Source organism: Crotalus tigris, unplaced genomic scaffold (assembly GCF_016545835.1).
Source record: "Crotalus tigris isolate CLP2741 ecotype Arizona unplaced genomic scaffold, ASM1654583v1 scf7180000021447.437961, whole genome shotgun sequence".
NCBI classification, from domain to species: Eukaryota; Metazoa; Chordata; class Lepidosauria; order Squamata; family Viperidae; genus Crotalus; species Crotalus tigris.
Genome location: NW_024098515.1, coordinates 292,399 through 434,567, shown reverse-complemented (window position 1 = coordinate 434,567; position 142,169 = coordinate 292,399). Strand labels below are relative to the sequence as shown.

The window sequence follows — 142,169 nt, the reverse complement described above, 5'->3', positions numbered from 1 at the left end:
AGAGAGAGAGAGAGAGAGAGAGAGAGAGAGAGAGAGGAGCTGGATTTCCAGATGGGAAAACAGCAAAATCCCAAAACAGTTGCTGGAACATCTGCTCCAAAATCCCCCTTCAAAACCACCGCTTGCCAGAGATGCTGCAAGGGGGAAGCGTCACTCCCCACACAAAGTTCTTTTGAGGCCAGTCCTTGACTTACAGCCATTCCTTTAGTGACAAAAGTTACCACATAAAACATAGAATAATAAGGTTGGGAGGGACCTTAGAGGTCTTCTGTTCCAACCCCATGCTTAAGCAGGAGACTCTTCCCCCCTCCTCCTCCTCAAAATAACAGATTGGAAGGGACCTTGGAGGTCTTCCAGTCCAACCCCCTGCTCAAGCAAGAGGCTGCAGACCATTTCAGACCAGTGGCTGTCCAGTCTCTTCTTAAAAACCCCCAGTGATGGAGCTCCCACAGCTTCTGGAGGCAAGTAGTTCTGCTGATTAACCGTCAGGAAATTTCTCCTTAGTTCTAGGTTGCTTCTCTCCTGGATTGGTTCCCAACCATTGTTTCTTGACTTGGCTTTTGGTGCTTTGGAAAATAGTTCAACACCCCCACTCCTTTCTTTCTAGGAACTCCTCAAGTATTGGAGCAGGGCTAACCTATCACCCTTAGTCCTTCTTTTCATCAGACTAGCTCTGCCCAATTGCAACAGCCCTGAAACAAAGGCCCTGGAAAAAGTGGTTTTTGATGGGTATATAATCCCACTGATCACTGCTGTACCATCCCGACGGTCCCATGGCTGCAATTCCAAGCTGCTCAGAGTTACCCCGTGGTAAGATGGGCAGCCAATAAATGTTATAAACAAACAAATAATCAACATTCAGGTGCTTGGCAACCAGCTTCCATTTGCAACAGTTGCAGCATCCCCTGGTTCACGGGATCACCATTTGCAACCTTCTAAGCCAGCTTCTGACAAGAAAAGTCAATGATCCACTTAATGACCCCATGAGTCACTTACCGCAGTGATTCACTTGGCCAAAAAAAAGATCATAAAATTGGGCAGGCCCCACTTCATGATGTCTGCTGCCTTGCTTAGCAACTGAAATTCTGATCCCATTTGTGGTCGTAAAATCGAGGACTACCTGGTACAAAACTCCACCAGGTAGAGCAGGGGTCCCCAACCCCCGGTCTGTGGACCGGCACCGGGACACGGCATGCCAGAAACAAGCGAAGCCCCATCCGCGGGATGCAGGCAGCACATGAAAGCAGGCCCCCTCTGGTCCGCGGAAAAGCTTTCGCTTCACGGAGCCGGCCCCTGGTGCCCCAAAGGTTGGGGCCACTGAGGTAGAGCACCTGCAATGTACGAGAGGCCTCCTGTGGGCAATGCCAGTGGCATCAATCTTGATGGCGGATGTGGTGTCCGACAACCACATTCCGTCAAGATGTCGTGAGCAGCAAGGCTGCAACTCAGCAGCTGCACCTGGTTTGTAGGCTTCCTCCTCTTCCCATCAACCGAAGGGACTTTACCTGAATCAATGGCCCAACCACCTTTGGGGAAACCGATGGCACAGCTGGGCGTAGCACCCAGCTGGCACTTTGCCTCCCACCCCCAGTTTGGCGCTGGAGAACAAAAGCATCTGCCATCCCAGTTGGGCACTTCGCCGCTCTCAGCCAAACGGTTTTGCCTCACTGTCGGGAGCGATTTACCTCCAGTTTCTTTTTTCTTTTGTTGCACAATCCAGCACGATTTAAGGCTCGTTTCGGGGTGGGGGTGGGTGGGGGTTGGACCAGCTACAAGAACAACAGGCAAGCAAGCCCAGAAGAGAGAAATCCCCCCCCCCCGGCCCCAGTTTGAAAAGGAAGGAGCCGTGCCATCTTTGCAAAGAGGGCTAGAATTCTGCCATTATCCTGGCTTTTGGTGCTTTGGAAAATAGTTTTGACACCCCCACTCCTTTCTTTCTAGGAACCCCTCAAGTATTGGAGCAGGGCTATCCTATCACCCTTAGTCCTTCTTTTCACTAGACTAGCTCTGCCAATTGCAACAGCCCTGAAACAAAGGCCCTGGAAAAAGTGGTTTTTGATGGGTATATAATCCCACTGATCACTGCTGTACCATCCCCACGGTCCCATGGCTGCAATTCCAAGCTGCTCAGAGTTACCCCGTGGTAAGATGGGTAGCCAATAAATGTTATAAACAAACAAATAATCAACATTCAGGTGCTTGGCAACCAGCTGGGTCTGCATCAGGCTGGGCACCCTGGATGAATTTTGCAGCCGAGTGGACAACCGTTTGTCTGAAATGGTACCAGTAGTCCTCGACTTACGACAGTTCACTTAGTGACCCTTCCAACTCTTGTTCTTCCACTGTCGATGTAATAGGAAGCTGACTGCAGCGTGCAGAAAATCAGGTAACCGGGAAGAAAGTCTTCTATAAATCTTTTGCCCAACCTGCTAGTTGGCTGCTAGCTTTCCCACATGTGAGAAATCCCGACCTTTCGGTTCAGCTTTTCCTCCCGGGCAGGGATGATTAATGATTAATGGTTACCATTTTAATGAAGCCAAATTGAGCCACACACCTGCGCTCTGAGCAAAGGCAAAACTGCAGCAGCCGCTGAAGACTTCCATTCTTTTCCTGGAGCGATTTGGGGCTTTTTTAGGGGGTTTACATTTGTTCCTCCAGAGCAGGGGCAGGGGGAGGCATGGTGGGCTTTGCCCCCAACACAGGCAGAAGGTTGGGGAAAAGCTGGTTTAGCGGCTCTGGATTTGGCACGAGGGCCAGAGGAACGTTGCCAGCTCAGCCCGTAACGGGCAGGTTCCCTGTTTAGTATGCCTTGTTGTGAGTAATTCCTTCCTCTGCACCGCTGCCAGGAGCACTTTAAGCTTATAAAACAAACAAGGGAGGGTTTTTAAAATAGCCTTTTTCCCTGGAGTTGCCTTTGTAATCTCTTCGTGCCCGGGAACTCGCTGCCATCCTCCCCAGGAGCCCCACTTGAGATGAGAAGGAGGGGGGAGGAGAGAGGGAGGGAAGGAAGGAGAGAGGAAAGGAGAGCTGGCGCCATTCTGCACACAATGTCAGCGATCCTCCATGAAAAGGTGCCACTGCCCTCTAATCAAAGTGGGCACCTGTGGTAGGCCGTGGGAGTCAAAAGCCACTCAGCTCTGCTCCGTGCCAAGCCGGTGACTCATCAAGAGCCACAGCTCTGAAGAACAGTAAGACAGCCAAGAAAGGTCACCAACTCTAAGAAGGTGAGGGCCCAGATTCAAGGAAGAGGAAGAAGATGAGACACCAGTGGCATCTCAAGAAGGCAGCACCCTCAAAAGGAGTTGGGTGGCTTCAGAATCACCTTGTCCAGGTAGCTGAAAAAGTTGGTTTGCCTTCCAAAGTCGTGGGTGCTCCATCACTGGAGGCTTTTAAGAAGAGATGGGACAGCCATTTGTCCAGAATGGAATAGGGTCTTCTGCCCGAGCAGGGGGTTGGACTAGAAGACCTCCAAGGTCTCTTACAACCCTGTTATTCTACGTTCTATCTGGAGGGACCAGGTTGAAAAGCTGCAGAGAGATTTAATTTTCTTTTTTCTTTGCTTGCTGCCTCCCCTGGGCCTCGACTGGTCCAAAGCACCAGACCCAACAGTGATTGGAAGCCAATGTCTTATTTATCACATCTCACTGCCTTTATCCCACTGGACTTCCTGTCTCTGGTCCCCCTGGAGCAGCTGCTAATATTTCAAAACCCATGTCATAAAGGAAGCTGGGATTCAAATCTTTTGGGATCCCTCCTTCTCCCTCCCTCCCTCGGTCGGGGTTCAACCAAACATAAACCCAGGAAGTGCTTGCCCCAGTGGGAACCGAGATAAGGGCTCTCTGCACGGGGCTAATCCTTCACCAGGAGGACGAGATAGGATTTGGGGCAGGAGAAAATAGGGGCACTATCTCTTCCCCCCCCCCTCCCCAAGGCAGGAAGCCACAGAACAAGGAAAAGTTCCAGCTGCAGGCTGGATCCCAGCCGTGAATCCTCTCTGAGCCCTGATAAATCCTTCCCAAATCCCATCTCACCCTCCTGGTTAAGGATCAGCCCCCTGCAGAGGGAGCCTTTGGGGAAGGGGGGGGGATGAAATTGAGAGTGCTGATGAGGGGGCAATTGAAGGGGCTTCTTTTTTTTACACCTGCCCGCCTTGTCAGCTGCGGGGGGGGGGGGGAACTGAGCCAGCTGCATCTGGCTTCCCTGATCCCCAGCACAATACCGAGGCGTGTGCCGCAATGTGTTCTGATGCTCCCCGCGAGGAAAATTATAAATATATTCATGTTGGCCTGCCAAGAGCAGCACGAAGGCTCGCATAGCCTTCGCCGGGGTGATAAAAGCTTCCTGACACAGGAGGAGGAGTGGCGAAAACAACAGCCAAAGGGATGACGCAGCAACACCTTTCCTTCCATCTGTGGGGGGGGAGGGATGCGCAACCGTTTGAGGGAGGGTCCCGTTCACCTGGGTTGCTACCCGTGCACCTGGTCGTTTTCCTGGAGCACAGACAAACAAGCCGTACCCCTGGACCTCGGAAAGCCACCTAAGGCAATCCAGAGACAACGCGCCCTCTGACTGAGGCTCAGCCCCGCCCCCCAAGTGCCGATCCTCCAGCTGGGTCAGGTGCAACTCAGGGGGCGCCGGACCCCTTCAGATCCCTTGGCAAGGCCGTTTGCCGGGCTGAAGCCATTTCGCTTGGCAGGCCCGTCTCCTTTTGCCTTCAGCAGCTTCTGTTTTTGAGTCTGACCCTGTGCTGCCATTTGGGGGGTTGTGTTTGTGTGGATGGTTCATCACACATGGTTTTGTTACTCTCTCTAAGTTCGCTACCTGCCTCGGGGAAAGAGAGAAAAAGACTGCTTTTCTGCAAGGGGGGGGGGAACGCCCTTACTAGTCTGCAAATAAACTGGATGGTGGTGAAATTAACAACACAACAGGTGGGGTTTCAGCCGACACCGAGATTCAGCAAGGGAAGAGGGGTGAGGGGTGTTACTTCCACCTGTTGAATTTCTCACCTGTTGCACTTCTGACTGGAATAGCCCTTTACAGGATAAGGTCCCTCACATCTCCCAAGCTAGCATCCTCCAGATATAAGCCAAAACTCTCATCCTTCTCAGCCCAGCATGGCCAAAGCAGCTCAGGACGATGGAAATTGTGGTCTCAAAGGAGAAATACATTAAAGCAAAGTTTCTCATACTTCAGTTGATGAGGATGGTAATTAAAGCACACACACAAACACATGCTGCAGGTTTCAGATTAGACCAGTTCTTTACTTTTCATCATTTATTTTTGGTCCACAATTAAATTGCTTCTTTGCAGCTTACGGCCACAACTGTTGTGGTTGTTAAGTGGATTATGCCCGATTGTGCAACCTTTTTTGGCCACAGTGGTTAAGGACTTCAGTTGTTAAATGAATCAGGCAGTTGTTAAGCGAATCTGGCTTCCCACGTTGACTTTGCTGGCTGGGAAGCTCTCAAATTCATTCATTCCTTCATTCATTCATATTTTATTTTTTATTATTATTTTATTAGAAAATTTATATAGCTGCCTACCCGCTCACAGCAGCGTACAAATGGCGATCACAGGACCCTGAGACTCTTGTAAATACTTGTGATTGCCAAGCGCCGCCCCCCCCATTTTAATCATGAGGATTCTGCGACGGTCGTAAGCGCGAGGACTTGTCGCAAGTCACTTTTATCCATTGCGACTTTGCACAGTCCCTAAACAAATGGCTGCTGGTCAAGGACTGCTGCAGTAGACCCACAGTCCTCCCCCTCCCCCCTCCCCCCCTTCAGAGTGGGCTCAGTGCAATGTGTTTGTCACGAGGTGTCCGTCCAGGAATGCTTCCCGTCCTGTGCTGGAAATGAAAAGCCGCCTGCCTGCCTGCCTGCCTGCCTGCCAGCTCTTCCTCTTCGCCTCTGCAGGGAAAGCGGAGAGGGAGGGGGGTCTCTGCAAATGCCCCCATTTCTACCCTCCAGATCAGAGGGGAAGGGCTTGGCCTCCTGGGCCAGGGCTGATTCAGGGAGGGAAGAGAGGGAGCGGAAAACTGGCATCTTCCCCGCACTGGTGTTATCACTGCGGAGAAGTGAGATGGGAGGGGGGGGCTCACCCACCTCGTTGTCCCCTCCCACCTCCAAGCGTGCAGCAGGCCCCGAAGCGGGAAGTGTCAATCAGGGTCCCTTGGCGGCAGAGGCAATCAGTGTCACGGTGGGGGGGGCACACTTGTTCTGCTAACCTGTGCCAAAGTCCCCATGGAGACGGTTGACTGGCAGGGGCAGCCTTCAGCTGGGGGGGGGGGAGGGAGGGAATTCAGGGGCAGCTCCCACACCACTCTCCAGCCTGCCAAGAATAAGGCTCCCGGCTGGGGAAGGTGGGACGTCAAGGACTATAAGAGGTAGAGAATTACCTCCCCAGCTTCTGCATTGCAAGAATCATATGAAGAATAGGATAGGATAGGATAGGATAGGATAGGATAGGATAGGATAGGATAGGATAGGATAGGATAGGATAGGATAAGAATAGAATAGGACAGGACAGGACAGGACAGGATATGGAAAGAATAGAATATGGAAAGAATAGGATAGGATAGGGTAGAATAGAATAGAATAGAATAGAATAGAATAGAATAGAATAGAATAGAATAGAATAGAATAGAATAGAATAGAATAGAATAGGACAGGACAGGACAGGACAGGATATGGAAAGAATAGAATATGGAAAGAATAGGATAGGATAGAATAGAATAGAATAAAATAGAATAGAATAGAATAGAATAGAATAGAATAGGATAGGATAGGACAGGACAGGACAGGACAGGATATGGAAAGAATAGAATATGGAAAGAATAGGACAGGATAGGATAGGATAGGATAGGATAGGATAGGATAGGATAGGATAGGATAGGATAGGATAGGATAGAATAGAATATGGAAAGAATAGGATAGGATAGGACAGGACAGGACAGGACAGGATATGGAAAGAGTAGAATATGGAATAGGATAGAATAGGACAGGACAGGACAGGACAGGACAGAATAGAATAGAATAACTTGAAAGGGACCTAGGAGGTCCAGCCCTCTGCTCAGGCAGGAAACCCTGCACCATTTCAGACAAATATACCTTGCATTTCTGTGCACACCCACCAACACACAAAATTGCCCTGGGGTTTAAAGGCCGTGCAGCAGGTCCTGAGGCTGCAACAGGAGATGCTTCATCTATGGCCTTGCTGGTCACCATGATGCAAATGACTTTTCCCAGAATGGAAAGCAGCCTTTCCGGTTAAACAAACTGCCTCACTTTGCACAACTCCCTCAGCCCCAACAAAACAAGGTGACACTTTTGGACAACACGGCGTGAACTGGGCCCTCCAGGTTGAGAACACGAATCGCCTGCCTTAACCTGTCGTGCAACGCTGCCCATGCAGGTTGGCCTCGACTTACCACAGTTTGTTTAGTGACCGTTCGAAGTTACGACGGCACTGAAAAAAGGGACATAGGACCATTTCTCACACAACCGTTGTTGCATTCCCAGGGTCACGTGATCAAAGTTCAGACGCTTGGGCACTGACTCGTACTTATGACAGTTGCAGAGTCCCAGGTTGTGTGTATGTGTGTGTGTGGTGATCCCTTTTGCGACCTTACAACCAGCAAACACAAACAGGAAGCCGGATTCACTTAAAAGCTGGGTTACTAGCATGACAACTTCAATGATTCACTTAATGACGGTGGCAAGAAAGGTCGTAAAACGGGGCCAAACTCACTTGACAACTGTCTCGCTTAGAGACAGACATTTGGGGCTCAGTTGTGTCGTAAGTCAAGGACCATCGGGACTGACTTGCTCTGCCAACCAGGAGGAAGCCAATGAGGGCTGGGCCGGCTGGGGAATTCTGGGAGTTGAAGTCCACCCATCTTCAAGTTGCCAAGCTTGAGGCACAGGCTGATGAAGGGTGTCCCGCCTTGCAGGGTTTGTCTAAAAGAGGCCCGCTCAACAGGCAGCCCAAATCCCCTGGGGTAACGGCAGACGGGCAGCTGCCTCCAGAAGCTGTGAAGGCTCCAACGCTGGAAGTTTTTAAGAAGAGACTGGACAGCCATTTCTCTGAAATAATATAGGGTTTCCTGCCTGAGCAGGGGGTTGGACTAGATGACCTCCAAAGGTCCCTTCCAACTCTATTATTATTAGATATTATGTAAAAACGTAGCCAGTGGGGAAATCAATTCCTGGGGTTCCTGGGAATTGGGGGGGGGGAAACGGAGCCGAGGGATTGATTCCCCCAGCAGCCAGACATTCGAACAAACCAACTCTGTCACCCAGGCAGCCCCTCTAAAAGCCACTGGAGGAGATTTATGCTTCTACCGACTCCGATCCATCAACGGTTCCCCAGGATGCTGACGGGAAAGAGAGAAAAAACCAGTGGGGCTGAGCAGCGGCGGTTTAGCTGGATCGATTCTGAGCAAATGACCTAATGAAATTTGCACACATCTCTCCGGACCAACAACAACAACATCACCCCGGTCCTGGCAGACAGGGGACAGGGGGCATAAGGGCCCCGGTCCCACCATGGGGAATCCGACTTCAAGAAAGACTGTGGGGCAGCGGGCAGCATGGTCCACATTTGGCTCCCTTTCTGCCTCCAGCCCCCTCTAAGTCATTGGACTAGATCAGGGGTCCCCAACCCACAGTCCGTGGACCGGTACCAGGCCGTGGCCTGCCAACAACCGGGCCGCACAAACAAGCAAAGCCCCATCCGTGGGATGCAGGCAGCACACAAAACCACGCAGTCTCAAGTCTGTGGAAAAACCTTTTTCCATGGAACCGGTCCCTGGTTCCCCAAAGGTTGGGGACCTCTGGACTAGATGACCTCCAAGGTCCCTTCCAACTTTATTATTGTTGTTGTTAATTAAGCAGAGCACAGGTCCTTGGTATGGTTCTGTTTCCTGACGGGTGTTTCCCCAACACGAGGAGCAGAGAAAGCAGCCCAACCGCCCTACACACTTTAAACGCAGGCAGGGAGCAAGGATTCCGTTTTTTAGGAATCTGGAATTCGGCTTCCTCAGCAGAAAGTCCAAGGAGCAGCAGCTTCCAGAGGACAGCGAGGGACGAAGGGACAACAATGCAGATCAGCAAAAGCCACGAAAGACAAGGCAGCATCGGAATTAAAAAACGCCAGTTCAGCACCAGCCCAAGGAGTCCCGGAACTTCTGTTTAATGAAGGAAATTAAGGGCTGGAAGCCATCCATCCTTTGCCCAGAGCGCCTAATTAGAAGGCTGTCGAATTCCCCAACCTGCCCAGCTATTTTCTGTCCTCAGCCAGAGGGTCATTTACCTGGAGTTAACCCTTCAAGCAGCCTTAGGACAGGTCCTCCTCCATCTCCCCTTCCTTCCTTCCTTCCTTCCTTCCTTCCTTCCTTCCTTCCTTCCTTCCTTCCTTCCTTCCTTCCTTCCTTCCTTCCTTCCCCTCCTCCTCCATCTCCCCTTCCTTCCTTCCTTCCTTCCTTCCTTCCTTCCTTCCTTCCTTCCTTCCTTCCTTCCTTCCTTCCTTCCCTCCCCCTCCCCTCCCTCCATCTCCACTTCCTTCCTCCTCCTTCCTTCCTTCCTTCCTTCTTCCTTCCTTCCCTCTCCTTCCTTCCTCCTTCCTTTTCCCTTCCTTCCTTCCTCCTTCCTCCCTCTCCTCCTCCTCCTCCATCTCCCCTTCCTTCCTTCCTTCCTTCCTTCCTTCTCTTCCTTCCTTCCTTCCTCCTCCTCTTCTTTTCCTTCCTTCCTTCCTTCCTCCTCCTTCCCTTCCTTCCTTCCTTCCTTCCTTCCTTCTCCTTCCTCCCTCCCTCTCCTCCTCCTCCATCTCCCCTTCCTTCCTTCCTTCCTTCCTTCCTTCCTTCCTTCTCCTCCTCCTCCATCTCCTCTTCCTTCCTTCCTGCTCCTCCTCCTCCATCTCTCCTTCCTTCCTTCCTTCCTTCCTTCTCCTCCTCTATCTCCCCTTCCTTCCTTCCTCCCTCCCTCTCCTCCTCCTCCTCCATCTCCCCTTCCTTCCTTCCTTCCTTCCTCCCTCCCTCCCTCCCTCCCTCCCTCTCCTCCTCCTCCTCCTCCTCCTCCTCCTCCTCCTCCTCCTCCTCCTCCTCCTCCTCCAGGGTTTGCCATTTATAGACTTTAGCTCAACCCCAACCATTTCCTCCGGTGACAATTTGCTCAGGTTAGAAATTTAAATAAAGCTCCAAGCAGCTGAGGTGAAAAGTACTACAATTCAAGAGGCCAGACCTCATGATCTGGGTCCCTGTTGCGCTTAATGAATTGGAAAGGAGCAATCGAAAGAGCTGCGGTGCAACAACAGCAGAGGAGAAAGTTTTACACAGCCCCCCACTTCCTCCCCCAAAGTCCTTAGAGTGTGGGGGTTTTTTCCCCCAGAAGGATGATGGTCTCTTTAATCTTTGGGTTAGCAGAGGAAAAAAGCCTTGCAGAAGCTAAGTGTCCATTAGCTGTGTCCTTAAGATGACAGTCCTGATTCACCGGGTGTGAAATCGTCAGTTTTATTTTACTCATCCCGAACTATTCTCGCTTGGAACTATTCTTGCTTGGTCTTCTCCGTCATCCCATCCCACCCTTGTGTACACCTGCCTGACAGTTTGTCCACAATAACTAATTAGTTTCACACGCTTGTCCTGTTGCAACACCTTCCGCTGAGCTGAAATCTCAAGCCGAGGTTTCATTAAATTTCTCCTTGTGGGCAGCCCAGAGAAACAATTCGCCACAAGGTCCTCTCAAGGTCCGGCTCACGTGCTTTAGAAGGACACAGAACCAGACAACTAGTCTAAGTGTCTAAACGTTTTTTAAATGTTTTAAGGTCCCTCTTAAGCCAGGGGAGTGGGCAACGATGACCACTTGACCACCTGTGGACTTCAACTCCCAGAATTCCTGAGCCAGCCATGGAAGAAAAGTTTGTTTTTTTTTTTAAAGCGACTTATGACCACTTTACACACAACAGTTGCAGCCTCCCCAGGGTCACGGGATCAAAATTCAGACATTTGGCAACCGGTTCACATTTACGACAGTTGCAGTGTCCCGGGGTCATGTGAACCTCATTTGCAACCTTCTGACCAGCAAAAAAAATCAACGGGGAAGCCAAATTCACTTAATACTAAACTAAACAACTGCAGTGTTTCACTTAACAACCGCGGCACGGAAAGTCATAAAATGGGGCAAAACTCACTTCACAAAAGTCTCACTTGGCAACAGAAAAGTTGAGCTCAACTGGGGTCGTAAGCCGAGGACTACCGGGACAGGGGACAATTCTAGCTTGCCATTGGTAGCTGTGTGCGTGTGTGTGTGTGTTTGTATGCATGCAGGGGGGCTTTCTATAGCCAAGGGGCTCCCCTCTCCCAACTCTGCTACCTACTCAATCCCCAGAAGTGACCCCAAGACTGGGGCTGCACGGAAGACCCGCCTCGGTGGGTAGGAGCCAGGAGCCGGCACACCACGAAAAGGGCCAAGGTTACCCCTGGCATGATCTCAAAGCCAGAGCGAACGTGCCCTCCACCCCGGGAGCCAAAACCCAGCCCTTTCCCCAACCGTGCAACATCTCCTTAGGCCCTTCATCCCAGGTGTGTGTGGGGGGGGGGGTGAAAGCCAGACTCCAGGCAGGCAGCAGCAGAGGAGAAATGTGGGAAGGCAGCTCCACCGCCTCGTCAATTTCACCTCTGCTCTTGAATTCTCAGCTTCCTGCTCAGCCACAAAAGCGGGCTGCTTGCTGAGTACAAAGTGCAGGCAGCAGGAAAGCAGGTTGCCTTGAAGGCAGAGGAAGTCTGAGTGGGGAGGGGGGAGTGATGGGGGGAGGCAGAGAAGCCACAAAATAGGGACTCCGGGATGAAGGGCAGCAGAGCTACGGGGCTGGGCACACGTCCGGCATTCTCCTGGCTGGCTGGAGTGTCCACGGTCCGGCTCCCCCAGGCCCCAAAGACACATAGAGTCTGGGCCCCTCCCCGCCCATAAGCCCCCCTCCCCTTGGAGGCCAACTACTCTACATGCCTCCCTGTGCATTGATTAACAACTCGAGTCTTCTCTGCCTAAGTCGCGGCTGCTCAGGGAAGAGCGGGTGATTTATTTTAGCCAATTACTGGTACACTGTCCCCCCTCGTTCTCCGGGACTGCATTTAATTGATTGAAACCTATTGAAAACAAATTAAGCAGCCACCAGATGCAAAGATCTGTTTATTGCTTTTTCCTCCACAAAGAGCCTTTTCTCCACGCATGCATCTCTGTGCGTATGCCTCTCTCTCTCTCTCTCTCTCTCTGTGTGTGTGTGTGTGTGTGTGTGTATACGAGAAACAAAAGCCATACGAGGAACAAAATGCATTTAGAAAATATGAGATAAAGGGAGACAGGGAGAAAGAGACATCTCTGGAAATTGAGTGCATCAGCAAGACGGCTTCTCCTTCAGCACCCACCCTGCTGGGACCCCTGCAGAATGACAGCAAGGGCGGGACCCTCCCCAGGACCCTTCACTCAGCCCCTGCTCAAGCCCGGCTCCTTCCACCCCACGCAGATCAGACACACTAAATCCCCCCCCCCAGTAGAACAAACCATGCCATCCATTTGCAGAGAGCAGGTTTAGAGAGAAGCGGGGAGGGAGGGAAGAGACAGAGATCTGAAGAGGGAACCTATCCAACAAGTTCTCCCATGTTCTGTCTCCTCCCGCAGAAGCACCTTCTGGAGAACATCTTCCCCCCCCCCCCAGGATTCAACAACCTGTAGGCCAGGTAAGACCCCTTCAAACCCTGTCTTGTGGTCACTACAAGCGTGGGACAGAAGGCTGGCAGGGAAGTGGTTTTAAGGACCGGAGAATAACAGAATAACCGAGTTGGAAGGGACCTTGCAGGTCATCTAATCCAACCCCCTGCTCAAGCAGGAAGCCCTAGACCAGGAGTCCTCAACCGTGGCAACTTTAAGACGTGGACTTCAACTCCCAGAATTCCTCAGCCAAAGCTGGCTGAGGAATTCTGGGACTTGAAGTCCACAAGTCTTAAAGTTGCCAAGGTTGAGGACTCCTGCCCTATACCGTTTCAGACAAATGGCTGTCCAGTCTCTTCTTAAAAGCCTCCAGTGGTGGCGCACCCACAACTTCTGAAGGCAAGCCCTTCCACTGGTTAATTGTTCTCACTGTCAGGAAAATTTCTCCTTGGCTTGAAGTTGGTTCTCTCCTTGATGGGTGTCCATCCATTGCTTCTTGTCCTGCCTTCAGGACAATATGGAATATGGACACTGCTCTGTGGCATGATGACAATATGATCACAAGGAAGGGTCTCCTGCCCCCAAGAGGTTACCCAGAAGCTGGAAGAAAAGCTGGAGCAGAGTTGCCTCCCCCCCAGTTCTCCTGTCAGGGCTTTTTTCTAGGTTTGGGGCATGCAGCAGCTCTTCCCACCCTCTCTCCCCCCCCCAACCCCCTTCACTTCTCCTTAATGGGATGGGAACTACTGCAGCTTGTTAAAGCTGTAATTATAAATAATTGAGTGCGGGAGAGGAATTCAGTCTGCAGTGGGTAGGGAGGGTGGAAAAGGCACTTGGTGACCTCCACGTGACTGGCCACAGAAAGGGGAGGGGGGGTATGCAAGAAGGAGGGAAAGAGAAAGGGGGGGGGGAAGGAAAGGGAAAGGAAGGGAAAAGGGGAAAGGGAAAAGGGAAAAGGGGAAAGGAAAGGAGAATAGGGAATGGAAGAAGAAGGGAATAGGGAAAAGAAGGGAAGGAAAAGTCAGGCTCAATCTAAAGATCTCCCAGGGTTGATCCCCACAGCCGTAGTTCCTTGGAGGCCAAATTGTCTTCTTAGTGTCGGATGGGCTTCCACCAGACTGAAGATTCCTTGCCTACATAGGTAATCCTTGACCGTTCATTTGGTGACAGTTGAAGTTACAGCAGCAGCAACAGCGAAAAAAGTGATTTATGACTTTCTTTCCCACTTAACAACCGGTGCAGCATCTCCATGATCACGATCAAAATTCCGGCGCCTGGCAACTGGCATGTTTTTATGACGGTTTCCTGGAGCTGATTCTCACCTGCTCCCGTTAAGGGAGTTGGTGTAGAGTCGTGAGAGCAGACAAATGATGAAGCAACTTCTAAATTCACCTGGAATGCATCAGGCTTGGTACTAAACCTAGTTGGAATGACCCAAACTGACTTCTGCAAGAGTCATGAGGAGGCGTCACAGCCCAGCACACACATTTCCTAGCGATGTCCAGCAGACTTGGAAAGGGCTGGACCTTGACCAAGATGGGATATCCTGAGTCTGCTCGGAATGCTCCATCCAGCTTTTGACCCAGCCCTTGCTGTGACTTACGGGCAACCTGGTGGTGGCAACCCGCTGAGTGAACCCGGGCGAGCATCAATGTGGCCTGACACGCCGCTAATCGGCTGCTACTGTGGCTCAATGCAAATTGATTTACTGAAGCTTGAAGCCAATGCAAATGTAATTAGGGACTTTCCATTCTGTACAGGGTGCTCTGTCAAATGATTTCAACCAGGGCTGTCCAACCTTGGCAACTTTTAAGACTTGGAGACTTCAACTCCCAGAATTCCCCAGCCAGAAGGGAATTCTGGGAGTTGAAGTCCACAAGTCTTAAAGGGGCCAAGGTTGGACAGCCCTGGTTTAAATCATTGCTGGATAGAGCCCTGACCTTGTTAGTCTTCAGAATCCCTTTCCCAACAAGACCGCTCCGTATACTGTCAAATGCCCTCAAAGCATCCACCTATGATACTCAAGACCAGTGTTTCCCAAACTTGACAATTTTAAGGCACGTGGACTTCAACTCCCAGAATTCCACAGCCAGCGTTGCTGGCTGTGGAATTCTGGGAGTTGAAGTCCACGTGCCTTAAAATTGTCAAGTTTGGGAAACACTGCTCAAGACCCAACAATGATTCCTCTGCCTTTTGGTCTTCAAGGCAAGCCAGAATCTCCTCATTCACACTTCCTACTGCAAACGTTTGATGGGCCCCGTTTCACAAGATGGGGTTGTGCAACTTCCTGCTCTGGTCCAGACTGAGGAACCTCCAAGCCGCCAGCAGACAGAAGGGTGAGAAGGGCTCTTCTCTGTCTCAAAACATCTAACCCAGTGGTTCTCAACCTGTGGGTCGGGTCCCCATTTGGGATCGAACGACCATTTCACGGGGGCCGCCAAACAACGCAGTCCGCCATTTTCCCCCCCTTTTCCTTAGCTGTGCTCCTCCCTTTTCTTCTATTGGCTTTTGAAAGCCAATAGAATAGACTCTCTTGAATAGAGTCTAATTCTATTGGCTTTCCAAAGCCAATAGGAATTGTCCAGGCTGTCTCTGCCCTGCTGAGCCCGCCAAAAGCCCCAGTCTGCAAACGGTGCTGCACCAGTTGAGTAGTCCTCGACTTACGACCGGTTGAGTAGTACTCGACTTATGACCAGTTGGGGGTCGCGGCATTAAAAAGGTTGAGAACCACTGATCTAACCAATCTTGACACATCTGACTACCTGCCCCCTTATTTCCCTCACACTGTGGGACATCATCTCTTCCCTGCCTTTCCAACATCTGGACCTTCTTTGTTCCTTTCCTAGTGAAAAACAACACCTGCTGCCCAGAGCGAACAACCACAATAATAAATGAGGGTCCTCGGCCACCCAGCTGCGAGCCAAGGAAGTCCTCCTTTGTTGAGGGGTAAGAGACCAAGGTGCCCTTCAGTGAAACCCTGGTCTGAGGATGGCAGTCTATGGGTTTTTTAGGCAGTGCCATGGAAGTACTCCACCACCATTTCTGCCTTCTTCCAGATGTTCCTGTTGCTTCTCATCCTCCCCCCCCCCAAAGCACCAGTCACTCTTCCACTCAAGTCTGGGTGTCCTTCTCAAGAGTCTCTGCCGCTTCTCCTCTCCACGCACACAACAAAGAGGAAGCCTTAGTTTCTCACACCACTTCAAAACTGAAAGCCCTGCTCTTTCCACGAAGCCTGGCGCCCGGGGAGAGAAAAGGCAGAGCGTGTGGAATAAGAATGAGCAATGATGCTTGGCCACAGTGACTCACAAGCCTGCTGGATGAGTCTAATCTCCTACTTGGTTTCGGCTCTCTTGAAAACCAGGGCTGAAGTTCTGCAAGACACAGGCTAATGGTCTGCGGAATGCAGCGGGGAAACGCACCACGGGGCTCTGCCTGCTCCTCTCCTGCCTCTCCTTTTGATCCTGAGCGAGAGTCTCCAAGATTCTTACTACGCTGTGTTATTACTCAGCATCCATTAGTGGGAATATTTACCGAGCAGGAGGTGCAGGGAGGAGAAACGCTTTGGGGTCATGGACAACCTAACAAATCCTAGGTTATGTGAAAGAAGATTGGAAGGCAGGATAATCTTCCAGGGTAGAGCAGTCCAATCGTTGAGCTATGAGGTCGCTCTGCCTTCTCCATCTGGGATACTCCAGACACGAAGATTTAAATTCCCAGAATACTCTCTTCACAAAAAAAAAAGCTGTTATACTGGTAGGGAATTCTGGGAGTTTAAGTCCACACATCTTAAAGTTTGCTGGCTGGAGAATCCTGGGAGTTGAAGTCCACACATCTTCAAGCTGCCAAGGTTGAGAAACACTGTTCTAATTGTTACAGCAGGAAGGGGATGAAAGCAGATTTATCTTCTCCTTCAGTCCTCTGCAGCTGTCTTCTCACGTTCAGACAATCAGGATTGTATAGCAATGCCTGCTTCCATTCTCACTGCAAGAAGCACCCCGTCAACAAGCTAAAATCAGACTTAACTTGCAGAGTTCAGATCCGTTCTGGATCCGAGGCCTCGGCTCCAGCCCAGGAAAACTGCTCCTTCTCCTCTCTCGGCCTTCCTGCCAACCACGTGAAAAAAGCTGGCAGCGCCAGGAGTCCCGTGTCTCTCTGGTGGCAACAGCTCAAAGCCCATTAGACTGAGTGCCGAAGCGTTGCCCGTGGTTCGTCAATTATTCAGACAATAATTGCACCCTTATTTAAAGTCTAGACTCGTGTCCGCGGCATGCCAGCCTGCCAAGCGCCACTGATAGCTCACGCCACAGGCAGACACGCTCCCCGCCTCCCACCCCACCCCTGAAATGCATCCATGGAGGCATCTGCTGAATTAGTTAATTAGTCCAGGGGGGCAGCGTGTACTCGGGTGCAAAGTCAGAGAGGCGGCAATTAAACTCTCTTGCCGCTTCTTGTAACTCAGAGTCATTTAATCCTAACCTGAACTCGGGCTGTGGGATCAGCGGAGGATCAGTTGAACACAAGAGCACTTCAGAGCCAAGTTTCTCAACTTTGGCAGCTTGAAGTGATGGGGGCTTCAACTCCCAGAATCCCCCAGCCATGTAGCTTCAAAGTCTAGAGGACATCCACACTGCTTCAAAGACCAAGTCCACATAGCTTTGAAGTCCACATAGCTTCAAGAATGAGAAGAAGTGGGGGAGAAAGAGGGGTCCTTTTTTGCCATGGGATCCTCTGACTTTAAACCCAACCAGAATAGGATCTGATTTAGCACACAAGAAACCCAGGAACAAGGGCAGTTGACGTAGCAGCCAATGATTTGCATTCATTTCCCACCTAACTTTTTTTTGGGGGGGGGGGAATCTTGCCTAAATATGGTGTCTGTGCTTGGAGGCTATTCACAGATCGCTAGGGTAATCTATAGCATCATAAAAATATAAGGATTTGGAAGATACCTTGGAGGTCTAGTCCAACATTCAAACTCCATGCTTGTTTGCATAATCATTTGGTGTATAATTATGAGGGAGAAGAAGAAATAGCACTCAGCCAGACCTTTTTTCCTGTATTATCTATGAATAAACACATCTGCATTCACACAAGACCGTTAATCTGTAAGATCTGATGCCCCCCCCCCCAATCTTAGCTAAAGAATAGACTTCTTAATAAGTGAAAGATGCAGCCAGGTCCTCAAATATGGCTTTGCTTTCACAATTCCCATTTCTCTTCTACTTCTGAGAAACCGTCATGATTGAAAGGCCAGTTAGAAATCTCCCTCACCTTTTAAGGTTTTGTTTTTTTTCAAATTCCCTGCATGATTATGATCACCGTTATCCCAGAGAGCTGACAGCTCCTACCAAACTAAACCCTACTGTCTCCTCATTGTGGGCAAACAGCAGAAAATCACCAGCCTTTATATGAGCTGCTAAATTCAGTCACTCAAGACCATCCACTGTAGATTCTCCTGTCTGGTTATTATGGCCCTGCACTTTGTATCTGAGTATGGTAGCCCCTAGGAGGAAATCAATAATTCTTGTTGTAGCCCCTTTTAATGGAAAGAAAAGAGGTGGACAAACGATGAAGCAGAAAGTCTCAAATAAAAGGGGAGGAATAAAACTGATCCACCCAAACTTGCCATTCACAAATCACCCTGAGCTCTCAAAGAAATGGGCCACAAACACAATAAATAGATTGTTCTCCCTCCGTTCTAAATTGTTCCATCAGGTTGAGCATTGGGTCAACTCCAATGTGGCCGAGGTAAGTGAACTTTCCCCCCCAAATGGATAAACAAGGTTCTTCTGCTGATGGTCTCCCCTAGAGAATCATGGTCAGTAGTCCATCAGCCAAGTAAGACATGACAGAAAAAAAGGAACTTGGTTTGGTTTGGAGTATTTTGTTCCTTCACTTGCTTTGGCATGTCTTTAGTCTGAATAAAGGGGTCTTCTCCTACACACCATGTAGGACATTTAGAAACTTGACTTTTGAGGAATTGCATACAAGAGTTCAGAAACTATGAACTTGCCCAACCTAGATTAATCATGGGACTAATAGTGCCATATAGCAAAGGTGGTAATCAAGGATGGATCCTGGACCAAACCATTCCACCTTGGAACTGATTTTTTGTTTGTTTGTTTGTTTTTGCTGGCTGGCTGGCTATCAGCCTGAGTTAAGGTGGCATACTTCATTAGATTCTAAAGCCAGGGGCAAGACCAACTTAGTTATTTGACACAAAGGCAAAGATCTGGAATCTGACATTCCCCTGCCCCCCTTGAGCTTATGGGCATGGTGGGTATTAAAATGATTCAGGAGGACCATAAGCTTCTTGGAAACTCAAACAGCCCTCTCCCCATTCCAGACAAGACATCCATCCATACCCTACAATTAAGACTTAGTAATCACTTCATGCTCCAGGACAGATAATTGCTATGGCCTCTGACCTTGCCCTTTTCCAAGGGTCACTCTACAGGTCACCCTGGGACTCATAAACATGCCAAATGTATGCATAAGCATCAAAGTGGGCCAAGTCCCTAGAAGGAATCTTCTCCTTGAGACCAAGGAAGAGGGTTGTTCTTCAACTGTTCACACATTCGACTTATCTCTATGGACAACTCCAATCTAGCTTTGTTTTTGTCTTGATTGCCCAACAGGGTACAGAGAAATATAAAGAAGTGGCTAAAAGAGTCATCCCAAGATAAGGACAATGCAGTTGGGTCCCATGTCCAATGACAACAAATGTCAACACAATATTGATTTAGGAAGGATTGTGTGCTACCCAGTTAAACACAAAACACATCTGAGAAGAACTAATCAGCAAGGAGGCTGATGGACAAGTCATGCATTCTTCACCCAGCAGAAGAGAAGCAATTTGCAGAGCTGATATACCCTCCTGGCCAAGAGGCCTGACCACTGACGCTATCTCCTCTTGTCCTTCCTGCTTGCTTATCCATAACCTAAAAATATTTCAAACAAATCAAAGTTGCTAACTACAAGTATGTTGACCTTCAACTGAGAAGGGAGGGCAGTTCTTGAGGAAGCTCACAAGAACCGGTCCAAACTTGTACAAAATCCCTTTCATTCTTGGGATGCAAGTCAATGCACCACCAAATCTGGTAAACAAAGTTCAGAGGAAGCCATACCAGCATCTTGCCTAGAGGGGTGTGTGCAGACCACAAAACATCACACCTCCAGGCATCCGACTATCGATTTCAATCTACATTTTCCACTTTGCCAGGTAACAAAACACAAGGCACAGTGTAACAAAGGCTTGGGGACCCACCTCTCTGGGACCTCCAGAGTTCTCCTCATGCCACCTGTTGACTTTTTTTGAAATGTCACAAACTGCAAACACTGAACCATCCAATGCAAAACTAGCCGCAGTAGAACAATGCTAATTTGCAACTTCTGCAAGTGAAGAAAAAAAAAAGCAAAACAAAAGGGATGAAAAACAAAGATGCAAAAGAGAGTGAGAAAGCTTTGGTAAGAAAAGACAGCCTCAGGAACACCCCCGTGCTGCTTTTTCTTCTTTTGACAGGCGTGAAAAGTGTGGCTGATGACATGGGCTTTCAGCTTCCTTATCACTCAGATCTAAGGGTCCCTGGAGCCAATTTAGCTTTCCCAAACTCAGCTGTCCCCTGCTGAAGGCAAAGGAGTCCTTTGGGTTGTGTTCAGCCCTTGAGGAAGTCACGGAGAAAAAGAGTTTTCAAGCAATAAAGAGGTGGCATTTGCTACCGCATTCTACGTTTTCCTAGCTATTTCCCAACTGAGTACTAGCCAGGCCTGACCCTGCTTAAGTTTCTGAAGCTCGTAACCAAATCAGACGGGGAGATGAAGATTAGAAGGGGAAGGAGGATCAAATGTTTCTCTCCAGCATTAAGATGGTGCTAATGAAGCCAGATGCTGAATACTCTACTTTGCTGCTCTCTCAAGGTAAGGATTAGCAAAGAAGAGAGGGTCAGAAGAAGCCAAGAACTTTGAAGACCATGCAGAGCTTGGCTATTTTTGATGGAAAGATGCAGATTCACAAGTATCACCTAACCCGGGGGTAGGCAACCTTGGCTCTTTCATGACTCATGGACTTCAACTCTCAGAATTCCTGAGCCAGCTATGCTATGCTATGCTATGCTATGCTATGCTATGCTATGCTATGCTATGCTATGCTATGCTATGCTATGCTATGCTATGCTGGCTCAGGAATTCTGGGAGTTGAAGTCCACGAGTCATGAAAGAGCCAAGGTTGCCTACCCCTGTCCTAACCCAATATTTGCTTGGCTTCCATCTCCCATGTCTCCACGGTCCACCTTTGCAAATCTACCGGTGGCTCTTCTTATTTGGATCACACTGACTTCTAGGATCTTCTGTGGCCCAGATTCCAAGTAGTCCCACGCTACCAAAAGCCACCATCCTGATCACAGGGGCTTCAGAAAGAGTCAACACGAGTTTTCTAACCAGAGCCTTCAGGACCGAGACCCACAGGATTCCCAGCCAAAAAGAATTATGGGAGATGATGTTCTCCCCATACAGCAGGGGTGTCAAACTCAATTTCATTGAGGGACGCATCAGCATTGTGGTTGCCCTCGGGGAGAGGCAGGGTGGGTGCGGCCTACTGGGTGGGCATGGATGGAATGGGTGTGGCCTACTGGATGGGCATGGCCAGTTCTACATCATTCATGTCAAGGGTGCCTGTGGGGGCCTGGGCAGGAGTGGGACAGATCTGAGGGTGTCTGGCAAAAGGGGAGTGGGACCGGGGCAAGTGCCAAGGCATGGTCCATTTCTTCATTCCTCACAAAGGGTGACACCTCCCCAGCATGCACCCAGGGGGCAGGGCCAACACGGCAGGGGCTGGTTCCTCGCTGTTTCCAGACGGCCTTGTGGAGCTAAGACTGAATGCGTTTCAGCATAGATGGCCACCACAAAATTGTACATTGGCTCCCTGCCGGCCTGGGCCAGGGTCAAGGCCGTTCCCTCACTGTTTCCAGGATGGCTTCATGGGCCACATAAAACCACTTTGTGGGCCAGCCCCCGGGCCTTGTGTTTGACATGTCTGCCATACAGGGTGCAAGCTTTGGAAACATAACTTGCCAAAGAACAAGCTGAAGGGATAGAACGAGGGGAGAGACTCGGAGGCCCCAAGGAAAGAAAGCAAGAAATTGTGAAGAGTTAAGTTGGGGAGGAAAGCCAACACACACTCTAAACTGCAGCATTCACAAGGGCTCTGAAACCAAAGCATGCATTCTTGACATAAATTGCTCTTGAGAGGTTGCATTCTCTCTCTCTCTCTCTCTTTCTTTCTTTCATCCCCCCATCTCTCCCCAGCCCTGGTTGCTCTGCTTTCCCCTCCCCATGCCTGGTTTGAGAGGATGGGGGGGGGAATCCACTTACTGCTTCAAAGAGACCCCCAGATCTTGGTCCCCAGTCCTCCAGGGGGCTGGCTCAGCGCTCTCCAAGGCAGTCTACAGGAGAGCCGGTCACCATCATCTTTCCGGGAGAGACCCCACTCCACCCCTTGGACCCTGGACAGCAGGTCCCGGATCCCCCTGCCTCAAGCCGGCGAGAGGCCTAATGCAAAATTAAACCCTGACATCACCCTGTAATGGAGAAGCTCAGCACATGATAAGGTCCCCTTATGAAATCCGGCTGCTTCCAGGGGCACGGGATGGGGATGGGGGAGAGGAGGAGAGAAAGAGGGGGGGAGGGCTGGCCAGCTGGACCCCCATGCACACACCTCCTTTTTCCTGGGAAGGTTGTCCTTTAAGTAAAAAAAGGAATCCTCCCTCCTCTTTTTTGGCTGGGTGTTAAGCTGTACACACACACAGAGAGAGAAAGAGAGAGAGAGACACACACACACACACAGAGGCACGCTCAGATTACAAGCCACTCCGGATGAGCGTAACCGTCTGCCCTGCCAGGCATCTGCCTGACCTCTGCCTGCTAATCATCCCCAGGGGAGGGAACTCTGATGCCCTTAAAGCTTGGCGGGCACCCTTTGGCCTTCTCTGCAGGAGCGGGGCACAGCCTGCCCTCTGCCGATTAGCCCGAAGCCCCTCTAATAAGCAGCCCCCTCCCCAGCTTCCCTGGCTTTGTTCGCTGGGAGGAGGAGGAGGCTGCAGAACCATTTCGGTTTAACCTGGAAGATCTTTCTCCACGTTGGCTGCAGCTTCTCCTCGTCCTCCTTGTCAGAGAGACAGATTGGTGCTCAGCAGCCCCCTTGGGCAACCAGAAAGCTGGGCATGCCCATGCCCCCCCCCGCCCTAGACCAGAGTTTCTTAACCTTGAAGATTCCTGGACTTTTTGGCTCCCAGAATTCCCCAGCCAGCATGCTTTATGACCATCATGCCTGATGGCTAACACAGTGGGCTCAATTATGCTTGGAAGTCAAAGGCTACCTGCACGTTAGTTCAGTGTGTTTCTCATCCTTGGCGACTCGAAGGCATCTGGACTTCCACTCCCAGAATTCCCCAGCTATTCCTGACTCATCTAAATTTAGAAAGTGTGTCGATGCTTTGAGCCCATCTGAGGCTCAGGTCCACCACGTCTTCTGCCCAGGGTCTTCTTCTCATGTCCCGACTATGCTGCTTCCAGCATCCCGCCACAGGCGGACCCACCACGCCAGTCTCGCTTTGGCACCCAAACGGGCACCTCCCAGCCAAGGGGGGATAGCAAGACCACTTTGGATGGCCTTTGACCAAGACTGCTGAACACAGAAGACGTTCTGAGTTGGGAAACAGACAAAGAAGACGCAAACTGAGAATGACCAAGAAATGCCCGTACCCAGGAGTAGCCCTCGACCTCTCCCTCTGTGCAAAGTGCCCCCCCTGGCCATTACAAAGCTGCTCAATCTTAGCAGATAGCAAAGCCCATTTTCTGCAAACCCCTGATTCTGCAGAAAAAGAATTCAGTGTACTGTATCTCTGAAAACAACCCTTTGGCTTGTTTAAAAAAAAAAAGAGGTCAGGGTTTTGTTTCTGAGCAAACAGTCAATTCCTTTCTCCACTCAGGAGTGTCTCTTCCTTTTCTCCCCAGACCAAGAAAGAAAGGAAAGAACAAGAGGCAAAGGAGGCCAACATTCCAGCTGGGATTAGCTATCAAATAACTTTGGATTTAAAACTCTTCTCGATCTCTGCTTCTCTCCCCCCCCCCACCACCACCACCCTCTTTGCCAAAGGACCAAAGGCCAGGGGTTAAAGGAGAAGACCTGCAAGGTCAGGAAGTCATCACCTCTTGGGACTTTTTTCTTTCAGGAACTAGTTGGGCAGGTAGAGTTTAATTAGCGTGCCAGAAATAAAGTGACTGGCTAAAAGGTTTTAGCCACTTTTCCTGCAACCAGGCTGTCCTAATTTGGGTGATCGGAACATACACAGACCCTCAGTTTCCTGCTCACATCACACATTACACAGACACAGACACACACACACACACAGACACACACACACACACAAAGAGCAAGGCTAGCTCCCCAGAGCCACTGCTCTGCCACTTTCTATTTTTCACTCGGAGTTGGCAAAAACCAACAGCCATCCATGCAAGGGTCCAGAGCATGCCCTTCCATGCCGTGTCACATCATGCAGGAGAAAAGCAAAGCACCCCAAGAATTCAGCCTTGGGAGGAAAAAAAGAGAGAAAAGATCTTAAATTATGCCAAATACAGCCCTGGGCAAAACCTTCCCACCGCCACTTTGGAAAAGAAAAGGTGGTTAGAAGAACCCCAGGCCCCTCCGTCTTCAACGGGCCTTTGACTTTCAGCAATGGGAGGACACCTGGAGTCTTTCTGAACCCAGTGGTGCTCTTTCCCATCCTGGCAATACAGAAACCAGCTCTGTCTGCTCTGGGCAGCCACCGAAACCCAGGAGGGGGCACCATATGTCCAAATCCAGCTTTGAAGCCATGGTCAAAGGCAACCCCAGGGGCTCCATTTGGGCTGAAGCTCCCTCCCCCTCCCCAGAGGAGGCCAGGCGCCCCATTAGCCAAGGAAGAGAACTTTCACTCACTCAGGCTCTGAAGCAAAGAGGACCAGGTCTTCGTTCCCAACATGGTGGCCTTTCAAGGGGATTTGAGGCTTCCCCCAATTTCTTGCAGAGGGTGCCCCTTGAAGCCCACCAGCGCCCCTACCTGGGGCAGCCCGACTCAGCTGGGACAGCCCAGCAGCTGTTCCTGGGAGTGTTCAGCTCAGGGAGGAGATCCCCCCCATCCACCGCTCGCAAGCACGTCTCTCTCCCCCTTCCCCATGCTCAACTCTTGTTCTCCCCTGGGGGGGTGCTGGGGAGGGGGCGTCCCAAGCTGAGAGAGCTGTGGCTCTGCCCCCCCATCCGCAAACGGCTTCTTTGCTCCCCAGCCAGCCAGCCAGCTGCCTCCGCCGACGCCTGGCACTTGATAGCAACCTTGTCAAGACTGCTGAGTTGTAGCTGACCCCTCACCTGCAGCTGCTAATTAAGGTTCCTCCGTGACAGTTCAAGTGTGCTTCGCCTCCAGTTTGCAGCACCAAAGCCCCTAATTGGAGGAGATTTTTCGTTTCTCAATAGGGCTGGATTCCTCCTGCCTTCCTTCGCCCGCCCGCCCTCCCTCCCTTTTTATGGCTATTCCAGGCGCCCCGGGCAAACGGTACATTTCCTTTTGGTGTTTACCTCTTGGGAAGCATTGCACTTCCTCTTTGTCTGTGCCTCTGGGGGCAAGGAGGAGGTGGAAGGAGAGGATAGGAAGAGGAAGGAAATGGGGCTGGGTGTCTGCACACCCTGCAGGAAAAGAAGGAACAGGGGGGGGGAGAGAAGAAGGGGACCTCAAGCTTTTGACGTTCTCCTTAACGGGCCCAAATTTCTACCATTTCAGAGAGTCCCAAACGATTTGGCACAGTCCCTGTTCAGAATTACTGTCTAGTTTACCAGTCTGAGCTGTTGCACACAGCAGGACAATCTTCTAAAAACGTCCTAGAAAGAAGTCAAGAAGAAACATTTTCCCAATTGAACAAGAGTGGCAACACTCCCCCCACCACCACCAAAAAATTCCAATTTTGGTGAACATTTAAGAAAAACCTTCTGCGGCATGGAACTGGGAGAACCTCTGAAAGAGGCAGGGGAGTGCTAGATTAAATGTGAGCTAGCTAGGAAGAGAAATGGAACTTGATACAGTTGGATGGACTTCAATTCCCAGAATGGCTGAGGAATTCTAGGAGTTGAAGTCCACAAGTCTTAAAGTTGCCAAGGTTGAGGACCCCTGATCTAAGGGACAGATTCTCTCCCCTCCTAAGTGACCGTGGCTCCCCTTATTGTCCTGCCCGCTGTTCTCATCTTGGCCCAAACTTTGAGCCAGCCCAGAATGTCTCCACCAGAAGGGCCATTTCTGGGAATTCTGAGGTTGACACAGCAGAAGAGTGTCCTGCTGGAGAAGATAAATCTTTGAAAGCTCGGGGTTCCTAAATTTGCCTTCAGGCACTCATTCGCTGAGCTAAGTCACCTCAGAGTAAATGGGGAGAGGTTCCTTTAAAACAGTGGTCTCCAAACTTGGCAACTTTAAGACTTGTGGATTTCAACTCCCAGCATTCCTCAGCCAGTCGTTAGCTGGGGGGTTCTGGGAGTTGAAGTCCACAAGTTGCCAAATTGCAGCATTCTTCAATTCTTTTTAGCTAGAAAGCCACTCAGGTTGAGCGCAAAACTCTCCCCTGACCCTGGCAGCCTCTTTGCCTTCCCACATCTCCATTCAGAACCCGGTGCATTAAAAGGGAAGTTTTGTTCTTGGGAAATTGCCGAAGAAGAGCGTCTTTCTCTTTGGGCCTTGCAGTCTTCGGAAAAAATCAGCTCTCCGGTTTGCCCGCCAATTTGGTGGAGAATTTACAACGGCCGCTGCAGTTCAACCTCAACGGCCTGTTTGCACAACAGCTGGGCTGAGAAGCAGAACAAGTCCCAGGTTAAGAGTTCCACAAAACCAGAGTGACGAGGCGAGGCGAGGAGCAAAGCGCAGGAATGGTGTGGTCTACCATTCCTGCGCTTTGCTCCTCGCCTCGCCTGCATAATCTTGCCTCGGTTTCTGGCCAGAACCCGACAGATCTATGGAGATCAGAGATGCTTTATCCAGGAGAGGATGGGGAGAAAGAGGACGAGTGAGATAGGCAGAGCGCTGAACTGACCCCCATAATCTGTCCGAGGTGAAACAGAAGAAGGTTTGTCTCATCCATGGGAGGGAGAAGTCAAGAAGGGCAACTCTCCTCCATTGTGGCCACATTCCTGGGATTCATGCCCGGCCAAGCAACTGCTGTCAAAAGCCTGGCTCCTCTTCTAAAGCTGGAGTAGGTGGGGCACAAAGTCCAGAGAAAAAGGTGGGCACCAGGAACCCATGTGCACGTTGGCACATGCATGTCTGGAGAAGCCAACCTTTTTCCAAAGCTTTATCCCCAAACAGTGTTCCAGGCTGAGAAAGCCAGAAAGAGTTTGCAGGCAGCATTGGAGCTAAAAATGCCCTGGATGTGGCAACTGCCATTATGAGAGTCCAGTACTTTTTAAAAGAGGGGGGGGTCCACCTATTCTCCAAAGCACCTGAAGGCAGAACCAGAAGCAACTATCCTAATCAAGGAGAGAAACAACCTAGAGCTAGATATTTCCTGACAACGAGAACAATTAACCAGTGGAACAGCTTTGCCTCCAGAAGTTGTGGGTGCTCCAACACTGGAGGAGAAGAGACTGGACAGCCATTTGTCTGAAACGGTATAGGGTAGGGGTCCTCAACCTTGGCAACTTTAAGACTTGTGGACTTCAACTCCCAGAATTCCTCAGCCAGCTCTGGCTGAGGAATTCTGGGAGTTGAAGTCCACGTCTTAAAGTTGCCATGGTTGAGGATTCCTGGTCTAGGGTTTCCTGCTAAAGCAGGGGGTTGGACTAGAAGACCTCCAAGGTCCCTTCCAACTCTTGTTATTCTGTTATTCTCTTAAAATGCTGAAATGTGATAGTCCAAATCCCCTCCTGGAAGCAGAAACTGTTTCCATATTAAACTACCCTTGCCACTTTTCCTTTGGCAGGCTTTCAAGAGCTACTGAAAATATATATATATTTTTATAAAAAGAAAAAAGAAAAAACCAAAAACCAAGCAAACGGAAAAGAGCACCGCGGGTCTCGGGGAAGTCCCTTCTCCCGCTGCGTTTGCCTTCCCTCTCGTCCGCCAGTTGAAGGGCAAAACGTGGAGGAAACAGGCCAAACGGTTTTACTTTGGTCTCCACTGCTGAAATCTTGCACCGAGACTTCTCCTCGCCCTCTATAGATCAATACTGGCGAGAAGTCAAGCCAGGAGGAGAAGAAGCTAAGAAAGCCGGGGAGTGATTGCTAGGCAACTGCCAACACGGAAAAGGCATGAAGAAGAAGTTGCTAAGGAACCAATTATTTACTCCCTCTTCCACCACGCTGGAAGCCAGAGGGGGCTTGGAGTCGAGAAGGAGGAGAAGGAGCAGTCATTCTGAGAAGGAAATGGACATGGACATCAACCATCAAGGCGGGCACTTTTCTCCACATCAGTCCCCTAAGTCCTACTGCAAGGACTTCTGTTCCACACGACTCTAGATTTCAAACTGTGTCTCTTAGACACCTGCCATCTGGATCTCCTGTCTTTTATTAGAGCAGGTCACAAACCGTGAAATCAAATTCGACCAGCTCACTCACCGATCCAGCTCATTAACAAACCAGATGCAGGAGGTTACCTGGACAGGACTCTGCTCCCTTTGTTCAGAACAAAAAGAAAGGTGGCCAGTAACTCACCCTTCCCCTCCCCCAAGCATCAATGCATCAAGTCCTGAGTTTTGGGGAAAGGTCTGTAACTGAGCAGGAAGCGGTGATGGACCAAAATGTCCCACAATTCAGAGAGGATACCAGCCCCCAAGAGAAGGTCTACGGAGATCCTCCGTCATCCAGGTCATAGTTATCCCAAAGATGCTTTTTCACGCGGTAGCTGGACTCACTTGTTTTTCTTTGAAGACCTTTCGCTTCTCATCCAAGAAGCTTCTTCAGCTCTGAGCCCACCATCCAGTCAGAGCTGAGGAAGCTTCTTGGACGAGAAGCGAAAGGTCTTCAAAGAAAAACAAGAAGGTCCAGTTGCCGCGTGAAAAAGCATCTTTGGGATAAGCCCAAGAGAAAGAGCTCGTTGTGGGAGTCTGCAGCTTAAGGAGAGATCCAGAGCCGGTGAAGGAACAGGGACAATACCGGGGAGATGCGGTGGGTGATGGACTTCTAAGCCCACCTGGCTTCCTTTGGGGAAACATTGCATCTCGTAGAAGTTTGGGGGCTTCACAAGCAGGGTTTTCTCCCACCCTCAAGGGGTGGCACTGAGCTTTGCTCCCTCCCCATCATCCTCTCCCCCAAGGAACTGACATTTAGTCAAGTTTGAAAAGAGGAAGTCCTACACCAGGGGTGTCCCGGGGTCACAGGATCCCCTTTTGTGTCCCTCCTGACAAGCAAAATCAATGGGGAAGCCAGATTCCCTTAATAACGGTGGTGCTAACTTAACAATTGCAGTGATTCGCTTAATAGCGGTGGCAAGGACTTCATAAAATGGGGTAAAACTCACTTAACAACAGAAATTTTAGGGTGAATTGTGGTCGTAGGTTGAGGATTACCTGTAATGGTTTTAATGACAAACCTACTTAACAAGGAGAGATGCAAACATATATATATTTGGTACTGCACTCTCCCGAGAGAGAGAGAGAGAGAGAGAGAGAGAGAGAGAGAGAGAGAGAGAGAGAGAGAAAACGAGAACGTTTGGTTACACTCTCACTAATCTCTCCTGTGGCTTCATGGCAAGGAGCAGGCCTTCTCTGCCAGACCCCACACCAAAGTGCATTTGCAAGATCAATCATTGATCAGCTCCCGGCAATGCTGCGCTTCATCCCTTGATCCTGCAAAACCGGCGAGGATAAGCCAAGATTTGCTTAATCGTACCGCATCGACTGTACGCCACAAGTCTGCCTTCACACATTCAGCTAGAACATTCTGGTGTGAAGAGGAATCCGAAGAGGTAGATGTGGACTCCCTTCCAGCCTCGTTTGCACTTGGGGGGGGGTCCCTCAATCTTAGAAGCAGCCCCGCCCCTCCTGGGCTTCCCACCCACCGCAGATCTCTGGCTTCCAACAAAGGCTGGGTGGGCGGGTGGTGGGTTATGCTCCTCCAGCAGGCTGCAACCAGGAGGCGCCAAGGACTGTCTTTTGCCCCCAACCCCTGACCTCAGTGCTGGCTGTTGGAGGCGCACAATGCTCCAGGGAGCTTGGCCGCCCTCTCCCACACTGACTCTCCCCCCCCCCACTGGAGAACGGCTGCTCGAGCAGCCTCTCCCCTGAACAAAAGGCCTGGCGCGTGCCTCTCTCCCTCTCTCAGCGCCCGCCCCGGCGAAGCCCAGGCGGCCTGTTGTTAGCGCGGTGCCAAACCCAAAGTGGCTGCTCCAATCACTGCAATCCAATAAAAGTGCTCCTTGCCTATTTATCATCCGCCGGCTTTTTATCGCAGCAGCGGCAGATGGCTGCTACCTTTAGAAAGCTCGGCAGCCTGCTGGCATCGGCGTTCCTCTCGCTTGCTCCCACCGTCCCCCCCTTTCTCTTTTGCAGAAACAGCTGAGCTTGGCGGAGATGGCCCCCTGCACCTGCGAGGAGGAGGAGGAGGAGGAGGAGGAGGAGGAGGAGGAGAAGAAAGCCCAGCTGACTGTTTGGAGTGCAGACCCCAAAAGAGGAGAAGAGAGTGACCTGCCAAGCAGCCTCCCTTGGGGGGGGGGTGGCTGGGAAAAGGCCAACAGCAGGGGGCTCTGAACTTGGCAGTGCCCAGCACTCCTCAGGGCAAGGAGGGAGAGGATCAAAAATCTGGCTCCAAACAGCCTTCCCCAACTCCTGGCAGGTCAACCGTGGCCACAGCTGGAACATCTGTTTTCTGGCCTTGAATTGCTCCTGAACAGTCAGGAATGTGCTCCAGAGCAGACGGCCAGGGCAGGGTGTCCCGAGCAGCCGGGCCAAAAGGAGAGGCTCAGAGGGAGGGGGCAAAGTCAGAAAAAGAAAAGGGGCACCAGAGGAGAGATTCCCAGAATGCATTTGGGGATGGATGGAGAACGGAATGGCCCTGGGCAGCACAGCGCCCCTCTTTTCTGGAGCAGCCCTCCCTCTTGGGAACTGCCTGCCTCCCCCTCCCCCCAAGTTTTATTTGCCCCCACCCTTTTGCTAGAGAAAGGGAGGCAAGCGTCCTCTTCCTCAGAGAGGAAGGCCTTCTTACCTAATGCCAGCCCCCTTTTTTATCCTCGTGATTTTATTTATCCTCAATTGTTTTAACAGGCAGCCAAATTTATTTTTTTCTTTTCAGGCTTTGCGTATCACAAGCAGCCTGGCGTGCCAAGGTATGTAAATAACGCCCTCAATTGGGAGTCCTGATTGCCCCGTGAGGAGCAACAGGTCAGGAGGGGGGGAGAAGGGGGGGCGACACAGTCAATGAAAAAAGGATGATTAACACGGAGGAGGAGGAGGAGGAGGAGGGAGAAGAGGAAGGGGTGAGCGCTGCACATCCTTGTAAATGCTGGCCCTGCGCATAACAAGCCGAGGTGCTCGCATGTAAAGGGCAGGCACCTGCCTGGGAATTTTAAGAGCTGCATTCCCGACACATCTGGAAAACACCAGCTCAGGGAGCACAGATGTAGAAAGGCTTTATACCAACAGCCACTTTTTTTTTCTTTTTCTTTTTCTTTTCTTTTCTTTTTTTTTTGCAGATAACCGACTTCCTTCCTCTGCTGCTGCGTTTCCTCCTGGCCAACCCTTGCCCCACTTTGATCCCAGCCATGCTTCCAAACCAACTGAGCAGCACACCTCTGTGAGCAGAGGGCCCTCCGGGGTGTGCCTCTATTTTTGTGTTCTGCATGACCAGGAGCGGAGCAGACACACACACACACACACACACACCAGCTGGCTGCCCAGCATTGCTTGTCCTCTCTTCACTAAATGAGAAAGGGGGATGATCACAGAAGCTCTCGCGCTCTCTCTCTCTCTCTCTCCTTCTCACTCCCTTTTTTCTCCTCCCTTTCTCTCTCTTCCTCTCTTTTTTCCTTCCCTCTTTCTCCCTCCCTCACTTTCTATCTCTTCCTCTTTCGCCCTCCCTTTTTCCTCTCCTTCTTTGTTTCTCTCTTCCTCTTTCCCTCTTCCTTTCTCTTTCCTTCCCTCTTTCTCCCTCCCTCCCTTTCTATCAATTCCTTTCTTTCTCCCCTCCCTCTTTTCCCCCTCCCTCTTTCTCTCTCTCTTCCTCTTTCTCTCTTCCTTTCTTTCTCTTTCCCTCTTTCTCCCTCCCTTTCTCCTTCCCTCCCTTTCCCTTTCTCTCTCCCTCACTTTTTCTTTCGCTCTCTCCTTCCCTCCCTCCCTCCCTCCTTCTGTGTCTGTTTGTGTCTGTGTGTATTTGTGTGTGGGTGTGTGTGTGGGTGTGTTTGTGTGTGCAGACCATTCCATGCACAACTATCCCCCTAGCAAGAAGAGACTCAGGGAGACTCCATCTCACCCTCCCCAAATGAAGGATTGATGCGCTCAGGAAGCTAAGCAGGTGATGTGAAGCTCCTTCGGCTAACCTGGTTGTCGTTCCGGTGGCAGATTAAAGTCAACAGCCTTCCCCCCCCCGTTGTCTCTCCTGCCTCTCCTCCCTTGCTCCATTTCTTTCTTCTCCACTGTCCGCCCCGCCTTCCAGGTTCCCTTGGAACAAAACGTACGCTCTGCACACCAGGAGCCCACCGCCATCTGTGCGCCAGTGAGCCAAGGCGTGCAAGAGGCAGATCGCTCCATCCCCGGGCAGATGGCGTGGCAGGGGAAGGGGGCCTGTCCTGTGCGCCCCCCCCCCTGCCTGCAACATGCATCCATGTGCCTGGCAGCCTAATGGAAGGCCTGTCGCTTGGGGTCTTCACCACTTCTGACCTCGCCCCCCCCAAGCCCTCCATTATCTGCCCTGCCCAGCAAATAACCTCCCCAGCTCATTATCCCAGATGCCAACAAAGCAAACCCCCCCCCCACAACTTTTGAACCGCTGTGACCCCTGCTGCCTCCTGCCCCTGACTTCCAACCTGGTGGGGGGGGGGGGAATTCTCTTTTTTAGAAACAGGAAGGGCAGCAATCAATCACTTTAACCATGACAACCCCAGCTGGAGGGGTGGGACCAGAGTCCCTTCGTCTGGCACTAAATAGAATCATCTCCTGCCCTTATTTTAAATTTTTGTTTTGCTTAGAGATGGCGGGAGGAGGGGCGGGGGGGGGGGAGAGTAAATTAGCACAAGCAGACACAAGGCGGGCAATTATTTCCACAGGCATTTTTCCCACATGGTGACCTGGGACAATTCATCTATTGATGGACGGATTGCATTTAAATATATGGGATCTCCCCATATATTTGAGAACATGGGAAGTTGGAGCATATAATGCTTTTAACCGGTGAATGACTTGTTCCCCAGGGAAAACGGGGAGGGGAAGCTGGAGAATGGAATGGAATGGAATAGTTGGAAGGGACCTTGTAGGTCATCTAGTCCAACCCTTGTCTCCACCTGCAAAGTAGGTTCAAGACCACGGGTTTTGGCAAATTGGTTCTGCTTATCATCCTGAGCAGTGTTTCTCAACCTTAAATGCATGGCTTCAACTCCCAGAATCCCCCAGCCAGCACAGTTGTGATGTCATGGAGGCCCAAAAAATTATCCCTGCTGTTCAGTACAAGAAAGGAAGAGCAGAAAAAAGCAGGTTCTCCTGCTTGAGCGAGGGGCTGGACTAGATGACCTCCAAGGTCCCTTCCAGCTCTGCTCTATTCCATATATGGGAAATACAGAGGAATACTTGCCACCACAGGAATGCTAAACTCTTCAAAATTGCTCCTTTTCATTTTTGTTTTGTTTTATTTTGTTTTGCAAAAAGATAAAAATAAAATAGCTGCCTCTTTGCACCCATCTGAACAGACACAGCCTTAGGAAACAACAAAAGAAAAGGATTCAAAACCCAGGCTGCATGACATCTCTAAATAAAAGAAATACGCTAAATAAAACAAATAGAAATCACAGACTCTCAATCGAGAAAACCTACAGGAAGTCAGCAAGCCCAAGCAACACAGACGGGCCAATCCGTCCTGATCTGGTTCTGACAACCCAATCCATTGGGATAATCCACCCCAGTTGACTCGCTCGTCCAATCCCACCCGGTTGGACTTAACCTAAACACATGAGCTCAAATCCCTCCGGTCAGTTTCACAAATAAAATCAATCCCGCAATTCGATGGGGTCAATCGAGGGGGCGTGCCGGATCGGTCCAAGTGAGTTTAGAGCAACAGAACGGGAAGTGCAACCGGCTCTCATTGATTCTACATCCTTTTCCTCCCCCCCCCCAGTCAATTCTTCTTTAATTCCTTTCTAAGTAAAAAAGAGATTTTTGCTAAAGTTCTCCCCGGCAGACCGCGGTGGTCCTGCGCTTCCTTCTGTGTCAAGAGGGCCAAGGAGCCTGTGCGAATGTCCCATCCTTCGTTCTCTCTCTGTTTTCCCCAGCAGTCTGCTCTCTCTACAATGCCCACAGTCCCGAGAAATCCCCAGAGAACTTTCCGTTATGACAGGACATCTCTGGAGCTTTTTTCAGGGGCAGAAATGCAGGTCTCTAAAATGGAGGAGAAAAACTCATGAAGGAAAACCCACCCCAGGGGACGTTTCTGCCCCTTTCCCCCATAAGGAAAGTCCTCGAGTTACTAAGCATCGGTTTAGCGGGCATTTGAAGTTCACAATGGCACTGAAAAAATCCCAGCATCCCGTCATTGGATGCCTCCTGAAGGCCTCTCACCTCCTCCTTGGACCAGCTGGGAGCTCAATTTTCTTCTGGGGGGGGGGGCGTTAAGCTGTCTCTCTTTCTCAAGGTTTTGGGGCTCTGGCCTGGCAGCCCCATCTCATCAAAGACCCTTCTCAAGTCCTGGAAGGGAGCAGGGAAGGCCACCCCAAGCAAGCCAGGAGAGGCCGCCAACGGGGGCCACGCTATGGCGGAGACAGAGGAGGCGTGTGGCAAAGCCATCTGCTCTGGAGCCAGAAATCACCCACTCCCCCAGCTGGCATCGCCGGAGAGCCTGTTGCGCGCCGAGGATTGTGCTTGGGAAAAAAGACGCCACCCTCGGAGGACGGTGCAAAAACAACAGAGATTGTGGCTCCAACAGATTCCCAAATTCTTCCATTGCAAGTCACCTGCCGTGCTCAACCCCCTCCCCCCCCCGTTCCCCCTTGGGGAATTGCATCCCATTCAGGCCGTTCCATGCCACTGTTGGAGCAAGACTAGCATCTTAAGTCCCCTCCTTCTGTCACGGGGAACCGTCCCCGCAAGTCTCCATTCTGGAAAGCCACAGGCAAGGACCCCTCCCCGAGTGGCATTCAAGGTTATTTCCCACAATCCCCAGGGTTGCAGGAAAGAGTGCTGGGAAAAACAGAGGGAGACCCTGGGCTAATCGGTGCTCGGTTACCGGAGGAAGCGCGCCAGCCCTGGCATCCAGAGGGGCAAAGTGGAAGAGCAGAGCCGCGTGCACAACTCAAAAAGACCCGGCGGTGCAGAAACCCTGCCAACACCTCGGGTGCCTATTATGCTGCAGCACAAAGAGGAGAGAGAGAGAGAGAGAGAGAGAGAGAGAGAGACTCTGAAAAGGCAAGTGGGCGTCATTAGCGAGAGATGCTCTTAAAAGGTGTGAAAATCTCGGTGCTCCAGCAGGGCAATTTCTGGAGCCCCCAAACCCTCCTTTTCCGAGCCAGTCTGGGATTAGCTTCTCTCTGAGATGGCTGCGAGCCAGCCCCACGGCCCCCAACCCACCCCTGCTTTTGCACGTGGCCCACCCACCCAAATTGCACCCTCTTTTTGCCCTGGGTTTGCCAAAACAACAAAAGGATTCCCCTCTGCCCGCTTCTGCTCCGACTCTGGTTTCCACCCCACTTCTTTGCAGCCTCCACCCCGCAGGGAAATCGAGGCCACCTTTCCCGGGGTTCAAGCCCCTTTCCTGCCAAGAGAGTGCAGAGGCTAATGAGAGCGAGCTTTGGACTCATTAAAACGCAACCTGCCTGTCTTTGGGTGAAAACTGCTGAGCACCGTGTTGGATGGGAATTTGTGTGTTTTCCAGCAAAACTCACCCGGTCCTTGTTATTGCAAGGAAAGGAGGGGGCAGGGCTGGGGAGGGGGGGGGCTGCAGGAACAGAGGGGAGGTGTTAGCTCAGCCCCAGCTCCCCATTCCTGCCAACCAGCTCCCACCTTCCGCTCCCTGCGAGGCTGCGGCTCCCCTGACAACTGCCACCACTCATTAGTCTTGACGAGTTTTCTGCTGAATATTGTTCCACGGGCTTTCAAACTGTTCACTAATTGCAATTAATCACTTACTGAAACAGATGTCAGGAACAATGGAATTTGGGAACTGGGAGCCTTGATAAAGCTGTCAGGAGGAGAGAAGGGGGCATGGATGTAGGCTCACCCCCCTTTCATAGAAATAAGGCACCTGGAACACACCGTCTCCCCCTCCCCACCTGGCCCGAGCATTCATTTCACCCACCTTGCAGGTGGCAAAGACCTAACGGACTTTGCCACCCCGAGCAACGAGGCAGAGGGTTTGCTTGGCTAGGGCACCTGCTCTGTCTAGACCAGGGGTTCTCAACCTTGCCAGCTTTCAGGTGTGGGAGTTCCAACTCCCAGAATTCCCCAGCCAGCACGCTTTAAGATGGGTGGGCTTCAAGTCCCAGAATCCCCCAGCCAGCCTGATTCTCCCAGATTCTGCACACGGGCGAGGGAATTCTGGGACTTGAAAGCTTGGAAAACCTTGCACTAAATTGGAACGATGTCCCTGGAGTCTTGCAGACCTGGATGTGGGAATGCAGCCCTCACTTTTAACGTGCGCCATCAGGCAGGGCATCACATTAGCTGACCATAGGATTTGCCCAAGCGTGAATCCAGCAGCGATGTCGGTATGGCACGTGTGGCCAAATTCAGTCTTTGTATAGATCAGTGATGGCGAACCTTTTAGACACCAAGTGCCCAAAAAATGCCCTGCCCCCGCTCGCTCTGCCCCCTGCCCCGCCCGCCCACAGGGCCACCTACCGCTTTTCCATGGTCCGCCGCAGATTGCCCAGGTGGCCCTGCAGCACCATGGCACTCAAGCCCTCTGCCCGCACCCCGCAGCATCATCTGCAATGGGGTGCGAAGGCGGAGTCTTGTCCTTGCGGCCCGTCTGCCATGTCCTTGGCCGCGCTGCTCCGTGTGGGCCACGCCCAGGGGCGGCTCTGCTCTGGGGGGGCTGCTGGTGAGGAGGGGGCCGCAGGGGAAGACGGGCCTGGGGCAATGGTTCATGTGCCCACAAAGAGGGCTCTGAGTGCCGCCTCTGGCACCCGTGCCATAGGTTCGCCACCCCTGGTATAGATGAATCCATAATCTCTCAAGGTGGGTGTCTCCCCTTCTATTAATCCAGACCCAATTTTCCTCGCTGGCAATTCTGCACAGGGAGATGTATACGCTGTATCAGCTCTTTAACCATCTTTCCCTTTTGATGCCCCCCCCCCGAGAAATGGACCTTAGTCTGGACTTGAGGAGGGGGAAGCTGTTAATTCCAGGTTTCAGTTTGCCCAAACTGGAAGCCCCGGAGAAAAAGCGTCCTCAAAAGCAGAAATGGCCCCTGCACCCGCCTGCCTGTCTCCTGCTGTGCAAGACGTCTTCATTTCACCTTCCTTCTTTTCATTCCAGAGCATAAAATGACAGGTGTGCCATTCCATGCAAGCAGCCGCAAAAATCACCTCTCAATTAACTGTCAGAACCTCAGCAGGCAACAACACCTGGCTGATGCTGGAAGTAAGCCTGTTTGACATGCGGGCAGGAGACCACTAGGGGATCCCACAAAATGCAGGCCAGACCAGGCAGCCAATGCGGGGGGGGGGAGGCATCCCACTTTGGCATTTTTGCCAGGAAACCCGCAGGGATGTGTCTTGGGGGTTGCCAGGATTCAAAGCTTACTTCTTGTTAACCCAGAGATATTTTGTCTCCAGTTTGAGTCCCCCCCCCCACACACACACCAAGGCCTGCCAGCACAAAAACAGCAACTCCCACTGATCACAAACACACAGCGGCTTTCCTGGAGGCTTCTCCACACACGCAGAAGCTTTAAAGCTCAGCACGCTTCCTTCAAAACCCACCAGAGCAGCGGTAGACCCTTGAAGTCACTGCCACCCACACGTGTGTGGCCAAAAGAGAGGTGGAATTGCAGGTGTCAAGCTCTGTGCAGAGAAAATCAAGCTGAAGGAGTTCACCAACATCCCCCAAATTTGCTATTAACCAGGACCACCTCAAAAGACACCTCAGTGCATTAACCCACAGTAGCCTTTCTTCCACCCTGTGGAGGGACTGCAGTCTTGAAGCAGTCAGGAGGGCATCACCCAGGTGGGCAGGCTTTCTGGTTTATTTTTCCTGGCTTGGGGAAGGTTTTCGAAGGTTTTCAGTCTGTCAAACACTGACACGTTGCGTTTATTTGTTTCTTCCAGGCCTGAAGAGTGAGATCACTCTGACATTTTCTGGACTTTGGACGCTGAGATGGGCATGGTGATGTTGATCCAAGAGTTTGGTGATCAGGTGACAACCCAGCGGGGGACACAAGCTAAGAGAGGACAGGGCGTCTGGACCGCAAATGGTTGGAAGCTGTTGACACTCACTCAAAACTCAACTCCTCTCTACCTCCCACGTCCGTTAACACCTTGATCCACATCTGATTATCTTGGCTTCAACCAACTTGAGTTGAGGTGGCCTACGCATTTAAACGTTTAGGGTAGCGGGATTCTTGCACCCATCTTCCTCTACCAGAAATACATCAGCATCACACAGTAACAATACCAACAACTATCCAAATTTCCACGCCACCTCCTGGTGCTCACAACAGGACATGGGCCTTATGAATTGTCCATGCTGAAATCAAGATGTTCCTGTCCTTACTCAACACCCAGAAAGAAGCCATGAGGAAGGCTAGTTGGGGCTGACCGTGGTTTGGTCAACCAACCAACGTTAAGCCAAATACAACTTAATGCAGCATTTCCCAACCAGAAGTCATTTTAAGATGGGTGGGCTTCAGCTCCTTTTGCTGGCTGGGGTATTCTGGAAACCCCCCTCCCATCTTAAAATGGCTAAGATTGGGAAATGCTGGCTTAATGCAAAGAGTAAGCCAGGTCTTTGGGTCCATTCCGAAGAATATTTGCAATGTCAAGACGTCCTTCCCACCTCCTTGCTATACAGTACACAGCACAGGAAGTCCTTGACTTACGACCACAACTGAGCCCAAAATTTCCGTTGCTAAGCGAGACAGTTGTTCAGTGAGTTTTGCCCCATTTTATGACCTTTCTTCCACAGCTGCTGAAACACTGTGACTGTTAAGTTAGGAGCACGTGACTTTGCTTGTCAGTGGGTCGCAAAAGGGGATTGCGTGACCCCCGGGGACATCACAACGGTCGTAAGTATGAACCAGTTGCCAGGCATCTGAATTTTGATCACATGACCCCTGGAATGCTGCAAGGGTCATAAGTGTGAAAAACCGTCATAAGTCACTTTTTTTCAGTGCCGTTGCAACTTTGAACGTCACTAAATGAACCGTTGTGATTCGAGGACGACTTGTGCTAGTGGGGGGTGAGAGAAAGGGAGAAGCCGTCCAACTTAACGCCGAAGAACCTTGAAATTGGAGAATTTTGCCAGAGATGCAGCCGAAAGGACGAAAACTGGGGCGGTTAGCAGTTTAGAGCTGCATTTTCCGAAGGTCACTTTCCAATGGCGGAGTGTGTTTTCTGCAGGCTGTGTAGGAAAGAGACCTCGTCGATGCCCCCCCCCCAAGATGTCAAGATGTCTTTGCATAAATATTTGGTCCCCCTCGCCTTCCACACGCACCGCTGGGTGGGGGCAATGATTCCCCCAATGGTGTGCGGTGGCAGGTGACAGATGCGAGGGCCTCAACAGCAACACAACCACTGGTGTGTCTTTCCCCTGTTCCACTCCAGTGAAGGAATGATAGCCGGATACGGGTGGGAGCATCTGGCGCCTTGCATCAGGTGTGTGTGTGTGTGTGTGTGTGTGTGTGTGTGTGTGTGTGTGTGTGAGAGAGAGAGAGAGAGAGAGAGAGAGAGAGAGAGAGAGAGAGAGAGAGAGAGAGGAGGGGGAGGGAGAAAAAGAGGGAGAGAGAGAGGGAGAGAAAGAGAGAGAGGGAGAGAGAGAGGGAGGGAGGGAGAAAAAGAGGGAGAGAAAGAGAGAGGGAGAGAGAGAGGAGGCAGAGGGAGAGAGAGGGAGAGAAAGAGGGAGAGGAAGAGGGAGAGAAAGAGAGAGAGAGAACCAAATCAAAGAACAGGCGGTCTGTTCTGTTCCTGAGCAGGAAGGGGAGAGAGGAGAGATTCTCCGGGATTCTGGGCTGGCTTGGCATGTTCCAGAAAAGATCTGGGAACCAATAAGAGAAGGGGGAGCACAGATGTGCAAGGCTGGGGGTCCAGCAGCCTTTCCTTGCTCTTGCTGGTAGGTTCAGGAACCCCTAAATAGTAGCAGTCTGGAGGGAGGGAGTACAATCTTGTGCTCCTGATCAGAAGAATGGTAAATTTAAGGCTGGGGCATTCCCATGACCCATTTTCTTTTTGCATTCACACCACCCTCCCTCTGAGGGGTTAACTAACAGACTAAGCAAGTGTTTCTCAACCTTGACCACTTTTAAGATTTCTGGACTTCAACTCCCAAAATTCCCCAGCCAGCACTTTACAATCTCTGGACTTCTGGGAGATCCCATGACCCCGGGACAATGTAACCGTCGTACATACTGTATATGGCAAATGCTAAGCATCTGAATTTTGATCACGGGACCACAGGGATGCTGCAACGGTCGTAAGTCTGAAAAGCGGTCACAGGTCATTTTTTTTCCCCAGGGCTGTTGTAATTTCGAATGGTCACTAAACGAACTGTCGTAAGTCAAGGACCATTTCTTCCAGTTAAAGGCAACCTTCTTTGGACAGCTGCGACGTCCAGAACAGCACACCTGCTTCCATAAATCTCAGGCACCTGGAGACGGGCATTTTGCTCACCTGTTCTGAAAAGCACGAGGCAAGCGTGTTCGGGAAATTCGAACTCGCCTGCGCCTCCCCCCTGGCCCAAGCCCCAATTTCAACGTGAGCACCAATGCCTTGCTCTGACACTTCTCCCGGAGCTGTTCAGCCAGATGGTGCTTCACGAGGGCCCCCAAAGTTTGCACGCTTTGCAACCGCCAGTCTGACTAACACCTGTTCGCTAACACGTGACAGATGCCCAGGGAGGAGAGATGCCCTCGTCCGCTTGCGCTCGTCTCTTGAACGCCCAGCCAGGCTCAACGTTTGCACTGGGCTTGCCCGTGCCCAATCAGGGCCAGCGTGCGGGGTGGGCCCAGTGCCCATCCGGGTGAATCATTAGCTGGGCACATGTCAATTCTTTCTGGCTGGGATGCTTAGGAAGGGCACACCCTACCTAGAAGGATTAAACAGATATTTATTCAGAGAGCATTCTGAGATGCCAAAGATTCCCCCCCCCCCCGTTTATTTAGCTTCTTTGAGAATTACACTCCCCTCAACACACAAACACACAAAAGCAGCCTTTTACTGTGAAGCAAGAGGAGAAACCTGTCTACAAGGAAGGAAAAACACACGCCTGACAAGCTTCCCAGGAACAATCATCTTTTATTCATGCCCGTCATATAAACTGCATTACCTCGGAAACAAAGGCATTTAACCTGGGTTACCTGGGCTGGAGGCAGCGGCGTCCATCACAGGAAGGGAAAGAAAAGGCCAAGAGAAGGGCAGGACGTGCGTGCGGCGCCACAACGTCCTTAGGCAACCCCAGCCAGCCCTGAGAAATGCCAGTTGCAGCACCGACCGACCGGGCACGGGGAAAGGGGAAGATTTCGCAGCTTGAGTTTTGACATTCAGCTGTTTGGATTCAGTTGCCTGCCTGGTTTCTATCCTTGATGAGGCTTTGTTGGCTGAGTCAATTCGCCTTTTGCACTAAGTCACAACCCACAGTTTGCAGACCACAATAGCTGTGTTGGTGCAGCATCTTAAGCCTCCATGGAGCCAACTCCAGGGCAAGAGGGTGCCGGGAGGGGAGGGGAGAGGAGGAAGGAAGGAAGGAAGGAAGGAAGGAAGGAAGGAAGGAAGGAAGGAAGGAAGGAAGGAAGGAAGGAAGGAAGGAAGGGAAGGAGGGAGGGAGGGAGGGAGGGAGGGAGGGAGGGAGGAAGGAAGGAAGGAAGGAAGGAAGGAAGGAAGGAAGGAAGGAAGGAAGGAAGGAAGGAAGGAAGGAAGGAAGGAAGGAAGGAAGGAGCAATTTCAGCCCAGGGAAAGAAGGTCAGGTGTTTTAGCAGCTTCAACACCCAGACGTCCCTGGAAGCCTCTGCTGAAGTGGGCACCAACAGCCCCAGAAGAGAGTAAACTACACAGCCTGGTTGGGGCGGGGGGTTACATACCTTGCAGAGGCAACTTAGGGTCCTACTTTGGCTGCCAATGTAAGGTGATAAACAACCCTGGTTGTGCCCTGTCTACAAAGGAGCTAGGAGAACTTCTAAGCTACAGACGTGTTCCTCAAGAGCAGCAGATCTCCCAAGTCCCACTTTGGATCCCCTAAAAACCCATCTCCAAGTTCTCAAGCCTCCAACAGGCCAACCTGATGGAAACTAATCAAGGAGAGAAGCAACCTAGAACTAAGGAGAATTACTTTTTCTCCTGACTGTGAGGACAATTAATCGGTGGAACTTCTTGCCTCCAGACACTGTGGGTGCTCCATCACTGGAGGTTTTCAAGAAGAGATTGGAAAGCCATTTGTCTGAAATGGTAAACTCCTGCCTGAGCAGGGGGTTGGACTAGAAGACCTCCAAGGTCCCTTCCAACTCCGTTATTCTGTGATTTCTCCCAGGCCCTGGGTGAGGGTGGTTGGGGACCCTTCCTGGACTGTGCGTGCCTGCCGTTGCCAGATCCACCATCTGTTGTTCTCCTTTCCTCTTTTATTCTTTTATAATTATTGCATTTCCCTTTTATGTCACTGGTTTTATTGCACACCACCCAGGATCGGCTGTGTCTAAACCAAGTACATTCAGCTAAATCAAATCAAGCTTCTAAGGAAGGGTGTTCTCCCCCCCCCCGTCATTCTAGATGCATCTTCCCTGGGGGAGAAGGGGATACTGTTGAGGTTTGGGGAGGGCAGTTGTGCAAGTTCACTGAAGTGAAGTATCCAATTCTTTCAGGGGTCGTGTGGATTCATCCCGGAGTTTAGGAAAGAAGACTAACTCCTGAATGGGTCCATCCAGGGGGGTGGGATGTGGGGAGGGGGGTGTTCCTTGTGACCAAAGTCAGCAACTGTTCTGGTCTCCGAGAGACTCTATAAAGTCCTCACTGCTTCCCGACAAGACAGCAGCCGGTGTATTACAAAAGGGCTTCATATTTAATAATGCCATTTATATTCCCTTCTTCACATAAACTATTGTAAAGGCAGACTAATGTAAAAATACATCTGACTTGTCAATAGTTTATCTTCCAGATCTGCATCTAAATGCCCGGGCAGTCTTGACTTATAGCAGCTCCAATGTCTAATGAATAAAAAGGTGCACATTATAGGCCTGGCTTTAATGCCCGTCATAAAATTAGATGATAGTTGCAAAAACCACATTCTCCAGCCCACCGTACCACAGCCAGCCATAAATACACGGTATTTAATGTATTCCAGCGCAGAGTGAAGCTAGGAAAGAGAGTGGTACTGCACAGCCCTTCAGTGGATCTGCCACCAGCTCAATGAAGTGATAACCGATCCATCATGAGGATTTATATTCACTGTCTGATCACAGAGTCCCAGCCTCCATGCTCTAAGCAGCCTCCGTGCTTGCAGCTTCTCCTCAGGCCAGTAAACCTGTCAAATTTGAAGTAAGCACCTTCAGGGGCACAACTAACCCAGATCCTTCCCTTCCCTTCCAGCTGGGTTTGCACACATTGATGATGATGATGCCCGTCTTGGCTTAACTCTGGCTTCATCAATAAGCCACGATGGTGTCGTGCAGCCTGGTGAGGACCCAGGCCCTTCTTGGCCACAGACCTTTTCCCCCTCTCTCTTGGTCTTTGTCGATTTTGGGGAAGCAGGAGAGGAAGATTGTTGATGTCTTTGAACTTTGATGTTGGAGAAGACTTGTGAGAAGACCACGGACAGCCAAGAACAAAAACCAATGGCTCATTAAAGAGATAGGTCCAGAATTGTCACACCAGACACTAAGGACTAATTATTCTACTTTGGACAAATTAGATGAAAAGCCAGTTTTCTGGAGACGGCCCTAATTTTGGGAAAGGTGGAAGGAAAGAGAAGAAGACGGATGAGGGACTGTCACAGGGAAGAGGGGGTCTACCTATTCTCCAAAAGCACCAGAAGGCAGGACAAGAAGCAACAGAAGGAAATTCATCACGGAGAGAACCAAGCTAGAACTGAGGAGAAATTTCCTGACAGGGAGAACAACTGTGGAAAGGCATTCAGAAGGTGGGGGTGCTCCAATCCTGGAGATTGTCAAGAACAGACTTTGTCTGAAATGGTTATAGGATAGGATCAGGTCTCCTCTTGAGCAAGGGGTTGGACTAGAACCGGGGTCCTCAACCTTGGCAACTTTAAGACTGGTGGACTTCAATTCCCAGAATTCCTCAGCCAGCAAAGCTGGCTGAGGAATTCTGGGAGTTGAAGTCCACCAGTCTTAAAGTTGCCAAGGTTGGAGACCCCTGGACTAGAAGACCTCCAAAGTCCCTTCCAATTCTGTTATTCTGGAGTCTGCCTGGATTCAGTTGACGTGGTGATGGAGACACCACTATCTGGAGACTTGAAAGGCCCGGTTATTTACTGTATCTGTGTGGTTGCTTGGAGTCAAAACCAACTTGATATGCAGATAAGCAGCCAATGCTCAAATCCTGATCTCCAATCCGACCTCAGAAGGTTCCCTTTCACGTGCAGAATCCAGCGCCTTCTGCTGAGCTCTGGATTCTGGAACCCAATCCGAGGTCTCACACCAGGCAGGAGACAGGATCTCGGTGCTCGCCAAAGGACAGAAGCCGGGTTCCCACACAGAGAAGACTTCAGCTCCCCCTGCACAGAGCCCAACCCTCTCCAGCCCGGGTCAGCGCACGACGGTTGGCATTCCCCAGGGCCAGAAGACGCAAAGCCACAGGCTGACCGCAGAGCCCCTGCAAAACGGCTCCACTTTCCATTAGCCGTTACTGCTCGGGATTACTCAAGCAGCCTTCCGAGGCTGGGCCAAGGAGGCAGGGGAGGAACCACGAATTGAAAACAGCTCCTGGGGACAACCCAAAATGGATGGCTCAAACAGAAACCGCCTCAGACAGATGCGCGGGCTTGATTCAGGCAGGAAGTGTGTGTGGGGGGGGGGAGTTGAGTTGGGGGGGGGCCTGAGATGAAAAGGTTTGGAGAAGAAACCAAGTGCACCCTGTCAAGAGCCCAGCCAGCTAAACTCGATTTTCTTCTCGGATCAAAGAACAGGAAGGAAAAAAAGAGCCAAACTTAGTTGAAATTTCCCTTCCTTCTTTCCTTCCTTCCTCCCTCCCTCTCTCCTTCCTCCCTCCCTCCATCTCTCCTTCTTCCTTCCCTCCCTCCTCCCTTCCTTCCCTTTTCTCTCCTTCCTTCCTTCCCTTCCTCCCTCCATCTCTCCTTCCCTCCTCCCTTCCCTCTTCTTCCTTCCTTCCTTCCTTCTTTCCCTTCCTTCCTTCCCTCCCTCTCTCCTTCCTCCCTCCCTCCCTCCCTCCCTCCCTCCCTCCTCCCTTCCTTCCCTTTTCTCTCCTTCCTTCCCTCCCTCCCTCTCTCCTTCCTCCCTCCCTCCATCTCTCCTTCTTCCTTCCCTCCCTCCTCCCTTCCTTCCCTTTTCTCTCCTTCCTTCCTTCCCTTCCTCCCTCCATCTCTCCTTCCCTCCTCCCTTCCCTCTTCTTCCTTCCTTCCTTCCTTCTTTCCCTTCCTTCCTTCCCTCCCTCTCTCCTTCCTCCCTCCCTCCCTCCTCCCTTCCTTCCCTTTTCTCTCCTTCCTTCCTTCCCTTCCTTCCCTCCCCATCTCTCCTTCCTCCCTTTCTTCCCTTCCTTCCTTCCTTCCTTCTTGCCTGCCTGCCTGCCTGCCTGCCTGCCCTCCCCTCCTGGCTCCTGCCCTATAGGAACTATTATGGGGGAAACAGCAACATCCTTCCATCCCTCCCTCCATCCTTGGCCTCAGATTGAAAATCTGAAACTTTACTAAATCAGGTAATAATTTGACCTAATCCTGATTAGCTTGTCCACAACTAACATCTGGGAGGAATTAATAGCAAAAGCTATAAACACGCAGGCAGCAAAACATTGGGAAACCTATTATAATTTAATCCAGGTTTAGGCTGCTTTCTTTCTTTCCAGCGCAGCCTATAAAGATTAAAAGCATTTTAAAAATCAAAAATGTACTCTCCTGGGTTCTCCCCTTCCCTCTCCCTTGGAGGGGCAGCGTCCAGGACCCCTTTGGTATCTCCTGCCCACCAGTTCAGGTCCGTCCCCATAAATAATGGAGAATGTTTGTATTTACCGACAGGTTGTAAAAGGATCACGGAGAGAATAATGTGAAATCAGGAGACGCTGAATAATTCATCAGCCTTCAAACTCCCCTCGCCTCACCCTCTGTGTTGCCTTTTCCACAGAAAACAACCTTCTGCCCATCTTCTAATAAAAATCAAGAGGAACCATTTAGCACGAATCCTCTTTAAACTGGGACATTTGTGAGTTAGCGAAAGAAGGGGTAACGTTAAATAAATCCCATCCAGGTTTGAGGGCAGGGCTACAACTCTCTGCATCTCGAACCCTCCGAGCAGGTCCCCGTTTTCTTCTAGGCTCCCTCTCGGAAGAACCTGTCTTTTCCTCCTGTCTCCCTACAACAACCTGCTGCAAATTCAGGATTCTGCCTCTTGCAACAAACACTCCAGAATTCTGCGGCGCAGAATGCAAACAAAAAAAATAACGAAAAGCCCACCAAATGGCCCAAAACCCCAGCAGAAAATGTGCATTTTGGTATAGACGCTAACAGGTTAAGAACCCCGAGATGGTGGCACCTCAAGAGGTTCTCGGCGGTAGGCAAAGGGGGCAACGCCTTCTGTTGGAAAGGAATTTTAGATTTCCCCGAAATGAATGTTAGATGTTTCCCGTCTGTCCTCCCTCCTGTTTTATTGGCCCAAACCTGCTTTTTTTGGGCACTCTGGGAAAAAGCCAGCAGAAACGCTGTGCATCTGCAGCCAGGAGCCGGTCCATCACGTGCGGCCGCTGATGCTCAAGGCTGCAATTTGCTGCTTGGTGCTCTAAAAGCCTTCCAGATGTGTCAGCTGTCTCCCCCCCCCTCCTGCATCAGTGTTTAAGCGGCAAGAGGACCCCCGGCTTCATTTGTTCAGACTTCTCCAGGGGATGACAAATGGAAAGGGGGGGGGGGAAGAGGACGCTTCAAGCTGTGGAAGAGACAGCTGACATGCGCCTGCCTGCACTGAGGTGTGCGCAAGCACACACACGCACACACACACACACACACACACACACACCACTTGTAAGACACAGGCACATACTGGCGCTGCATCTTAGCAAAACGCTGCAAATCCCATGGAAAGGAAGAAGAGCCGTTCCAGGTAGTCCTCAACGTACGACCGCAACTGACCCCAACGTTTCTGTTGCTAAGTGAAACACGGGTTCAGTGGTTTTGCCCCGTTTTACCACCTTTCTTGCCCCAGCTCTGAAATGAATTGTCGTGGTTGTTAAATTAGTCCAGATTGTTGTGAAGTCAGTCTGGCTTCCCTGCTGTACAATTAGTCCACGAGTAATACGGGGAGTCCTCGCTTTACAACCACACCCGAGCCCAAAATTTCTCTTGCTAAGAGAGACATTGATTAAGTAGGCTTTGTCCCGTTTTACGACCTTCCTTGCCACAGTTGTCCAGCCAATCACTGCAGCTGTTAAGTTAGTAAGCGAATCCCACGGAGTTTGCTTGTCAGAAGGTCACAAAAGGGGATCCTGTAACCCCGGGACACGGCGACCGTCATAAATGTGAGTCAGTTGCCAAGCGTCCGAATTTGGATCACATGACCATGGGGATGGTACAAAGGTTGTATGCATTTACAACTGGTCATGTCGCTCTTCTCAATGCTGTTGTAACTTTGAACGGTCACCAAACGAATTGTTGCTACCTCGAGGAGCGCCTGTAGCTCATCTTTCCGTGGGGCAGGGAGAAAAAAACCCAGGGAGCCAGGAGAGCCCGACTGCCAAGGGGCCTTGGCCTCCGACGCCAGGGATGGCCCACGAAGGGCAGCTGGTAGACGTCACCAGGAGAGACGAAAGGTGCTTCTTTCCCCCCCCCCAAAAGACAAGCGGACTTTCTTGGTTTTTTTCTTTGAAAATGTTTAGCTTCTCATCCCAGAAGCCAAATGTTTTCCAAGGAAAAAAAACAAAGGAAGTCCAGTCGCCTTTGGGGAGGGGAAAAAAACACCTTTAGGGCAACCATGACCTGGATGGTGGGGAATCGCCACAGACACGACAAAGAGAGCGACACCGGGATTTCCAAAGGATGCTACTTGGGTAGAACTTAATGGTAGGAGACCCGCCTTGTGTGCCCCAAGTCCCGGGTCTCCTGCCCTGTCTCAGTCTCTGAAAATGGACCACACAGGAAACAATGGGAAGACAACTGCCTGGTGGGCGCGGTGGCCGTTAGCCAGAACTTTGGAGGATTCAAAGAAGTGAGCCAAGCCACATTCTCCAAAGGGGTGGGGTGGATGGATTCCATAAATCCAACCTTCACACATCTGAGCGTCTTCTGCCTCCCACAAATGTTTGCGAAAGGCGAGAGGACCCAATTCCTGCCACTCAACGATCCTCTTCTTGAAGTCCAGCTGAGAGCCCCTCAAGCAGTCCACCCCAGAGGATTTGGAGATATCCTCCCCCCCCCTCAACCTCAGGGCCCTCCAAACAGGGGGAGGACTTCAGCTTCCAGGATTCTCGTCTGGGGAAACAGCCAGCTGCCCCAAATGCTCAGCAAGCCCAGCGGAAAAGAAGCACCAGGGGGAGTTGGCTGGGTCTGAACCTCAACTGGGCAAGGGCCTCCAGGCAGGAGGTCTTCTACCCAAGCCCCCAAACAGCAGAGGCCTGGCCAAGGAGAGGAGAACAGAAGCCTCTGCAACCCATCCCCGAGAATCATGTCACCTCCCCGGAGCCGGTGCGGATGTGCAGGAAAAGCTGCAACTACCTTCCACGTCACACGATAAAAGCTAGTCCCCAGCTGGCACAATTATTTGATAATTCTCCCTTAACACCCATCAAATTAAAGCCATGTCCAAGGTCTGCCTAAAGTGGCTCTGCTAGATATGAAACTTTAATGAGATTTAATGGGTCTGCCCTACATTCTGTGAGCGCTCGGGCCAACGTTTATGAACGTTTAATTTCCCAGGACTTGACCTCTTTTTCTCTTTTTTTCCGCTTGGTCTCTGATCCTTCCTCTCCCCTCCCCCTTCCTTCCCTCCTTGGTCTGTCTTGCTTGATCGCTCCCTCTCCCCCCCCCACTTTCCCCTTTACACACATGCACACAGATGGTTTATGTTAACACTCAAAGCATTGCCACCATTCGCCGGCCCAGCCCCGCAGCTTGTCAAAGACGATTGAAGAGATCCTTTGCAGGCCCTCAACGATAACCATCTTCCTGTACTCAGAGGGAAGGAGGGGGGGAGAGAGAGAGGCCGGACACCGCGGATCATATCAGCAGGGAGGGAAACAGGGATGGAGTGAGGATGAAAGGAGGGGGGGGGGTTGCTGCAAGTCAAAGCAGCCCTGGTATATGGGAGAAGTTCATTTCTTCCACCAAAGCAGGAACAAGTCCCTCGCCATTCCCAACCTTGAGACTTGGTTCTCCTCTGACTTCACAGAAAAGGAAATTCCCAAGAAAGGCTCCAAAATGCTGGATTCCCATCCCCAACTCCTCTGTGTCTGAGCACGCTGGGTCCATCCTACCAGATGCATGGATGGAGAAGCCTAGCCTAGGTGCAGATGTTCTCAGCTCCAGCAAAAGTCCAAGGTTCCTCATTATCCATCAAGCTTGATGGAAGGGGAGAGGGTCGCAGAAATGGTCTGGCCCCATGGGGGGAAAAAGAGCCCTCTGTGGAAATCTGCAGGGACAATGAAGGCCTTCCCAGATCCCAAGCTGGGGCAACCAACTCACAGACAGCGTCATACTTTTGCCCCCCCCCCCAATAATGCCCTTAGGAGCAACCCCAACCGTTTCAGATAGATCTTTGTGGTGGGAAGACCTAGGCACCAAAGCATAGAACAACAGCGTTGGAAGGGACCTTGGAGGTCTTCTAGTCCAGCCCTCTGCTCAAGGAGAAGACTCAGTCTATGCCATTTCAGACAAGTGTCTGTCCAATCTCTTCTTGAAAACCTCCAGTGATGGAGCACCCATAACTTCTGGAGGCAGGTTGTTCTCACTGTCAGATTTCTCTTTAGTTCTAGGTTGCTTCTCTCCTTGATTTAGTTTCCATCCCTTCCTTTGAAAGCACAGCTTCTCATGCTTTGCGGAATGCTCAGTTCGGGCACCAGATGCCCCTTATGAAGCAAGGACACAAAAGGGCAAGACATTATCTCTGATCTTTTGCAATTACAGTGGGCCATTTAGGATCCCTTCGTGGCTTGTCACACTGCATTACGCCGCCATGTTCCTTTCCCTGGTTCAGCATGCTTTGAGAATTCAACCAGTTGTGCCAGACCCAGGATTTTCCTGCTTATCATGCTGGACAAACTAGCCATCCGGAACAAAGCATAGCTTCAGGCGATGAGTCAGCCCAGCTGTTCTCTATTTTCTCCTGAAGGATGGTCCAACAGCACTCAGGTGGAGATGTGGAAGAAAGAGATTTCTAGCCCAGTGGTTCTCCACCTGTGGGTCGGGACCCCATTTGGGGTCGAACGACCATTTCACAGGGGTCGCCAAACAACGCAGTCCGCCATTTTTTCCCCCTTTTCCTTAGCTGTGCTACTCCCTTTTATTCTATTGGCTTTTGAAAGCCAATAGAGTAGACTCTCTTGAATAGAGTCTAACTCTATTGGCTTTCAAAAGCCAATAGGAATTGTCCAGGCTGTCTCTGCCCTGCTGAGCCCGCCAAAAGTCCCATTCTGCAAACGGTGCTGCACCGGTTGAGTAGTCCTCGACTTACGACTGGTTGAGTAGTCCTTGACTTACAACCGGTTGGGGGTCGCGGCATTAAAAAGGTTGAGAACCACTGATCTAGCCCCATCCCTCCATGCGAGGAGACCCTGCAGCCTCTGTATGTACCTCTCCATAGGAATGGTGGGAGCCAACATGGCAGATCACACAACAGCTGACATTGAACAAATGCAGCCAACATATGTTGCTGGGCCCGATTAGGCCCTTACACCCGTGTTTCCCACCCGTGGCCATTTCCAGATGTGTGGACTTCAAAACCCAGAGTTCCTCAACCACTATGGCCAATGATGAGAATTATGGGAATTGAAGTCCTCGTATCTGGAAGTTGCCAAGATTGGGAAACGCCACTTTGCACGAACTCCAGAAGATGCACCGAATTTAGCAGCCTGAAGCCAGAACGGAAAGCCATCTGACCCTCTCTGGGGTGAATTGAAATTTCCTACCTGGGCAGAAACATGGACAGCTCTGACATTGTAGCTATTGAGCCACAAACCCAGTTCTGACAACCCTGAGTGACAGCCACTCTTCAATGTGAGGGGGCTGAAATGGGGGGGGGAGAGATAGCTCTTTCTAGAGAGGCCTGGAATCCATGCACACATTGGAAAGTAAAGGCTGCCTTTGCATCAATTATCCTTAGACCCATGCAAGCCAGTATTGCTGGCACGGTCTGGCAGCTGTTCTCCAGCTGTTTTCTCAGCCTGGTTGAGGAACCAGAGGCTTCTTCCCCAACATGTTCTTTACTCAAAGCTGGGGATAAAACACCTTTCTCTTCCACAAATTCAAATTATTCTAACCCAGCCCTCCTCCTCCTCTCTTTTTTTGGCAAGAAGTGAGAAGCCAGGGGGGCCGGGGGGGGGGCAGGGGGCGGGGGAAGGAGGACGGTTATCAGTTTCCTCCGGAGAGGGAAGGAGGAGGAGGAGGCAGATCCGAGCTGGGGGAGGAATAAAGCAAGAGAAAAAAGAGAGGGAAAGAAAGGCAGCCTCGTCAGTGGGCTCACTTATCATTCCGGCCGCGTCCCGCATCTTGAAAGCGCAGACACAAGAATGTAATGTCATAACATTCGCAGTTCAGCGACCTCTGCTTCGCCAGGCGCCCTCACCAACCGTCAGAGCTGGAGGTAAACATCTCAGCTCAGGGGCTGAGCAGGCGCAGATAAGCCAAGGGGAAGGGAAGCAACAGCCTTGGCACCTCACACACAGGGCCTGTGCGTGTGTGTGTGTGTGTGTGTGTGTGTGTGTGTGTGTGTGTGTGTGTGCTTCTTGTTCTCCCCTGGCTGTTTTTTATCCTGGAGAAAGGCCAGGATAAAAAACGACCTGATCAACAGCCAGACACCTTTATTGTTCTGAAATGTCTGGCTGCCAAGTTATGAATCTGCCGCCTGACCCCAGGGCCGTCAACTGGTTCAACTGCAGGAACAAAAAAAAAAAACGGCACCTCAAAGGAAGGGCCAGCCTGGCTGTGCTGCGGGAGGGGGCCTCCCCAGCCAGGACTGAAGGCCCCCAGCAGAAGACTGCCATTGCTGACCTATTGACGGGGTCCTGGCCCCACCAGCTTGTGGGATGTGAGGCATCTGAGACTGCCCATCCATCACCTTGGGAAGGTACCCTTCTTTTTGCACAAATGGGGGGTTGGGGGGAGAGCGATTCTCAGCTGGGATGCTCACATGCCCTGGGCGAGAGGGAGCAGGACCAGAACATGCAATCTGGAACAAGCCCGGTTTTGGGACTCAGATTTCATTCTTTAAAATGCTGAGTTTTGCTTCAGGTCTCGGCTTCCGGTCAGCAAAGATGCCAAACTCCTGAAGGATAGCAAACATTCTGCAACAGAATAACAGAGTTGGAAGGGATCATGGAGGTCTTCTAGTCCAACCCCCTTGCTCAAGCAGCAAACCCTCTATCATTTCAGACAAACGGTTGTCCAGTCTCTTCTTTAAAACCTCTGGAGTTTTGGAGCACCCACAACTTCTGGAGGGAAGTCTTCTTCTCTCTCAGCTTCCTACTTGCAGCCAAAGTGGGCTTCGTGGGACACAATTCCACAAGTCACCAAAACCCACACGGATCAGCCACCAAAGTTTAAAAAAAAAAACAATCCAGCATAGAAATCTATGAAAAACAGCAGGGAGACAGACAGACCACCATGTCCAGCCTTTTCCAACTCTTGCCCGCAGCAGCCAAATATGGAGAAGGCAGGAAAAGGGCCTGCAGCTGAAGAGGCACCCTCGTTCTGGATCCATGTAACTCTGGGAGTTGAAGTCCAAGCATGCTAGCTGGGGAATTCTGGGAGTTGAAGTCCAAACTCCAGCCATCCCACCACCGTAATTTGAAACTCCATGCTGAAGTCCAAGATATCCGGAGGGCATCAAGTTTGGAAGGCAGAGCTCTGATTTTAACACAGGCCTCCCAATATCCAGACCTTGATTCCCCTCTGATCCCCCGCTAATATTCATGAGGACTAGCGTCCGCCTCTTAATTTTTTTCATTGGCTGAGAAATTGGCTTTGATTATGGGAGGAATACAGGTGGTCCTCGACATACGACTACAATTGGGAACAGAGTTGCCTGAGCAAGGTGGTCAGGTGAATCACGACCAATTTTATGACTTTTTTTGCCCCGGTGGTTAAGTCATTAAATGAATCCAGCTTCCGGATTGACTTTGTTTGTTGGAAGCTGGCTGGGAAAGATGCAAATGGGGATCAGGTGATCCCGGAACTTGTAATCAGCCCAGATATTTGCCAGTTGCCAATTATCCAAATTTGGATCAGGTTACCATCACGTGCTTGCAACTGTCATAAGGGCGAGGACCTGTCGTAAGTCACTTTTTTCAGTGCCGTTGTATCTTCGAACAGTGACTAAAAAAAACCAGTTGTAAGTCGAGGATGCATGTAATTTTTCTGCCTTGAGACAAATTCCAGAGAAGGAGAAGGTTACACCCCTCAAAGTGGGTTCCTTATCAACTTGATCCCCAAATTGTCAGCATGTTGCCTGCTCAAGTCATGTGGTGCAACAATGGTCCAGCAGGGGGTGCTCTATGCCTATTTTCAAATTATTAGGTGCAAAAGGCTTTTGAAATTGGGGGGCAGGGGGCAACAGCAAGCCTGGCATTTGAACCCCATTTTGTCCTCTGGCAGGTACAGTATTTTTAATAGAACAAAGGAGGAGGAACAAGAATCATCATAATTCTTTCTTACGTCCTGGGTCTACATATCATGCTTGATATTGGATGAATCCATTGCAGGAAACAATAAACTCTGTACCAATAAATCTAACACTGATGAGGTTACCTAGTTTGGGTAACAAATGTCCACAAGATAAACCAAGCTCAAAGAGATCAAGGACCCCATGGACCACCAAATGACCTCCTTTTCCTCCTCCTCCCAACAAACCCCATTAAGTTTGGTAATGAAATGTCTGCAAGAAAACATCCAAGCTCAGAGAGCACCAAGGACCCCACAGTCCTCGTCCTCCTCCTCCCACCCCACTCCTTCTAGCACTGATGATGTTCCCTAGTTGGATGATGAAATGTCTGCAGAAAAACAACCAACCTCAGAGAGCACCAAGGACCCCATAGTTGTCCTCCTCCTCCTCCCCCCACCCCTCTCCCTTCTAGCACTGATGATGTTCCCTAGTTTGGGTTATGAAATATCCGCAAGAAAACAATCCAGCTCAGAGAGCATCACAATGCAGTGTCAACTGACTCACAACGAAGTGTCAACTGAGGGAAGCAGGGCTGCTTTCCTTTGCAAGTTTCCTGGAAATTCTCCGAGGCAGTTTGTGGTCAGAAGAGGGAGCGGGGAGCAAAGATCAGCCTATTCCCACTTAGCCCCTCCACTACTGGGGGGGGCGGGGGGCACCAAGGGCTGGAGAGAGAGAGGGGCGTCTCTTCCCCTTTTCAACACTGGTGCCCGCTTGGCATCTCTCCCTCTCTCGCTGGCAGGACCAATGCCAGCCAGTTGGCCCCCCCAGCTTGCCTGCTGTCTGCCATGCAGTGGGAGGAGACAAGACGGGGGGGGGAGGGAGATGCGACCGCCCGATCACAAGGCAGGCACGGGGCCCTGTCCAGCAGTGCCAGCTCAGCCCGCTTGGAGGGCAGCCCAGAGCTCAAACAGGGCTCAAACGGAGATTATCACTTGATAGGAAAATGGCAGGGGGGAGGGGCTTGGAGGGGGGAGCCCTCCAGGATACCAGAAAGTGGGGAAGGAAAAAAGCAGGGAGGGGGAGGAACAGCCACCCCGGGGCACTTTGCAGGAGAGGCCCAGACGTGTCTTCCCGGGAATCAAAAGCCCTTAAGGTGCCGCTTTCAAGGCTGCCACAAAATATCACCAAAGCAAAACCGAAACAAAACAACTCCTCCAAAATCATTTCCTAAACTCCTGCTTTCCGGGCACGTTTTTCCAACAAAAGTCAAAACTGTTGAAACTGCAGAGCTACACAGATCTAAGGGAGGTTTAAAAAAACAAACAAAGAGAAGGTTGCAATGTTTCTGCAAGGCGGCAGAAGGGCAAGGGAAGGACGATCCAAACAAACAATCCTGCAAGGCTACATCGACAACATACACACTGCAGAAAGAAACGCAGATGGATGCTGCCGCTTAGCTGGGTAGGGAAAGGTCTGCAGGCAAAAGAACCACACAGCTCAGAAACCCCCAAGGATTGATTCCACGGTCCCAAAGGTGCTTCTCAAGAGGCGAGGGGCCTTTCTTGTTGCTTTCCTTGGAAAAAATGCTTCACTTCTCATCCAAGAAGCTTCCTCAGTTCTCTTGGATGAGAAGCAAAATGTTTTTTCGAGGAGAAAACCAGGCGAGCCCAGTCGCCTTTTGAAAAGCACCTTTGGGACAATCGTGACCTGGATGATGGAGGAGCTCCAGAGACAGGGCCTCTGTAATTCAACCCCCAACTCCAGATATGTTCTTCTCTTTAAATAAACTTTCTAAACTTACAGACACAGCAGAAAAGAGCAGAAAAGCTGATCAGCGCATGGAAAACTCATCTGCAGAAACCTCCACCGGTTCTCAAGGGGGCAGGCAAGGAGGGGAGACAACACCCCTTCGGAGAGAGGCCGACTTGCCTGGGGAGGCAATGCAGAGCGGAGGACACCGCCACTAAAAAGGCCCCGTCCCGTGCCAGGGGGGATCGTCCTACCTAGGAGTTGCACCGGATTCGGCTGGGCTAATTCTCCCATTTTCTACTACAGGGTTTTGAAAGCTGACCGAAGAAGGCAGCCAAAGGCATTACAGGGAGTCCTCAATTTATGACTACAAGTGAGCCCAAAATTTCTGTTGCTAAGTGAGATGATTGCTAAGTGTGAGTTTTGCCCCATTTTACGACCTTGCTTGCCACACTTAAGTCAATCCTGGCAGTTGTTCAATGAGTCACACGGTTGTTAAATTAATTTGGCTTCCCTGTTGATTTTGCTTGTCAGAAGGTCGCAAAAGGGGATCCTGTGCCCCGGGAGGCTGTGGCCGTCACAAGTATGAATCAGTTGCCAAGCGTCTGAATTTTGATCATGTGACCAGGAGATGCTGCAACAGTCATAAGTGTGAAAAACAGTCAAAAGTCACTTTTTTCAGTCTCATTTTAACGTTGAACGGCCACTAAATGAGTGAGTGGTTGTTGAGGACTATCTATACTTCTGTGGGGTCCTGGTCAGCCTCTGCTAGCCGAGGTCTCCAAGAAGAAGCAGCAACTGCAACCCCTTTAATGCCATCATGGGGCACGACACCCTGGATCCCCCCTGGCTTGCCAAGAGAGACGGGGGGGTGGATTATCGTGCCCTGAATTCCCAAGCTGCCCTTGTTCACGCACTCAAGACGTGCCAAGGACCTTACAAGCCAAGGCCAAAATGGTTACCCAGAGAACTGGAGGGCAGAGAGCACCCCCATTTCCTCCCATACCCCCAAATCTACGGCTCCTAAAAGCACGCAGCCCTTTAAAAAGTGGGGCCCGGGAGATTTGACAACAGAGGCCTCGGGGTTGAGAGTGGCCCCGTGCCAAGGACAGGACAGTGGGCTGCCTGGCCGCTGGCTCTCCGCTTGCCACACCAGGCTGGCGCCCGGCCATCTTGACACAGAAAAGAGATCTCAAAGCAGCTGGCATGGGGAGGGCTGGCAGCGGCCAAGAGGGTCACTGGTGCCCTCCCGCCAACCAGGAGCAGCCCGGCACAAGGACGCTTGCGGTTGCTGTGGCAGCTTGAGGACGTGTTGACGCCAGGCTTGCTGGGCAAACGCTCCCCAAAACACCTGCTAAGGTCGCAGCGCCCCAGGGCAAGTGTTCCCGGAAAGAAAGAGGGCAGGAGGCGGGAGAGGAGGAGGAGGAGGAGGAGGGGGGGAGGCCACAGGCCTTGCAGCCCGCCCGCCCCTTGGCAGCGCAAGGGAGCTGCAGCTGCCCAGAGCAGGTGACAGACCCAGCGGAGCTGACTTGATTAACAGGAAACAGCCAGCCTGCTCAGGCGAAGGTGGGGGGGGTGGGGGGGGGAAGCAGGCTGGAGATGTTTGCAACTCCAGCCAGCCGCCTGGCCGGCACAATGAGGCGCAAAGCTCAGCTGTGGGAGGGAACGTGAGCATCAAAGAGGAAGGGAGAAAAGAAGGAAAGAGGAGAGAGTCAGACTGGAGGGCAAGGAGAGGGGAAGGAAGGGGGTGAAGGCAAGGGGGTGGGGGCTTCTGAAAGGGGGTCTGCCCACGAAAAGGGTGAGAGATGGAGGGAGCCCGGAATTTTTAAAAAAGTAAAATTAAAGAGCTGTTTCTTGCTTGAGCAGCTGTTTCCTCCTGGATTGCTAAACCCCTGCCTGCTGGACGATTTCCCACTGATGAGGAACGGAGCTCCACACAATCACCGGAGCTCCACACAATCACCGGGCCGGAGGAACCAACGTCTAGTTTTGCTCTTGAAAGATGTAAAAACGGCAACTTCACACATCACACTAAGACTCACACACGGGCTGAGGGACGAGCCAGGGTGGTAGTTTATGCCAGTGCGTCTCAACTTCAGCAAAAGTAAGCGGGGTGGGCTTCAACTCCCAGACCTTCCTTGGCTGGGGGATTCTGGGAGTTGGAAGTCCACCCATCTTAATGTTGCAGAGACCGAGAAACACTGTACACCTTATATTTACCCCCGAGGTACCAGGTGCAAAGCAGGACACAGCCCGGCCTACCTTCACAGGCTGGGCATGATGGGACTTGCCATCCAACATCTTTGGAAGGGAGTTCTGTTCGAGACAAAGCTGGTACTTCAAAGCCCAACAATGTCCCAACAGCCAGCAAACCAAGCAGGCCTTCCTCCCTTCTCCAGAAGACATACTACGCAAACACACACACACACACACACACACACACAGCATGCATTTGTTGACTTAGGCACCCATTTGCTTAGCTTTTACAACCACCTTTCAGAATGTTAATTTTTGACTAACTCTGCAAATACCCAACTGCTCCTGCCCGTAGAGGCCACCTGAGTTGAAGCACAAAGACCTTCCTGCCCCCTCCCCTCATTCCCCAGCCAGGCTGGCCAGGGCCAGGAGAGCACAGCCGGGCTTAGCGCTCCTGCCGGCTTGGGACTGCATCTCCCAGAATCCCCTCCTGAGATTTGGGTCACATGGATATTTATGGCATGCTAAAGCTAAAGTTAACGTGGCTTTTAAATATCATCCTGTTAGACATGCCAGCTGGGGAATATGGAACAGCTGCAAAGCCAGGTTGTTCCCGGAAACACCTTTGTGGCCCTCAGCACAAGAAGCATTTTGTAGACGAGAAATGGCTAACTGGTTGTGAGATACTACACAAACTCCATCAAGGAGAACACAAAGATGCTTTTTCGGGAGGCAAGTGGACTTTCTTGTTTCTCTTTGAAGATGTTTTGCTTCACGTCCAAGAAGCTTTTCCAGCTCTGACTGGATGGTGGGGAATGGGAGGATTTATATAAGGATTTGTATAAGGATTTATATTCTTATATAAATCCTTCCATTCCCCACCATCCAGTCAGAGCGGAAGAAGCTTCTTAGATGCGAAGCGAAAGGTCTCCCAAGAGAAAAAAGGATGTCGTCCTGTTGCCTCCTGAATAAAGCACCTTTGGGACAACCGCGACCTGGAGGACGGAGACATCCAGGAGAAAAGGCAATCAAATCAAGACAAGGGCTGATGGCAGAGAGTCACCAAAGGGTCCCCCATTGGGAGTCATTAGCAAGGTTTAAAATAGACATCAAGAATTTGAGGGTTTGAACACTGTAGGGCGGAGTTTGGAACAGAATTGTATATAAAGGACGAAGAGGTGATTGTTTCAATGTACAAACTTCTACTGACTCTGTTTGACCATACAGGAGGATAAAGACATCATGTGTGCATGTGGCCACATAGGTTTCAAACGTCCAGGGCTCCTGGACTTGCCCGGAATTGCCAAAAGGTAGGATAGAAAGAGTACCAGGATGCCCCTCCCCCGTTAGTCAAAAGATGCAAACTTAGTTCTGAAAATGGGGGTGTCCTAAAACTCCTCAGAGGCCATCATTTTATTTGGCCAATTGAAGGTTTATTTCCCCCCCCCAAAAAAATACTTTGCAAGTTTTTAAGATTCCCAAAACTGTTTGCCAAGTAAACCATCCACGTCTCTTGGGTGAGAGCACCCTAATGCTTCCAGGGACACTTTGGTCAAGGGGGTGGCAGTCCTGGAGGGAGCACCGGAAAGTGTGTTTCTCCCCCCCCCCAAAGAAAAACAACAACCCCAGGCCAATCTTGGAGAGCTTAAACTCTCCTGCCCTCCCTCCTGGATTTCGAGATCTGGAGCAGATTGCGTCAAGTCAAGGGTGCCGTTTGCACAAACGAAGGCCTTGATGGGTTTACGATCCTCCCTGGAGAACAATAGGCAAAGAGGCACTGCAGATGTGCAAGAACACACTTCCTCTTCCACAACAGGCTGAGCTCACACCCCTCGGCTGTTTGCCTGTTCCAACCTGCCTGCTCGAACCCTCCCCTTTTCTTAAAGGTAAACAGTTCAGCTCCTGACAACAAGGCAGAACAGCCTCCTTCCACCTTGACAGCTTGAAGATGGGTGGACTTCAACTCCCAGCGTTCCCCAGCTGGCAGGACAACAGTTCAGCCTTTCTCCATATGGCATAGGGTCTCCTGCTTGAGCTGGGGGCTGGACTAGAAGACCTCCAGGGTCTCTTTCAACCCTGTGATTCTGTAAGGGTCTCCTGCTTGAGCAGGGGGATGGACTAGAAGACCTCCAGGGTCCCTTTCAACCCTGTTATTCTATGATTCTGTAAGGGTCTCCGGCTGGAGCTGGGGGTTGGACTAGAAGACCTCCAAGGCCCCTTTCAGCTCCGTTCTATTCTAATCCATCTAGCCTGCACCTAATTGCCTCCTGTGTTAAGGCTCTGGCTTCGCTTTTAAATCCTAGCCAAGAGCTAGCGGGAGCCTGCTGGAAATCTACAAAGATCTCCTCCACTCCGGGCAGAAATTATCTGGCCCAGAAGTGCCCACACCTTCACCCTTCCACCCGAGATAATTCCCTCCAAATCCACAGCTCTTGCGAACCGCCCATTAGAGGCCAGCATCAACGCTTCACCTGCCCCACAATTTCTTGCCGTCCAATTAAACTCTGAATTCCCAAAGAGAGCAGCAAACCAAGAGCAACGGCCCCCTCTGGGAGCAATCTTCCCAGAGACGCAGGCTCCAGCCGGAGGGACGTTATTATCCAAGCCAGGCGCTCTCAAGACCTCAAGGGCCCAACCAGGAGCCTTAAAACTTCCCCGTGTCCATTTCCAGGATCAGTTCTCCTTCCTAACCCCGAGCACAAACCCCATCGCACGACCAATTTAATTTAAAGCTACCCAACAAAGAAAGCACCCCTCAGAGACGTGCAGGCAGTCCTCCTGTGAACGAGGTGGGATGATGAGAATTTCATTAAGCGAGTCAATTACGTGATCTTTTTTTTTTGCCACAGTTGTTGAGTGAACCGGTTGGTCATTCACTTAACCTGGCTTCCCCCATTTGACTCTGTCGGAAAGTCTCAAACGGCAGCAACAAGACACACACACACACATTCCGCTGGGGTTGCTGCCACCCCTCCCCCCCACACACACACAAATACATGCTGGTTTTCCAAGCATCCAAATGTTGATTTTCCAAGCATCCAAATGTTGATCCTGCGGACTGTCGCAAGCGGCAAGGACCTGTACTGGATCAACTTTCCCCAGGGCTCTTGCAGAGTTCTTGCAGGGTGGGGGCACTTGTAAAAATCCCCCCCCAAAAAAAGCACTGACAAGTCAAGCCGCTAACCCTCATGGCCTCTCTCCGAAACCCACACCCACCGCTGGAAGAAGCCGCAGAATATAAATGCGCAAATCCTCCTCTTGCCCCCCCCCCGCCTCCCCCTCTGAGTCATTAGTGGGGCACTCGGTCATCCTGCGGAGCCCGGCTGAAGAAGAAGAAGAAGTCCTGGACTTGGGAGATTAGCCAGCGGGCTGCGTGTGGGTGGCTGGGAAGGCCAGACAAAGCAGCAGAGGATTGCTCTCCCCACAAGGTCACCAGGCCTGAAAGGGAGATAACAAACAGGGAAGGAGCAGGGCAGGCGAGGGGGGGAGCTTAAAGGGCCAGGGGGGGGGGTTAAGCAAGAGAAAACTCCTGGCTGGGGGAGGGGATGGCCAGGACAGACCCACAGGGAGATGCCCCTATCCTTGTGCCCCCCCACCGCGCAATTTCCCTTCAATGCAAGGGGTAAGAAGAGGGAAGGGGCTGACCAACCCCCCCCCAAAATGGAGGTAGCCAAACTCCCCCCTCAAGAGGGGGAAGCTGGCTTTCCTCAATTCCTGTGTCTCCAGCAAGGGCAGATTAAATGGACGGTTAGGGTCTGCAGAGGTCAAGGAAGAGCAGCCGATGTGGGATGGAGAGGAGTTTTGGGGGTGGGCAGGAACCACAGAGCCCCAGGCCTGGATAAAGCCACTTGGAACAGTCTGGGAGGGTCAGGGTTGGCTGCTGAAAGACCCCCCATTCCTCAGTCTCCCCCCCCCCCCCCCGCTCTTTGAGGATTAAGACCATCAAGGCATCCATGAGGGGGCCCTTGCTTACCACGCTTACACATACCACGAACCCCCCAATCGTGCAAGGCATTGTCTGAAGCTTCTTGGATGAGAAGAGAAACATTTTCAAGAAGGGGGGAACCAAGAATGTCCAATTGCCTATTGGGGGGGGGAGAAGCACCTTTGGGAGAACCATGGCCTGCAGAACTGAGAAGCTCCGCAGACATTCATCCATCTCAACCCTGAACCACAGCTGTTAGCCCGGTTGATTGCAATTATGGAAGCTGCAGGCAACAGGCAGATGTCTCAGCCACCACCCTACCTCCACTGCACCCCAAGACCCAGCACCAGGAAGGCACGATGGGACCTTCTAGAGTCCCTCAAATGCAACAGATAGCTCTGTGCTCCTCAGAGGGGGACAATGAGCCTCCTTCTCCTCCTCCTCCTTCCTCTTTCAAACAATCACCCACAAGGGTCTCTCTGGAAAGGCGAAGGCTCCCTTCCCAGGCCTGCCTTGGGAGAGACTCACACATCCCCACGGCCCGATCATCGTGCTGCTAAGAGAGCGTGGTAGAGCCGTAAAGAGGATTTACGGTTAAATGCAAAGGGCCTTAGCAGCCATAATTTCTCCTCCTCTTGACTTAAATGGATTTTCAACGTCAGAAAGAAGAGGCAGCTGCACACCGGGAGATAGATGCCTGGTGAATGCAGGAGGTCAGCGATCACGTTAGGCAAAGAAAGGGAGCTTTTCCTGCACAAGGCAACCAAAGACGGCTATTCGACCCCCAGCAGGCCAGGGCTAGCCCAGGGGTAGGCAACCTTGGCTCTTTTATGACTCGTGGACTTCAACTCCCAGAATTCCTGAGCCAGCCTGGCTCAGCTTGGAAACCTCTCCCCTTCCCCTCAGCATGGCTGGCTCGGGAATTCTGGGAGTTGAAGTCCACGAGTCATAAAAGAGCCAAGGTTGCCTACCCCTGGGCTAGTGAGATTGATAGCAGCCAGACGTGGTCAGAGGCTGGACCAGCGCCCGTCAGCCACTTGCAACCAAAAACACAATCTAATTTTGCACCCCGTATCCCAGGGGCTGAGAAGGGTGAACGCCAGGGCGGGGGGAGAAAACTGCAATTTTGCATGGCTGCAATTATAAGAAGACTCTCCTCTTCTCAGTAGCCCCTCACTAGCGCTGATGATCTTATCTAGTTTGGATAATGAAAGGTCTGCAAGAAAACCACCAAGCCCAGGGAGCACCAAGGACCCCACAGTCCTCCTCCATCCAAAAAGCATTGGAAGAAGAGGGAGGGGGGTCCAGATGGGTCTTCCACCTTAGCAACCTTAAGGGGGGGGTCTGTAGCAGCCTCTCCCTAAGCTCCAGTGCTTCCCACTGGACCGCCTGCAGAAACATCTTAATCAAGTGACAATGGATAAAACCAACATCACAGCTTGCCGAAGAAGCCATGGGCTCTTGCAATGGGTGCCCCTCGTGTTCTGGGCTCCATTTGGGGGGGGTGGAATTGGCAAGGAGGGTGTCCCTCCCCAGGGCCTTCCTATTCAAAATAAAGAGAGAAACTAACTCGGGGCTGCTGACTCACACAATCTGTGCAACGTAATCTGGGTTCAACTATCGGCCCAAAGCTGGAAAGGACAGACCAGAAGGCCTTTTGCAGCAGAAATCCCCCCTTCCCCCAAGCAGGCAGTGGGGTGGAGGAGCAGAGGCAGAAAACACCCCCCCCCCCCAGGGACTGGGCCAGCCTCCTCCCCTCCTCCCCAGGGCTGAGGGAGGATTTTTAACAGCATGCCAGAAATTCTGTTGGGACAAGCCACAAAAATTCCTTCTCCCAGTTCAGTGGCCTCGCTGTTCTTGCCCAGGTCTCCCCCTCGGCTCTGGAACTACTCCAGGCAAATTAGCGACACTCCAGGCTGGGCAACCTGTAACCTTAGAAGGGAGCTGCACATCCCCAGGCCTTTATCAAAGCCACTGTTTGATTTGCAGCCAGCCTCTGTGTGTGTGTGTGTGTGTCTGAGAGAGAGAGTGAGTGTGTGCACACCCGGCACATACACAGGCAGGAACAAAAGCCCACAGAATCCCGGCACATGCCTCGCACGCACACAGAAGCCCCCAGGGGCACCTTCTGTGGCACTCACAGACATTTAAAGTGTCTCTTTAAGGTCTGCATTGGCTTAGTACACTGACATGCCTAAACGTGGCATATATACCCAGTGGCCGGTCTTAATAATGGTATGCTGAATATTATAAAACAAGCAGGGTTTACAGAATGCATTAACCAGGGACATCCAATACTGGCCACTTTCAGACCTGTGAACTTCAACTCCCAGAATTCCCCAGCCAGCCATGCTGATTTAACAGTTCGTGATTTACCAGTTGCAACCTCTGAATTTTGCAAGTCCGGCTTTCCACCATCCTTCCCGCGGTAACATTTCTGATGAACACCTTTTCCCCAAAGGTTGGTTTTCTCCCTTACTGGATGATTCCTGGCTATCTGGGACAAACTCAGTTCTATCTCTAAAAACAGAGCTGAAAACTCCATGTAAAGAGGCGGAAAATACAGGAGAATGCGAACAGGGACCTGGCCTGGCTGGATGGAGCCAATTTTCCAAGCCAGTGTTTTGAAGTGTGGGGCAAGAGGGGAAGGGAACCACACCATTGTACAATGCACATATGAATACTGCATCCAGTTTTGGTCACATTATAAAAAAATTGTTGAGATTTGGAAAGAGTGCAGAGCAGAGCAACTAAGATGATTAAGGGCCTGGAGACTAAAACATATGAAGAATGGTTGCAGGAACTGGGCATGGCTAGTCTAGAGAAAAGAAGGACTAAGGGAGACATGATAACAGTGTTCCAATATTTGAGGGGCTGCCACAAAGAGGAGGGGGTCAATCTATTCTCCAAAGCACCAAAAGACAAGGCAAGAAGCAACGGATGGAAATTAATCAAGGAGAGAAGCAACCTGGAACTAAGGAGAACTTTCCTAAAAAGTGAGAACAATTAATCAGTGGAACTGCTTGCCTCCAGAAGTGGTGGGTGCTCCATCACTGGAGTTTTTTAAGAAGAGACTTGGACAGCCACTTGTCTATAATGGCATAGAGCAGTGGTTCTCCACCTGTGGGTCGGGACCCCATTTGGGGTCGAACGACCATTTCACGGGGGTCGCCAAACAACGCAGTCCGCCATTTTTCCCCCCCTTTTCCTTAGCTGTTGCTACTCCCTTTTATTCTATTGGCTTTTGAAAGCCAATAGAATAGACTCTCTTGAATAGAGTCTAATTCTATTGGCTTTCCAAAGCCAATAGGAATTGTCCAGGCTGTCTCTGCCCTGCTGAGCCCGCCAAAAGTCCCAGTCTGCAAACGGTGCTGCACCAGTGGAGTAGTCCTTGACTTACGACTGGTTGAGTAGTCCTTGACTTACGACCGGTTGGGGGTCGCAGTATTAAAAAGATTGAGAACCACTGGCATAGAGTCTCCTGCTTGCGCAGGGGGTCGGACTAGAAGACCTCCAAGGTCCCTTCCAATTCTGTTATTCTATTCATGTAGACTGTCTTGTTACAGGTAGGTTTGTTGTGCTAATACACATCTCGGCTTTGGGAAATAGTTTGCTTTTGAAAGTCCTAAGCCCCACCATTTCTTGTTAGAAGACCTTCAGGGTCCCTTCCAGCTCTTATTATTCTGTATTCTATGTTCCTGTTTGCAACCACTGGTCACCATTTGGCTCTCGGCAGTCACAAAGACTACCTAATCACTGGGAGAAAGGCCAGGGGGTCTTCCCTCCCACCCCTTTCCGTTGCTGCACAGGCTTTCATTTAAAATCTCTTGTCAAAGTCTGCTTGTCTCCCAGCCCAGTCAGCCCCTCTCGGCTGGGCTGGCGCGAGGCCCTTGACAAGCTTCATCGGCAAAGCCAACTCGATGCTGGGCATCCTGACTGCAATTTCCTGCCAACAAATCAGAGTTTCTCTTGTTCTTCTTTGTGCAGGCCCTGCTTTTCCCTACATTTTGGCCACTTCTGCCGCACACTGTTTCTGGATGTCGCTCGACACTCCGTTCCCTGCCAACCTCAAGAGTCTGGTCGGCTTGCCAACTTGGGTTCCGCGCAAGTCCCCCCACGTCTGCACCCCAGAAAGATTGTGCCGGTGGGGTTACTTTGAAAAAGAGGCAGATCCCATCCAAAGGGCATGCACAAAAGTAGGACTGGCTACTGTGGATGCAGCCAGCCCATGTCGCAACTCTGGAGGGGCTTGCGGGTTTCCCAAACTGTCCCGAGTCGATTGTGTTCTTGAAAAGCATTTAGATCAGTGGTTCTCAACTTTTCTAATGCCACGACCCCATAATACAGTTCCCCATATTGTGGTGACCCCCAACCACTTATAACATCACCGGGTACCAGGGGCGTGACCAAAGAAAAGGGGGAAAAATGGCGGACAACCTTGTTTGGCGACCCCCGTGAAATGGTCGTTCGATCCCAAATGGGGTCCCGACCCACAGGTTGAGAACCACTGATTTAGATTCAAGTTTGCCTCTTCTTTGTCTATGTGCTCCTTCATGTTTGTACCGTTTTTAAAGGAACAAGAGGGGATGCTAAGGGTTAGAGCACACTGGGTAAAATCCTCACACTTTGCAGCAGTTCTCTTCTCCAATTGCAAATCAGGGAGTAACATCCATGGTCTGGGCAACTGCACTGGAGGTTTTTAAAAACAGACCAGGCAATCATTTATCTGGGATGGTATGAGGTCCCCTGCCTTGAGCAGGGGGTTGGACTAGAAGACCTCTGAGATCCTTTCCGGCCCTATCATTCTCTGGTCTATGTTCCAACTAGCAAGCTGCACCAGAGGGCAATGCAAAATTGGACTCATGCAGCCAAAGGCCCCAATCGCTGCACTTTTTGGCTGATTTTACATATATAGGTCTATAATTCTTCGATTTACGACCATAATCAAGCCTGCAATTATGGTCGCAAGTCGTGGTGTTTGTTAAGCAGGTCGTCAAGTGAGCATGCCCAATTTTTTTTACTGCAGTCGCTAAGCGAACCCTGAGTTTGCGCTGGAAATCAGAAGTAAATGGGGGCCTTTGCACACACACACGCATGCACGCATGCGCACACCAAGATCACATGACTGCACTTCGGGCACAGCATCCAATCTGCATTTGTGCTGTTTGCAGCATCCTGTGGTCACATGACCACAATTTATGACGTTTCTTGATGGAAACCGGCAATCGCTACACTTTTTGGCTGATTTTACATATAAAGGTCTGTAATTCTTCGATTTACGACCATAATCAAGCCTGCAATTATGGTCATAAGTCGTGGTGTTTGTTCAGCAGGTCATCAAGTGAGCATGCCCAATTTTTTTTACCCTGCAGTTGCTAAGTGAACCCTGGGTTTGCAATGGAAATCAGAAGTAAATGCTGGTTTCCATCAAGAAACGTCATAAATTGTGGTCATGTGACCACAGGATGCTGCAAACAGCACAAATGCAGATTGGATGCCGTGCCCGAAGTGCAGTCATGTGATCTTGGTGTGCGCATGTGTGCATGCATGTGTGTATGTACATGTGTGTTTTGGCCATCAGAACTTCGAATATGCGCTGTTAAGTATCTTTTAAGGCATTGTTTCTCAACCTTGACAATTTTAAGGCATGTGGACTTCAACTCCCAGAATTCCACAGCCAGCATTGCTGGCTGTGGAATTCTGGGAGTTGAAATCCACATGCCTTAAAATTGTCAAGGTTGAGAAACACTGTTTTAAGGGTCCATCATAAATCGAGGTATATACATACATACATACATACATACATACATATTCAGATAGTCCTTAACTTGCAACAATGTGTTCAGTGACCATTCGAAGTGACCATCCAGCATTGAAGAAAGCGACTTACAACCCTTTTTCACAGTTACGACCATTGCAGCATCCCTGTGGTCACGTGATCCAAATTCAGACGCTTGGCAACCGGTTCCTATTTACGACGGTCGCAGCGTCCCAGGGTGTGGAGGTGTCACGGGATCCCCTTTTGGGAACTTCTGACAAGCAAAGTCAATGCGGAAGCCAGATTTACTTAACAACCATGTGACTCGCTTCACAACCACAATGCTTCATGTCACACCTGTGGCCAGAAACAGCGCAAAGCTCCCTGAGCAACCATCTTGCTTGCTTGCTTAGCAGCAGAAATTTGGGGCTCCGTTGTGATAGGAAGTTGAGGACCCCCGGCTTTGTTTACCTTGCCCACTCCCAGGAATTCTGGGTAGCTCACAAACTCAAGCACGAAACCCCAGGCGCTGTTCATAAACTTAGGGAAGCTTTACGGCCTGGTTCTGAACTCTGCTCCCCGCTGACCTGATTCCAGGCCATTTCCACCACCACCCTGTTCCCCGAGTCCAGCGGGGTGTGAACTGGGACACAGCACCAGCTCCTCACCCATCCAGCCCGGAGCAGCTGCTGCCTTGCAGCCCCACCCGGCCAGGTAGGTGTGTCCGGTCTTGCCGCTCGACAGGTAACGATGCAACTGGGCCAAACACCTTCCCAGGCCAAGCCCTCGAGCTGATTCAGGATGGATGCTCACCTGCGCTGAAAAGAGCCGGGTTTGGGCCCTTCGCACAACTGCAACCCGTGACCACCATCAAGCCCAACGTTCACGTTGAGAAGTCAGGCATTCGTCAAGCGAGTTTCGCCCCGTTTTACAACTTCTCTTGCTGCAGTGGTTAAGGGCATCGCTGCAGGGGTCGGGGTTAGGCACACGGTTGTTAAGTGAATCCGGCTCCCCCCTCCGTCAACTTGGCTTGCCAGAAGGTCACAAAAGGGGATCAGGTGACCCCGGGAGACCCTGTGACCGTCATAAAGGCGAGTCAGTTGTCAAGCGTGCGAATGTAAACCATGTGACCCTGGGGAGGCGGCAACAGGTGTAAGTGTGTGAAAAATGCTCAGAAATCACTTTTATCAGGGCCGCTGTAACTGAGAAACGGTCGCTAAACGAACTGTTGTAAGTAGAGGATTACCTCTGTTGCAGAAGGGAGCCAGGGAAAAGCCAGAGGAGATTCAAGTAGGAAAATGGAAAACGCTGCCTTTGACTCGGCCCCCGAACTTCAGCTGAAAACCGCCGGAGCGTTGGCGAATTCAATTCCACCCAGAGCATCAAAGCCGTCCTCTGAAGATGGAGATTTATTTCTCTATTTCGATAATTTAGGGAAACACCCATCTTCCATGCCCACACATCCCGAGAACTGGCAGCAGAAGGCCAGGGAGTCTGGTTGGGCACACACATCGCATTAAGCCATAAATCAGGGTTTGCTAACCACAATGACAGTGTTCAAATACCACACTCAGCTGTAATCCAAGAAACAGGGTGTGGAACCAACCACGTTTACTCCCCTAATTCAAGGACAGCAGAGATGCAACTCTCACCATTAAGGCCGCTGCGATGCAGTGCATGAAAGCTGGTGAGCATTTTTAACCAAAGTTTGTGGAGGAAGCATAAGCGCAGGATTTGCATCCACGCGGTAATACATCAGCCACGTATACCCGATCTGGATTATTAACCAATTCTGATACCTTCAAACCCATCTGATCAGGCTAAGCTGCTACTTTGAGAATTTCCATCATCTTCAAAAGTGATCTTTCTAGGCCAATTGCTTTCTTTCACAACATCAAGGCCACCTACAAGTAGAGGCCACCAACATCATCTTGACTTCTAAAAGACTCTGAAGCCTGTTTGACTGTCAGAAACATGCCACAATTAATAACTGAACTGTATTTTATGCTGCTATAACAACAGAATCTTGAAAACCTGACAGCATTCCTCTTAAACCAAAGACAGTTGAGATGGAAATCTTGGTCTGCTTTCTGACACTTTCCCGTATTCCTGGGTCACGTTTTACTAACAATCACTATATATTTTCTTCAAGGTCATTTTTGTACATTTCTCCAATAAGGGGACCACAACTGCCTAGCCACTTGCCGTGGGCAATTAACAGTCCACCAACACAACCTCATTGCTTCCTTAAGAATTGTTGAGCATCTAAACATATGAAGAAGGGTATTTGCAAGGGTATACGCAAGAATTGGGTATTTCTAGTCTAGTGAAAAGAAGGATGAGGGGGGACATGATAGCAGTGTTCCAATATTTGAGGGGCTGACACACAGAAGAGGGGAGTCAAGTATTCTCCAAAGCACCAGAAGGCAGGAAAAGACGTACGGATGGAAACTCATCAAGGAGAGAACCAACCTAGAACTAAGGAGAAATTTCCCAACAGTGCAAACAATTAACCAGCGGAACCACTTCCCTCTAGAAGAGTGGTTCTCAACCTTGACAATTTTAAGGCATGTGGACTTCAATGCTGGCTGTGGAATTCTGGGAGTTGAAGTCCACATGCCTTAAAATTGTCAAGGTTGAGAAACACTGCTCTAGAAGTTGTATTTGTATTTCATCACTGGAGGCTTTTAAAAAGAGACTGGATCTCCACCTGTCTGGAATGGAATAGGGTTTCCTGCTTGAGCAAGGGGTTAGACTAGAAGACCTCCAAGGTCCCTTTCGATTCTGTTATTCTGTTACTGTTCTGTTACTGCTGCCATTTTTGCATATGCTGGTAAGGCAACATAGATCCCTACCAGTTCCCCTCCCTAATCCTCTTTAAGATATCCCCCCCCCCTTTTTTTATTTGGTAAAGCCTTTTCTTCTTTCGAAGCCAATTATAAAATTCAGTTACAAAAAGAATACATGAAATTATGAAAGAAATTACGGAAACTACCTAGTGTATATGTCTGTAGGGCAACTTTTTATATCAAAAAACAGAACAGGACTCACTTTCTGGAGGGAGGATGAGCAAGCAAAAAGAATGATTGCTTTCAAAATTTGGCTGGATGGGACCAGGACGACAAAATATTCCTGGGAAATTGCTTATGGGAAAGAAGGTCAGGAAATGAACTTCTTAAACTAGTGTGTGTCTCAACTTTAGCCACTTTTAAGTGGGGTGGACTTCAACTCCCAGAATCCCCCAGCCAGCCACAGCCACCTCTCTTAAAGTAGCCGAGGTTGAGAAATTCTGTTCTAAGCCGTTGACTCCTAGCGGAGTCACCTGATCCAAAGTGGAGAATATACAGCAAGCCCTGAGCTTCACAATACACACCAACACACACAAACCGTCCGCTGATTACCAAAGAAAACGCAAAGCTTCTTTGCACTGCTCTAAAGGGGCTGGGAAGCCGTCAACAGAAAACAACTCTGCAGCTTTTCTCTCCTTTTTTTATACCTTCCTGATGGCATTTTAAGTTTCATTTATTTCCTTTTTTGATGCAATGTGCTGGAGGGGTGCTTTTAAAGCCGCTTTAACTGCGTGCGTCCTTGCTCGCCTTGGGCACGCTTGGAAGGGAAGAGGCAAAAAATGGAAACAACGAACTTCGAATACTGCTCTGTAACCAGTATCCCCCCCCCCTCGCCCCTCCAGCCATCTGCCTTTTAAACTCCCAAACCCGAAGCCACTTTAAAACCCGGTGCCAGAATCCGCTCACTACACGTGTTAAAGAAGACGATTTATCTACGACTTGTCCAATCCAGCAAGATTCATGCAGAAAAACCGCGATTCCCTTATTATAGGATTCTTTCATCGAGTCTCTTCCAAGTTGACCCTGAAAACACGCGCGGAGGAAAAGGCTGCGCCAGACGAGCGCATTCAAGCTGGGGATGGGGGGGGGGTCTTCTTCTCCCCCCACCCCCTGCGCCGCAGAGATCAGCAACTGGAAGCCCCGCAAGCGAGACAGGACGGCGCAGGATCGCTCGCCACTGCGAGGCACCGCTGCCCATTCATCTTGTGGCGGGGAATTCCCCGGGCGAGCGGACGCGCCAGAGGTTTCCCGGGGGGGGGGCGGATTTCCTGGCGAGGGGGGGGGGCGAGCAAAGCGGTCATGACAGACAGATGCGCTTCCGGGCCGGAGAGCGCGGCGCTTCTCACGAGCCCCCTTCCCCTCCCGGGCTCAGCAAGCGCCTCTTCGCGGGCTCTCTCCGTTGCGACTCCCTTCCCCAAGCCGGGATGCCGACCCCCAAGCGGGACGCCCCTTCCCCAAGCCAAAAGCGGCTCCGACGCGCTCCTTCTTCGGGGCAGCCGGCCAGCATCCCCGGCCGCTTTCCAAGCCGCCCACGCCAGGCGGGGGGGGGGAGCCAGCACCTCTGAGCACGTACAGAGAGCCCCCCCTCCGGATGACGTCAGCCTGCCCTCCCCTTGCCCCCTTCCCTCCACCCCCCCCTCCTCTCCTTCGGTTCGGGAACGTCGCTCCCGGACCCTTCTGGGCTCGGCCAGCCCCGGGAGCTCCGGCAGGGCAAAGCTGCGCGCCCTCCCCGCCCGCCCGCGCCCCCTCCACTCACCCAGGCCGGGGGTCCGGGCAGCCCAGCGGGGGCTCCTCCGCTCCTCCATGGCCGGCGCAACTTTGCCGGGCGCGTCCCGGGCGGAGCGGCAGGGCGCACGGCAGCCCTCTCGGCCTCGCTGCTGGCGGCTGCCTGGCCCGCCCGCCCCACTTCCTGCTTCTGGCGCTGCTGCTGCTGCTGCTGCTGCCGCTGCGCTCCCTTCCCCCGCCCGCCCGCCCGCCGCGGGGCCCGGCCCGAGCCAGCCCAGCTGCTCCTGTTCCGCCAGGAGCTGCGCCGCCGCCACCGGGTGACTCACCGGCTCCAACCGGGCCGCGGGGGCCTGGCCGCCTCCCGCCCCGGGAAGAGCCGGGCACGCAGGGGAGGGAGGGGATCCCCACGCGGGAGGGAGGGAGGGGGGAGGGGAGGGTCTCGTCCTGGGAAGGCAGCCCCGTGGCCAGTGGCCAGGCGGAACGGTGCGGGGGGGCAGGCAGACTGGCAGACGCCGGCCAGTCTCTCTTTTGGGGGGGCGGGCTGAGGGGGCAGTGGGGAGCCGCAGCCGGGCCGAAGCAGCGCTCTGCACCCGCTCAGGAAAGCGCTCCGCACGCCCTCGCCCCCCGCCCGGCCAGGCAGCTTGCAAACTCCAGCCCAGTTCAGTGGTGCCCAGCGGCTGGCGCGCCGTCCCCAAAAGGTGGTCCGTGGCTTGGCCCGGCACATGGCGCACGGCTAACCTGGGTCGGCTGGTTCGTGCTAGCCCAGACCTCGCTGGTGCTCAGAGCCGCTGTTGGCACAACCGCGATCCGCTCAATAAACCCCCCCCCCGTGCTGAAACCCCGCTTTATGGTCTGCCACAACTGGGTTGAAAGGGCAAAGCCAAAAGGGACACAGACGAGGGTGATGGGCGAAACCAGCAAGCAAATTACAGCTGAGGGGGTGGGAGGCATTTCCTGGACACACTCACTCCCCCCTTCCAAAGAGGAACTGAGTTTGGAAGCTCCCCCAAAGTTTAAATCAGAAGCGGGGCGAGGAGAGAAAAAAAGAGGATCTGGGTCTCTGCAAATTTGGATTTATTTTTTTTTAAACAGGCCCTTAGGAAACCCTTATAAAAGCAGCCCCCCCCGCCCCGCAAAGCTGGAGAACATTTCAACAAAGAGGGGCTTCAGTCAGATCAGCCTAGCAGCAGGGTGTCCACACAGATAAGCAGTCCTGGGGGGGGGGAGCTGGGGAGGGGTCCAAGCTTTGCATTTTGGCAAACTTTGCTGGATTATTTACTCAGTGCGCGTGGGCGCCCTCTGGTGGCGGCGCTGAACATTGTAATGCCTCTCAGGACTTGGGAGAAAGGGGGGCCGGACAGCAGCAAAACTCACTTGGAAAAACTTTTGTTGTCTCCCCCCCCCCCGCAAAAAAAAGCTGGTATTCCCCAGATGTTGTGGGAAAATGTTGAGGAAACCAGGTGGGAGGGGAAGCTGGAGCTCTGAGATGGTATAAAAATAAAGCCGAGAAGCCCCATAGAAACTCTCCCTAAAGTCCCATAGAAAGTCTCCCTAATACAGGTAGTCCTCAACTTACAACAGTCACGTTTAGTGACCATTCAGTTACAACCGCACTGAAAAAAGCGACATATGACTGTTTTACCCGCTTATAACCATTGCAGCATCTTCCCCCCCCATGGTCATGTGCTTAAAACTCAGATGCTTGACAACTGATTTGTGTTTATGATGGTTGCAACCTTCTGACCAGCAAACTCAACGGGGAAGCTGGATTCACTTAACAACCATGTGGCTAATTTAACAACTGCAGGGATTCACTGAACAACCGGGGTGAGGAAAGTCTAAAAACGGGACAAAACTCACTTAGCAAATTTCTCGCTAAGCAACATAAAATCTGGGCTTAACTGTGATCGTAAGGCGAGGACCACCTGTAAAGCCGAGAAGCCCCACAGACGGTCTCTCTAATGCGTGCTGGATGGGGAATTCTGGGAGTAGAAGCCTGCCCGTCTTAAAGGTGCCGAAGTTGAAAAAACTCTGCCCTAATATCTTGAAGGCGGCTTGTATCCTGCCGACGGTTAACTTTGTACCTTGGCAAATGGTGAGATCTCCGGGGACATACCGTAGAGAGGTTAAAAATGGAAATTTAAAACAGACGGGCGCCTTTATTCCTTGCTCCTAACACCCACGAAATCATTAGCTTTGTTTGTGCCCGGAGATGGGACAGGGGAAGGGAGGGAGGGGGTGAGCAAATATGCTTTTTCTTTTTTCTTTTTTAAGGAATCCCTGGCCTGCAAATTTGGGAGCTGAATCCTATGCGGCAAAATTACAGAGCAGAGAGCTTTTTCCGGCGGGGGGAAATCTTAAAGTACACATTTTCCCATGCCGACTGCTCCAGATTCCCAGAGGAGCCTCTGGAATCAGACGTCAGCAGTTTTGTTTTCAAGCCGGGACGGAAACGGGGATTTGGGGTGGGTGCAGAGCTCACCCAGAACCCTCCAGCCACTGCACCTGGCCAGCTGCCCTGCAGGCAAAGAGGCTGGGCAAAATCAGATGCCCCCTGGGTAAGTGGCAGGGCTGGCCGGGTGACCCGAAGTCAGAAAATGCAGCCGGCTGAGAAAAACTGGAATGAAGGTCACTCTGGGAAATGAGTGTGATGAGAAGGCAGCAGCAGAATCCTTGCTCCCGGAGGGAGGCGGGGGAATAAAAAGAAAGTATTTTCTGGAAAAGCGCCTGCTGGAATGTGTTTGTTGGTCTTGAACTTCCTGCAGAAAGCCTACCCCCCTCTGCTGCAAGAGGCCAGCGCAGAAACTCCCCGGGGACCCCCCCCCCGTCCATTTGGGGGTCTCCCTCCAAGGATCACCAACGCTTCCAGACAAGAATTTGATTGCGCAATGGGTGGCTTCATTCACAGAATTTTAAGGGGGGGGGAGAGAGAAAAGATCGAGAAGAATTTTCCCTTTGCAGATTCCCTGTGCCATCCCCGGCTTCTCTTGCAACATTTTCCCACAAAGTGGATGGGGGGGAGAGAACAGGAAGAAGGCTGTCGGATGGCTAGCCGTTGTGCATATGCAGGTATTCCTCGACTTACGACTGCAACTGGGCCCAAAATTTACGTTGCTAAGTAAGACTGTGTTTTGCCCCATTTTATGACCTTTCTCGCCACTGTTGTGAAGGGAATCACTTCTTAAGTTAGGAACCCAGTGGATCTGGCTTCCCCTTTGACTTTGCCTGTCGGAAGGTCGCAAAAGGGGATCACGTGACCCTGGGCAGATTGCGACCGTCATAAATAGGAGTCCCTTGCCCAGCGTCTGAGTGATCATGGGGGTGCTGCAATGGCACTTTTTCCAGGAGTCGGTCGACAAGCACCCCAATTCTGATCATGGGACCGTGGGGGGCGTAGCAACAGCTGTAATGCAAGGATTGTGGTAAGCTTCTTTTTTCAGGGCCAACTTTGAACGGTCACTAAACAAACAAGCCGAGGACTTCCTGTCTCTAGTAGTATCCTTCCTTGTCTGAGTGGCAGAGGCTTGGACTTCAGCCGCGCAGCTGCAGGAAGAGTTTCCTGAAGCTAAACACATTCACACGTGCAGGGGACTCATCCGTCCCCATCGAAGCCCAACCCTCTTAAGCCATCTCTTCCCATCTCCTACTTCCCCACTCGCATGGCCCGGAGTCCCAGGGTAGGCAACCGTGGTTCTTTTATGACTTGTGGACTTCAACTCCCAGAATTCCTGAGCCAGCTGTGGTGAGGGGAAAGGGAAAGATTTCCAAGCTGAGCCATGCTGGCTCAAGAATTCTGGGAATTGAAGTCCACAAGTCATGAGGGGGCCATAGTTTGCCCATGCTGGCTCAGGAATTCTGGGATTTGAAGTCCACGAGTCATAAAAGAGCCAAGGTTAAGGAGCCCTGATATAGGGCAGGGGTAGGCAACCTTGGCTCTTTTGTGACTCATGGACTTCAACTCCCAGAATTCCTGAGCCAGCCGTGCTGAGGGGAAAGGGAGAGGTTTCCAAGCTGAGCTATTCTGGCTCAGGAATTCTGGGAGTTGAAGTCCACGAGTCATAAAAGAGCCAAGGTTGCCTACCCCTCACCAAAGCTCCCATCATCCCCAGACATCACGATCACGTGCAAAATTAAAAGTTGTGCTTCAGTGCTGCCTGGAAGGGGCATCACGTTGAAGGAGGATTTACACAATTTTGGGACCTTTCCTTGGCATGAAAAGGACACTGAGATTATCCCACCCCCGCATTACATCTTTACAGAAAGACCAGTCATCAAGTGAGGAACAGCTCCAGACTGAGCCGTTCATATCCTGAGTGAAAAGAGTCCTTCACGTTTGCCCCTTTTATATCTTTTCCTTCCCCCCCCCATTAGAAGCAAGACCACCCCTTTTCCAGTCTGGACGCTGACCCATCCCTGCATCGCATGCGTTGGGCAAGATCTGTTCTCCCACCTAGCATATTTCTCACTGGTGTACATGCACACAAACTTAGGTGGACACCCTCACCTCTCACCTCCCACATACACACACACACACACACACACACACACACACACACACACACACACACACACTGGTGTAGCAATCAGCACAGCACTTACTTGTAGCTGGTGGGGCTGCTTCGTCCACATTCAACGTGGCCCTGCGGTCCAGCCTGGCTCCGTTCCCCACAGCCGTGCCCTCTGCGGTGCCGGGAGGACGCTGGGCCGTCTCGTCTGCCACCCCCGGATTTGCAGAAGAGGCCTCTGAAGGCAGAAAGGGTGCCTAGAGCAAAAGAAGAGAGAGAGAAAGGGGTCAGAGGGCACCATCTGGATCCTAGGGCAGGGGTCCCCAACCTTGGCAACTTTTAAGACCTGTGGACTTCAGCTCCCAGAATTCCCCAGCCAGCATGGCTGGCTGGGGAATTCTGGGAGTTGAAGTCCACAGGTCTTAAAGTTGCCAAGATTGTGGACCCTTGCTCTAGAGGTCATAGCTGAACCTCATTTGAGCTCTCCAAAGAAGGGTAGATGATTTTTTCCCCATGCAGTTGGAAGTGGGAACATGAAGAAGACCCCCTCAGATACAGAGGCTGGAGCTCCTTCCAGCTTGACATGGACCAGAGGCAAACATCACCTGGATCCAGGCCAAGTTCTCAGATCTGGGCAAATGCCATGAAGAACGTCCACCAGGCCACATCTATAAGCCAAATCTTTGTGCTATGTAGGGCCTACTGCGTTCTGGAGACACATGACATGGAATCGGCATGAAGTCCCCAAATTGTCAAAGGAGATAACTGCAAGCAGTACGAGATTAGCAAGCCCAACTGAAAACGTTGAACCGTGTCTCCAGAGACTTTTCACCAGCATCTTTCTAATGGGCAGTCCAGGATGAGACCCCCCCGGGAACCCTCCCCAAAGACCCCTAAACGTAGAAGGAGACAGGACCCCTGTGCAACTGGATCCCAGGGTGGTCTTCTTCTGTTCCAACTCTTCTGCTCAACACCTCCCAGCTTAGACCTCTGCAAGTAGGATCAGCTTGAAGCCTCCTCAGCTCTTTGGTGAGAACTCCCAAGTCCTGATCCACATCACTTCCAGGATCAAAGAGACCAAGGTGTTCCAGGCCAGGTGAACACAATAAACAAAGGTGTGGCCTTCCCAGCTAGTCCTTGTTTCACCTTTCAAAACCACCATGAGTTTGACACAGGTGTCCTTCCTTCCTTTCCAGCAGGAGTTTAGTTGTGTAGGTGGGAATGTGTGCCCACACACGTGAAAAGGTTGGCATTTCACACGGGTATGGGAAACTGAACCTACTCATTTTATTATTTATTTACTAATAAGTACCAATAACTATTGGAGGAGGTGACCGTATTAAGTCATCATCTTAATAAATCCTTAGAAATATTATCCTTCCTTTCCTCTGGGCCATTCTTTCTTCAACCTTGGCTACTTTCAGAGGTGTGGGTTTCAACTCCCAGAATCCTCCTGCTGGCTGGGGGATTCTGGGAAACGGATCTCACCTTGGTCTCCTCCAGGTGAGCTCCTTGTGGTTTCATTTTTCAAAAGAACAAAACAACCAGCCCCCTCCATCCCTTCTCAGAGAGTGCAAAATCTCACCTCCTTGGAGATTCAAACTCCAGCCCTTTGTCTGTCTGCCTGCCTGCCTCTCTCAATGGCTCAGATTTAATCAGGCAAATGCTATGGCCAGGGAGTTCAGGGGCCTGGCTTAGATCAGCCCATGGCTTCTTCTCATTTCTTTGATTCTGCCCCCCCCCCGCCCACTCAGTGACCAAACCTGGCATTTTCACCATTGTTATTGTAGTTCTGGATTACACAATGCCCGGATTTTCATAGTAAAAGGGTGTGTCTTGCAGAAGAAACAAACAAACCGGGAGCCCAGCCTCTGCCTCTGCCTGCCTCCCCTTCTTCACGAAAGGCAATCCAGAGATAACAAACCCAGTGAGCTTTTCCTATATAAGGCAGGACCCGCATGCAAAACTTGTCAGCTGTGGGGTGACAAGGCAAAGCAGGAAGACATGAAAGGGAAACTGGCTCCCTGTCTCCAGTGTTTTGATTTACGACGGCACAGTCCTCTCCGGTTGATAAATAGAAAAGGGTGGGTTTTTTTAATAGCTGATCCAGTTTTTTTTTTTTTTAAAGGATTAGTCCTCTAAAGCCAGAGCCGCTAAATAAGATGAATGCTTTGCGCTGAACGCGGTGGCGGCTGCCGTTGCCACAAAGCTCTTAGGTTCAATGAGGCTCGCAGGCACGCAAAAGCATATAAATCTACCGTTTGCTTCCTGCAATGGCTTAATTTATGGGCTCCATATGGTAATACCTCTCCCGTTTAAAAAAAAAAAAAACACCAAACACCCAGCCCTCCACGGATCCCACAACCTTCAGCATGGCTCTGCCACCTCCCCAGCAAGCAGGAGGCCACCTGGGGAGGGCCCTAAGGGAAACAGGGGGCTGGCTTCCCTGCCACAAAGAGGAGGAGGAGGTGAAACCAGGGCCAAGGAGCACCCCAGATCACCATAGAAAAAAGATGCTGAGACTCTGGAAAGAGTGCAGAGAAGAGCAACAAAGAGGATTAGGGGACTGGTGGCTAAAACATATGAAGGACAGTTGCAGGAATTGGGTAGGTCTAGACCAGGGGTTCTCAACCTTGGCAACTTTAAGACTTGTGGACTTCAATTCCCAGAATTCCTCAGCAAAGCTGGCTGAGGAATTCTGGGAGTTGAAGTCCACAAGTCTTAAAGTTGCCAAGGTTGAGAACCCCTGGTCTAGACTCTAGAACAGTGGTTCTCAACCTGTGGGTCGGGACCCCATTTGGGGTCGAATGACCATTTCACGGGGGTCGCCAAACAACGCAGTCCGCCATTTTTTCCCCCCTTTTCCTTAGCTGTGCTACTCCCTTTTATTCTATTGGCTTTTGAAAGCCAATAGAATAGACTCTCTTGAACAGAGTCTAATTCTATTGGCTTTCAAAAGCCAATAGGAATTGTCCAGGCTGTCTCTGCCCTGCTGAGCCCACCAAAAGCCCCACTCTGCAAATGGTGCTGCTGCACCAGTTGAGTAGTCCTCGACTTACGACCGGTTGAGTAGTCCTCGACTTACGACCGGTTGGGGGTTGCGGCATTAAAAAGGTTGAGAACCACTGGTCTAGACTCTAGTCTAATGAAAAGGAGGACTAGGGGAGACATGATACCACGGTTCCAATATTTGAGGGGATGCCACAAAGAGGAGGGGGGTCAACCTGTTTTCCAAAGCACCTGAAGGCAGGACAAGAAGCAATGGACGGAAACTAACCAAGGAGAAGACCAACCTAGAACTAAGGAGAAATTTCCTGACAGTAAGGACATTTCATCAGTGGAACGGCCTGCCTCCAGAAGTGGTAGGTGCTCCAACACTGGAGGCTGTTAAAAAAGAAACTGGACAACCCTATACTATGTCAGACAAATGGCTCTCCAATCTCTTCTTTAAAACCTCCAGTGTTGGAACACCCACAACTTCTGGAGGCAGGCAATTCCACTGATTAAATGTCCTCACTGTTAGGAAGTTTCTCCTTAATTCCAGGTTGCTTCTCTCCTGGATTAGTTTCCATCTGTTCTTGTCCTGCCTGCAGCTACTTTGGAGAAGCCCCCTGGCAAATAGCCATTGTTCTTTTTTTTTTATATTATTGAGAATTTTTAAAAGTTTTTACAAATAACAAAAAAAGAACAATAACAAACAAACAAAAAAACAAAACAACCCTCACCCAACCCCTCCCAAACCACCCCCTCCATCCCCCCCCCAAGCTTCCCAGAGCTGAATATAGAAATAGCCATTGTTCTTTGCAACCTCTCAGCTAAGGATTAATCCAGGTGCATTTGGAAAATCCAGACCTTTATTCTCTTTCTTCCTGTAGGCCAGTGGTTCTCAACCTTTCTAATGCCGCGACCCCATAATACAGTTCCCCATGTTGTGGTGACCCCCAACCACTTATACATCACTGGGTGCCAGGGGCGTGGCCAAAGAAAAGGGGGAAAAAATGGCGGATTGCGTTGTTTGGCGACCTCCGTGAAATGGTCGTTCGACCCTAAATGGGGTCGCGACCCATAGGTTGAGAACCACTGCAATAGAATAAAAGGGAGGAGCACAGCTAAGGAAAAGGGGGAAAAAAATGGCGGACTGCGTTGTTTGGCGACCCCCGTGAAATGGTCGTTCGACCCCAAATGGGGTCCCGACCCACAGGTGGAGAACCACTGCTGTAGGCTGAGGGGTCTGGATTGATGAGTGTCCATGAAGATGGTGAAGTTAAAGGTCCTGATTTCTTCCGGACAATTCCAAATGCAGTTTCTCAAGAGAACGAGCAAAACCCCTCTTTGGGACAAGGTTGTAAACAACAGCATGGGAAGCCTTCACAACTGGAGCCGAAGACAGTCACAAGATGGAAGGGGGGCTGCTGCAATACCAGCGATCAATCTCCCCCATCTTAAAAACAGAACTATCAAAACTCAGCATCCCAGGAAACTTCAAGCTCATCTCTGCTTCAAAGGAAGCAAAACAAAGCTAAACAGACGTTTCTAGTCCTGAAAATCTGAAGGTGAAAACAAGTCTCCAAGGAAGGGAGACAATTTTTGGTCAAGCTTCAGAGCTTGGAGGAGAGACACACAAAGGGGAGAGGGGTCAGAAGCAAAAACAAAAACCCACTGACTTCAGATCTGCAGAACCAAAGCTTTCCCTAGATGTGCCTTAGATCCAACTGTGTCCGGGGCAGAATTCACCCAGCCCACCCGATCTTCCCTTTTCTTTCAAATGGCAACCAAAGGCTTTGCCGCTACAGGGGTGTTAGAAGGTCATGTAAGGTAAATTCTGGGAGCGACAGAGCTGGTAATGAGTCACTTGCCATTTATTCTTTGAGTTGAGTGGGAAGGAAGGAGGTCTGCTGCCCATTAAGGCCTATGTAACTGGAGTGCAAATTCCCAACTTTTGCTGGAAGGAATTTCTGGGACCTTTTCTTGGGGGGGGGGGGCTAATATTATAATGGCAAGGCAAAGAGAGAGCCAGCTTCATACCAAAGGAGTAACCTATATAGCAGGGATCTTCAAACTTGGCCCTTTTATGACTTGTGGACTTCAACTGCCAGAATTCTGGGAGTTGAAGTCCACAAGTCATAAAAGGGCCAAGTTTGAAGACCCCTGCTCTATACTCTCCAACACACACCAGCCTGCATGCCTTGTAATTAGATGTTCACAGCTGTGAGGCTACAATCTCCCAGGTTCAAAGTGGGTGGCTTGTCTTCTTCTCAACCGCTCTTTTTTCAAAAAATAAAACAAAAGCAAGGGAAGGAATGGAAAGCCTTGAGCATGGCTAATGAAGAGTTCCTACAAGAGCTGAATTCCGTTAGAAATTTGCCCATTAAGATGAACAAAGTTAGGGTCTTGTTCATCTCTGGCTGGCAGAATATGCCACCATTGGGCTGAATTACATCCTGGCTCACATAATTACACAGTTCACAACAGATTAATCCCACATCATGGCTTTGGGCAATGGGAAAAACATTCATGATTAGAGAACTGTAGAGCAAGTGGTTCCTTGGAGAGCATTTCTGGATCTCCATTGCACTGAAGCAAACACTAGTCATCTCTTCATGTCACAGCATCACAGAATGGAAGGTACCTTGAAGGTCATCTGGCCTATCCCCATGGCCACTGCAGGAATGCAGTACTTGAGTAACTCTGGTCAGATGTCCTCCCTCACACTCCAAGCAGCTCCAGCTTCATGTCCGCATCTAACCACAATGCTGAACTGCATCATAGGACATCACAACAACGCCCCCAGTCCGTTCTTGCAAAATGGTGCCCTTGTCACCTGCCCCCACTTTCTCATCACTAGAAATGCCTGTGAAGAATTTCAGGCCATCAAAACATCTCAAACCAAGGAGATCTACCTTTGATTTCGATCAAGCTGGGATTATTTAATTCCAAAGACACAATCTAGGCATGGTGCTAAGCCACAGCGTGCCTTGCTTTTAGCTAAAAGTGTAAGATATGAACCAAAGAGATCGTGGCTTAGGATAAGGGATAAATACAGCTTAATTCTGCCTCCTGTCTACTAAGTTGAGGGCCAAGCCACACGGCTGATCTATTTGGAGAACTGGGAAGATCTGGCAGCCTAAAAGAGATGTGATGAATGGGTGGTGGGCAGCGTGGTGCAAGACTTCAGGCCAGGATCCCTCCTCATGGCTCACACTGCCGGATCATGGCTTATCTTGCCTAACCCATGTTATTCTCCAAAGCACCTGAAGGCAGAACAACGGATAGAAACTAATCAAGGAGAGAACCAACCTAAAACTAAGGAGACACTTCCTGACAGTTAGAACAATTAACCAGTGGAACAGCTTGCCTCCAAAAGTAAGGGTGCTCCATCACTGGAGGTTTTTAAGAGGAGACTGGACAGTCCCTTGTCCAGAAGGATACAGGGTCTCCTGCTTGAGCAGAGGGTTGGACTAGAAGACCTCCAAGGTCCCTTCCAACGCTGTTATTCTGTTCCCTGCACTAGGACTCCGAGGGAAGCAAGGCCTGCTGAGACCTTCAAGCCCCATCCTCAGGGGGTCCTCTGCTTTCCAAGAGACAGAGTGTACCCTTCCCTCAAACCAGCATGTGGCCTGCTGCAAACCCATCTCAGCTTTCACTTCAGGCAAAAGTCCATTCCAGCTTTTCATTTATCCCCTTCTTTGGGAAGGCAGCCAACCTGCTTGCTAAGATCTGGGAAGAGCAACGGGCTCTTTTCCGCCTCCAGACAGAATGCTGGAAAACGCAGGAGTGGATTAAAAAAAAAAAAAAACCCACTTTTTTTTTTTTTTTTGCACACCACAAGTAATCAAACCAGTTTTAGCAAGCCTCAGGCTGAGGGTTTTGGAGAGGGAAGAAAAACAATTGCTCCCAAAGGCAGCCAGTGCCTCCGCTCCATCAGACCCCGCAGATACAGCTGTGTGGTCTCAGTCCTGCTGTCTCTTTTAGCTGCCTTAGATGCAATGCAGAGGGGATCCTGGCTGTGGCTTGGGAGATGCGGGGCTTTGCAGGCTGAAGGGGGGAAAGCCCCTCAGTCCTCTGGGGAGGGGGAGGAGGGATAGAAGAGGAGGAGGAGTGGTAGAGGAAGAAGAAGAGGAGGTACAGAAGGAATGGAGCAGGAGGAGGAGGAGGAAGCACAGCTGTCAAATGCCAAAATAGTTTTTTCTTTTCAAGAAAAAGAAACTTGTTGGCCATTAAAGCAACTTCCACGGGTAACTGGATTGTGGTGATGTTGAGACCCCCATGGAAGACCTGAAGGACCAGGCTGGAGCAGGTTTTTCCATGGGGCCGCAGAGTCAATACTGATCTCCTAGCACAGTGATGGCGAACCTTGTAGAGACCGAGTGCCCAAACTGCAACCCAAAACCCCCTTATTTATCGCCGGGTGCCAGGTGGGCGTGGCCCACTGGGTGGGTGTGACTGTGGTCGTGGCAGACTGGGTGGGTGTGGACAAGGTGGGTGTGGTCACCTCGATGTTGCTTGTGGGGAGGGACGCCTGTGGGGGCCGGGCAGGGTTGGGGGAGAACCAGGGGGTCTCTGGCAGGTGGGGCGGTGGGCAGGAAGCTCGTCCTGTGGGGTGAGGCAAGGCGAGGCAGGGCAGGGGTGCTATTGCCGCAGGGCAAGCTGAGGCAGGGGCCAGAGCAGCTGCTGCCTGACACTATCGGCCCCCGCATACAGAGGCCAGTGAGCGCAAGGGGGCCAATAGTGTCCGTCAGCAGCCACAGCCTGCCAGCCCCTCGACCGACGCACTCCGCAGCCCACCATCAGAAGTTCAGAGAAGCCGCCTCTGAGCTGGACAGATGGCCGACAGCTGAGGAGGTGATGCAGTGGGTCGTGCCCAGGAAAAGGAGAGCATGCGAGGCCAGGAGGGATGGGATGGGGGGAAGGAAACCAGCCGTGCTGGGATGCATCCGGCCATGTGAAACCTCGCGGAGTTAGCGGGCGGCTGGTTGAAGAGGAACAGTTGCCATCTCCGGGTCATGGCACGCGTGCCCACAGAGAGGGCTCTGAGTGCCACCTGTGACACGCGCACCATAGGTTCGCCACCACTGTCCTAGCAGCTCCTCCTCCCCATCATCATCTATGGGATAATTAGGTAGGCTGAGTTGCACCAGTCCTTCTAAGAGGCAGAAAGAGGCCCCAGAAGCAAAGGACAGGAAGTCCGCCCCAAAATCAGGAGGACTGAAAACCAGACAGCTGAGGAAAGAGCCAAAGCAAAGGGCTGTTTGGAGAGCTGGTAGAAGCGCCTCGCTCACTTTCCCAAGGCCAAACTGTCCAGATGGTTGCTTCTCAGTCCCTCCTCTGGCCTCTCCAGGCGCCTCCAAGGATCACCTCAGCTGGGCTTTGTCTTTTGACCGGCAAGCAGGCACGTCTCCCAACGAGAGGCAGTCAGGGCTGCATGGCGCCTTCCCAGGAAATCAGGAGGACGCTGGAGCCCTGGACTGTGGATTTGCAGCAGGCCGCCATCTCCTGCCTCCGTTTATTGCAATTAAAAGCATGCTTTAAGAACTATCCTCTAGGACTGGAGCTGCAAAGGACAGGGAAGCAGCACAGCCTCTCCTCCGCGGAGCAAGTAGAGCGTCCTTCCTATAGAAAGCAAGAAATTAGGGCACCCCCTGGGTCTAAGTGTAAACTTGGAAGGGCTCTCCTTAAGATTTTTTTAACCAATGTGGGGAGGCATTGCTGCTGTACTTGAGGTACAGGCAAGTTTGGTACAGGCAAGGGTGTCCTCTTATGTGTGGGACTTCCAGTCCCATCTCTCTACCAAGCATGGACCATGCAAACCCAGAGCAGGAAGAACTGAAGACCAGCAGGTCTGGAGGACGTCAAGTCAAGGAAGGTTGGTCTAGACCAGTGGTTCTCAACCTTTCTAATGCCGTGACCCCATAATACAGTTCCCCATGTTGTGGTGACCCCCAACCACTTATATATCACCGGGTGCCAGGGGCGTGGCCAAAGAAAAGGGGGAAAAATGGCGGACAGCCTTGTTTGGCGACCCCCATGAAATGGTCATTCGACCCCAAATGGGGTCCTGACCCACAGGTTGAGAACCACTGGTCTAGACAGCACCTCCCTGAAAAATGAAAGATTGATCCCAGCTCCATGAGACTGCAAAGGCACAACTCTTAGAGCAGTGGTTCTCCACCTGTGGGTCGGGACCCCATTTGGGGTCGAACGACCATTTCACAGGGGTCGCCAAACAACGCAGTCCGCCATTTTTCCCCCCTTTTCCTTAGCTGTGCTACTCCCTTTTATTCTATTGGCTTTTGAAAGCCAATAGAATAGACTTTCTTGAATAGAGTCTAATTTTATTGGCTTTCAAAAGCCAATAGGAATTGTCCAGGCTGTCTCTGCCCTGCTGAGCCTGCTAAAAGTCCCATTCTGCAAACGGTGCTGCACCAGTTGAGTAGTCCTCGACTTACGACCAGTTGGGGGTCACGGCATTAAAAAGGTTGAGAACCACTGTCTTAGAGCTTGATCAGAGATTCAACCCCCCCGAGATGGCCTCTTTGGATGCACCTCCCCATCTCACCGTTGAGCATGAACTCTGCCACCTGCTGTCTAGGCTCTGCCCTCCCAAGGGGGCGCAGCCAAGGATTAACAGGAGGACGAAGGCCTTCCGTGGTGCCAGGCTGCCAAGGAATCCAAATGAACAGCAGGGGCTCACGAGGAAGAAGCATCTCCCTTCCAGCTGAGTGGGAGCCATCCCCTCCCCCTTGGAAGACCACAAAGGCGATATTTGGGGCAGGAACAAGCCTCAGATGCAAATGCGTCTTCCCTTTTCCCTTCCCTCCCTCCCCCTCCCCTTGCTATCTGTCAGAAAATCATCCTCACTGCACAGATAAGGAATAAATGAAAGCAAAGAGCCATCTGTTTGCAAATGCAAAGTATCTGCTGAATTAAGAAGAATCTGTCCAGCCAGATAAAGCCTTTCTCATCCCCTCCTGGAAGCCCACCACTTCCAACCAGATCCTTTAAATCTCATTACCCATCCCAGTCCAGCTGAGGGATGAGGGTGCTTGGGGATTACCTGATGCCCCCTACCCACCCACCGTGCCCTGGCATTCTGGGAAAGGAATGTGCCCATCTCTGGACTCAGAGGTGGACAAGACGGTTGCAACTATGAGCATCAATCCTTACCAGCAGCCAAGTCCCTCTATCAAAATTGCATGCCCATTTCCTCTTCTGCCCATCAGCCCCCAGACCCAAAACAAGTGCTGCCAACCCGCAAGAATTATCCCTATCAAAGACCTCCAGGTTTGGTTCCTGCAGATTCAGCAAGCCGGGGTCACCATGAGCAGATGGCCTCTGTATTCCCTCACTGGCCTACTCATCAAAACAATCCAAGGATTATTTTAGGGAGCTGAGTTCAGCTGCTGTGATCCGGGAGAGATTGAGTTGTCAGCCACACAGGCCTGACCCAGGCCGGTGCGATATTCGAGAGCAGGCTGACCTACTGGCCTCCTGGATCTCTGCTTTGAGGAAATATGTCAGCTTCCTTCTGTGGAATTGGAGATATGATGACTTACTCGAAGGGGGGAGGAAGAAGAGAGAAAGGCAGACCCACACCAAGGAGCTTTTAACCAGCAGAAGGATAACCAGGGAACGGGAAGGCACACAGGGGATGCCTCTCTAGGAAGTCAACAGATGCCTCTCTGGGAAGTCAATCCTGCAGATTCAGAAAGCCTTCCTTGAAATCAGCCCAGAGGGAAGGGGCAGGTTCCCACCCATCCAGCTGCAGAGAGAGGGGGGGAGAGAGGGAGAGAGGGGAGAGAGAGAGAGAGAGAGAGAGAAAGAGGGAGAGGGAGAGAGATAAAGGACAACCAGCCAGGTTCATGGTTGTAATTTGAGAGGCTGCTTGCCCTGAGAAGGGGAGCAAACATAGACCCATGAAAACATAGAGTTGGAAAAGCATCAAATCCACCCCATTGCTCATCCCACTGGAAGGAATAGCATGGCCTTTCTCTAAAGAAGGGCTCTCCAAACTTGGCGACTTTAAGACCTGTGGACTTCAACTCCCAGAATTCCCCAGCCAACACAAGTTTTTCTTTGGCTCTTCTTAGAAGGAGGGCGGAGGCAGGGAGATCTTGAGTTTCTTTCTCACTCCCTCCTCTTTCTCAAGCCTGAGCTGATATTTACATAACTGCTCTCACATACCTTCAAGGTTGCCTCCATATTCTTCAACATTGAGAAACCAGCCTGTGGTTTTGCTTTCACACAACTGGACAGGTTGGGTCAATGTCTCCAGATCATGTGGTTGGCCCTCTTGAGGCCGATCCTTCATAGCTTGCTGGTTTGGGCACGAATCAGATCTTCTTGGGTGAGCATAACCCAAGAAGAGGCACGTTCACCTGAGATGTAGCACCTTAGGACTTCCAGGAGACTTGTAGGCAGCTCTCCTTCTCAGCCCTTCCTCTCCTAGGTCAATGCTGTGAATTCGCTTCCAGGGTGTGTCACGGGGGAGTTGTAGGAGAGAGAAACAGGACCCATCTTGCCTCCTGGAAGGCCAGGAGAAGACCAAGTTGCCCACGCAGCGCGGTGCCTTTCAACCCATCCCAGCTCATGAGTTCCTCCACTCTGCAAGATCTCCCAGCCTGGAGAGGGTGGCAATCTCTGGCTTACCACAAAAATGAATCTGCCTAGAAAGGATTAAATCTTGCCAGGGCTCCAGAACAAGGTTCAACCTGGAGAATGGACCTAAACCACAACCCTGGGGAGAGCTTACCAGAATGGAAACCACCAGGACACGAGGGCCATCTGCAAAGCAGCTGCCCTGCCCTGGCCAGGTGTTCAAAACCTTCTGAGCTCCTCTTGTGAAATCCGCTTGGAAAGAGACGTTCAGCATTGAGGAGAGGAGCCGATTCCTTAAAAGGAGCAATTCCTTTTCTCTGACAAGACTCACAGCTGCTCATTCTCGCCAACTTTTGCCTACTGTAAATCTCTGTTTTGATTTTGGCCATCCTGCATTCATTCTGCCTTTTCTCCCGAGACTCTGATCCAGGTTACAGGGAGGGGGGGTGGGTCAGTTGTCCAAAGGGCCACCCGCTTTTCAGGAGGCAGAGAGAAACATCTGAACTTCTTCTGGCTTTATGGAAGAAGCTCCCACCCACGAAAAGGATGCCCGTTTGGATGATCAGATACGAGAGGGGGAAAGTGATAATTCCTCACCCCAAATTCTGCCTGTTTTTGGTACCTGATCCCCCTTCAGTTACACTGCCCTGTGTAGACAGTTTGGGGTGAGCAACTGGTGTGAAGAGTTGAGGGGGGAGGCTCTCTGCCTAGGTCACCCAACTGCTACGTGCAAGAGGGGAGGAGAGGGGACACCCAAAGGCCATTTTATAGGTCTTTCAAACCACAAGCTTTTGTAGACTTTCTTTGCAATTAGAACAGAGTCTAAAATGCACAAGCTACTGCATTTAGTGCCCTCTCCTGGTCCAGTTACTACCTACAGCTTGACTTTCCCCAGAGCAACAACTTGCAGGCCAAAAATCTCATCCATGCAGCTGCTATTTTTCTACTATATCAAAACATGTTTATACTTCCACGCAATAAATTCTCAATGCAGTTTAACTGGAGAGGCTCTGACAGACTACAAGAGCATATGAAGCAAATCCAAACGAACTAGATCATTGTTTCTCAACTTTTGCAACTTTTAAGAGGTGTGGAGTTTCACTCCCAGAATTCCCCAGCCAACCAGCCACAAGGGAGGGAGGGAAGGGAAGGGAAGGGAAGGAAGAAAGATGGAAGGTAAGGGAAGGGAAGGGAGAATAAAGGTGGAAGGGAAGGGAAGGGAAGGGAAGGGGGAAAGGGAAAGGAAAGAAAAAAAGGAAAGAAGGAAATAAAAAGAGGGAGGGAGGGAGGGAGGGAGGGAGGGAAGTAAGGAAGAAGGAAGGGGAAAGGAAAAGAAAGGGAAGGGAAAGGAAGGAAAGGAAAGGGAAAGAAGAAAGGTAGGAAAAAAGAAAAGGAAAGAAGGAAATAAAAAGAGAAAGGGAGGGAGGGAGGGAGGGAAGGAAGGAAGGAGGAAGGAAGGAAGGAAGGAAGGAAGAAAGGAAGGAAGGGGAAAGGAAAGGATCTATCTGAGGGTTTGCATTCAGTGCTCACTAAGTGTCAAATAAAGAAAATTGCCACTGAACGTCTTACCCCTCTGCCCTCTTTTACGACCTCGGTGAAATTGCTGGAAACGCTCTGGACCCTCTCAGAGGACAAGGGCGGAAAAAAACCCAACAGCCGTTGCTCATTTGCATCAATGCAAATGCACTTAAAAGACATTCAAATGAATGCCTGCCAGTGGGGGGAGCGTGGGGGGGGGTGAGAGAGAAAGAGAAGAGGAGCAGCCCAGTAGCAAGAGGAAACCTGGCCAGAAGGCGGCTTTCCTGGCTTTTTAAAAGGATCTTCTTCCTGCCCCCATAAATTTTCTTTCTCCCTCCCTGCGGGATGGAGAAGCAGCACCTGGGATCCTGAAGAGGCCAGACTTAGAATATCTCCAGTCCTGCCAGCATGCTTATAAGACCACCTGCCTCGTCTAGCCTGTTTAGTACTTGGATGGGAGACCACCAGGAGTTCCCATTGGGAGGCAGCTTCTGTGCTAGGGCCAAGTCAAACTATGGACCCACCCGGAGTTCAGCTTGGCTCGATGGCATCTTCCCCGCTTCCCCAACGGGAGAGCTGGACTTGCTAAAAATTCAGTCCTCATCCACAGGTGGTCCTTGAGTTATGACCATAACGGAGCCATCTCATTACAGTAATTAAGCGGCGACGGTCACAAAGCGGAGCCGTTCACATGACGGACCTGATCTGACAATCTTTGTGGTGGTGGTGGCTTTTGAGCCAACGCTGCCGTCATGAAGCAAAGGCACGGGCTGCAATGGGCCGGTTTTGCAAAAAAAAAGCAAACAAAAATGACGTTTGGCAAAGCCGTCTCATAAAAGGCGCTCCTGGGCCTGCGGAATATGGCAAAAGGTTCATCAGTGCAGACCGGCTGCCGAGCACCGGAAGTCCAGTCATGTGATAGTGGGGGTGATGTCTGACTGTCCAGACTTGGTCATACGTATCCCCCAAGTACGTCCATCCTAACTTCAAACAATCGCTTAGCAACGGGTCATAACCCGAGGACTGCCTGTATTTCCTGCTTGTGAAGAGCCCAGGGACTTGAGGAGCCTTACCCTCTGATACCCATCAGCAGAACCTGCAGATCCCCCCCCCCATTTCCTTGGGCCTTCCTCAAAGTCCCTGCTGCATCCATCAGGCTGCCCCCTCCTCTTTAGGACCCCCAGCCCACCCCCTCCTTATTTCCTGAAGGCCGGAAAGGGGGGGGAATCTGCTTGCAGCAGATGGAGAGTGAGGTGAGGCTGGGAGGAAGACAGCCCCCCCCCACTCCCCCATTCTCACCAGGCAGGGGAAGGGGGGGGACCGGCCATTGTTTTCCTGCTTTTTACAAGGGGGGCCCTGCAGACAGATCGGGGTCAGGGGGGAGAGCAGCAGTAAGTGGCTTATGGCTGTCGGGAAGGGGCTGAAGCTGCAGCGCCCCCCCCCATTAACAAAGACGGCTTCTGTTCTCGGCCGGGTCATGTGGAAAAGGCTGGCCGGCCCCCATCCCTTGGCAAGCCAAGCCAGCCTTGCTTCCAGAGACGGGCAGGGGGTCTCCGGCAAGGGGGCAGGGCAGCATGCAGGCCGGAGGGCAGGGGGCTCCCGGGGAAAGGGGACTCTGGCTGCAACAAGCTGGGCAACTTCTGTGTGATCAAGGAGAAGAGGAAGAAGCTGGAATTGCAAAACTGAGTGCAGGCAATTATTCCATCTGGAGGCAAGGGGGGGGGGTTGCAAGCCACAGGGAAGAAGCATTCTGTCCAAGGTTCAGCAGTCCGGGTAGTCCTCCCTTAATGACTGCCCTGTTTAGCGACTCAATGACATCCGATGACTACTGCAGCATCTGCAGTCAACCGATTGCCATTTGCATACTTCACAGCCGGATTCCCACAAGCAGTCAAAGAAGAATCCAGCAGTAAAATCACAAATGGCGGTCAGAGGATGTCTCACATAACAACTGCACTGCTTAGCGACAGAGGTACCGGTCTCAACTGTGGTCGCTAAGTGAAGACCCCTTGACACAACGGATGACATAAACACTTCACAGAACATGGCGGCTCTTGCACACCTTCACCGATGGCTTGAAGATGGGTGGACTTCACCTCCCAGAATTCCTCAGCCTAGCTGGGGAATTCTGGGAGTTGAAGTCCACCCATCTTCAAGCTGCCAAGGTGGAGAAACCTGCTGTAGAGCGTGAAAATTTGGGAGGTGAATCCACTCTCTTTCATGCTGGGAGGAAGAGGATCTCATGCCAGGAGGGGCCACCAGGATTCACCCACCTGGTGTGGCCCTCAGGCTGTCCGAACCCCACTGCAATGGAGGCATCTCCCCCCTCCCCAGGCAGCTCTGCATCCCCAGAACCCTCTTGATCCCACAACATACTGAAACACAAACAGTCCAACTCCTCTCCAGGTGTTGTGAGAACCCAGCTGTTCTCCGGAGTGGTTTGGAGACTGGCCTGGTTTAAATGCCGGCAAGGTACAGGAGCTCTCCTAAGTGAGCCACAGATCTTGGATGTCAATCGGGTGGTGTTCGTGGTGTTCGGAGACAGAAACAACCATGAAAAAGATACAGAGGCAACTGCTTTAAGCCTAGATTTGCTCACATGCCCCACGCATGTAGGGAGAGGAAGTGGTTTTCAAGCAGGCGAAGGAGAAAGGGTGAATGGCAGCCCCCCCTTGTGAGATTTCCTTGCAAACTGGAGACGCCTCTCCAGGTTGCTTTTCATAAAAATAAAACACACTGAGCCCCTGGCATACATAGACACACACACACACACACACACACAGAGAGAGAGAGAGAGAGAGAGAGAGAGAGAGAGAGGGAGGGAGGGAGAGAGAGATTGTACCCTCAACCAGCAGCCCCCCCTCCCTTGTCCTCTTGCATTCCTCTTTGACACAGGCCAAACCTTTAAGCTTCCTTCTTTTAATCTGCTTCCCAGATTAATCTGCTTCAACCGCTGACACATTTCTGCCAAGCCAATAAAAAGAGGCCGGGAGAACCGCTGGCAGAAGGAGTCACCAGACAAAACTGTGCCCCCTGCAACCTGACAGGAAACCTCACGCCTCTTGCACCCTCCGTTAAGCACCTTGTGAACAGGACACCCTGAAGTTGCAGCAAGAGACAGACAGACCACTATCCCGTCTTCCGGAAGGGACGCTGGAGAGGTGATAAAATCATGCGGGGGGGGGAGGGGGGAAAGGGAGGAGTGAGACATACAATCTTTCAGCAAATCTTGAAAGGTGTCCTTGCAAATGGGGTGCAGAAAAGGTTGGGGTTTCTGGTCTCTTGCAAACAACCAGACTCAATAAATAAGAGAATCTCAAGATCCACGGGGTTGGCAGGAATCACCAAGACCCTGGAAAACCCCTCTCTGCTTGGAGCAGGTCTCCAAAGCCAGGCAAAAGTGAGGAACGGATCTCCTTCTGGGTCACTTCAGGAACTGTCATCTCCCCATCTGGCCTTCTGCATCAGGCAAAGGGATCTCACTCCTAAGGCATCTCATAATTCTCCAAAACCGCAGAAAAATGATCTCTTCTTACTCTTCAAAGGTGAAGTCTTCTTCGAGGCAACTCCCCACATCAAGTTCGTTTTCTTGGTCCTCCCCCACAAGCAAAAGGCTGCCTTCCAAAAAAGCGTTTCTGACTCTAGCCTTCAGCCTTGGGATCACCTGGTGGTCTTCAGTCTGAGTATTAAGCACCTCTGATCCTCCTAAGCCAGTGGTTCTCAACCTGTGGGTCGGGACCCCATTTAGGGTCAAACGACCATTTCACGGGGGTCGCCAAACAACGCAGTCCGCCATTTTTTCCCCTTTTCCTTAGCTGTGCTACTCCCTTTTATTCTATTGGCTTTTGAAAGCCAATAGAATAGACTCTCTTGAATAGAGTCTAATTCTATTGGCTTTCAAAAGCCAATAGGAATTGTCCAGGCTGTCTCTGCCCTGCTGAGCCCGCCAAAAGTCCCATTCTGCAAACGGTGCTGCACCAGTTGAGTAGTCCTCGACTTACGACTGGTTGAGTAGTCCTCGACTTACGACCGGTTGGGGTTGCGGCATTAAAAAGGTTGAGAACCACTGTCCTAAGCCAAGCTGAGCTAGATGCTGCCTCTGCTGGAGACCGCCCCTTCCTGACCTCCCAAATATCCTGCAAGATCTAAGTAATGCATCCTGTGGCTAATAATATGGGAAGGTGGCAAGGAATCTTAGCTTAAGCGTAAGAGTTTGTCCTTCTGCACCAGGGCTGTTATTCAACAGGAGCAGCTCCTTCTGCTCTCCCCACATAGCTGAGCCTTTAAACCAGACCCTGAAACAAACCCTGGCTAGTCCCAGCAGGGATAAACCGATTGTCTTGTTCGCTCTTGCACTGCCCCCTGGTGGCCCTGGGGAGAAGCCACACTCAATTAAGTCAGAAGTGGGTTTCTGGGGGGCCCGCCTCCACCCTGTTTTGCACCCCAAGAGCAGCAGAAAGAATGAGCCATTTTGCATTTAACTCTTGCGGTCCAGAAAACAGGGAAACCAAAGGCCCAAAGGCTGCATGACCTCACCCCCGGGTCCACAAAAACGAGACCCTGGAAAACAGCTAAGATGATCAGGGGACTGGAGGCTAAAACATCTGAAGAACAGGCTGCAGGAATTGGGTATGACTAGTTTAATGGGGGGAAAAAGGGGGATCAGGGTGACACGATAGCAGCCTTCCAATGTTTGAAGGGCTGCCACAAAGAAGGGGGGGTCCACCTCTTCTCCAAAGCACCAGAAGGCAGGACAGGAAGCAACAGATGGAAGGAAACTAATCAAGGAGAGGAGAAACCTAAAACTAAGGAGGAATTTCCTGATAGTGGAGACAATCAATCAGTGGATTGCTCTTAGACCAGTGATTCTCAACCTTTCTAATGCCGTGACCCCATAGTACAGTTCCCCATGTTGTGGTGACCCCCAAATGGGTGTGGCCACCAATAAGAGGGAGTAGGACAGCTAGGGAAAAGGGAAAAAAATGGCGGACAGCATTGTTTGGCGACCCCCGTGATATGGTCATTCGACCCCAAATGGGGTCCCAACCCACAGGTTGAGAACCACTGCCTTAGACGTTGCGAGTGCTCCATCCCTGGAGGTTTCTAAGACGAGATTGGACAACTCTTTGCCTGAAATGGTAGAGTATTTCCCGCTTGAACATGGGTTGGACTAGAAGACCTCCAAGGTCCCTGTCAGAACAACTCTCGGCTCTCTCAGGTAGCAATAATCACTGAAAAAGGAGGGCCAGGGAAGATCTTCTGAGCCACCCACTCGGCAAACGTCAGAGGACTCTGCTGCTGCCTTGCAGTGGCCCCAGCTGCCCCCCCCACCCTCATTTCAAAGGTGCCTAGCCTCAGAGAGGACCCTCCACCTTCTTCTCACAGGCCGTCTCCAGAGAAGGGGGCAAGGCCTCAGGAATGGGTCCAAAGTGCTGGAGATGCCAACGGTGCAGGAGCCACCGAGGCTAAGGCGAAACCACGCCAAGGCATGCAACAGGCCAGCTTTCTCCCACGCAACTGTGCCCAACAGCTTGCTGCATTCAGGACAAGCTGCTGAGGCCAGCTAGGACAATCCTGGGGACTTCCTCCACCCCCAGCAAGACGGTGCCAGAATTGTGGGGCAACCGGACAGGGTGGAACAGGGACGGTCAACAGGCACGGAAGGATGATCACTGCCACCCCAAACACGGAAAGGCAGAGATGTTGGCAACGCCCCCTCCCAGCCATTCACCCCTCCCTGCTGCGTCTCCCACACCTGCTTGTCACCTTCACCTCCCCCCCTCTGTGTGTGTGCATGTGCTTGCACATGTGTATGTGTGTGTGTGTGTGTGTGTGTGCCAAGGAGCAACTGCAGACATGAAGCACCCCACTCTGGGGGGGGGGGGCTGGAAGCTGTCACCAGCTGATCCTCAGAAAGCCCAGTTAAAAGATCCCCGGTTGCCGTGGGCTGAAGGTTAAGCCACAAAGCCATAAATCAATTTCAACAGTTTCCAGTTTTATTTTGGATGCACCCTGAGTGTATTCAGCTTGTTTCGGGCCCTGTAAGGTGAAACGTGTGGACCTAAAAATATATATTGCTGTTACTCATTTCTACCAAGTATTTCAATTTGCAATTTATGGACTTCCCTAAATGTGACTTGTTGGCATCAAAACCAGAAGCAACAAATAAAAATGATTAAAAAAAATGAAGATGGTGCAAATGTTGAAGACTGGGGGCTGGGGAATTCTGGGATTTGAAGTCCATCCATCTTTAAAATGCTGGGGTTGAGAAACCTTGATTTTACCAAACTTGTTAGGTGCAGAATGGGAATCGAATACAGAATAACAGAGTTGGAAGGGACCTTTGGAGGTCTTCTAGTCCAACCCCGTGCCCAAGCAGGAGACCCTGTACCAGTTGGAGGGGTCACTTCCAAACTATTGATCTTCTTCGTGTCTCATTCTTTTTGACATGACAGCTGGACTTGACTACTGCTGTTGGACAATCCAAAAACTTGCAGGAAGCCAGCTAGGAAAGAACCAGCAGCCCTGAGTCTTCAGAGCTGGGGAGAGCACAACCATCCTCTCTGTCCTGGAATGCAAGGCTGACCTGGACACAGAGGGACCCACCATCCAACACAACTGCTGTTCACAGCTGCAAAATCTGGGCTGATTTCAGAATGCCCTTTATCTCCTCTACACTTCCTTTTTGCAACCTCTTGAAAACCATCTGCCCTAACTCCCAGAGGGTACTGGACTCATCTGGGTCAAACGAAGCTGCCTGTGGAGCTTCTTCATGAAATCGTGGAAGTGAGTGGCAAGCGGACTTTTCTTGATCCAGCTTTTTAGAGGGATCTATCAGCAACATCAGCACGAGGGAATCTCTGTAGGGCAGCACCCTACACTGCCAGCTAAAGCGAGAATGGAACATCTGGCACCATTTTCAAACATCTTCCCACAGGGAAGCGGTGGAGACTACAAACCATTATCCCAGCCAGCACACCATACATATCTGAAGAGAAGGCAGTTGGGAAGGTGCTACTTAAAACTATTTTCCAGGGATGACAGTCTCCCTTTTCAACACATCCCAAATTTTCTCGGTTCCAGTGGAGCCCTCTGAAGCCAGCAGGGAAAGATGGGGGTGGATGTTCACATCCCTCAGATCATGGTACCCACATCAAGAAGAAGGTGGGATGTCACCCCCATTAATGGCTTGGTCTCCAATTCTCTGACACCAACAGACAAATAATTTAGAACAAGACAGCATATTGGGAATCAGCAGCAGGCGAAGAGGCCACCTCCTCACTTGTTCTGCTGATGTCAGGGGTCCCAGAAGGACTAACTGAACACTGAAGGTACCAGGATGATGGATGAAGTCAGCGACCAAAGACCCATCCACCTGGAACAATCAAACCTGCAGAGGTCAAGTCCAGAAAGCAGATGGTTTCCAGTTTGACTCTCTCCATCTCGATCATAGTTACCTTAGTTTTTTGTTTTGTTTTTTTACAAAAAGCTTGAAGTGACCCTGTAGTCCTTAGTTGGCAACTTGAAGATGTGTGGACTTCCTCCCATGCTAGCTGGGGAATTCTAGGTGTTGGAGTCAACACATCTTTGAGCTGCCAAGGTGGAGAAACACTACTATAGAGAAAGTCTACACCAGTGGTTCTCAACCTATGGGTCAGGACCCCATTTGGGGTCGAACGACCATTTCACAGGGGTCGCCAAACAACGCAGTCCGCCATTTTTTTCCCTCTTTTCCTTAGCTGTGCTACTCCCTTTTATTCTGTTGGCTTTCAAAAGCCAATAGGAATTGTCCAGGCTGTCTCTGCCCTGCTGAGCCCGCCAAAAGCCCCATTCTGCAAATGGTGCTGCACCCGTTGAGTAGTCCTCGACTTATGACCGGTTGAGTAGTCCTCGACTTACGACCGGTTGGGGGGTCGCGGCATTAAAAAGGTTGAGAACCACTGGTCTACAGCCTGCTTGCTCCCCTTCACTTTGTCAAAAGGCAAAAGGCAAACCAGAATTTGCATCCCCGCAACAGGACACGAGGACCCCCATGGCATCTTCAGTTACCCCAGGCAAGTGACTGATGGAAAGCTTGGAGGGTTAATCTTCTGCTTCCAGCCATTTATTCTCTCCCATCTTTCTCTCTAACATTTATTTACGCTGTTTTGGCCCCCCCCCCCAGCAGTGCAATCCACAAGAGTCCCAAAGATGCTCTTTCACCAGGCAATTGAGCTTTGTTAGTTTTCTTTGAAGATGTTTCGCTGCTCATCCAAGAGGCTTCTTCAGCTTCGTCATCTCATTTATTTATTTTATTTATTTTATGAGACTTATATACCACTTTAAGTGCAAGCACTCTCTAAGCGGTGTACACCAGTAAGCAATGTATATATATATATATTTACATTGCCCCCAACAATCTGGGTCCTCATTTTACCTACCCCGGAAGGAGGGAAGGCTGAGTCAACCTTGAGCCGGTGAGATTTGAACCGCTGACCTGCTGAACACAGTCAGCTAAAGTGGATGAGAAGCGAAAAGTCTTCAGAGAAAAACAGAGGAAGTCCAGTCGCCTGGTGAAAAGGCAACTTTTGGGACAACCGTGACCTGGATGACTGAGAATCTCCATAAACCCACAAGAGTATTTTAAAACACTGGAACACAACCTGGAGGGCAATAGATCCTGGTGACCAGCCACAGTACTTAGAAGAACTATCTCAATCACCACAAAAACCAGAGGGGGGGGGGTTTCTTGCCATCCATCTCACTGGGAGCTGATTCTCAAGAGGTTCACCTCCAGAGAATAAAGCTTGGGACAAACACACAGAGAGAGGCAAGATTCACAAAGGCAACTGTGAAGCTCAGCTGCACCTGTCTATAGATATATTTTCCAACAAGGCACCAGTTGGCAGACCTAAAAATGTGTAGTAAGTTTCCCAAGCTAGTCCAACACAAAGTCTTCAAAAGAGCAAGTTCTGGGAATAAACACCAGCAAAATCCATCCACTCTCCAACCTCTTACTTCAAATTTACCAGAAAAGATTTGATTTTTGAAGGCCTGGATGCTGTTGACCCCTCCCCCATCTTAAAAGATCCAAAACATTGCCAATTTCAACCAGGAAAGGTAAAATGTCATTGTTTGTCCTCACACCCCCACTTAAAAAAAAAACAACAACAACTCTTCTCCATCACATACAAGCAGGTGCAATCTGCAAATTGAGCTTAGCCCAAACTTTTTCCAAGACCACGGCTTTTCCCCCAGTTAAAAAAAAGCACCACCAGACAATTAAGAGCACTCCAACACATCCTAAGGTAAAATATATTGCAAATTGGAAAGAGGGATGTGCAGTCGTGGATCTAAGCAACAAGTTTTAAAAGTGGGGAGGAGGGAGAGAAAAGCTGGCCTTGTAAATACGAGAGAGAGAGAGAGAGAGAGAGAGAGAGAGAGAGAGAGAGAGAGAGAGAGAGAGAGAGAGAGAGAGAGAGAGAGAGAGAGAGAGAGAGAGAGAGAAGAGAGAGAGAGAGAGAGAGAGAGGAGAGAGGAGAGAGAGGAGAGAGAGGAGAGAGAGAGAGAGGAAGAAGGAGAGAGAGAGAGAGAGGAAGAGGGAGAGAGAGAGAGGAGAGAGAGAGAGAGAGCGCCAATATTTTTGGACTTCTGTTCGGTCTATGATCTATCCCTCTCAGTGCAGGAAGCCTTTTACAAAAGCTGCAGTTTCTGGAGGGGGTGGCAAAGGCCCTGGCTCCCCAAAATCCACCTCCCCCCCACCCGCACTGCAATCCAGGAGGGGAAACCCCGGACAATGAAAGACATCCCAGTCTCGGTTGCACGTACCTTAGAAACAGAGAAAAGGGAGACTTTGCAGGGCAGAGGACGTAGCCAAACCGCCACCCTCTCCTGGAGTGGACTGATGACAGATTGGGGAGGGGGAGAACTACAAAGGCGAGGGAGGGGGAGGAAAGAGATGGTGGGGGAGATCTCTGTGAATCCCTCTCCTCAACCTGGAGGTGATGGAGTGCAGAAGGGAAGGAGGAAGGGAGGAAAGGAGGATGGATGGATGGAGAAAAGGGAAACCTACAAATCCCCCAGTAGTAGCAGAAAAAAAAAATCACACAATGATTGGGGGAGGAGCTGGGGAAGGGGGGGGGGAAGCAGGACTGAAAGGGAATTTCCTGCAATTGCCTCGTGTTTGGGGTGGGGGGGGCGATGCACAGGAGGAGGGCGGATTTCTGCGCGAGAAGCAAATCAGAAGAGGCAAAACCTTGACACAACAAAGAGACAAACACCGCAAGGGCAACATACGGTGGGGCAGCCTGTAAATTAAACATAAAGGGGACATTAGATAATTAATGAGCGCCTGCCCGCCTGCAACGCCCCCCCACCCCCACCCCGGGGCAGAGCCAGCCACTGCTGGCACAAGAGGCAGACTGGGGGGGGGGAGCAGCCCACACCGCGGAACCAATCGGAGGCAGGAGAAAGTCACGGGGAGGCTGAGAAGGAAACCACCTGTAAGGGCCAGGGCCCCACGGCCCCACGCCTAGGACGGCAGCTGCTCTGGCTGGCATCTGCTCGGGTTCTCGCCAGAAAGAGGAAGAGGAAGGGGTGGAAGGCTGGATGCCGGATCTGGAGTCGGAAGCTGGGAAGAAAGAAAGCTGGATGGATCAGATTAACAGCTCCCCCAGTGATGACCCCCCTCCCCCACAGGTCCAAGGGGTCCTTGGGGCTCTCCAAGCTTGGTTGTTTTCTTGTAGACGTCTCACGAGCCAACTAGGGAACACCAACAGTGCTAGAAGGGAGGGGGGTTGCGAGGAGGAGGAGGGGGGAGGAGGGGGGGATGACTTTGGGGCTTTCTGAGCTTGGAGCTTTTCTGGCAGACGTCTCATGACCCAACTAAAGAACATCATCAGTGCTGATGTCGATGCTGACTAGGTAACACTGAGGATGTTGTGAAACGTCATGAAACGTCAGCCAGAAAAGCGCTCAGAAACCACCGAGGACCCCACAGTTCAACCCTGAGCTACAATATTCTCCTCTACTGGTACTAAATGCTCCCGGTCCGACAACCCAGCAGGTGTGGAGTATCAGTGTTGAAGTCATCTTATTGAGGAGAGGAGTGGCATAGATTATGGCACAGCTTTCCTCTAATGCTTGGCATACCGGTTTGCTTGGCAGTTTGGCACACACCCATCACTACCTTTACGGACAATCTCCCCATCACTCTCTCTCTCCCCTCTCTTTCTCTCTCTCTCCCTCCCCTCCTTCTCCCTCCCTCTCTCCCCCTCTTTCTCTCTCTCCCTCTCCCCCCTTTCTCCCTCCCTCCCTCTCTCCCTCTCTCTCCCTCTTTCTCTCTCTCCCTCCCTCTCTCCCCCCTCTCTTCCCTTCCTCCCTCCCTCTCCCTCTCCCTCTCCCTCTCCCTCTCCCTCCCCCGTTTCTCCCTCCCTCCTTCCCTCCCCCTTTCTATCTGTCTCTCTCCCTCTCTCCCCCCTTTCTCTCTCTCCCTCTCCCTCTCCCTCTCTCTCCCCTCTTTCTCTCCCTCTCCCTTCTCCCTCCCTCTCTCCCTCTCTCCCCCCTTTCTCTCCCTCTCCCTCCCCCCTCTTTCTCCTCCCCTCCCTCCCTCCCCCCTTTCTCTCTCTCTCCCTCCCTCTCTCTCTCTCTCTATCCCCCTCCCTCTAACATCTTGTTTTCTCCCATTTCCTCATCTGGGTGTCTGCACACAAGCAGATGCCAGAGATAACCTGACCAGGATCCAGACAGGCAAAAGGGGGGGGGTGGGGGGCAAGGCACACAAAACACATTCCCCCCCCCTCTTTGCGCACCCCTTTGAAATGCAAAGTGTGTTTGTCCTGCCTGGCTCAATTGAAGCCTCCTTCAGCCTTTGAGTCACATCCAGGCACACAAAGGGGAAGGCAAGGAGGGGGCTGGGGTGGCCCAACACACTCCAACCTGCCCACCCCCCCACCCCCAGCTCCATCCCACACATTGTCCTATGCCGAACAAATATGCTTATTAATCTCTGTCCCAACTACAGCCCCCCCCTGCAAACACCCAGGCGCAAAGGGTCTCTCTCTCTCCCCTCCCTCCCTCCCTCCCTCCCTCCCTCCCTCTCCCTGGGTGTGAGTGTTAATTGTCTCTCCAGCCTCCAAGGACAGCTGGGGGGGGGGTCACAGAGCAGATGCTGCCACCAGAGTTCAAGAGAGAGAGGGAAGGAGGGCAGCGTGGCGATGCAGCTGAATTCTCCGCGGGTCAAGATGGCTGCTAAGTCAATACCCGGGCACTGTTTACCGAGCAGGGGTTACCGAAGCAGCTGTTCCTCCCATCTCTCAATATCTTTCACACACACACACACACAGAGAGAGAGAGAGAGAGAGAGAGAGAGAGAGAGAGAGAGAGAGAGAGAGAGAGAGAGAGAAACACTCACACTTACACAAAAGAAGACAGCAAAAAATAGGGATTAGGGAGCGTCTGCAAAGATTGGCCGCCAGCCGAGGATGAAAAAAGGGGATGTGTATTAGTCATGCAGGATTTGCAGCTGTAGAGGGATCTGGAGGGGTGGAGAGGGGGAGACTGGCCTTGTCAGAACGGGGAGGGGGAGGCACACAGCTTCGCTTTTCCCAAGAGCAGGGATGTAGCCAGGATTTAGGGTTTGCAAAGGCCAGGAGGAAGAGCACCATGCCAGCCCTGTGCCAAGCCCAGGACCAGATTTGCAGAAGCAGCTGGTTATTTTGGACAGAACAGAATAACAGAATTGGAAGGGGCCTTGGAGGTCTTCTAGCCCATCCCGCTGCTCAAGCAGGAGAGCCTATACTATTTCAAACAAATCTTTGTCCAATCTCTTCTGGAGGCAAGCTGTTCCACTGGTTAATTGTTCTCACTATCAGGAAATTTCTCCTTAGTTCTAGGTTGCTTCTCTCCTTTAACAGTTTCTACCCATTTCTTTGTGTCTTGCCTTCTGGTGCTTTGGAGAAGAGTTGACCCCCCCCCTTCTCTGTGGCAGTCCCTCAAATACTGGAAGACTGCCATCATGTCACTCCTGGTCCTTCTTTTCATTAAACTAGACCTGCCCAATTCCTGCAGCCGTTCTTCATGTTTTAGCCTCCAGCCCCCAAATCATCTTTGTTGCTCTTCTCTGCACTCTTTCCAGAATCCCAGCATCTTTTTTGTGGCCAAAACTGGATGCAGATTCTAAAGTGTGGCACATGACACCTTTTTCAGTGCTGTTGTAATTTCAAACGGTCACTAAATGAACTGCTGTAAATTGAGGATTATCTGTAGAGTGCATTGGGGCCCTTAATTACATACAGTCAGGAGAGCAATGCTTTTGCAAACCTTGTTACACGTCTTCTTTAAGCCAAGATTTGCTGAACCAACCCCACTCCCCTGCCTGGTTCACCCTTTTATGCAAAGCCCCCAAAACTGTGGCTTGCCCAGCTCATTAGCTGGGTACCTTTCATCAAAACAAACGGTGGCTAAATCATGACTTGGCACCAATGAATTCCTGGGAGCCGTGTTCCTCTCCTGCCGTCTCCTGTTACAAGGAAGTCAGAGACCTGGCGCAAAATCGCCGCCCGCCCGTCGCGACATGCTGCACAGGCTGTGCGGGCAAAGAGCTGACACACAGAAGCAGCTTCCGAGGTGGACTCGGCCAAACCAGAGACGCCAAGCGGCTGGCGTTGATGTCTGTGATCTGATACGCTCTTTACTTAAGGAGGCCTCCAGAAAAATATCCCAAATCCTTTCTGGGCTCCCCCTTTTCCTTGCCGGTGATTGTCCTGCAGAGCACCACCTCCTCCTCCAGCCTTGCAGCCCAAAGCTGCTTCTGGCCGTATCCTGGCAGGAGGGCAACTGCTGTGAAATGTTTTGCACAATCTATCCAGAGTTATGAATCAGAAACCACAGGACCGGCCAAGAGCCTCAAAGGGAGGGGTCCTCCCTGCACGGAGACCAACTCCCCCCCCCAGAACGATGCAAGAAGCCAATGGCTCAACTTGGAACAGATTAAAGGAAGCCTTGCTGACAGCTGAAGGAGGTCTTGGCCCACGAGCAGAGGACACTCCGAAGAGCCCAGAAGGCAGAAGATCCAAGGCTAGAGCATCTTTCCAAACTGTTTGGGTTGTCCCTCAATGGAAGAGCTGGCTGGAGAACATCTGAAAGAAGAACCTCAACAGGCAACGCTGGAGCTGAGAGCCTCTTCCTTGGTCCAGAGTCAAGAGGGATCCTAAGGGATCAAGTTCTGCCGGCAGAGACCTGGTTTTGGATCCGCCCCTGATCTTCACTCAGTAGCACCAACATCAGTTGCTGGATCTTCTCTGCTGGCTTGGAAATTTGGGGAGTTGAAGTCAACCCATTTCAAAGTTGCCAAGGTTGAGAAACCCTGCCTTAAGACAATCCAATTTGGAAGGTGGATATAAATAAAGGGGAAATGACAAGAGCCCCATTCTGAAAGGGATTCTCTCTCAAGATTTTATTCACATGTTCAAAAAGAGGACTGCTTCTCATGTGGCCTCACATTCAAGTCCTCTGCTTATCTGCAAAGATGGGCTCCTCCCTTTACAGTCTGAGTTTTAACACGGCAACAGCATTTGTGAAGACCTCGCCTCAATTCAGGAATCCATTTGCAAAGCAAAAGCTGTTTTGAGGGCTGCAAATTCCTTAACCAGCCGGTGGTCCTTAGTTTGTCTTCAACCAGCCCTGAAGAACAGCAACTGGGAAGACTCCCAGCAAGTGTCCAAACAGAAGCTCTGGGAGACCATTTTCCTTCCCAGCCCATCTGCTTTCCGGCTGCTTTCCGCCTCCTCGTGGCAGTTCAGTGAGCCTCCACCAAGTCTACTGTCTCCATGAGACCCCAGAGATTCTTTCTGCCTTCCCCACATGCAACAAGGGGGTGAGTGGGTTTACAGCTGCTTAAGAGCATCTGAAGCAACTCAACTGGAGGAAAGCCCCACCACCTCCAGAATCTGGGACTTTTCTAGGGAAATCCCCCAACAATAGCAAGGATTGAAGTTCCTCCTGCTGTTCTCCCAAACGGTTTCTCTTCAGCCAAAGGCAGAGGGGTGCCCCCACATACTTCCACCGGCTTGCAATTCAAAAAGGAAGTGTCCTACACACCAGGGAGCAAGGACCCCTCAGGTTTTTTGGTTTTTTTTAATCATTCCCAGGCCTCCTTCTGATTGCTTTGAGGAAGGGAATACATAAAAAGTAGAGATTGATTCTGTGCTATCAAATTAGTAACCACATAGATTTTTCTTCAGGTGGATCTGCTGGTCCTCCAAATCTCCCAATAGTGACCCTTTGCCATGGTATCCAAACCCTGTATCCAAACCCACACACTACTACTACTACTACTACTACTACTACTACTACTACTACTACTACTTCTTCTTCTTCTTCTTCTTCTTCTTCTTCTTCTTCTTCTTCTTCTTCTTCTTCTTCTTCTTCTTCTTCTTCTTCTTCTTCTTCTTCTCTTCTCCTCCTCCTCCTCCTCCTTTCCTACCTACCTACCTACCTACCTACCTACCTACCTACCTACCTACCCTCTTGCAGATATCACAGACTTCTGAAGGGAGCTGAGTCTTTGTATCTATTGATTAAGCCCCATCAAGTCAACTTTTGCTTATCAACCAGATAATTACTACTATAATCCTCCTCCCAGGCGGATAAGGGGTCCAGGGCTTTGAGGAAGACAGATCTCACTCTGGAATGCAAGGAAGCCCTTTGAATAAATTCCACTCATTCATAGCCAAGCATCCCAATCGGATGTGTGTATAGGTTTACTTCTCTTCTGTCATGTTCTCATCCTACGCTAAGTAAATCCCCATTGGATATCTTTGGCAAAAACAAGGCGAATCCCAATTCAGGGTGCAGCCCGCCAGCGAGCCAAGGACCACCTCTCTGCCCAGCTGAGCCTGCAGAAAAGAGGAGAGGCAGAACAGAGCTGGGGGGACTGGCGGCTTCCCCCCTTCCCCCCTTAAGATCCCGTTTCTTGGAAGCAGCTGGGAAGAGGATGGGAGGGACAAGAGGCACAAGGGGGGAGGGGGGAGATGGCATACATCATGGCTGAAACATCTGCTAATCATGTCTCTGGGGAATTATGAAAGCCCAAGGTTTTCGCCAGGGGCATCCGAAGGGTCAGGAAGCCAGGCTCCCCTGCATGAGAAATGCCAATAGGTTCTGCTGCGGTCAGTTCCCCAAGGTCCTTCTATGCTGTTGGGAGGCCGGCCTTCTAGATGCGACGAGCAAAACGGTTTTCTTAAACTGAGAAAAAAATTAAGCGAGAAAAGAGAGGAGGAGGAGAAGGAGGATCAGCGCCCCCTAGAGTGGGCTGCTGTGCCTTTGTGACGTTGTGGCGCCCCCTAGTGTGGGGTGGGAGTTATGACACCCACCGCTTTGCAAGGGGGGAAGCCTAGGAGAAGCAGTTCAAAAGCAGGAGGCTTCGGGCTTGTAGCAAGCCCTGGTGCAACCAGGATTTGCCCACGGAAGGGGCTGGGCTCAGAGGATGACCCTGGCAAGGAGCGGAAGCCACTTTCCTCTTGGGAAGCCCGTCTTCTCTCTCCCGAATGAGCTGCCTCCCATTCTGCGGTCAGGGTTAGCCGTTTGGCTGTAGCGGGTTGCAGATGTCAGCGCAAGCCAGCGAGAAGCGGGAATGCAGGCTTTGGGCCAAATGCTTTTGTTTACCCTCCCATCTCCTGCCAGGAGTGACCATCAGGGACAGACCAGCCAAATAAGGGAGGCAGGACTCTGATCTTCAACCTCCTGCTTTCCTCACCTGGTCCCAAAGCATTTAAGGGCCCCAAGGTGGGGCCTTCCAAAGCCTCCTTGATGGACAGGACCTTCCTCCACCCCGCAAGAAGAGGAAGTCGGGTCGCTTCGCCCCAGGTCTGTCTGACCAGCTCTGGGCAGGGAAGGGCATGGGGAGAGGTTTCCTGGCTTCAGTGCGGCTCATAATCTTGGTGGCCTTCAGGCCGGCCCAGCTGGCTGGAGACCCTCGGAGAAGCGAACAGGCAAAAGGCAAAACTCTGAGGATGTTAAGACAGGGCTGGCCTAGGACGGTAGCAAAAGGGGGGGGGTCTCAGGTTCATGCAAGGCATAAGAAGCGATGGATGGAACCAATCTAGAAGGAAGGATAATTTTCCTGACAGTGAAAACAGTGAAAACAATGGCTACTCCATCAACTGGAGATTTTTTTTATTTAAGAAAAGATTGGACAGCCCTTTGTCTGAAATGATATAGGCCAGTGATGGTGAACCTTTTAGGGACCAAGTGCCCAAAAACTGGCCCAGCCCCTGCTCCACCCCCTGCCCTGCCCCTGCTCCGCCCCCGCTACGCCTGCCCCCAGGCCACTCACCGTCTCCAGGGCCCGCCGCAGATCACCCAGGCAGCCCAGCAGCGCCATGGCGGCCACGCCCTCTGCCCGCATCCCGCAGCATCAACTGTGCGCAATGGGGCGTGAGGGCAGAGTCTTGTCTACGCTGCCTGGCTGCCATGTCCTTGGCTGCGCTGCTCTGCTTGGGTCACGCTCGGGGGCGACTCTCCTCCAGGGGGGCTGCTGGTGAGGAGGGGGTCACGGGGGGAGGCAAGGTTGGGGCAACGGCACGTGTGCCCACAGAGAGGACTCCAAGGGCCACCTCTGGCACCCGTGCTATAGGTTCGCCACCACTGATATAGGCTCTCCTGCCTGAGTAGGGGGTTGGACTAGAAGACCTCCAAGGTCCCCTCCAACTCTGATATTCTGTTATTTTGGTATCCATGCTTACGCTCCTTTGATTTGGCAAATGGAATCATATTAAATCTGACAATAGTAGCAACAATATTGCTAATTACAACCATTCATTTAATGACCCTTGCAACAGCATTGAAAAAAGGTCTCTTGCAACAGCTCCTCGCACTTATGACCGTCACAGCATCCCCATGGTCAGGTGATCCAAATTCAAACGCTTGGCAATCGGCATGTACTGAGGACAGCTGCAGTGTCCTGGGGGTCACCTGACCACCATCGGTGACTTTCCCAGGCGTCTTCCGACAAGCAAAGTCAGTGGAGAAGCCGGATTTACTTAGCAGCTGCAGTGTTTCATTTAACAACTGCAGAGAATCCCTCCAACGCAGGAGCAAGTACCAATTGGCTCTTTTATTTTTATTTTTTGCTTTTAAGCACTACAACTAGGGCCACCAGCAAGGCAGGGGGCAAAAAAAGTCAAGATGGTGCCCATAACTGTAGGCATCTGAGCCTGGAGATTTTATTTATTTATTTATTTTTAAGATTATGCATTGCTTTACAACCGCTTGGTAAACGTGTATTAAGTTTGCTAGCTGTATCGGGTCTCCGTGAGTAAATTGGAACATCTTTTTTTTTTTTTTTTTTTTTTGTAAAGAAAGTCAAGCCAGCTCTGTTGAGATCAGGCCAAGCTTCTTGACCTCCGGTGTCATAAAAACACTGAAGCCCTGGATTTGGCCCAGCCTTTCCTGAGTAAAGCAGCCGGACCAAATTCAAATGAAATGAAGACACCAGGGATGCATCGGGGTCTCTTTCTCCCTCCCTCTCTCCCTCTCTCCCTTTCTCTCCCTCTGTCTATCTCTCTCCCTCTCTCCCCCCTCCGTCCCCTCCCTCCTTCTCTCTGTCTCTCTCCCTCTCTCTCTCCCTCCCTCTCTGTCTCTCTCCCTCTCTCTCTCCCTCCCTCTCTCTGTCTCTCTCCCTCTCTCTCTCCCTCCCTCTATCTCTCTCTGTCTCCCTCTCTCCCTCTCTCCCCACAGGACTAATGAAGTGGAGCCGTGAACTGCAGAACCAACTGAGCAGTGGTAGAGATATGGGGGGGGGACTTTGTAGCCCCAGCCCAGCCTCCAAACCAAAGAGACTGGAGGACTCAGCTGTAACCCCAGGCAGCCTATATTTTTCAGCCCTACAATACACAATCACACCGCTGACCTCCTAAGCAAGGAAGATTTAGAGCTCCCTGCAGAGCTGAGGCCTCATTTATTTAAAAAAATAATAATAAAAGGAATTAAAAGTATGCAAGAGGAGAAATCCTCTGGGGGTCTCGGGTTTACCTAGCGATCTGCATTTGCTCCTCCCACCCCTGGGCACCAACCATCAAAATGAGACGACAGGAGTTTCTGCATGGGCAACCTCAGAAGTTTGTAAGGGGGGTTTCCCCCCCACACACCATGACTAGGAAGAAGGGTGGGGGGAGGAAGAATAATACAGCCAAAGTTCTTCTCTCACTCTTGATGGAAAAAGTGCTGCTTTTTTTCCCCTTGACCTGTGACTGCAGGAATCTTCCAGATAAATCATCTCGGGGAACTTTAGACAATGAGGCTGCGGACTCTCCCGAGCAGGACAGAGGGGGGCTGGTGGGGGGGAGGCTGAGGGGAGCCAGAAAGAAAGGAATTTGGTGGAAATCAGAGGCAGCTGGTCCTGGATCGGAGGGGGACAGCGGCACTCAACTCCTGGGGGAAGATTACAAGCATTCTCGCTCGGGGCTCCACGCAGCCACAACAAAGCGCCCCAGATAGGGAGGGAAAGGAAACCATTCCCAAAGTTGCCTTTGCCCCCTTGCAAGGGGTGAGGAAAGCTGCAAGGGGCCGGACAGAAGAGGCTAGCAGCTGCTCCTGGGAGAAAAAGGCAAGCCCTACGTGAAGTAAATCAGGATTGTTCAATCTCAGAAGGTTTAAGATGCGTGGACTTCAAGCCCCGGAATTCAGCATGCTGGCTGGGGCAGTGGTTCTCCACCTGTGGGGTCGAACGACCATTTCACGGGGGTCGCCAAACAACGCAGTCCGCCATTTTTTCCCCCTTTTCCTTAGCTGTGCTACTCCCTTTTATTCTATTGGCTTTGGAAAGCCAATAGAATAGACTCTCTTGAATAGAGTCTAATTCTATTGGCTTTCAAAAGCCAGTAGGAATTGCCCTGCTGAGCCCGCCAAAAGTCCCATTCTGCAAATGGTGCTGCACAGGTTGAGTAGTCCTCAACTTACGACCGGTTGAGTAGTCCTCGACTTACGACCGGTTGGGGGGTCGCGGCATTAAAAAGGTTGAGAACCACTGGGCTGGGGGATTCTGGGACTTGAAGTCCGCATATCTTAAAGAGGCTAAGGTCGAGAGAGGCATTAATGAAATGCACTAGCCGGGTTTTCTATCAGCCAAACAGCAGCTTTGGGCAGTGGTGGGATTCAAATAGGTGAACAACCGGTTCTCTGCATGGATGCCGCTTCCGGAAGTCCATTCTGGGCCTGGGCAACAAAAAATTAGCTACCGGTTCTGCCGGCTGAATCCCACCACTGGCTTCGGGTGACCACGAAGCTTCCTTGGGGAAAGACGCCAACCCTCATCTCGGCTTGCCCATTCCTGCTCCCCCTGGCAGATTTTCCGCAACTTTGGGTGGTGAAGCTGAAGGCTGACCCTGGGTGGCCAAACAGCCAGGGGAGGATGCAAACTCCTACGGCAGTGTTTCCCAAACTTGACAATTTTAAGGCATGAGGACTTCAACTCCCAGAATTCCACAGCCAGCAACGCTGGCTGTGGAATTCTGGGAGTTGAAGTCCACAGCCAGCAACGCTGGCTGTGGAATTCTGGGAGTTGAAGTCCACATGCCTTAAAATTGTCAAGTTTGGGAAACACTGCCCTACGGGTGATCCTCGACGTGTAGTCGTAAGCCCAAAATTGCTTGTCAGAAGGTCGCCAAAGAGAATCGCATGAGCCCCGGGGACACCGCAACCGTCGTAAGTATGAACCGGTTGCCAGGCGTCTGAATTTTGATCACATGACCACACTGGATGCTGCGAAGGTCTTAACTCTGAAAAACGGTCAAAAGTCCATTTTTCCGGTGCCGTGGTTACTTCCAAAGGTCACTTAACAAACTGTTGTAAGTCAAGGACTAACGCTAAGCTACCAAGGAGAAAAGAGGGCAATTTTGGGGGTGGAAGAAGGCTGTAAGTGCAATCCAGATCCACATGGCCCGAGCAGGGTTGCGGCAGAGAGGGAAGCGCCAGTCAAACCACCCACAGATTCACCCCACACACACATGCACAAACACACACACACACACACAGCCTCCCAGCCTCTCTGCTCCCAGCCTCTTGGAGCTGTGCCGCCTCCCTCCCCCCCTCGCGGCACCCCCCCCCCCCCGCCCCGGCATTCCTACAAGGTAACGCAAAGTCAGGCGCAAGGAGACAGTGTGAGCCCTATCCGGCTTGCCTCGCACCAGATGTTTGCATAAACAAGGCAGCTGCCCTCTAAGCTAACAAGGTCACTCCCTGGCTCCAGCAAGCCGAGCAAACAGGCCGGGTCTTGGCAGCCACACAAGCTCTGGCTTGGCACAAGCTGCGCTTCGGCTTCCTGAATTCTTCAAGCATCAAGAGAAGCAAAAAAGAAAGAAAAGAAAAGAAAAAGTGATGAAAAATAAGCATCTTAGCAAAACCCCGGGCTCCCTGCCACCCTGCTGCTTCCCCCGCCTGCTTCTCTACCACCGCCTGGAAATAAGAGGCTTCCTTTGAACGGCACCCACGGGGCCGGTCGGGGTCCCAGGGTGGAGGGGATGCGGATGAAGGGGGGCCGTGCCCATGCTGCCCCGCGCCGTGGGCACCGAGAAAAGGGCGAGGATCTCCCTGCAACCCGGCAGGAAAACGCAGGTCGAGGCTTGCAGGATGTTGTGGCTTAAAAGTGAGGAGGAAACTCGATCCCGTCTCTCTTCGGTCAAGGGCAAAACCCAGGCGGCTTCAGAGGAGTGTGTGAAGCCAGGGTTAGCTTGAACTCAGTTTGTTTAACAAGCCACCCGGGTCTCGTTCGCACATCATGCTATGCTTTACAGCACTGGTTCTCAACCTTTTTAATGCCGCGACCCCCCAACCGGTCGTAAGTCGAGGACTACTCAACCGGTCGTAAGTCGAGGACTACTCCACTGGTGCAGCACCGTTTGCAGAATGGGACTTTTGGCGGGCTCAGCAGGACAGAGACAGCCTGGATAATTCCTATTGGCTTTTGAAAGCCAATAGAGTTAGACTCTATTCAAGAGAGTCTATTCTATTGGCTTTCAAAAGCCAATAGAATAAAAGGGAGTAGCACAGCTAAGGAAAAGGGGGGAAAAAATGGCGGACTGCGTTGTTTGGCGACCCCCGTGAAATGGCCGTTCGACCCCAAATGGGGTCCCGACCCACAGGTAGAGAACCACTGCTTTACAGGCTACGATCAAGGGTTCACCTATCATGTATAGCCAAATAAGCTGTGTTATGCTCCAGCATAGTGTTTCTCAAACTGGGCGCTTTTAAGATGGGTGGACTTCAATTCCCAGAATTCCCCAGCCAGCACAGGGAGTTGTACTAGATGACCTCTAAGGTCTCTTCCAACTCTGTTAAGGTTTCGGCCAAGGCATGTGTTTGTGCATGTTCCTATCTTTGCAACAGGTAGACAAGTGTGGCGTCCAAGACGCAAAAGCTGAGCAGAATCGTCCCACCCCACAGGGTCGCAATAAGGTTAGGAAGGGCGGCAGGCACTCTGCACGTGTTTGTGTTTGTCGGAGCTTGCTCCTTCAACGAACGGGAGGATGGCCTGCCTGTCCCAGTCTCCCCCTCCCACTTCTCATTTGAGCCCTTGCCAATGAAGCCAGTTCAGCTCAAGTCTGCTTTATGGGCCACTAAAAAGCCCCATGGAAGGGGAAAAACAAAGGAAAGTGGGAGGGGGGGTTGTGTCTGCTGTTATCACCGCATATTTTCCCAGCATTTCACCTCTACCAGCAGCCTCCCAATCACCGCCCGCCCCATCTCGGCGCCTGCAACCCTCTTTGTTTTAAATATTATAAAGCAAGCCAGATGCTGCCTCTAATCCCCCCAGCTGGTGGGGATTTGCAAACACGTTGGGAAAAGGCAGCCCTGTTTCTGAGCCAGCCTCACCACCGCTACTGCATCTCCCCTGCCTGCCTGGCTTCCCTCCCTTCCTTCCCTCCCTTCCTTCCTTTTTTCCTCCCTCTCTCCCTCTCTCTCTCCCTCTCTTCCCCATCTGATGAAAGCTGATGAAAGGGGTCCCTCCAGGCCCACATGGACACAGGCTGGGGATGGGTGGAGGGGTTCCCCAGGGGAGTGTCAGCCCAGGGGAGTGAGGAGGGGCTGGCACAATGACTTGGCAAGCTGCAAAGTCTCTGTGGAAGTCTCCCTCCAAGCTCTAAGGCACCGTTTCTCAATCTTGGCAACCTGAAGATGGGTGGACTTCAACTCCCAGAATTCCCCCGCTAGCTAGGAGTTGAAATCTACCCATCTTCAAGTTGCCCAGATTGAGAAACTCCGCTCTAACCTCTTTTCCACCTGATCTGCTCCAAGGTTTTAAGACTGCAGGTTGCAAACACAACCCCGATTGGAAAAAGGCTGGTTTGGATCATCTGGGTCAAGAAGCCACCTTCAGCTCAATCCCGACGGACGTCTGGGGGAATCCCATGGCAGGAAGGAACAGATGTCGGAAGTAGGTGAGGAAGAGGGCAGAGCTTTGAGCTGCTCCAGAGGCACCTGGTGAGTTATGGGTAGGTGAGAAATGGGGGGGGCATCCATGTTCTGGGGTCGGGGTTGGCCTCGCTCCTTGATGCTCCCACCAGGTAGGTCAACGCAGAGGAAGAAGACCACGTCCTGAACATCACAACCCGAGACATGTTGATGTGTGACTCATCCCAGTCCTTGGGTGACCCTGAGCAGACGCCTCCTTTGCGATAACCCATAATAAAGTGCTGGCTTTGGTTTTCACTCTGTGTGAACCTCATGCCTGGGATTCCTTCATCACGCTGGGATGAAACAAACAAGGACTGGCGCTCAGCCTCCACTGAGTCACTCATTGTGGCTTCGGGGGAAATGACCACATGGATGGCATTCCTGCTGCAGATTGACATCATCCGGGGCCGGAAAGTACACAGAATGACAGAGCTGGAAGGGACCTTGGAGGTCTTCTAGCCCAACCCTCTGCTCAAACGGGAGACTCTATACGGGGGTAACTTTAAGACGTGTGGATTTCCTGGCCTCCCCCCCCCTTCACTTTGCTTGTCAGAAGCTGGCTGGGAGGGTGGCCAATGGTGATCACATGACACACGCACAGACACACACATGCACCTTTCCAGGATGCTGCAACTCTCCTAAATACATCAAGGTGTGTTTAAACCATTTTTTTCTTTTGCATTATTTATTCAACTGGCTGCCATGGTTTGTAAAATTGTGGTTGGCTGACAAAAAGAGGTCTGCTTAAGCAAATCATACTTCACCAATTGCAGGGGCTGAGTTGACAAAACCGCTCCAGAAGCCACAGGAAAGCTATACAAAAGGTACACAATTCGATGAACTCACGAGTGTGGCGGGGGAGTAGTGTGGCCGATGGTTCCTGTGTGGCTCCAATTGAACTGACTCACACCTGACCCCTCCCAAGACCCCTCACAAGCCCTCACTTGACACCCCCGCCCCCAAAGCCCTTATAAACAGAAGGACACTGGCATCCCCTAACTCTGCTGAAGATGTTACCTCGCCTGGTAATGCAACGATCAGAAACCAACCCACAAGCTCAGAGAACAGGGGGTTGGACTAGATGACCTCCAAGGCCCCTTCCAACTTTATTATTATTATTATTAGAAGAAGAAATCTGCTCATGCAGCAAAACCCTCAAGGTTTGGACAAACCGTGCCTAAACCACAGCCGCCCTCACCCTTCCCCTCTGTAAAATGGGCCTCCAATGAAGGCGTCTGCAAGTAAGAACAGCAGCCAGGAGGGTCTGCAAGGGAGGGCCAAAGGCAAACCACGGCTGGCGAGGCAAACCGGGTGTGACATCAGAACCCAGATTGATGGTTTGCACTACATTCATGATCCACAAGATCCTCCTGCAGGCAGGCTCACGAGAATCTCTGGTCCTGAGAACTGGGAGACACAGCTAGTCCCAACGGACGACCACCAGGGAGCCCCACGTTTCTGTGGCCAAGCGAGACACTTGCGAAAGTGAATTGTGCCCCATTTTATGATCTTTCTTGCCACAGTTGTGAAGTGAATCACTGCAGTTGTAAAGTTAGAAACCCGGTCGTTAAGTGAATCCAGCTCCCCCGCTGAATTTGCTTGCCAGAAGGCCGCCAAAGGGGATCACGTGACCCCAGGACAGGCAACCGTCATAAATCTGAGTCAGTTGCCAAGCGTCCGAATTTTGATCACGTGACCCTGGGGATGCCACGACGGTCGTTAAGTGTGAAAAACAGTCATCAGTCCTTTTTTTCTCCGTGCCGTTGTAACTTCAAAGGGTTACTAAATGAATTGTTGCAAGTCGAGAACTCCCTGTGCTTTAGCCCCGCCCAAAAGCAAACCTCCAAAGTGTGGGGGGGAAACAAACAAACAGGGGGTTGAACTGGAAGATCTTCAAGATCACTTCCAACCCTGTTGTTCTATCTTCTATGAAAGGAAAGAAGAGGCTTCAAATGGAAAGAGCCAAACACTGAAACGTAGGAAGCGAAGAACAGAACTACGGGAAAGAGAGAGGGAGGAGGGGTGTGTGTGTGTGTGTGTGTGTGTGTGTGTTTAGCATGGGGGGGGGAAGAGAGAGAGAGAGGTGGTTTGTTGATGACCCAAGTCCTTTTGGCAAGCCTGCCCCGGGAACACTGGCCACCGGCCCAGTTCAGCGCTGAACTTAAACAAACTTCTGTTGCAGCCATCTGCTTGATTTTAAAATAAGTCAAACAATCTGTTGAGCTGTGGGTGATCAAGTTTCCATCTGCGCGGACGCCTGCTCGCCTGCCTGGAGCCTCCAGTGCCTCTCACAGCCAAACCCTCCCAGCAGCCCATGTGGCCGTCCTCATTCTCCAACAATAGGAGCAACCAGACATGGCCACCTCTGGTGCCACCACCTCCATCCCTGGTGGACTTCTTGGTTCAAGACGCAGCTCTTTCCATAGATAATTAACCACCAAAGATGGGGTCTAAAGGGAAGAAGGGATAAAAGGTGGTTCTCTTGGCCAAGCAGGAGGGCAAGGGGAGACCTATTCAGCCCCAGGGAGCAGTGGAGCAGGTGTCACGGCAGATCCAAGGCCAAATTAGGTGCGTAACGGGGAATCAAGGATGGTTCTTCACATCTCATAAGGCTCTGGAGTGGATCTAGTGTTCTTCAAATTTGACAGCTTTAGGATGGGTGCACTTCAACTTCCCCATGCCAGCTGGGGAATTCTGGGAGTTGAAGTCCACCCATTGAAAAGTTGCCAAGTTTGAAGAACACTAGATCCATCAGAGACGAAGTTCAACCAACGTCTTTGGATAGACCCCAGCGGGTGCTCCATCACTGGACAGCCATTTGTCCCGAACGGTAGTAGGTCTCCTGCTTGAGCAGGCGGTTGGACTAGAACAGTGTTTCCCAAACTTGACAATTTTAAGGCATGAGGACTTCAACTCCCAGAATTCCACAGCCAGCGTTGCTGGCTGTGGAATTCTGGGAGTTGAAGTCCTCATGCCTTAAAATTGTCAAGTTTGGGAAACACTGGACTAGAACAGTGATGGCGAACCTTTTAGAGACCGAGTGCCCAAACTGCAACCCAAAACCCCCTTATACATCGTTGCGTGCCGGGTGGGTGTGGCTCATTGGCTGGGTGTGGATAATTGGGTGGGCGTGGCCCATTGGGTGGGCATGGCTGTGGTGGTAACGGCAGACTGGGTGGGACTAAAAAGTTCAATCAATTAATTCCAACTTTGCGAGATCTTTTTTTTTCCCGCGAGAAGTTGAAATTGACTGAACCTTTTTTTTTTTTTTGCGCACGGCGGCAAACGCCTAAAGCGAAAAGGTTTTATAAAAACGCAGCTGAAGGCCTAGGACTGGGGCGACGGCATGCGTGCCCACAGAGAGGGCTCTGAGTGCCGCCTCTGGCACCCGTGGACTAGAAGGCTTCCGAGGTCCTCTCCAGCTTTATTCTGATTGATTGATCGATCAAAATTTGGACACTTGGCAACCGCATATATTTATGACAGTCGCAACGCCATACGATGACCTTCTATGACAGTGGTTCTCAACCTTTTTATACGGCGACCCCGGTCATAAGCAGGCGGCGTGCATGCGCGGCAGTGCCCCCTGCGCGGCACGCATGCGCGGCGGCGCCCCCTGCACGGCGCACATGCGCGGCAGCGCCCCCTGCGGGGCGCACATGCGGGCGGTGCCCCCTGCACCACCCCATGCGCGGCGCACATGCGCAGCGGTGCCCCCATGCGCCACCCCATGCACAGCGCACATGCGCAGTGGCGCCCCATGCGCTGGCTGACAAAAAATGGCGGATCACGTTTGGCGACCCCCGTGAAATGGTCGTTCGACCCCAAATGGGGTCGCGACCCACAGGTTGAGAACCGCTGTTCTATGACCTCCTGACAAGCAAAGTCAATGGGGGAAGCCAGTCTCGCTTAACAACCACTTGACTTGCTTATCAACCATGACAAAAAAGGAAAGTAGAACTGAGCACAGCACATTTTGCAAACGCCTGGCTGCAGCAGTGCAAATCCTGGCCCTCACTGGAGTTGTAAGTCGAGGCTTCCCTGTCTCGGAGCATGCATTGGTGAGGTTAGGGCAAATCAGCGACAGGTAAAGCAAAAAAGAGCTTGAGCCAAACAGCAAGAAGCAGGAAGGAAGGATGAAACCGATCTCTGGCAATTGCATGCTTTTTTTTTTTTTTTTTCATTGTAAAACGCTGCCTGCACCGATCCCGTAAAGCAGCAGGAAAGAATGCAAGGGAGAAGACAGGCAATGAGTGATGGGCTTTGGCAATGGGGGGAGCGTTCTTGGAAGGAAAAGCCAGGGGGGAGGAAGGCAGGAAAGACCCACTGCAGGGGAGGTGGAAGGGCCCCTGGACAAGGAAACCTCATTTTGGCTTCTCGTGCTCCTGTTCCCTGGAGCAAAGGAAGGCCTGGGCTCTGCCGCCAGTCGGTCCCGGCCAGAAAAACTGTTTTGGCTCGGCACTGCCGTGAGCCGGGGCCAAGAATGGCCCTGGAGGATAAACACAACCCGGCCTGGCCACAGCCAGGGAGCAGCCACTGGGACGGAGGAGAGTTTGCCCGACGGTGCTGCCGTCAGGAAACTGAGGCAGGGAAAGGAAGAGTTGGATGGTGTACAGGGGGTCCCCGACTTACAAGTTTGCTTAGTGACCTTTTGAAGGTACAACGGCACTGGGGAAAAGGCAGTTAGGACTGTTCTTCACACAATCGTTGCAGCTTCCCTGCGATCACGTGATCCAAATTCAGACGCTCGGCAATAGACTCAGATTCACGACGGTCGCAGCGTCCCGGGATCCCTTTTGGCGACCTTCTGACAAGTCAAGTCAAGGGGGAAGGCAGGCTCACTCAACAAGCGTGGCAGAAAGGGTGGTTAAATGGGGCAGGACTCACAAACAAATGTCTTGCTCAACAGCAGAAACCTTAGGCTCAGCTGAGGTCGTAAGCCGAGGACTACCTGTACAGCCCCAAGCAAGTCGTAGAGTCCCAGGGGCGGAGCCAAATGCGAACACACAGCACCACGTGGGGGGGCCTGTGGGTCTCCCATGGGGGGGGGATTTGCAGAGGCTGAAGCCAAAAGATGCTGCCTGGGGCTTCTAAATGTATGCCCACCGATGTACATTCAAAGTGACAATAAAGTTATTATTGCTATTGCTATTGTTATTGCTATTATATTATAAAGAGGGAGTTTAACCCCGCATCCCTCAGCCAGCTGACCCAGGCTGGAAAGAATGCGGGGAGGGGGAGAGAGGTTTGCACGCTGCCCTCCCACAAAGTGGGGGGGGGCTGGTCAAGGGAGCCCCACAAAGCACTAAAAAGCTCAAGGCGTTTGGGCGGCTTCAAGAGAGCAGCCAGTCTTGACCCGTTCAAGTTCAAAAGGCAGCAAAAACAAATTGGCATTTGCTACCCCAGCCCAGCCCGAAGGGGAGGGGGGTCCTCGGGGGAGAGTTCTGAGTCCCACCCCTAAAGGCTGTGCAGGATGGGAGTGATGCTCATGCCCTTGGAGGGACCAGAAGCAGCACACTGGTTTCGGGGCTGGGGGGAGGGGTGGAATTCAGCTTTCCAGAGAGGGGGACTGGAGCCGCTAAGGCTGGCCAACCCACAACCTGCCACGGGGCACAAGAAACGCCTGGCCCCCTCCAGGGAGGGGTCTGTCTCCTAGCGAGGGCAGCTGCCTCCTGGTTGTGCAAGCCGCAGAAGGAGATCAGCGGAGGAACAGCTGAACCCCCCCCCCAGGGAGCTCTGCAGACTGAACCTCCTGCATGCAGAAATATGCAAATAGGCACGTAGGCTGTCCTTTCAGAAAAGTTTTCCTTTTTGATTCTGGACAACACAGCTGTTGATGGAGGAGGAGGAGGAGGAGGGATGGAGGGACAGCAGGGGGAGGGAGAGAGCGAGAGCAAGACAGAGAGACAGAATAAGAGTGAGTGTGAGAGAGAGAGAGAGAGAGAGATGGATAGACTACAACCAGTAGAGACCAGGACAAAAGGCCAAATGTCTACACAGAGAGCGCCCCTCTTAACCACTGGCGCCAGAGATGGGTCAATTGTTATTAGCACCCACAGATGCCCCCCCCCCAACTTCAGCTGCAGCCAGGCAGCAAAGGTCCCCCTGCGGGAAGAGACCTTTGTCCCCTCTACATACACACACACACACACACACACACATTCCAGCAGGGTCAGGAAGCCCCACGGGACAAGCATGTGACCCATCCCTTCAGCCGTCCAGGCACTGGGGCAAAAAGCCAGAGCAGAGAGAGAGGGAGGGAGAGAGAGAGGGAGAGAGGGAGAGGGTGAGGGAGGGAGAGATAGAGAGAGAGAGCTGGGCCTTTTCCAAGGCAGGCACCTGTTTCCAGACGCAGAGGCGAGCCCGGCTGAATGGCAGGCGGCATCTTTGCAACTCAACAGGCGGGCGAGTTTTGAAAACAAGGTCAATGTTGGTGGTTTATTCATGTGGGTTCCGAGCTGGTGAAACCCGAAGGTTCTAGGCGGCTTGCAGAATGAGAGGAGGATTAAACTTAAAAGCCATCCCAACGAGATTTTCCCGTCCCAATTCTGCAAACTGTGCAAAAGCATATATCCACAATCGGGGTCAGAATTCCCACGGCTAAGCAAGGAGGTTATTCAGTGAGACATTTTTTGTTCACAGCTGTCAAGCAAATCCCTGCCGTTGTTGAATGAATCAGGTGGTCATAAAGTGAATTCTGCTTCTCCCTCTGACTTCGCTTGTCGGAGCGTTGCAAACAGAGATCAGGTGACCTTGGGAGGTTGCAAGCGTCACAAATGCTACATGCCGGCTGCCAGGTGCTCAAATTCTGATCTTATGATTGTGGGGATGCCACAAGTCTGAGGACTGCTTGTACGTCACTTTGAATGGTTTGAACGCTAGGCTCTGAATGGTTTTAAGCTGAGGACCACCTGTATTCTGCATCTCCCTGGCCTTTGAGGGGTCAGCAGCAAGCATCTCCTCCTGACCCAAAAGCAAAGAAAGTTGCTTCAGAAAGCTGAAATCCTGCCAGGGTCATTCCGGAAGATTTGCATGGGGGTGTGTGTGTGTAATTTTGAGGGTGAGACGTTGGTGCTGCCTTCACCTGAAAGCAGGGCAAGAAGCAAGGGATGGATGGAAACTGAGCAAGGAGAGAAGCAACCTGGAACTAAGGAGGAATTTCCCGATGAGAACAATGAACAATGAACCAGTAAACGGCTTGCCTTTAGAAGTTGTGACTGCTCCATTACTGAAGGTTTTTAAGAAGAGACTGGACAACCACTTGCTTGGAATGGTCTAGGCGGGTCTCCTGCCTGAGCAGGGGGTTGGGCTAGAAGACCTCTAATGACCCTCCCAACTCTTGTTATTCTGCTGCAGCAGCCATGCGTCTATCAGCTGCAAGTCCCCTCAATTTGAGACCCTGCAGGCATCTCCCCTTTCCAGCAGTTGGAGAAGGAAACCCCAGCCTGTCTCTCTCTCTCTCTCTCTCTCTCTCTCACACACACACACACACACACACACACACACAACACCCGTTGTCCCAACCCAAAGTGTCATCCTAACAAAGACAGTCTGTCCAGGCCAGTCAATGGCTGCAGGAGCCCAATTTGACAGTGACTCAGTGGACAGGTCCTTCCTCTAAATCTTCCTGAACGGGCAATCTGTCTTCGTTGCCTCCCACCTCCCTGCCATGGCGCCAGGCTCTGAATCCACTCAAGGACCACCTTCATTTGACAGCCGAGAAGGTCTCTAGGAAAATCAAACCAACAACTGTCACTAACTGTCCAGAACTGCAGCCAGACTGAAGCCTTTGGAGTAATAAAATAAAATATTTTCCAAAGGGGAGTGATGCTCGGAAAGAAGGACAATTGAAATCCATCAAAGACTTAGTACTCATCTTCTTCTATTCCTTTGGCTTTTGTTATTTATTTTGCATCTCAGGAAATCTTCTAAGCATGCTCAGGGGATGCTTGCTTTCCAATTAAAGGCAAAAGGAATAGCATAATGGTAAATTAACCAGCTCAATCTATAGCTTAGGCTGCACACTTCCTTTTTGCATAAAGGATTTCAACAGAATCAATTTTGGAGGATATTTCAACAGGTTTTCAGTTGCTTGAGCAATGTCTAAAAGCAGAGTCAAGAGATTTAAGAGTGAGCCTGGTTATCCCTATAAATTCCCAGAATTTTATGTGCAGCTGAGAAACTGAAATCTTACACATCGCTGCTTGCAAAGATTTCCTGCACTACATCTACTCATCACTTCTGGGCAGGCATGCAGGGAAAGGGGGGGCTGCAATGAAGGGAAACTTTCATGATGCCCCCCCTCCTTCTAGAAAACTTCCTGGGGTTTTTTTTTCTAACTCTATCCATTTCACATTTAGCCCCATCCAAAGTGGGAGGTGGCGCCTGAAATCTTTCCCAGAAATGGCTTATAAATGTTGTGTTGCTCTAAATAGAAGGAAGATGAGAAATTGTTTATTTAGTTGTTTTGTCTGGCTGGATCTATACAATGGGCAATCCTTTGAGGACAGTGTTTTTTCAAACTTGGCACTTTTAAGATGGGTGGACTTCAACTCCCAGAATTCCACAGCTAGCTGGAGTTCACCCATCTTAAAGGTGCCAAATTTGAAAGAAAAAACACTGCTTTAGGGCTTCAGACATAGAATTATCTGCTGGGGGGGGGGGGAGACAGACAGACAGCATCACTCTCCCTCCTCTTCTATTTTAAGGTAGAAATTCCAACCTCTGCAGAATTTTCATGTTCCAAAAGTGTTTTCTGGCACATTCATGACTCCATAGTTCTGGTTTCCTTGGTGTCCACAGCTACCCCATGAAGTCCATCTGAGCTTCCACCAAAGTCATGCCCCCCCCCTTACGTTCCACACTGGTGGGCCAGGGAAGGGTGTCCTCCCTGGTGGTCTGCTCAGCTTCCTTTGCACCGATTTGCAAGACTGCAGCCCTTAATGGGCTCGGTGGGTAAGTGTGCCCTGCCAGCGAGGGAGCAGATGGGCTGGAGTCTGCTCTGAAATGCAGAAATTAGCTTGGCTGCCAACCAGCGGAAACGCAGCCGCACCAACAGACCGGAGAACTCCACATTCTCCCCCTTCTCTCCATTTAATGACTTCAGTTTCCCACAAATTGTCCTGATGGAGATTGGAGCTCAAGAGGAAATCCCCACGCCTTCAGACCCTTTCGGAGGGGCTATTAAATCAAGGCCCACTTTGCTACAACGCCCCCCAAGACCCAACCATCAAGTGATCTCTTGATAAGTATAAAATATAAGCTTGCTTGTTTTTCCTTCCTGAAAAGAAAGAAGGAAGCAAACTGCAGAAAAATATAAAGTTTCCTTCCTTCCTTCCTTCCTTCCTTCCTTCCTTCCTTCCTTCCTTCCTTCTCTCCTGCCCTTTCCTTCCTTCTTCTTTCCCTTCCCTCCCTCCCTCCTCCCTTTCTCAACTAACTTCCTTCTTTCTTCCTTCCTGCCTGTCACCTCTTTTCCTTCCTTCCTCCATCCCTTCCATCTCTCCTTCCCTCTCTCCTTCCCTCCTTTCTCCCTTTCTCAACTAACTTCCTTCCTTCCTCCTCCCTCACCTCTTTACCTACCCACCCACCTACGCCCAGAAGCTGCAAATGGCAACATGCATTTTTCTTCTGAAAATTCCATGCCTTTTCTGACATGGAAGCCGTGCAACAGAATCACTTTTTACGAAGCAGGACCAGGCAGCTTTTGAGCAAGGGCCGAACCCCGCCTTGAAGCCTTTCACAGCAACTGAACCTTCTCACAGCATTTGACCTGGTGCTCTTGAGCTGCCAGTCACAACAGACAGCGCCTGTTATACAAAGACCTGCAATCAGCCAGGGGCAAGGCAGTGTTCTGGCCTCCTCATTTTCTTTTCAATCAGGTTTCCAGCTTTTAAGGACGCGAAAGCAAAGGAGAGTGAAACCAGATGGGCTCACACAAGGTTGGATGAATCCATGGCCCTCCTTGACCACCCTGTGGATCAATGAGGGTCCTCATCCACTCTCGGGCCCTGCACACAGTTGGAACAGCTCCTGGATAAACAGATCAATGCTTTGACCCCGCCTGTCCAGGAAAAAGCTGTGCTCCCGAATTATCGACCCAGACAAGAAACCAAAGTGCCACTGAGCTTTGCAGCTGCATGGACGGCATGGATTTGGTGAGCATCTCCCCCAAAGCTCCCCAACATCCGCCTTGCTTCGCTCGGCACCCACAAGATGGTTTGCGCAGCCTCGGGCCCCTCACCGGGCTCCAGATTCCTGTCAAGAGCCGCCTGTGGTGAGTCAGGCCAGAGCCGAACGGACCATTTTTCACGGGCCTTTCCTGAAACAGATGCCGAGCAGGCTGCCAAAATAAGCAGGAACTGCCGTTTGGCAGCCAGGCGATCTGTTAAAAGAGCAAAGGGCGGAGGAGGGACGGCCGGGCTGGGACACAACCCGTTGGCTTCTTCCCTCCCGGAAAGTTGCAAAGCGGGGGCCTTATTTGTTGGTGGAACAGGCGGCCACCGGACTTCCTAGCCCAGCCCTCCTCCGTTGGGCAGAGAGCCATGGGCTTCATGGTGCAAGCCAGTCCTTATCGGACCTTCCCACCCCCTTCCTTCTCCATGACAAATGCTGCAGGGAAACAGATGTGGACGTCTCCCGTTGATATTCGTGCGATGACAGGCAGGGTCTGCAAGACTTTGGGAGGGATCCTCTAGCACCACCTGTTCCCTGGCCTGGCACAGAACACACACACACACACACACACACACACACACAGAGAGAGAGAGAGAGAGAGAGAGAGAGAGAGAGAGAGAGAGAGAGAGCTCTATGAACTCATGACCTTCTACAGGGAGGGAAAGGAAAACTTAAAGCAAGAATCGCAGCAAAGAGTCGGGCGCTGATCCCACCTGGGCTTCAGAAAAAACAGCCCCCTCCCCTGCCTTGGAAACACACCTCGTCCTTGATTTAGGATGAAAACTGAGGGCCCAAAATTTCTGTTGCTAGGTAAGTGAGACAATTTTGCCCCATTTTACGACCTTTCTTGCCACAGTTGTTAAGTGAACCCGGCTTCCCCACTGACTTTGCTTGTCAGAAAGTCGGGACTCCGGGACACTGCAACCGTCATAACTATGAGTCAGTTGCCAAGTGTGTGAATTTGACCATGGGGATGCTGCTATGGTCGTGAGAAACGGTCATAAGCCAACCTAGAACTAAGGAGGGATTTCCTGACAGTGAGAACAATTAACCAGTGGAACAACCTGCCTCCAGAAGTTATGGAGACTCCATCGCTGGGGGCTTTTAAGAAGAGATTGGATTTGTCTGGAATGATACAAGTGAGTTGTATGGCTTAGGACCAGGTTACTTACAGGACCGCATACTGCCGCATAGTTCCCAGAGACCGGTGAGGTCCCACAGATTGGGCCTCCTTCAGGTCCCGTCGGCCAGACAATGTCGGCTGGCGGGCCCTCGGGGAAGGGCCTTTCCTGCGGTGGCTCCGACGTGGTGGAATCAACTTTCCCCCCCCCGAGATTCGAACTACTCCCACCTTGCCGGCCTTCAAGAAAACTATTAAAACTCTCCTGTTCCGGCAGGCCTGGGGTTGATGTCCCTGGGGGGGGGGGGCGGGATTCGATTGGGACATGCTGTGTGAATGTATTTATTTTTAATTGTTATACTTGTTGTTTTAATTTAGTACGCCGCCCTGAGTCCCTAGGAGTTGGGCGGCATATAAATTTTATTAATAAATAAATAAATAAATAAATACAGAGTCTCCTATGTCAGCAGGGGTTGGACTAGATGACCGCCAAGATCCTTTCCAACTGTATTATTCTGTTCAACCGCCTGTCTTGAGCATTTAGTACCGCTTGACGGTTTCTGACTTGCAGATGCAATCTGGAGTGGGGAATTCTTCAAAGCAGAAGAGCATCTTCAAGAAGCTTCCCCATCATCCTACTTCTCCATCATCCTACTCAATCGTGCCCTCAGAGGAGATCAGCTTCTGTCCAAGTTACTCCTGAGATGGCCTTCCTTTATGGCTGGCCATAATTCTTGAACTTTTCAACCTTGTTGCTCTCATAAAAGTTGCTATCTTAAAGGTCTCTAGGCAACAAATAAACACAAACAGAGGTGAAACATCTCTGGGTCAATCCACATGGCAGGGGCCATTCTTCAATTGACCTGGACCAAAGCCTTGCTGACAGACAAGAGTTTTTCACTATTATGGAAGGTGACCAGGATCAAGACTACGCCTGTCTCTGGGAAGAGCCTTGTAAAGAGTGGAGGCTACCACAGGGAAGGCAACTCTCTCTCCTTCTTTCTCTCTCTCTCTCTCTCAGTGTTATTTTTAAAGCATTGTCTGCTGTCATCAAAGCAGCCCTCTCTCTCTCTCTCTCTCTCTCTCTCTCTCTCTCTCTCTCTCTCTCTCTCTCTCTCTCTCTCTCTCTCTCTCTCTCTCTCTCTCTCGTCTAGACCAGCTAAGGATGCTGCTCAGAGCAATCAAACCACGACTCCTATGACCTCTTGTTTGCTTGCTTATGAGGGCAACCAGAATGAAACTGGTCAGATCCATCAAGGTTTGTCTTTGATGCTCCCTCGCCTTCACAGCTGAGCAAAACCATTTTCTTGCAAAAAAAAAAAAAAAAAAAAACCAGAAGGCAACTCTTAAAGCAGGGGTCTTCAAACTTGGCCCTTTTATGACTTGTGGACTTCAACTCCCAGAATTCCTGAGCCAGCACAGCTGTGCTGGCTCAGGAATTCTGGGAGTTGAAGTCCACAAGTCATAAAAGGGCCAGGTTTGAAGACCCCTGCCTTAACGCCTTTGCTGTAAAAGACCCAAACCACATGGAAGTGCTCTGCTCTCCGGCGATGAGGCAGAAAGCAACTTCTATGCACCTCCATCAAACCCTGGCCTGCAAACTATGACTCATGAGACTTGGCTGGGCAATTGCTCTGCAAGGGACCTCTGCCTTTTGCAGGATTCAAGTGGGACTCGCAAAGGGGGACCTGACTCCTTTTTTGGCTCCCTCCAGAAAGGATGCCCAGCACAGAGCTAGAAAGCAACGGGGGGGTGGGGGGGCGGAGGAGGGTCCAAAGGATTAGGATGCAAACCTAGAACAGCAGCCCTACTTAAAAACAAGCAAGTCTTGTCAACTTTGGGCGCTGATGCGCTTCCTGCGGTACGGATAACACGCTCCAGCCTTCTCACACACCTGGACAGAAATTCATTGGCTGAACCTGGATCTGGACATATGTCTTGGCTCAAAGGCCCCCAGCCTGGCACCTGCCCAAGTGCCAGGCAACCAGGCCCCATCAGAAGGCCAACCAGAAGCTTACCTTTTGGAGGGACAGCGACACAGTTGCAGGCAGAGCCAAAAGATCCCTGGCCACGGCCGATTTGCCTGCCAGCACCAGCATGGCGCACTCAGGGCAAGCGCCAATGGTCAGCCGCTTGCCATCATCCACCAGCAAGGTGCCCGGACCCCGGAAGGAGCCCAAGAAGACGGGCAGCCTGGCCACTGGCACCCCTCTTAATCCAAGGTGCCGTTTCTTCTCTTGTCGGCAGAAGAAGCAAGCAAAGGTGTCCACCTTGTACTGCCGAGACCAGGCACTGCTGGGGTGCTGGGCACTGCTTTGCTCATGCTGCAGCCACTGGGCCAGGAGGTCGTGGTAGCACAGCAGGCAGGTGGCCACGATCCCCGTGGCCTCGGCCGGCCTGGCCCGTGGAGCCGGCGGATAGACGGCCAAGAAAGGGAAAAAGGGCTCCTTTTCACCAAAGCGGCCGGCAGGAGGGTTGATGCTGACTTGGAACTCCTTGCCAGGGCTGAGCTGGGCACCGCAGATGTAACAGCTGGAGGCCAGGCCTGCCTGGGTCAACCTCGGGGTCCTGGCCGGGGCCTCGGCCTCCCCAACGGCGGCGAAGACCTGGTGGTATCTGCCCAGGAAGCTCTGCACGGAAGCAATGCATTCCTCGTTGCGGCAGGCCAGGTAGGTAGCCCACAAGTCCTGCAGCACCAGGTAGCAGCGGGAGCAGCTGCGCACCTGGCAGCGCTGGTCCGGCCCCTTGGCGCGGGGCGGGCAGGGCAGGTGGCTGAGGAAGGGGAAGTGCATGGCCACCTTGGAGCTGCCGTTGGGGGCCTTGGCGGAGACGGGGCGCCCGTCCTGGCTGCAGTCCTCCCCGCACAGGTAGCAGGCTTCCGGCGAGCGGGGCTGCGGGGCCCCGGGGGGCCCTTCCTCTCTGGCCGTCCCGGCCCTCCGAGGCTGGGCGGCCGCCCGGGGCAGCACGTAGAGCCGCTGCAGGACGGGCACGTCGGCGCCCTCGAAGCTGCGCCACTGCTGCGTGAGCGAGGCGTGGCAGGCGGGGCAGACCAGGGCGCTGCCCGCAGGGCTGAGCGGGAGGGCGCCGGGCGGCGGGCTGTGCAGCCAGAGGAAGGGGAAGAAGGGCGCCGTCGAGGCTTGCTCCTGCTTCTGCACGTGGAGGCGCTGCTGCGAGCCCGGCGTCAGGGGGGAGCCGCAGACGTAGCAGGCCAGCCCGGCCCCCCGCGCCGAGGCTCCCCCGCCGCCGCCGGGCGCCGTCCGGGGCTCCTCGTCGCTGGTGATGTTGATCTCGCTTTCCTCCGACGAGCAGCAGCCCGAGGGCGCCCGGGGCCACTCGCCCGCCGGCCCCTCGGCTCGCTGCGCTTCCAAGCCGGGCTGCGACCGTCCAAAGGCGTCCATGGCTGCGTTCCAAAGGAGACCCCCTCGTGCCCGGCGCCGCGCCGGCCGCTGCCGCTTCCTGCGAAGCTTCGGAGCCAGTGGCAGCCCGTTCCCCGGGTGAAAGGGGATCGCCGCCGCCTCTTCCGGGGGCGGCCGCAGCTGGCTTCCCCGGCGGGGCCTCTTCCGCTCCTCCGCGCGCCCGGCCTCGGGGCTGCCCGGCGCGGCGGGGAAGCGCGGCTCGGTCTCCGACAAGGTCTCGGCGTCCGACAGCGAGGAGAGCGAGGAGTCGTCGGGCGGCGCCGCTGCGGGCGATCCTCGGGGCCGCCGCCGCCGCCGCTGCTGGGAGGGAGGCTGGTCGGGGCTGCTGCCGGGGCGCCGCTCGTCGTCCGTGCCCAGCGCGTAGCCCGGGTTCCACTCCTGCGGCGCCCGGCGCAGCCCTCCCGCCGCCGCCGCCGCGGGGCCCTCGCACTGGTAGGGCCGCTTGAGCCAGTACATGCGCTTCTCCACCGGCGTCCGCGCCCGCTCGAAGGCGTCCCACTGCTCGGCCAGGAAGCAGCGGCAGACGGCGCAGACCAGGGCGCAGCCCTCGGCGCTCACCTCCCGCGCGCCGGGCGCCGGCTCCTGGTGCTGCAGGAAGGGGAAGAAGGGCTGGGGGCCGCGCGGCGCCCGCACTTGCAGCCGCCGCTCCTTGCCCCGGCTGATCCCGCCACCGCAGATGAAGCAGCAGAGCGCCGCGGCGGAGGAGGGGCAGGCGGCGGCGGCGGCCGGGGACGCGGGCGCGGGCGGGCAGCAGCGGCTCCTCGCCGCCGCCGCCGCCGCCGCCCCCGCGCACTCGTCCCCGGACGCGACCGCGGCCATCAGCCGCTGCTTGCGGGAGATCGGCGCCTCCTTCCGCGGAGAAGCGCTCATCTTGCCCCGGAGGAGCCGCGGCGGCTGCGGCGGCGGCTGCGGCTGGAAGAGGCTCCCCCCGGCCGGCCGCTCATCTTGCAGGCGCCGGGCGGCCGGAGCGGTCGGGGCGGGGAGTTGGCGGCGCTCCGCGGACTCCCAGCTGCAGCCTCCCCGCCGCCGTTGCTGCCGCTGCTCCGCCGGCGCTGGGGAGGCGGCTCCGGGGCTGGCGCGGGCTGCCCTGCTGCGGCCCAAGGCGGGGGCCGCTCGCCAGCCGCGGCCGCTCTAGCGTTCCCTTCGCCCGGGCGGAGGAGCCGCCGCCGCCGCCGCCCGTGCAAAGTTTGGCTGCGAACTCGGAAGCGCCATCGCGCCGGCTGGCTGGTTGGCCGCTGCCTGGCCCCCTCCGTCCCGCCCTCCCTCCCGGAGGAGGGTCTCCGCACCACCAGCCGCGCTTCCCCAGCCAGCCAAGCCCCGCGCCCGCCGGAGCCGGCTCCTCGCTCCCCCCCCCGCCGACTTTGCAGGAGGTGGGGAGCGTCGGGCCGCCCGCCAAGGCCAGGAGGGACGCCGCCGCTGCCCCCCCCCCGCCGCCGCCGCTGCGCCTCCTTGACGCCGAGAGGAAATGCCCCGGGGGAGGCGGGGGGCTGCCCTTGGACCCGCCGCGGAGCCCGGCCCTCTCCTCCCGAGAAGCCGCCTGGAAGGGCCGGGGAGAACTCGGGCTGATTGAGAAGGGGCAAGCGGAGCAGACCGGGCCAAGGGTAGAAAACGGGGGCTGGCGGACTGACGCGGGGGGGGGGCGGGAGGGGACATGAAGGTCACCCCACCTGGAAGGCCATCGCAAAGTGCACCAGAAGCCCCAGCTGGAAGCAAACCCAATCCGGCCAAGTAGCCTATTTGGGGGAGAGGGCTTTCTTCCCTTTGGGGGTTGACTGCCCATCAGAGGGAGAGGGGCTGCAAAGCTCCCCTTCCGAAGCCCTTACCCCAGGGACCCCCGACACCAGTGACCCTCAAAGTTACCAGGCGCTCAAAGTTCACCCAGAAGGAAAGTAGCCTAAACTGAAGCTGCCCTGCTCTAAATTTAGCTCCCAGAGTCTCCTGGGATAAGGACCCAACATCCCTCAAAACTGGGACTCTTTCCTGCACAAGAAAAAGTGCTCAGTATCCTTGGATCTCGGTGCCATACAGAAGCCCCCCTGCTGCCAAGCTGGGACCCTTCCCACGGCTGCAGCTTGCAGCTCCCAAATTCCCAGGCAACAGCGTCTCTCAGCTGGCAGGGAATCCTGGGATCTGCATGTCTGGCAAGAGAAGCCCTGGGATAGGATAGGATAGGATTAGGATAGGATAGGATGGGATGGGATGGGATAGAGTAGGATACAATACAATACAATACACTGCAATGCAATACGATACAATTCTTTACTGGCCAAGCGTGATGGGACACACAAGGTTTTGACGGCCTGTCAATCCCACCCCAACCAGTGGCAGAGTCCCATGGTCCTGGGCTGGGGAGAGGCATCTCCCAGGCAAGACAGGTAGGTGGGCTGCTGGAGACTTGGGCAGGCCAACCATGTGGTACCCTGCTGCTAGGAAAGCCCCCCACCCACCCCTATATGTTGAAGGGTTGAGTCAAAAGGCCAGCAGGAATGGCTACCAGGGGCTGGCTTTGGTTCGCCATCTGGGGAGCAGAGATCTCCAAAGGCAATGACCCCCCTGCCCCGCCTGGCTGAGGAGCTTTCCCACACGCGCCACCCACCCACCCACATCCAGAGCTCTCGGCTTCCCCAGTGGTGATACAAGCTGTGCTGCTCCCAACAGCTGCGCTGCATTTTGCACATGGGGGAAATGTCATCTCTCCTGGTTCTGAAAGCGTGACGTTCTCCATAGCTGGCTGCGGGATCGAGCAGATTGTGTGACCTCATCCCTGAAGACCAAAGCTCTGATCCACCAGGGATCCCCTGCTCTACAGGTGGCCCAAGTCTGGACGGAGGGACCAGGCGGGGCAGCAAATGTTTGGGGAGCAGCTGAAATGGAGGCAGGAGGGTCTCTCAAGCAGTTGGAGAATAAAAAAGGTGTTCCGTGTTAGAATCGAGTTATGGGCTTCAAGGCATCTCAAAGCCAGAAGAGGGCTGGATAGGAGACCAAGCAGCAACCAAGGGCTTTTTAAGGTGGTTTATTCTGTGCAAGATTTGCTGGGGATCAAAGCCTTGGCAATTAAGCCCTGCATTCCTTCCCTGGGCCCTTTTAAAGCTGCAGCAGGCATGGCTCCTTTAAAAAGAAAAAGGAAAAAGCTTCACATGGGATCTTAGATGTGCTTTGTGAGACTTGTGTGCAGAAAGAACGAGAAATGACTCAGGCTTTGAATTCCAACAGCAGCACAAAGTTGCCTAAAGACCCACGTGGTGTAAGCCGTGCCAAGGAATCCCACCCACATTTCTCAATCTTGGCAATGTTAGGATGTGTGCACTTCAACTCCCAGAATCCCCCAGCCATCACGGGCCTTGCTTCTGAGCCTTGCCATTAGTTCTGCCTTTCGGGATAACCAAAGGTGCTGCAACATTTTTTCCCTTCAAGTTGTCACTATAATCCAGTGGTTCTCAACCTTTTTAATGCCATGAGCCCCCAACCAGTCATAAGTCGAGGACTACCCAACCGGCTGTAAGTCGAGGACTACCCAACTGTTCGTAAGTCAAGGACTTTCCCTGCCCGGGAGCACCATGCATGTGTGGTGCCGCCCCCTGCACCGGCCGAGGCGCAGCTGATAAGGGGCAGAGACGGCGCAGGCGCCAGCAACCCTCCCTGCGCCCGCCAGCCTCCCACCTCCTACCCCTGGCCCTCTTTTACTTACATTTTTAGTAGTTGCTCAGCAGGGAGGGATGGAAACTTCCAGACAGCTCGCCTTCGCTGCAGACAACTTGCAGCACCGTTTGCAGAATGGGACTTTTGGCGGGCTCAGCAGGGCAATTCCTATTGGCTTTGGAAAGCCAATAGAATTAGACTCTATTCAAGAGAATCTATTCTATTGGCTTTCAAAAGCCAGTAGAATAAAAGGGAGTGGCACAGCTAAGGAAAAGGGGGAAAAAATGGCGGACTGCGTTGTTTGACGACCCCCGTGAAATGGTCGTTCGACCCCAAATGGGGTCCCGACCCACAGGTTGAGAACCACTGCTATAATCTATGCACTACTAAAACTCTGTCTATTTGTCTATCTGCAGCCTTCAATTGGGTGAAATAGCGCATCCGAGGCCAACCGTGTTTGAATCCACCTTCCACAAACGGGCTAACTTAAAGAATCCCTCCAAAATCCAGGACCCCTGGCTCCCTTGGGATTGAAATTTGGCAAAGTCAGCCATAGTCACATGTTTGTCATTTCCAACGTCCCCTGCCAGCTTCCCACAAGGAAAGTCAGTGGAGAAGACAGCAGGAAGTCGGAAATCAATCCCCACTGCTTATTTGCCTGTCTGTGGTCTCTCTGTTTCTCTGTTTAGGTAAGGAAATATGTCTGGAACAATGACTCCATGGGTCACAAATTGTCTGCTTATTACTAATATTGAAGTTAAGGCAAATTTTTGGCTCTGAGTTCATGGAAAGCTTGCATTTCTTTTGCTAATATTGTACATGCTGGTGAAAAGCAGCTATATATTCTCCTTCAGCCAGGTCATGGGCCCTTGATTGCAGCTCTGAGCCACTCTGCCACCTACCAGATGTTTCAGACTACAATTCCCATAATCTCCACCGCTGGCCTTGCTGCCTAAAGCTCATGGAAGGGACAGCCAGGTCCTTGAACCCAAACCCTTCCCTTCGGACCCAACACCCGTGCTGAAGGCAAAAAGTCAGTCTCACGGTCTGCGCCTGACCAACAGTTGGAATAACAAGCCAGCATCCGAGAGGCTGCACTGACACAGATCCCGTCTGCAAGAGCCGGAGCAGAGAGGCAGCGGCCTCCAGAAAGGAAGCCAAGTGCTCCCCAAAGGGCACCTTTCAGTCGGGCAAAAAGTCAGCCTCGAGGTCGCCCATTAATATTTATCGAGGCCGAAAGCTGAGCCAGCCGGGAGGGGGAAAATAACAGCAAACAGGTGCTGACATTTGCAGAGAGCAAGCGAGGGAGCAGAAGGGCAACAGCAAGCACAGGTGGTGCCGCTCGGCCACGGAAAGCAGGCCGGGCCAAAAGGACATTCTCTCCAGGCCCAGTCAGAGGCTAATTTTACCCCAAGCAAAGCCGCGGGTTGTTCCCGCTTCCAAACAACAGCCTGAGATCCAGCCAGAGGAGTGGCTGCTGGAGACAGCTGAGTTGCAGACACAGGCTGACTCGGTCCTTCCTCTCCAAAAGGGATCAGGAGGAAGCCACCATCTGTGAGGGATCACGTGGGGATGGTAATTTATTTATTTATGAGACTTATATACCGCTTTAAGTGCAAGCAGTCTCTAAGCGGTATACACCAGTAAGCAATAGCAATGTGTGTGTGTATATATATATATATATATATATATATATTTACATTTCCCCCAACAATCTGGGTCCTCATTTTACCTACCCCGGAAGGATGGAAGGCTGAGTCAACCTTGAGCCGGTGAGATTTGAACTGCTGACCTGCTGAACACAGTCAGCTAAAGTGGCCTGCAGTACTGCACCCTAACTGCTGCGCCACCTCGGCTCATCTCGAGTTTTAAAACAAACAAACAAACACAGAAGGGATCATGAGCTGCATTTGTTACCTGGCTCTGGAGGAAGATATTAGACTGATAAGAAAGGTGATAAGAAGGACAGAGAAAAAAAATTTTTAACAGGGTTTTTATTTATTTGCATTTTATTCACAGATCGTCCTTAACTTACGACTCAATTGAGCCCAAAGTTTTGTTAAGTGAATTTTGTTAAGATATTTGTTCAGTGAATTTTGCTCCATTTTATGACCTTTCTTGCCACAGTTGTAAGTAAATCGCTGCGGTTGTTAAGTTAGTAATGCGGTTGTTAAGTGAATCTGGCTTCCCCCAATGACTTCGCTTGTCAGAAGGACACAAAAGGGATCACGTGACTCCTGAAGACTGCCATCGTCATGAATATGAGTCAGTAGCCAAGCGTCCGAATTTGGTTCAAATGACCACAGGAAGGCTGCAATGGTCATAAGTGTGAAAAACGGTCAAAAGTCACTTTTTTCGGAGCCGCTGTAACTTGGAATGGTCACTAAACAAATGGCTGTAAGTCAAGGACTATCTGTATTCCTTTTTATCAAGTAGTGTATTTCAGGGTTTGAAATAGCATCTCCAAATTTTGCAAATTATGGTGGACCAGGACTTCGTTCTTTTGCTGGCCTCTGTGAACCCCTGAGAATGCAGAGTAATTTCAGCATCAGCATCAGCAAGAGCACTTATATTCCACTTCATAGTGCTTTTACAGCCCTCTCTAAGCGGTTTACAGAGCCAGCCTGTTGCCCCCAACAATCTGGGTCCTCATTTTACCGACCTCGGAAGGATGGAAGGCTGAGTCAACCTTGAGCTGGTCAGGATCGAACTCCTGGCAGTTGGCAGAATTAGCCTGCCATACTGCATTCTAACCACTGTGCCACCACGGCTCTTAGTAGCTCTGGTCGCTGTGACAGTCTTCTTGTTTGTTGTGTTGACTTCTGGGTCACCCCTGGAAGGGCCACAGATAATCCTTGACTTGTGACTGGTTGGTTTGCAGCTCCTCAAAGTTACAATGGACTCCCCCCCCCCCAAAGGTACTTATGACCCTGTTCCCAAGTTTTGACAGCTGTGTCCCTCACAATCATGTGACCGTGTTAGGCACTCAGCAATAGGCCCACATTCAGTATACTACCATTGCATGACCCCATTTTAAGTTTTTGCTGACAAGTGGCATTTATTATTTCTTTTTGGCAAAAAAAAAGGCCCATTGCAGGCAAAGATCATAAAATGAGTTGGTCATGCAATGATCCGCTTTACGACCATCATGACTTAACGACTGTAATGGGCAGGTCTAGGTCTATGGTCATTCCATCTTTTAGTTTCCCAGTTTCCCCAAAAATGGCACAGAGATTTTCTTTAAAAAGTTTTCACTGCCTGTCAATTGGTCTTTTGGGCCTGCTGCAAATGACCTGCATGAGCAGAAAACAGATGCAGCCTTTACTGAAGGAACCTTCTGTGACTTCTGGAGAACAGCAACCTGGAAGGGCAGGGTGAATACCTTGTTTTGAGAACATCAGAGGTGCGGGCTTGAGATAAGAAGACCTGGTCTTCGTCCAGCTGGTAAGAACAGGGAGAGAAAGCCCAGGCCAACACTGGAAGTTTGCAAGTGACTGTAAGCTCTTTCTCCTGTGCTTGAGAGGCATGTTTGACTCCCGGGAGGAATGTGAAGTCTTGGCATCAGCCCAAAACGGCCACTTGGAGGAAACCTTTGTGAAAAGTTCAGAAAAAGGAGCTGAGAAGTGGACAGGAAGACCACAGGTCAGCTTGCAGCTGGGGCCGCTGACTTGGCATTGTGCCTGCACAGACAGGAGCCAGGCAACGGCCTCTGTGTAGCGCAAGGTTGTGGCAGCTTTAGCATCAAGTCCTGGGGTCCGAGTGCTGCGTCAAAGAAGTGAATGAGGGTGACTCTTTTTTGAAAACAAAAAATTGTCTCCCAAACAGTAAGAGAAAAAAACATTAAATGGGTGTAACATCTTGAGTTGCTCCATTAATCAATCAATCAATCAATCAGAACAGAGCTGGAGGTCTTCTAATCCAACCTCCTGCTCAAGCAGGAGATCGTCTACCATTTCAGACAAATGGTTGTCCAATCTCTCCTTAAAAACCTCCAGTGTTGAAGCACCCACAAATTCTCAAGGCAAGCTGTTCCACTGGTTAATTATCCTCACTGTTAAGAAGTTTCTCCTTAGTTCCAGGTTGCTTCTCTCCTGGATGAGTTTCCATCCGTTGCTTCTTGTCCTGCCCTCTGGTGCGTTAGAGAATAGCTTGACCCCCTCCTCTTTGGGGCAGCCCCTCAAATACTGGAACACTGCTGTCATGTCCCCCGTAGTCCTCCTTTTCTCTAGACTGGCCATACCCAGTTCCCTCAACTTCATATGTTTTAGTCTCCATTAAGATCCGTCAGGACTCATTATGGGATTGGGGGTAGAATCCAACTTCCCTTATTGACTTTGCTTGTGGGAATCCAGCTGCGAAGTTCGCAGATTGGGATCGGGTGACCCCTGGATGCTGCAATTGGTCTCAGGACCTGTCTGTTGCCAAGCGACTGAATTTGATTCCTGTAACTCTGGGGAATGTTGCAGTGGTCCTAAGTGTGAGGACCGCTCTTAAGTCCCTTTTTTTAGTGCTGTTGTAATTGTTCAGAAAGGACCAGGCAAGAGTGAAATCGTGCGGGACGCTTGCAGTTCGTGGCTCAGTTGGCACTCACAGAAAGCAAAAAATAATGAACATTAAGAAAGGAAATTAGAAATCCTTCCAGCCTTAGCAATTTCCCTCCCTGGCGGTAGCTGTAGAGTGAGAATTTTGTCCAAGAGTTTTTTGGCACGGTCCTGAAAGAATTGGTGGAAGTTTTTACTGGGAAAATGTTGGCCGAGGTCTCCCTCAAAGTCAGCCAAGCTTTACTCATGGAAGAAGAAGTCCAAAAATCAGAACACCCCCAAGATTGGAAAAGATAACCTCCAAAAATACGAGGGTTGGGGGGGTGGGAGGAATGTTTTCCAACCTTCCCCTGCAACCTTGGGATTCCTTCTTCTTGGAAACAACATCATAGGAGGAGTGGAGAGGATGTGAGATACAACTTGGTGGGACTGAAGTTTATTTGGCTCGCTCTGTATCCACAGGCCTGTGAGGATGGGGACTCTTTGCCTCTCCTTTTCCAAACTGGTCCAAGAAATGCAGAGTTGGAGCCGTTGATTGATGGGGATTGGGTGAACTGCTCTGATGTCACTGAAAGGCCAGCCAATCAGAGGACCTTTTAGGCCGCAAGAGCTAGGAAAGGAGAAGACAAGATTTTCAAGCAGAGTTTCTCAACTTTTACAACTTTAAGATGGGTGGACTTCAACTCCCAGGATTCCCCCGCCAGCTGGCGGGGGAATCCTGGGAATTGAAGTCCACCCATCTTAAAGTTGTAAAAGTTGAGAAACACTGCCCAAGAAGGGGAAAGCAAGACATGGGGGGAAAAACTGACTGATGCCTGGGAAACCAGGATCAAGAGATGGCAGAGAGGGGAAAGATGACTTCTTCAAGTTCAGCTCAGCTTTTGATGAGTCTAAGCTCAATTATTCACAACCGTCTCGCTTAGCAGCGGAAACTTTGAGTTCAGTTGTGCTCGTAAGTTGAGGATTACCTGTCGGTTGTGCTGATGTGCCACTGAGAAGCACAGCCCTGGAGCCGACACTTCACTGGTGGGAATTGTGTGGACGGCGTTTCCAGCAAGTCTTGGGGCATTATCAGGATGGAAGGGGTCTCCAGGTTTTTCCCCCACCCCCCAAAAAATTCTATGTCAGCTCAGCTTTGTTCTTCCCACACTTCAGTGACATGAAAACAAACCCGGAGATGAGTTTATTTGAAAGGGTTTCTCTCTCTCTCTTTTTTTTTTTTCCTTGCCTGGCAGTTGGCAGCCGGCCACTGGGAAGAAGGGGGAGAGGAGAGGGGGGAGAACTGGGGGGGGGAGTTTGTGCATCTCTAAAGCTCCCACTACAAATCAGCTCCCAGCCTTCCCTTCCTGCCCCAACCTGCCGGAGTCTGCTGCTGTTCTTGGCAGCCAGCCCCAGGAAGAAGGATCACCCCCCCCCCAGCACACACCCCCATGTCCCAGCGGCTGGGAAAGGCTGATGCGATGACACCCTCCAACATCCTTCAAGGTCGGGAGAGGGAAGTTGGAGAACAGCAGGCAACTGTTCAGAGAAATCTCCCTGGCTCTGCCTTGCTGCTCTTCGCCTCTCCGGGCCGGCTCTTCGAAGGCCCAGTTGCAGCCCACCGCCTTCCCCCTTTGCCCCCGACCGCCATACGAGGCCCCTGGCTGCCGGACGGCCTGGCCCAGGAGCCCAAGCTGGCGAGGGCTCTGCTCCCATGGAGGTACCCAGCACTCTGTTTTCAAGGAAAGGGAACCCTCTCCAGGAAAGGGACAAGGCTACCCCCTTAGGCTGCTGAGAGTGTTTCCGTAAAAGTTCTGTTATTTTTGCAATGTGGACCCCCTGCCCCGAATCTTGTCTGCCAGCATTTCCCACCCTGGGAGGGAGGAAGGAAGGAAGGAAGGAAGGAAGGAAGGAAGGAAGGAAGGAAGGAAGGAAGGAAGAAAGGAGGTTGAAAGTGGGAGGGAGGGAGGGCGGGAGGAAGGAGGAAGGAAGGAAGGAAGGAAGGAAGGAGGAAGGAAGGAAGGAAGAAGAAGGAAGGAGATTGGAAATGGGAGGAGGGAGGGAGGGAGGGAGGGAGGGAGGGAGGGAGGAAGGAAGGAAGGAAGGAAGGAGGAAGGAGAGGTGGAAATGGGAGGAAGGGAGAGGGAGGGAGGAAGGAAGGGGAGGGAGAGAAAGTTTGAAATGGGAGGGAGGGAGAGGGAGGAGGAGGAGAGGTTGGGAAAAAAGGAGGAAGGAGAGGGGGAGGGAGGGAGAAGGAAGGAAGGAGGAGGAGAGGGTTTGAAATGGGAGGAAGGGAGAGGGAGGGAGGGAGGAGGAAGGAGGAGAGGTGGAATATGGAGGAGGGAGAGGGAGGGAGGAAGGAAAGGGAGGGAGGTTAAATGGGGAGGGAGGGAGAGGGAGGGAGAAGAGAGGTTGGAATGGGAAAGGGAGAGGGAGGGAGGGAGGAAGGAAGGAGAAGGAGAGAGGTTTTGAAATGGGAGGAAGGGAGAGGGAGGGAGGGAGGAAGGAAGGAAAGAGAGAGGTTGGATATGGGAGGGAGAGGGAGGGAGGAAGGAAGGAAGGAAGGAAGGAAGGAGAGGTTGGAAATGGGAGGAAGGGAGAGGGAGGGAGGAAGGAAGGGAGGGAGGTTGGAAATGGGAGGGAGCGAGAGGGAGGGAGGAAGGAGAGGTGAAATGGGAGGAAGGGAGAGGGAGGGAGAGGAAGGAAGGAAGGAGGAGGTTTGAAAGGAGAGGAAGGGAGAGGAGGGAGGGAGGAGGAAGAAGGGAGAGTTGGATATGGGGAGGGAGGGAGGGAGAAGGAAGGAAGGAAGAAGGAAGGAAGGAAGGAAGGAAGAAGGAGAGGTTGGAAATGGGAGGGAGGGAGAGGGGGGGAGGGAGGGAGGAAGGAAGGAAGGAGAGAGGTTTGAAATGGGAGGAAGGGAGAGGGAGGGAGGAGGGGAGGGAGGAAGGAAGGAAGGAAGGAAGGAAGGAAGGAAGGAAGGAAGGAAGGAAGGAAGGAGAGAGGTTGGAAATGGGAGGAAGGGAGAGGGAGGGAGGGAGGGAGGAAGGAAGGAAGGAAGGAAGGAAGGAAGGAAGGAAGGAAGGAAGGAAGGAAGGAAGCCAGACACGTAGACAAGAAAGCACTGATAGCACAAACACACCCTGATGCTGCTGCAAGTGACAACTCCTTTTCCCAATCAGCTGATCCTCCTCAAGAAATGTTGGACTACAACTCCCATCACCCAAAAGAGCTTCCTTCTGGGAGACCTGGTCTGAAAGCCTCGGGAAGGGCTCACACTATCAGCCTGGCTTCTCACTCCTTGAGAAGTGCCCGTCCTTGCCACTGGGCAGCTCTGCACACCAGCAGAAGACCACCCTGGAAGCTGTCCGAGACCAAGCAAAGCAGGAAAGAGATCCCCGGGGTTCCTTTTGAGTCCCCAGGCCAGATTATCTGGCCATCGACCAGAGCAGCTACGCATCTTCTCCCTGGGCGCTTCTGCAGAATCTTCTTAAGAACAGCATCACAAGACATTGTGTTTCCTTTCGAGTCACGGATCAAACGAGAGAAGCCAAAGAATGAATTCTGCCCACAATTTCCCTCCAGGGAACAAGTTCTTGTAAAGTAGCTGCCAGTCATCTCCTACCCAACATCTTGCGGTCCTGGCCAGGCCAGCTGGACGCTTCCTCTACAAACCCCAAATCTGCTTTCCATCACAACTGACTCCTGCAATTTCTTTGTTGAGCTGTATTAGGATCCGCTTCCAAGGGAATAAATCCCTCCGACTGCTGGAGAACATATTCTGAGGGTGGTGCCTACATTAATTGCCCCAAGGCCTCTATCCCAGGCTTGGCCCAGGTCCCATCTCCAGTCCCCGAGACCTTGTCAAAGAAGACTTCTGAGCCACCATCTGAAGAAGAGCGAGGTTCAGTACAGAGGGCTAAAAATAGGGCTACCCTAATCGTGCTTTGCACAGCCATGGATCAGAGGAATAAATAACTTTGCCTGCCCTGAATATAAGCCGTTTGATACCTGACAAAATCTGCAGATGACATTTGATTTTGCGTTTGCTACACAACATTAGTAGAAAAGGAGCTAATTTGGGGGTGGGTGGGGGAAAAATGTCAACACTGAAATTCCATATCCGTAAGGAAGGCGGTGGGTGGTCTCGCTTATTACACAGAGCTACGATCTTTTAAAACCATGCTCGGCAGAATGAGCCATAACAATCTGGGGTGCACAGAAAGCCGAGTCATAATGGTTTACACACCACACTAACTCAAGGTAAACCTCCTTTTGACTTACTCAGCTGTGCTAAGAAAGCTCTCTCCATACATACCAGTAGCCACAGCTGGTGATGGAGTCAACATTAGTTTTGCTACACTGTTCCATATCCTATATTGGGGGTTCAAGGAGAACCTTGTAGAGGTTAAGCTACCACAGAATACAGTCACAGATGTGTTCCCAAGACAGCAAACCAATCCTTTGCTTTGGGTAATGTTTCTGCTGAACTCAGGTTGCTGTTTTGACAGTGACACAGAAATAAACTATTTCCAGGATTTCTCTTGGTTTCCCAGTCTAGCTACCATGTTGGTATTTCTTTCTCCCATCCATTTCCAAACCCTTCCTGATCCTGCTTAGCTTCCAAGCCTAAACAGTTGCTGTTCCTTGTCAAGGGTACCCTTTGGAATAATTGCCACCGAATTTACACCTTCAAGGTAAGCAGAGCAATATTTACATAGCTTGATATATTCTATTTTCTGGTCCCTTTGTAATAAACTCCTGCAGATGTGTGGCTTAAGACATAAAAATGTACACATCGTAAAATTGCAATATTAAATAATTAAGATGAACACCCCAACGTAGTTTACAAATGGAATTCTAGGAAACATCTTAGACAGAACAGCTGGGTAGCTGGACCTACCAAACTATTATTATTTTTAATCAATCAGCTGTCAAGATCTGCAACAATCAGTAAGTCATTTCATCAGAGGAAAATAAAGAGCCGTATGATGCTTCACAGCCAACCCACCCTAGGACAACTTTGAATGTCCATGTAAAATATGGATTTGTTTGAAAGAACAATCTTTCTGGCCAATAATGGCCAAGGAACAAATACATACGTGCAACTGGACACTGCAGGAGGAGGGATGTGTTAGTCTACAGGGCCAGAACATGAGAAATCTGGCACCTCCTTTTCCAACTAACACATTTTATTCCAAGCAGGAGCTATCAGACTGTTCCAGGATTTATTTATTTTTTGATACAGAATCTAAAACTTTTCCAAACCAGAAGCTGGGATTGACCAAGGTAAGAAAGAACAAGCAGAGATTGTTAACTGTTGTGTCACCAAGGGAAAGACAGATCTGCTGGCAGCAAATAAATATATATTAAATGCTGTTTTGTAGCCTACATTGCCCTCATCTGGTGTCACGGGATCCGTCAGAACCAAGAACCATCTCGGGTCATCTCCAACTTGGCCCCTGTGGAGACTTTCACAGTCAGTAAAAGAAAATTGTGCTTCACCAGTCTAAGAGGCCCAAGGAAGACACACTTGGAAGCGCATAGTTGGGTGTGCTTGGCCTGCAGTTGAGGTCCCTCCCCCCAACACACCCACAGTGCTCACTTCGGTTGACAATTCTTGCTACTCCCATGGAGACACAAACTTCAGTTGGAAGGAAACTCCGCCTCTCCCCTCCTCTCCTTGCCGAGAAGGATAAAAGGGGATAAAAATCAACACAATCCCTGCCAAAAGATGTGAAGCCCTGCCAATTCCCCCACCCCCGCCCTGCCCGCGCTGGGGGTGGATGCCGTAATGCAGAACAGCACCTATCCTTTGATGGCTAGTCAAACAGCTTTACAGCCCCGGGGCTGAGCAGCCTTTGGAAGAATCTGTCCCCATGACTGATGGATGCCATTCCAGGGTGCCTAAAAGTTGCTTTCTGTCCCACTGCCCAGGCCCTAAGTTAAGCCATCTGCAATCTGTCAAAACCGGAGAACTTTAATAGAAAGCATGAAAGGGAAGAACGCGGAGCAGCAGAAAAGTGGTCG

The 142,169-nt window shown here is 51.6% G+C and overlaps 1 protein-coding gene across 1 annotated transcript; it reads right to left on the bottom strand.

Moving 5' to 3' along the window:
• Positions 1-72,964: 72,964 nt before the first annotated feature.
• Positions 72,965-129,002, bottom strand: LOC120296704 (the record flags this gene model as incomplete). The annotated part of the gene is made up of 3 exons (XM_039318619.1): positions 126,586-129,002; positions 76,797-76,988; positions 72,965-73,087 (listed from the first exon to the last, which is right to left on the bottom strand). Coding segments are annotated over exons 1-3 (2,583 nt in total), but the record flags the coding sequence as incomplete, so codon positions are not given.
• Positions 129,003-142,169: the final 13,167 nt, after the last annotated feature.